General features: G+C 34.2%; 10 protein-coding genes across 11 annotated transcripts; 6 read left to right on the forward strand and 4 right to left on the reverse strand.

The window, feature by feature from the left end:
- Positions 1–6,098: 6,098 nt before the first annotated feature.
- On the forward strand, positions 6,099–14,252 carry LOC133315252 (O-fucosyltransferase 16). Its single transcript, XM_061516841.1, has 10 exons — positions 6,099–6,296; positions 6,425–6,475; positions 6,582–6,672; positions 6,798–6,874; positions 7,888–7,976; positions 8,121–8,304; positions 9,122–9,303; positions 12,458–12,560; positions 12,917–13,248; positions 13,335–14,252. Exons 1-10 carry the CDS (start codon positions 6,129–6,131, stop codon positions 13,759–13,761), a joined length of 1,704 nt encoding a protein of 567 aa, XP_061372825.1. The 5' UTR covers positions 6,099–6,128; the 3' UTR covers positions 13,762–14,252.
- Positions 14,253–14,870: 618 nt separating this feature from the next.
- Positions 14,871–27,055, reverse strand: LOC133315253 (protein EARLY STARVATION 1, chloroplastic). Its single transcript, XM_061516842.1, has 11 exons — positions 26,421–27,055; positions 21,227–21,312; positions 20,899–21,092; positions 19,057–19,096; positions 18,230–18,311; positions 18,069–18,146; positions 17,845–17,970; positions 16,685–16,806; positions 16,143–16,182; positions 15,882–15,956; positions 14,871–15,149 (listed from the first exon to the last, which is right to left on the reverse strand). Exons 1-11 carry the CDS (start codon positions 26,744–26,746, stop codon positions 14,984–14,986), a joined length of 1,335 nt encoding a protein of 444 aa, XP_061372826.1. The 5' UTR covers positions 26,747–27,055; the 3' UTR covers positions 14,871–14,983.
- A 4,051-nt stretch (positions 27,056–31,106) lies between these two features.
- Positions 31,107–36,054, reverse strand: LOC133315249 (WD repeat-containing protein DWA2). 2 transcript variants are annotated; one of them, XM_061516837.1, is made up of 13 exons: positions 35,844–36,054; positions 35,681–35,764; positions 35,478–35,610; positions 35,239–35,350; positions 34,822–34,921; positions 33,902–34,029; positions 33,457–33,526; positions 33,014–33,102; positions 32,673–32,718; positions 32,255–32,325; positions 32,100–32,173; positions 31,970–32,028; positions 31,107–31,482 (listed from the first exon to the last, which is right to left on the reverse strand). In XM_061516837.1, the coding sequence occupies exons 1-13, from the start codon at positions 35,886–35,888 to the stop codon at positions 31,441–31,443; spliced, it is 1,053 nt and encodes a 350-aa protein (XP_061372821.1). In that variant the 5' UTR covers positions 35,889–36,054; the 3' UTR covers positions 31,107–31,440. The 2 variants fall into 2 exon arrangements, with proteins under 2 accessions (XP_061372821.1, XP_061372820.1); XM_061516836.1 differs by having other exon boundaries at positions 32,100–32,176.
- A 15,954-nt stretch (positions 36,055–52,008) lies between these two features.
- LOC133315229 (uncharacterized) lies at positions 52,009–56,176 on the forward strand. Its single transcript, XM_061516810.1, has 2 exons — positions 52,009–52,859; positions 54,644–56,176. The coding sequence occupies exons 1-2, from the start codon at positions 52,347–52,349 to the stop codon at positions 55,412–55,414; spliced, it is 1,284 nt and encodes a 427-aa protein (XP_061372794.1). The 5' UTR covers positions 52,009–52,346; the 3' UTR covers positions 55,415–56,176.
- A 10,640-nt stretch (positions 56,177–66,816) lies between these two features.
- LOC133315235 (uncharacterized) lies at positions 66,817–67,077 on the reverse strand. The gene has a single exon (XM_061516815.1). The coding sequence runs from the start codon at positions 67,075–67,077 to the stop codon at positions 66,817–66,819; it is 261 nt and encodes an 86-aa protein (XP_061372799.1).
- Positions 67,078–72,789: 5,712 nt separating this feature from the next.
- On the forward strand, positions 72,790–73,731 carry LOC133315236 (uncharacterized). The gene has a single exon (XM_061516816.1). It carries the CDS (start codon positions 72,790–72,792, stop codon positions 73,729–73,731), a length of 942 nt encoding a protein of 313 aa, XP_061372800.1.
- A 14,928-nt stretch (positions 73,732–88,659) lies between these two features.
- On the forward strand, positions 88,660–90,956 carry LOC133315237 (uncharacterized). The gene is made up of 4 exons (XM_061516817.1): positions 88,660–89,447; positions 89,497–89,551; positions 89,606–90,285; positions 90,374–90,956. Exons 1-4 carry the CDS (start codon positions 88,660–88,662, stop codon positions 90,954–90,956), a joined length of 2,106 nt encoding a protein of 701 aa, XP_061372801.1.
- A 3,946-nt stretch (positions 90,957–94,902) lies between these two features.
- Positions 94,903–97,936, forward strand: LOC133315238 (protein ALTERED PHOSPHATE STARVATION RESPONSE 1-like). The gene is made up of 4 exons (XM_061516818.1): positions 94,903–95,815; positions 95,929–96,134; positions 96,387–96,610; positions 97,192–97,936. The coding sequence occupies exons 1-4, from the start codon at positions 94,903–94,905 to the stop codon at positions 97,934–97,936; spliced, it is 2,088 nt and encodes a 695-aa protein (XP_061372802.1).
- Positions 97,937–100,411: 2,475 nt separating this feature from the next.
- Positions 100,412–102,274, reverse strand: LOC133315239 (uncharacterized). The gene is made up of 2 exons (XM_061516819.1): positions 101,021–102,274; positions 100,412–100,939 (listed from the first exon to the last, which is right to left on the reverse strand). The coding sequence occupies exons 1-2, from the start codon at positions 102,272–102,274 to the stop codon at positions 100,412–100,414; spliced, it is 1,782 nt and encodes a 593-aa protein (XP_061372803.1).
- A 7,714-nt stretch (positions 102,275–109,988) lies between these two features.
- On the forward strand, positions 109,989–112,190 carry LOC133315241 (serine/threonine-protein kinase BSK1-like). Its single transcript, XM_061516820.1, has 6 exons — positions 109,989–110,418; positions 110,508–110,643; positions 111,368–111,501; positions 111,586–111,691; positions 111,975–112,060; positions 112,143–112,190. Exons 1-6 carry the CDS (start codon positions 110,104–110,106, stop codon positions 112,188–112,190), a joined length of 825 nt encoding a protein of 274 aa, XP_061372804.1. The 5' UTR covers positions 109,989–110,103.
- Positions 112,191–118,254: the final 6,064 nt, after the last annotated feature.

Consider the following 118,254-nt stretch of genomic DNA (forward strand, 5'->3'; position numbering starts at 1 on the left):
AAATTTATTTCGGCCCCTATTATAAAAATCTTGGTCCGTCGTTGATAGAGATTAGGGGTGAAAGTGGGCTGAGCTGGGCCAAGCTTTGCCTCGAAAAGTCCAAGCCTACGTCAAAAAATTTCAATTTGGCCTGGCCCAAACCTTATATGAGTCTAACTGTTAGCCTGACTTGGCCCGTTTATTAAAAAGTGAATGGCCTGGCCTAGCCCGTTAGCCTGTTAATTTTTAACTTCCAAGCAGAACCATGAATCAACTTTACAAAATACTCAAATTTCGCTGCTAAACCAGAAATCATAATTTCAACGTCCAAACAGAATCATAAATCACAACAAAACTCATACAATATGCATTTAAGTCACTTTCAAAAGCAAAATGCTCAAACTAAATAACATATATTTCAGATCCAACAAACAAATTCATGCTATGTAAATTAAAATAACTACATGAATCTAACAAACATATCATAATGCTTGTAGTAAGTATAACCTCTCTCAAATTTTTTTTAATATATTCATATACACAATCTAACATGTTGAGATGTTGATTCTTCCTACATAAGAAATAAAGTCAAATTTCTATTAAAATATAATTGAATATAATTAAGTTATAAATAATTACAATTGATTAAATTTATATCTTTTATTTCTTCTTATATTTATCATATTTTATTTTATTTGAAATAAATAGTACAATATAGGCCAGCTTGTAGGCTTATAGGCCAGGCCTTATGAAAGTGGGCCTACGACCTTTTTATTAAACAAGCTTTTTCAAAGCCCAAGTCCGGCCTGTTTTACGAAATATACTAAGTTAGGTCTGACCTGACGTAGGCCGAGCCGTAGGCCCCTGTAGGCTGGCCCGGCCCAGTTTCACCCCTAATAGAGATCATACCTCAAATTGTTTTTTAAAATTTAACTTATTTGAGCCGAATTCGGATATAATCTTTTTTTTTTTTGGTAAAAGAATTCTGATATAATCTATTTACTCCCAAACAATTTTCATTTTATTTAAAACACAATCAGCCATACCAAATTACGGTAGCTTAGTTGGTGCATAAGAGCTGAACAGGTGAGGTAAGAGCATATGTTCCATCATTTTCGGTACCATTTTTTGGAGGGGTTTAATGTTTTAATCATGAACCCACTCGAATAGGATTGCCTCCTACGAAGAATACATGTGATTTATTAAAAAAAAATACACAATCAGCCACATAGTTAATTCATCCCATCGAGTAACTTTCATAATTAAATAATTTTAATATCACTAATAATTTATGGGGAAATGTGTGTTCTTTTAAAGGATAAAATTTTGTATCATTTTAGATCCTAACCGCTGATTTTCGTCAATCAATGGTTAGGAGTTATTGAGTCAAACTTATTAATTAATTATTAATTCGCAATAAAACTCAATAAATCCTAACCGTTGATTGACAAAAATCAACGGTTAAGATCTAAAATGACACAAAGTTATATCCTTCAAAAGCACAAATATTTTTCCCTTTATATATTATTAGTGCACTAATCATAATTCTAAAATTCCATTTTTTTTAATTCACCACTATCAATTCCATTTTGATTTCGGAAGATAACACCACACGGATTAATATATGTAATTATGTATAAGGTTTTTGTCCAATGTTATTTATATCTAAGTAAAATTACTTTTATTTATCAAAAAAAGAAGAAGTAAAATTACTATTAAAAAAATATAAAATAACTAATTCTTAAAAAAATTATAACATTTAAGAATGTTTAAATTGAATTATATCGTGATGAAAAATGTTAAACATACAAATTGTTTTTCATTCTTAACTTTCTCTCACCCATATTAAACCTTTCATATTGGGAAGAGAAAGACAAGAGTTGGTGAATTATGAGCGCAGGAAAGGGATGAACGGTGAAATGTGGGACTCAATTTACATGATATGATATTATGTGATCATTTTAATACAAATTAATGATGATGTAATAATGTAATAAGATAAATGGAAAAGTTCAAAAACCCTTTTGGTTTGCTATATAATAAATTATCTTATATATTTTTCTATCACTTATCTCGATTTTTTTATCCAAGTCCACTTTTAACATTGTTAAATATTGGATTAATTTATTCATTTTGCCCTCATGAGCAATTAAAAAAAAACAATAGAGAGGTAAACAATTAAAAAAAGAAAATGTAATGGGGTAAGTGATAAAATATTAAACCATGCGAGAGATTTTGAACTTTTTCCTTATAACAATTAATTTTTTTAACTTGACGTGAGAAACAATTTCAAACTCAACGAGCTAATGAGAGTATATGACCATTGCAAATAACGGGTGTTATGTTCAACAATCACTAGAATTTGTTGCCCAAGAAAAAAAAATTAATGCCTCCTTATGAAAAAATTGAGAATTGAAATGAACATTGTTATATATTTTTTTGTGACACTTTTGTAATGTAATTAAATTAGGATTAGATAATGTAAAGTTCTTAATTTTTTAAAATGTTAATAGATTTATTAAAGGGTCCTCTATTTCTATTATTTAATTCTAATATATTTTTTAATTTTTTAAAAATAAATAGATAAAATAAAAAAATATTAAGACAATAATAGTTTTTCTGGAGTAACTATAAAAATATACAAAATTAATGTATTCAAATTCAATACCCAACAAATATAAAATACTCATGTAAATTTTTACCAAAAAAAAAAAAAAATCCACATGTAAATGAAACATAAAAGCGGATGTGAATGATGTTGAACACAACACGTCAACACCTTTCACTTGCAATGGTCTGCCCTAATAATTTGTTGAGTTCTATATTGTTCCTAATATCAAGTTTTTTTTAATTGTTATAAAGAAAAAGTTTAAAATATCCCTTATGTTTTTTTTAATCACTTATTTTCTCTGTGTTTTATTTATTTTTTATAAGGGCAAAATGGATAAATCAACACAATATTTAATGACATTAACAGTGGACTTGGATGAAAAAATTTATAAGGAAACTAAGTGATAAAAAAAATACATAAGTCTAAATGATTATAGAACAAGAAATATGTTATTCTAGTTATATTTTTTCTCTCTATTTTTGTCTCTTATTTTTTAATATTATTATATCAGAATTTTAACTACTATTGTTATTTTTCTTTTCTATTGTGATTCTCATCTAATGATATTAAAAATAAAAAATAATAGATAAAAAAAAATAGTTAGAATAACTTATCTCTTATTCTATCGAATAGGTTAACCTATCTATACAAGAGAGTTTTAAAACTTTTTCCTAAAATAAAGATGAGAAAAGAATAATTATTAATTTATACTTTCACAGCCAAAAATTCTTTCACAGAATTTAATGCGTCAAAAGTACAAGCAAAACGTCATTTCAACCTTAATGATTACCTGACTATGTTGTGAAATTAAAATAGAATTAACAGTGATGGATTCAGTGTTATTAAACTCGAACCGACCCGGCCGGGTCGATCTGTGAACCGGTAAATCGGTCATATAATCAGTCCGGTTCAAGTAACAGACTGGTCATGCATCAAAATCGGTGCGACTTGGTCCGACCCGGCCGATTTTCATGAAAACCGGTGACCCGGTCGGTGATCCGGCCCGATCCAAAAAAAAATTCCAAATTTTTTTTTCAAAAAAAAAAATCATAATGGACATAGTTAAATATATTTTTGGCTTATTGACTTACATAATTTATGTATCTACAACACTAATATTATCTCAATTATGCACTATGCAGAAAATTTTGATTTGATTTATAGTTAGAGATGTTATTTTCTGAACCTAAAGCCTCGTATCACGATCATTATATTTTTGTTTGATCTTTTATTGTATAATAATACGTGATTTATCATTTTTTATATTAAAATATTTGAATTTTTTTGTCATTTTTGCTTAGATATTTGAATATGTTTATAATTTTTTAATATGAATTATAAAATTGCATATAATTACAGGGTCATGCGGATGAACCAGTGACCCACTGGTTGAACCAGTGAACCAGTGACCCAGTACCTCGACCGGATCAATAACCGGGCCGATTTTAATAACATTGGATGGACTTACTTTAAAATGGATTTTTAAAATTTAAGTTTAATACAATAACAATAAATTAATAATGACATTGAAATTAATTACTAGTAAACATTGTAAAATAAAATAATGACAAAAATGAGATAATTATTTTTTGGTAAAAAAATTGAGATAATTAATCTTGTGACCATGGTTATCAAAATCGCGATTTAACTCGTAAAATCGTACGATTTTACGAGTTTACTTTGTTTGGCGAGTTAAATCGGTAGTAAAATCGAAATTCTGAGTAAACTCGTTAAAATCGCGATTTTACTGTGCAAAATCGCAAACTCGTACGATTTAGGACGAGTTGCGATTCATGAGCAGCGATGGCAAAAAAAAAAAAAAATTTGGAAAAAAAATCGATTTGGCCCAAGAGAAAAACAAGGATTTAGAAACTCAAATTGAAGAAAACATGGTGGGAATCCAAAGCGGAGAAAACATGGTTGTAAACTTGGAAGTAGAAGAAATGGTTGAAGAACAAGTACAAGTTGCCGTGGGAGATGACGACGACGCTAACTTTGAGAATTTGATGAACTTTGTACTCTAAGCACTTAGTCTCTAAATTTTTTGTTATGAGTTTGTTGTGTCTTTTTATTTATAATGTTAGTTGGATATTATTATATTTATTATATATTTTTAAAAGTAAAAACTTACGATTCGTGACGATTTTACAATTTACGATTTTACTATCCCCTCACGATTTTACGTAAAATCGCGAGTTTGACAACCTTGCTTGTGACTAATTGTTTTTAGTACAAGAGCAAATCGCTTTGATGTTTACACGTGACAGGCATCATCTTGAATTTTTTCTAATAAAAGGAAATTCGCAAACCCAAAATTTGAACCAAACACGATAAATTTGCTCTATATTAGTATTTTTTTTGTTTTTTTAAGTTTAAGCAAGGATGGTTCTCCTTGGTATCTCTGTTCATTTTTATTTTTAATTAAGCAACGATGCAAGATTAGGTTGCGTCTTATGTTTCACGTGATTTCATGTCTGTAAAAAGTAACCGCATATAAATGATGAAAAATCATTTTCTTATATTGTTAATGAAATAAAATTAAAAGAGGGATTCACAAATGATTGAAAAAAAAATAATAGAGGTAAAACCTACTTTTGTTACGTGTGTAGAAAAATGAATTATATCATGTTGAATGAAATAAATATAACCCATAAATTATTTTTTATATTAGGTAGATCAGAGAATAAATACACGATTTGGATTGCAATATTTAGATTGAATTTTTTCCCAATTTTTTTGCATAACCATCATGTAATTTTAATTGAATTAATTGATAAAGATCTAACTGTTTTGCTTGCAATATTTAGATTGGATTATTGCCTACAGCTTTGTTTTTTTTTAAAGCGAACTAGTTTCAGAGAAATTACATGATGGTTATGTAAGATTTTTGTGTACTATCTCTTTATTAATATTGATAGATAAATAATAATTGGACTCCAGTACTCCACGATACATATAAAATCGTACATAACTAATTTCATGTATATTTTGACTGGGAGATCAGCCCCATCTAGCACCACGAACAAATCTTCAGTACTACCTCCAATCAGGATGAACAGAGAGAGTGTTTGGGCGTTTCCCAAAGAAGATTAAAAAACAAAAACATAACAAGAGATTCGAATCCACGTGCAAGGGGAAAATTGAAATTCCAAGTAATAGTGGTGCTCTCTCTCTCTCTCTCTCTCTCTCAGGCAATAGGAAGGGCAAAGGAAAGGAAGCATAGTGTCAAACCCAAGAAAACCGTCTGCTAGCATAGCAAGGCAGTGAGTGAGAAAAGGCAGTGTTAAAACCAACTCTGCTTTTTATAATATTTTCTGTTGCAGCATCCAGCCAGGCGCTATCACATTCTTTTCTCTGCCTGAAAGAAACGGATCTATTATAAGCATAACGCATTCCTTACAGTTACACACAGCATAGCAATGCCATAGTCATGTCACGCCTAAGTCAAAAATAATTATATATAATGAAAATTAAATTATAATTTTCTCAATTTAGTGTGTCTCCTCCCATTTTGCTCTGCTTCTAAGCACAGCGACAGATGGCATCTCAGCGGCGGCGTCACCACTATTACCAACGCTTCAGCCCAATGATTCCGGTCATTTCCGCCGTCGCCGCCGCTCTACTCTTTCTCTTCGCTCTCCTTTCCTTTTTAGCTCCTTCTCCCATCGACACTGATCATACGCACCGGAGACGCCAACACACCTCGGTACTCTCTCTCTCTCTCTCTCTCTCTCTCTCACTATTTACTCACCGATCACTGTATCCGATAATCAAAATAATTGATCGTATATTCCTTCACATTTTTTTTTTCTCATGTCTGAAATTATTGTACAGTTTAACGCTGAAGGCGATGATACGATTGAAATTCCTGTGTTCCGCATTCCGGTTAGGGCTTTCTGTGGCTTCTACTTGTATTTCGTGTTGGTTCCACATTTCTCTTCTTGGATCTTAATTCCATATTTGTGTGCTTTTGTTTTAATTTAACAACCAGAACGGTGGAGGGAAATTGGATCGCGATATTTGGACCTCTAGAAATGCCGAGCACTTTCACGGCTGCAGCAATGCCAGCAACAAGTTTCCAAGTGCGTATATCGTTGGTTCAGTAATCAAGTGATGCGATGTAAAACTTTTCGTTTGAAACTTTGGATTCGGTTCTGTATATATAAATATATGATAGTGACAGATAGCTATGCTTTTTGTATGGCAGAAGCTCAAGTGATTACACAACCGAACCGATATTTGATGATTGCAACGAGTGGAGGCTTGAATCAACAAAGAACCGGGGTAGCTCTCTGAACTCTTGTCATTATTATAGTCAAGCATGGATTTGATGTCTGGCTTTTGTTTTTATTTAAAAAAAAATTATGGTTCTGATTTCTGACCTTTTTATTTTTATACTTAAAGTGAATAAAATGTGAAATGAACTCAAAACATGAAAAAAGAAAAAATTAAAATGCAGATTCTGCCATAGATTGAGTTTATCAAATAAAACCAACTTGCTCTTGCAGTAGTAAGGAATGTGGCATTTAATGAGAAAAGGGACTAAACTTGTTCAAGTTGGAGCCACATATTAACAAAGGGAAAAATGTCTGTCATTTTAAATGACATAACACTCTGTCCTTTTAAGAGAGAGACACAGAAAATAAAATAATCATGGAACATATAGTGCTTGGCACCTTTTTCTCCAGTCTGTTGCTCATGGATGCCTTAACGCTTATTTGAAACCTTCGTCTTCTTGAAGGCTAGTTTTCATGTAAGACTTGGAAAAATGACAAAGACTTTTGAGGCACATGTTCAGTATATGTTTCAAGATGACAGCTGCCGTGACTCCAAAACTATCTTTTTGTGATACTAAAATCTTCTTGAGAATGTTATTGCCTGCGTCTATGGAAGAAATATATGCCTTCTCTTTTTATATTGTACCTGCTTGGCTTTTGAAAAACAAGGTCTTAGTAAATTTTTTGTTGGAAAGCCTGGAGTACAGAAACTGTTGTAAATATAAGAATTATTTTATTTATTTTTTATTTGTATTGCTAGAATACTCTAGAAGTGTATTTGGGCTTAGCCCATTAGGTCTTTTAGTCTCTTTAAATATAGAACTCTTGTACAAATATTATTAAGTTTTATAATATACAAATATTTCCTTCAATTGAAACCAGTAAATCTTTTTGTTTAGTTACAATGCAAATCAGGATAGTCTACTGCAGAATATGATAACTGTTGTTGGTGCTTTTTGATGGCAAACTGTTTGCATAATCAGCTATCAATGCCAATCTTTCTGTTTCTGCAACTGGCAGATTACAGATGCTGTCGTTGCTGCGCGGATTTTGAATGCCACTCTTGTTGTTCCAAAATTGGATCAACGATCTTTCTGGAAAGATTCTAGGTCAGTTACAGAAAGGGCATATATTGTCTGGGCTGTGTATGCGGTTGTACTATTGTAATTTGACATGGCTTTTTAAGTATTGAAGTATACCATTTTAGTGATGTATCTTAGTTAGTCAATGATGTCATTCTTTGCCTTTTGCAGTAACTTCTCAGAGATCTTTGATGTTGATTGGTTTATATCATATCTGTCAAAAGATGTCAAAATTATCAAGCAACTCCCAAGTAAGGGAGGAAAAAAATTATCTTCATACTCCATGCGTGTTCCAAGGAAGTGTAATGAAAGATGTTATATAAATCGCATATTACCTGTACTCCTGAAAAAGCATGTAAGTTTTTTATTTCCTGAAAGTTCTACCGGTGCTAATTGTGTTGTCCAACTTATTAGATGCTCTCTGTTAAGTAGAAGGATGTACCTCTCTCTCATTTTGATTGTTATTTGTTGCTTGGAATATATCATAATAGTTTGAAGTTTTAAAATGCTTTAGACTGTTTATGTGCTTTAATTTTAGTATAATGAGCTTTTCAATTTTCTTCTTTGGCCACTATCTCTTGGTTGTCTGATGATTTTTAACTCCCAAGTGTGTGATGCCTTAAGTACTTAATGAGTCAAGCTAGGCTATCCCTCTTCCTTTACTTCAATTTAAAGCCTTATCTGTTCTATCAAGCCAAGCAATCTTATGATGGCATTATTTGCAAGATCCCAGATCCATTGTTTTCATCAAAATTTTATAACAATAAAGATACCGTTCACTGTACTTTACAGCTCTAGATTTGATCCATGTTAGCCATCCTATGGCTGAGATGGCCTACCTTAGATTCATTAAATCTTCAAATCCTGAAGCTCCCAAGTTTTAGCCTACTTAAAATTCTGGTTTCTATAATTTGCACTATTTTTATTTAATTTTGAGACATTATCTATAAACTGTCATGTGCCTGATTATAACCAAAATGGGACATTTTGTGTGGTTGAATCTGCAAGAGATTTTTAAGAAATCTAGGAAGACATGACAGCTCTAGCCAGCACCAAGTATTAATGCTTTAAATTCTGATAACCTTTTCTGATCACCATAATATATGGATAACTGTTTAAACATTTGATTATCTTGGAAAGATATTTAATTTATTTGCTTCATTTTCTGGCAGGCTGTTCAGCTCAACAAGTTTGATTACAGGCTTGCAAACAAGTTGGATACAGAGTATCAGAAGTTGAGATGTAGAGTTAATTACCATGGTTTAAGATTTACGAACCTTATACTTGCAATGGGTGAAAAATTGGTCCATCGGATGAGGATGAGAAGCAAGCATTATATTGCATTGCACCTGAGGTAGTCTGATTGATTTTTGGTCCTTTATTATCTGCTTATCTATCCCATTTAATTCACATGATCAGGTCATTTCATCAATTAGGTTCATCAATGTGATAACTGAGAACCACTAAAACTCTAGAATATGGTGTTATCCATATATGTGGACCCGTATTCTCAATAAACATTTACTCGTGTACAAATGCATGTCAAACTGGATCAATTCTTATGCTGCTGTAATACATGCATAAATACATATTTACATTGCTGCTGGTAATCCTATTAGTTGTGTTTGCTAAGCATAACTAAAATACCCAATTTAGCTGCACAAATATGAAACACAAGAATGATCATTTTCGTGGAGGATCACAGTTTCAATTAAAGCATTTGCAAGTAATATAATCCAAATTGGACCAGGGACTGGACATGACAGCTCTAATGCCCATATGTTTAAACTATCTGTCGGGCTATGGAACAATAAGCTGGCTAGATCAATCCCACTGGGTAATTCTGTGATTTTTTTCAAGAGCATATGGTTTGATGAATTTGGACCAATATTGTTAAATTATATTTTATTTATTTACTTTTATTTTTTTTGGTTCTTTCTTTTACTTAGCAAATTTTGGGAGGAAAAGATGATTGAGCTACCAGAAGCTTGGCATATATGTGGGGCATCTAGAAACTTTGGGAAATATACGCGGGGCTTATTCCTTTCTCTCAGTAGCATACACAAGCTACTAAAGTTAATATTTAAACCATGTTTGTTTCAAAACTTAGCTTGTCCTGGTTGACTGACCGAATATTCACATGTGGGGTAGAAGAGTTAGTCATAAATTTCAATGTTATGAAACGCGGTCCGGTCATTGACCTGGTCGAAGTAATTGGTCAACCAGTGGGTCACTGGTTCAACCGCATGACCTGGTAAGTATATGCAAATTTGTAATTTGTGTTATAAAAACTATAAACATACTCAGATACCTGTAAAAAAAATAATACCAATTCCAAATATTTTAATATGAAAAATAATAAATCACACATCATTATCCAATAAAGGACCAAACAAAAATATAATGCTTGTGATACTGATGCTTCAGGTTGCATAGTGCATAACCAAAGACGACATCATTATTCCAAATATTTCTATTATTCCAAATATTTCTAAATTCCTTGCATAGTGCATAACCAAAGATAATATTAGTGTTGTAGGTACATAACATATGTAAGTCAATAAGCAACAAAGCACTCAAATATTTCAAATGAAAACAAGCCATTCGTGAATTTAAAAAAATGATATCCTTTATGAATTTTTTTTTTGGAAACAATTTTTTTTTTATGAACCGAGTTGGGTCACTGGTTGAACCTACCTGGCCACCGATTTTCTCAAAAACCGGCTGGGTCGCACCGGTTATGTTACTTGGCCGATCCAACATGAAAACTGGTTCACCGCTTTATGGGCCGATCCGGTTTTTTCAACATTGATAAATTTCATATCACTTGTAAATTCTGTTCCCAAATTCAACATTCTATGGACGTGCATGGGATGGCTTATGACAGCATATATATCATGGAAGATGCCAACATGCTGGGCATTATTCCTATTACAGTATTACTAATAAGTTAAGCATTCTACAATATTGTAGCATTAAATATACAAATTGTTGTAACGATATAAACATGGAAAGAGGCTTCTTGGAAACGAGGCTAAATTAGAATTGCCCTAGTCAGTAGTCACTGTAAACTTGTGTTGTTTATGAAGCATGATTTTCTGCAACTAGCCTGTAACCTGTGCAATGCATTCGTTATTTCTAACAAATTTATTACAAATTAATTTTATTATTATATTATTTTATAACTACTTCAACTTTTTCCTATCCCCACCTTGTTGTTAATCCTCCTTGCATCACCATCCCATTAGTATTCTCTATTTTATCTAGGATTAATCTATTTCTTGGTTTTTTGTTTTTTGTTTTTTCATAAATTATCATGATAGAGAAGCTTTAGTACTGGAGTCTCTTCTTGGTCTGCATGACTCGATTTGCTCCTCTTCTTGTGTGGTTAGTAGAATTTGGACTTTAGACTCCTCTGGAGTGTTTTCCTGTAAATCCTAAAAAAATATAATATAGTATAATAAGGACAATTTTCTGCTTGTTAGTTCCTTTGTAAGTCCTATGTCCCCCTCTAAGATAAACGCTTTCATTTGAACTGCAGTACTTATAAAATCAATAATTATTTCTTGCAAGTTAAAAGACCACACAACCCACCAGTCTGATTTTATGTTATGTCTTTCTTTGATTCCAAGACTGGCAGCCAGTTTTTTACATTTGCTCAGCTGCCAGATACTTGTGGCATAGACTCTGGATTTATTTCTGTGAATGTTGGATTTGTCCTGAGAATCTGGAGCAATTTTTCTTAGGTCATTTGTGAGCTTCTGGGAGGATTAAAGAGAGAAAAGCGCTTTGGCAGTGTACAGTGTATACTGTATACTCTTATTTGGTGCTTATGGATATAGAGGAATGCCAGTATTTTTAAGGACAAGTTTTTTCTCCTGCCTTTCCCTTTGGATAAAGTGGCTTTCTTAGCCTCTTTATGGTGTTCACTGTTCAGCTAGTGGTTATTTCATTGGGTTTTATTTGTTGGATATGCTAAGAGATTGTGTAGCTTTGCTAACTTGATGTACTTTTTTATTCATTCTGGTTTTTTGTTTCTTTTAGGATATATTATCCTCTATTCTTGTACTTGGTTCTTTTGCTAATCTATTTTTGTTTCTTCTTTTAAATATATGTAAATAAATTGAATTAGCTTTTACTGAAATTATAAGCAAGATTTTAGTTTATATATATATATATATATATATATATATATATATATATATATATTAAGATTTAAACTTTACTTGGGAAACAACAGAACTCAAGGATAAAATTTAAATGAGATATAGCTCCATTTTGAGGAAAACAAATAAAACAATTTGTTTGAGAAATTCCTTAACACACCCACACACTCATATTTTAGACTAGATCCACATCACGAACTTCGTGAAGCTTCTGTTGATTCAATTTGGACAACAAGCAATTGCTTTTTCTCTTCAACATTTAAGATGCAGTTAGCTACGTAGAATAACTTATAACTAATGAATAGTTTTTAGATTTGACGTCTTTTTTTTTTCTTGCTACAGATTTGAACCTGATATGCTTGCATTTTCTGGATGTTATTATGGTGGAGGAGAGAAGGAGCAGAAGGAACTAGGCGCAATAAGGAGGAGGTGGAAGACACTACATGTAAGGCTCACATGTTACATTTTATTACCAATCATTATTTCAATTCATAAGATATATGGAAAATGTAATCACATCTTTATTTACCTTTAGGTAGTATTTTGTATGCTTGAGTGCACATATAAAACCATATAGCATTCATTTTGGTTATAACGACACAGGATATGTAAACCTAATAGGATGTTTACATAGAATGAATACCAGCGGCTTTTAACATCTAAACAGTCTTTCACCCTGTTAGTAGCAAGATGCTAAGGAAATACGCGTTATTTCATAGAGGATGTTTTGCCTAACTTTGTTTGCATATGAAAACTGATTTAAATGGATTACTGAATAGTGTGAGGAATATTAATATGCAGAGAAGCAATCCTGATAGGGCAAGGAGACAGGGAAGATGCCCGTTGACCCCAGAAGAAGTTGGTCTCATGCTAAGAGCCTTGGGGTATGATTCAGACGTTCATATTTATGTGGCATCAGGGGAAGTTTATGGAGGGGAAGAAACATTGGCACCTCTCAAGGCATTATTTCCTAACTTCCATTCAAAAGAGACCATTGCGACCAAGGAAGAATTAGAGGCATTTTCTTCATTTTCTTCTCGCATGGCTGCACTTGACTTCATTGTTTGTGATGAAAGTGACGTATTTGTAACCAATAACAACGGTAATATGGCTAAAATATTAGCTGGACGAAGGTATGGCTGCATTTTCTTCATTTTGTTTTTCTTTCTGTTGATCACTGATATCTATAGCTGCTAATTAGCTAAGCACTTTCTTATAGGAGATACATTGGGCATAAACCAACCATTCGTCCAAATGCTAAAAAACTCTATCGATTGTTCTTGAGCAGAAGTAATTTGACTTGGGAAGTTTTTGCTTCTAGTGTCCGTACTTTCCAGAAAGGCTTCATGGGGGAGCCAAAGGAGGTTAGACCAGGTAGAGGCGGGTTTCATGAGAATCCATCTACCTGCATATGTGAAGATTCTGAGGCCAAAGTTGAGAAAAAATCTGGACCTAGAAAATATGGGAAGGACAATGCAACCAAGAAAAATGTGACAAATGATGCCCTGGATGTTGATGACGAGTCTGGACGGCCAGACATGGAAGATGATGAAGATCAGGATGATCTAGCAGATAATGAAACAAATTCAGATTATGAAACTCTGAACTTTGAGGATCCTGAGTTGGAGGAAGTTATATCAGATTAGGGAAGCCAACGTATTCTGCGCTGATGTACCAGTTGACTCTTTTATTATGATTCTTTGCGCTCATCACATCCCCATGTGCAGCTGTTGTTCGACGATTTGAGAGTTGCTTATAAGCCCAAACAGAAGAAACATAAAAAAAAAGGTCTTTCTCAATACTGGCTGAACTTCAAGTTGCTGTAGTAAGAAGACATCTCAAATTTAATTATAAGAACATCTTGGGCATTTTTAAGGACATAATGGCCCCAGTTTGATGTTGAAATTTGGGGGTGTTTGGAGTTATAATTGAATCTCAATCTGTAAAATGGTGATCAGAAGTGAGCAATGGAAATGGAGTTGGAAGACAACCATTCGAGAATAGCTGCATACAAAATTGAGTTTGCTAGGAAGTAGAAAAATCTGTAAATCTTCGTTGAGGAAAATTGTTACAGTTGATGGACTGTACATCGTCGTTCCTGTCTTTCTTTGACATTGATGCAATGAACTTCACTTTCACAAGCAGCAGGATGCTGACTAAAGTTTTTTTACGCCTAAAGGGAACATAGCAATAGTGATGGCCTGATCGGTATAGGTAGCCGTTTTCAAAATGTTGATAAATTCTTCTATACAAGTAGTCACAAAGGAAATTAGATTTTCTGTACTAAAAAAAAAAAAAAAGGAAAATAGATTTTGTTATTTCACGGGTGAGAGAGAGAGTCTGTTGACCCTTCAAAATGGAGACTGGATTCGTCTGAAGCAATCGGAGACAGCAATTACAATTGAAGGAAGAGATTTACCAATATTCGACTCTCTATAACATGTCTGTGAATATGGAAAAAGGAACTCTAAAACTGAAAGGGCAAGCGGCCTGATAGTTTGATAGAAATTGTTATATCTTGTCCGTGCCGACAAATTTCCCTGTGATTAAAACTGGAAATTATAACGATCAAGCCATGTTTAGAATCTTTGGTTAAGTGGCATGATCTAATTAGGAGCACATAACTACCAATTATTTTTGTACCCTAAAAAAAAAAATTCAACATCACGAACAATAACACGAACATCATATCAATTTTCATGATATAATTAGAAGTGGAAAGCGGAAGAAAAAAAACTTAAAGATGGAAAGAATGAATAAAATGATTGATCCACAATGCACCTTTTACAAATGGAGTTTCGCTCGTTATGATGAGATCTCTCTAATAAAATTAAACAAAATAAACAATGGGGCTTGCAAATATGCTCTTCATTGTGATGGCGGCAAATCATCCGGGGAATCATCAGCTTCGGGTGACGGAGGTGAACCGAAGTCTAAATTGGGGAAGACACCGGGTGGCCTCTCCCGAGGCTCAATTGAAAGTAATTGGCTTGAATCACCCACGACATCAGCCCATCCATAATGAGGTTCAGCCCTTCATAAAAGAGACATATTGTCAAATTCAAATTGAACATATATTGCAATATGGCTATCAAGTGTATCCACCCTCAAATTTTTTTAGAAGCTAATATTAGGATACCCTTTAGTCTGTACTACAAGGATATGGGTAAAATTTCTAAAAACTAAACGGGAGGACATACATAGAATTATAAAAATCTAGACAATGAAGTAATTAAATCCTACGATAATAAATACATTATTTACAATGTTCTAACTCAGTTTTCAACAAGACACCATAAATTATACCAAGTAAATATGTATTAAAAAGGATAGAAGATTTGAAAGGAATCAAAGGATGAAGTAGCAGTTTGTTTCATTTAGTAGCAAACCAAACAGCTTAGCAACAAAACTTGTGTATTAAGGGACAGGCTTGTATTTAAGTGATATCAGTTTATTGGAATGCTTGACCAAGATGTATAAAAAAAAAAGTATTGGCTTCGTACCCAACAAGTACCAGTAAAAAACCAGTACGGGTACAGCACCCCCATGCATCATTGACTTTAGATTAAACTAAGGGTAGATATACTCTTTATATGCTCCCTTTAGAGGGTTTTTTCATATATATAACTAGAAGCACCTTGTGGTTAGGGGCTTAGGGCGAAGTTCACACCCGATTAGAGACTAGTCCCACACTCTACCTCACAGTGTGTGTGTGTATATATATATATATAATGGATTTGTTTGTCGTTGAAAAGAATGTTCTTACTCATAATAAGTTTCCTCATCTACAACTATGTCCCAGCTTTCACCGGTTGTGCTATTTCCGTACTTATGGACTTTCCTGTTACAGGCAAAAGTCGAATCAGTTAGCAATATGGTAGAGAAAGCAACATTTCAGAAAAGCATTTTGAGAATCGCATAAAAAATTGAGACATTCGATAGAGATCTATTCAATAATCCATTCTAAGCTATTATCATGAACAAATAATCCAACTAATTAGCTGTACAGTAGCTTTTGATTCCATACCCGTTTCCAAAGTGCTCTTCTCCCCAAGTTCTTGACCAACCTGGTATAAGGATGAAAATTGCATCGAATTTAAAAAATGTAGTAAACCAAATACAGTTATGTTAAAGAGCGAAAACCATGCAGCAAGCAAATAAAGAACAAGAGAAAGAAAGAAAGCTAGCAAGCAGCCCATCGCAGCTGCTTCCCCTTGGAACATGAACTTATACGAGAAAACTCAGAATGCTATAAAGCAGAATCAATAAGAGAAGGCCGATTTTATGGACCTTCGAAGAAAGAGCAATCCAACTCTTCAGAGTCATAAGATACATGATTAGTATCTCAAGACCAGTAACTCAGTCTATATTTCATTATTTCTATATGAAGACAAACACCCAAGGTTCAAATGGAATGCGACCTCTCCAAGACTACATCTATCACTCTGATAAACTTCAAGTGGAATAAAAAGACATGGCGTTTGGTTACTGAAAGGGAACAACCAAATCTGAAATGAATGTGAAAGTAGAATTTGTAATTAAACTAAATTTATAGTAAGTATAACATACGTTCACTGCTTGGAGATACATGCCATGTTTCCCCATGACGCGAACCTATGCCTTTAAAGAACCTCTCCTCCCACTTGTCTCCCCATTTTGTTCCAAGCTCAGTTTCAGCCCATTTATCTGTCCTGAGGAAGTGTAAGCAAGGAAGAGGAAGCATGAAGAAGATAAAATTCAGAACTTGTATAAAATGAACTCTTTCTGGCTAGAAATCTGATCAACTTGTATCCAAGAAAATCAACAGGAAAATTACATTTAAATAGGAGACAAGAAAAGAAAGAAGAACAAGTGTGAAAAACTAAAAAATATAAATGAAAACAATATTGAGGTCGCAGTTAAAATATCATAATTCAACACATGTAACCATAGTATCCATTGATATTAGCATAAATCAAAATCAATCTTACACCAATGAATAACCTTTTATAGGACAAAATTTCACAAAATCCACTGTTGGACTGAAAGTTTGAAAGTGCACCATGCATGTCATGCTCAAAAAATTTCATGTTAATCAACGTCCATCAATATTGTTAGAGATGTTGATATAAATTATTCAAGTGTATTCACCTAAGAACTTAAACTTTTGGTATAGTTGGTTCATGATATGGTACGAGAGCCTCTAAAACCAAGTGATCTAGAGTTTGATCACCCCCCCCCCCCCCCCCCCCCCGCGCAATTCTCCTAATAAAAAGTTGAATTTTATTACAAGGTATGTAGGCCCATGCATTGTCCATGTTTCAGACCCAAAGAACTCTTGCGTGAAGAGGCATGTTACAAATATAAAAAAAAAAAACTATTCACGCATCTTTATCTAATAACTTAAGCTTTTGAGATAGTTAGTTCATGACAAATATCTTAAAACTAATCTATAATATAATCACACAACAAATTAAGATATTTACCATTTGTTCACATACTTAATACTTGTAGTCATTTAATATTTCTAAAATTTGGTAAACATGATCAACATAATAGTTATATATAATTGATGGTTATATGCATACAAAATTCTATGATGAGTTTTTAGAACTAGATGATACAACTGTGCCTATTTAACATAATCCTCATTATTCACACACACACACACACATATATATATATAGCAACAAGAAGTTGCAGACAACATTTAAAGCAAATTCATTAGATAGGAAAATCAGAATACATACCATTTGAGAACAGATCCTCTTCCATCATAATGCTCTCCCCACTTTTCCCACCATGATTGTTCATTCAGTCTACCATACTTATGGGCCCCTTTCTCAGTCCAGCCTTTAGCATCGTATTTTTCCCACCTAACCAAATTGAACAGAGTCAAAAATTCTAAATGCATTTGATTCATTAATAATGCATACAGAGTACCAGTTTTTTTATGTAAAGTACATAAACTTACCATTTCTCATACCATCCAGCATTTTCAGTTCCTGATTTTGCTTGTTTTTGTGCACTCCTTTCTATTCTTGCTATGTTACTGCAAATTTAAACATGCAAGACATCATGTTAAGAATTCATAGGGTTTCTTATTCACAGCATACAGAGAAATGAACTAATGACCTCCATTCATCTTGATGAAGATTTTCCTGCCACGTTTCCCACCATGAATCCCCCTCAGAATTTCTACCAGATTTCTCCACACCTGCGAGAACTTATAAAATTGATTGCATGCACTCACAAGTCACAATATTTAGAATAAGAGTTTGACAAATAATGATGCAACAGCCCCGTTACTCAGTATTTCTTCAATCAATTACACCATTAGATAATAATGGTAGCTGATTCAGTCAAAAATTTAATGAAGCTCAGATGATATTGCCATTCCTTATAGCAGTATGAAATACGAGAAAAAAGAGAGCATCGAATGGCATGCTAACAGCACAATCTGCTTATCAACTGTGAGAAAGGGTAGGACAGTGTCTGGAAGGACAGTTAAGTTATCCTGTCATTTGGTAGGGAGATCTTTAATAACACTTTATTCATATATTTATTTATTCTATTTTGACTCCGTCTTTCTTACAAGCATGCAGTCATTGCATTTGACACGAACTTTAGAAGTTTGTATAGATGTTGAAAAAATTGCATATATTGGAGCAGGCAATATGAAAGAACGTATTTTTATATGTACACGTAATCATAGATCAACCAAATGTTATTAACAATTAGTATTGACATATAAATCTCTAGAACTATGCTAAATGATAGAACATCATGTTTGAGCAAGGGTCCAAAAGTAAGTTTGAACCCCTCAAACTAACTTTCGGACAGGACAATCATGTACTTCTGCCCAGAAGTAATTCTGGACTGACCCCAAACACACACTAAGAAATCCTAAAAGTATCTAGTAATTTCAGGCTGCTATATCAAACATAAAGGAAGTAACATACCTAGCTCCTTATATCCAGTCCAGTCACTCTTCTCCCACCACTGTCAATTAGATCAATAAAGCCAATTAAATGAATCCACCTGGGGTGTAATACTGATAAGGTTATGAATACTGTCAATCTAACATTAAAAATGAATCCACCTACGAAGACACTTGATGCGATTATAAAGAAAATACCAACCTACCATACTTCAAATAAATTGAGCTGAAAATCATATTTGATTCAGCTACAGAAAAATGTTAATGTAGAGTACTCAAAACATCTGAACAAATATCTGGTGACAATGAAATTATGCAGCTCCTGGGTTTACCCAAAAATAAGCTTTGAGGGACATGAGACTCATAATATATCAATAATTAACCAGAATGAATCATAAAAATTGAAAGAAACCCTTGAAGATTTCCCGAAAGTAATATTTCTTTATGATTAACCTCCAAATTATGTCAGGATTTACCACAAATAGTTCAAAAATAAGGGAAAATAATATTTTGAATTGAACGAAATAAATTACATGAAAAGCTGCAAAACTTAATCAAGAAAAAAAACAATTCCAGATTATAATTGTAGATAATCAGATTTTACAAACTTTGATGGTGTTGAGATATATAAAATCATTAAAAAGCCCTCACCCACCAGCTTAAGCTTTTGGGTTGAATTGGTTCTTTACATGGTATCAGAGCCTCGTGTCCCGGGTTCAATCCTCGCCGCCCCCCACTTTCTTTCAAGTGGAATTTCTTTGTTCGCACAGGTAGGTGGGCCTGTGCATTGTCCACCCTTCAAGCCCAGTGGGCTCTCGTGTGAGGGGGCGTGTTGAGATATATAAAATCATTAAAAAGCCCTCACCCACCAGCTTAAGCTTTTGGGTTGAATTGGTTCTTTACAGATGGTAAGAGAAGTGTAGGTGATAAAAGTACCGCAGATTAAAGAATTCTAAGATCTTTTCCAAATTAAGATTTCACTTGTAGTGGAAAAGATTGATTCATTGTTATGATAATTCAAGGATAAATAAAAAATTTCCTTGTCACGAAGACGAGCATTTCTATAAAGTTATTCAGCACTAAATACATAAATATGTTTCAAATTACAAGAGCTACTGTAAGAGTAAAAATTGAATTTCTAAAAATATTTGAATGAAGATTTCTGCTCAATATTTTCAAGGTATATGAAGAGGGCAAGCATTGGAGCAGCAGTAAGGTTACTCCTTTTTGACCAGAAGATCAAGGGTTCGAGCCCGGAAACAGCCTTTTTGTAAAAATGCGAGAATAAGGTTACATACAATCGACCCTCATCCCTACCTTAGCAAAGTTGGTGAGCCTTATGCACTGGGGTTTTCCCTTTGCCCTTATTTTCAAGGTATATGAAGTACTTACACACCAAGATCCTCTTTAAGATTACATGCAACCATACTTGGCATACTAAGACATTTATCTAAGCCATTGTAGTATTTAATCCAACAGGCGTTAAGTTACTCTAGTCCTCTGTCTTTAAAAGCCCAAACGTGAAGTATTCACTCATAAGTTTTTATCATTAATGTTTTTACCAATAAATCCTTTCTCAACAGAAAGTCAGCATGGAAATCTTTACGATCTACAGTTTGGAAATTAAGATCACTCCTTTATATTTGTTATAAAAGATCGCTCCTTTATTATAGTATAATGATCTCTTTAAGCAAACCAAGATAATTTTGAGGTGGGTATCAAACGAGATTATATTTGATGACTAAACATAGAAAAATACAAGAGATAAGATTGCTTTCATTCAAAAAGTTACTTTAACATAAACTGCTTCCATAAGAAAAAAAGAAAATATATATACACATTCAAATACTATAACTACAAATACCGTTTCTTTCCATTCTGAGGAACCATCATGGGATTGACCACCCATTCTTGTCCATCTACATCTATATCCATTTTCACCCAGTTCTTCCCCACTTTCTCTGTACCAGGTACTCCCATCTTCATTAGTGCCGGACTCATTAACATTTTCATTTAATAAGCTGATACCCCAGTCCTTCTCATTTGCTATGCCAGTGTCTGTGTAGGAACCGGTGAACACAAACAGACATAATATTTAACACTCCATGATTAACAAATATAAAACATCTAAAATGGCCTTCATTAATGTTTAGGGCAGATATAAAACGGTATGAATATAAATCATAAACTACCTCTTTTCGGTGGAGTATCACGTGACTGTGGACCAGAATTTCTTGGGGTGCAACGAGGAAAGAATTTGTCCTGCTTCCGAAAGGATCTGTGGCCATTATGGCATAAAGCAGCATAATCATTCAGTTACCGTAGGTATTGAAAAGAAGTTTTTGTATATTGATATTGAATAAATTACATGAGTGAGTATTTATACAAGAAAGAATCGCTAAGAATGACTAAGCGATGACTAATCAATCCTATCACAATCTTAATCACAATCAATTCTAATCAATCACAATTAATCCTAATCAATCATAATCAATCCTAATCAATCATAATCAATCCTAATTAATAGGAAATAAAAACGGAAACATGTTTGAATTCTAATTTTCTACACTCCCCCTCAAGTTGGGAGGTAAATATTGATCATTCCCAACTTGCCAATCAAGTCTTCGAATGCTGGACGGTGTAGGCCCTTGGTAAGGATATCTGCCGTTTGCTCTTTGGTTGGAACATATATCAAATGCACACTTCCATCATCTAATTTTTCTTTGATGAAGTGACGATCAACTTCCACGTGCTTTGTTCGATCATGATGCACAGGATTTTGAGCAATGCTAACAGCTGCCTTGTTGTCACAATATAGTTTTATTGGTAGGGAATATGAAATCTTCAACTCTTGAAGAAGTCTTCTCAACCAGATTCCTTCACAAACTCCATGAGCTAAAGCTCGAAATTCTGCTTCAGCACTACTTCTTGCAACCACTGTTTGCTTTTTGCTTCTCCAAGTAACAAGATTTCCCCACACATAGGTGCAATAGCCTGAGGTAGATCTTCTGTCTACTGATGAGCCTGCCCAATCTGCATCAGTGTAGATTTCAATTGTCCTTTTATACCCCTTTTTAAAGAATAATCCTCTTCCTGGAGTATTCTTGAGGTATCTAAGCACCCTATAGACTGCACTAAGATGCTTCTCCTTGGGTGAGTGCATGAATTGACTAATCATACTCACCGCAAAGGCAATGTCAGGACGCGTATGAGATAAGTAGATTAGTTTACCAACCAATCGCTGATATTGTTCTTTATCCACCTCATTTCCATCTTCAATACCTAACTTGGTATTAGGTTCCACAGGTGTCTCAGCAGGTTTACACCCTAACATTCCTGTTTCCAACAAAAGATCTAGAACATATTTCTTTTGTGTTAGAGTGATACCTGTTTTGCTCCTAGCAACTTCCATACCAAGGAAATATTTGAGAGTGCCAAGGTCTTTGAGTTCAAATTGAGCTGCTAGAAATTTCTTCAAGGTGTTCAATTCCTCAATATCATCACCTGTAAGAATTATATCATCTACATATACAATAAGAATAGCAATTTTACCATCCTTAGAGTGTTTGTGGAAGAGAGTATGATCAGTCTGTGCTTGAATGAAGCCTCTTCTTTTGACTGCTTGTGTGAATTTGTCGAACCATTCTCTGGGAGACTGTTTCAATCCATATAGAGACTTTTTTAGTTTACACACTGATCCATTTCCCTTTTCAAAACCAGGTGGAGGATCCATATAGACTTCTTCATGTAAGTCACCATTTAGGAATGCATTCTTCACATCTAACTGTTGCAGAGGCCAATCTAGATTGGCAGCAAGAGATAAGAGAACTCGGATGGTATTGACTTTAGCAACCGGAGCAAAAGTCTCATGATAATCTATCCCATGAGTCTGAGTGAAACCCTTTGCGACCAATCTTGCCTTGTATTTGTTGATGCTATTATCTGCATTGAATTTTATTGTAAACACCCATTTGCATCCTACCTTTTTTCCTTTGGGTAGGGTCACTATCTCCCAAGTTCCATTTCTTTCTAAAGCATTCATTTCTTCAAAGACAGCATCCCTCCATTTTTTATCATTGAGAGCCTCATGTATATTTCTCGGTATCTTTGTACTATCCAACATAGTATTGAAAGCACGAAACCCTGGGGACAACTTTCCATATGAAATATGATTAGAAATAGGATGAGTAGTACAAGATCGAGTACCTTTTCTGAGAGCAATGGGCAAATGTAGATCATTTTCACCATGACACTCAAGTATTGGGGTGCTGGAACTAGAACATGGTTCAGAATCCTGGCAGTGTAGAGGCTCTGGGTTATTCACACTTTGAGGAGGCTTTCGCCTGCTATAGACTTGTCCCCATTTTGAGGAGGCTCCTGATGGTGAGGATTCTGTAGCTCCCCCTGTTTCTAAAAGTAGAGGTAATACTGTGGCATTAATAGGTTCCCATGACTGATCTTCATCTACTCCTATAGACTCCCCCTGAAGAGAAGTCGAGGGGAAGAAAGGGTCATTCTCAGAAAAAGTGACATCCATAGAGACAAAGACCTTACGAAGAGAGGGTGAATAACACTTATAGCCACGTTGAGTAGGAGAATAACCAATAAAGACACACTGGAGAGACTTAGGATCAAGCTTAGACCGTTGATGGGAGGGAATATGGACAAATACAACACAACCAAATAACTTGAGAGGTAAGGAGGAGACACCTCGGAAGGAAGGGAAGATACGAACAAGACTAGAAAGAGGAGACTGAAATTTCAGAATGCGAGATGGCATTCGATTTATCAGATACGAGGCAGTGAGAACTGCCTCTCCCCAAAGATATTTAGGAACACTCGTGGTAAACATAAGAGCCCGAGCAACTTCAAGGAGATCTCGGTTTTTTCTTTCCGCAACTCCGTTTTGTTGGGGTGTGTCAGGACACGAGCTTTGGTGAAGGATGCCATGTTGGGAAAGATATTCTCCAAGAATAGAGTTAAAATACTCTTTGCCATTATCTGTACGAAGAATTTGTATAGCAACTTGGAATTGGGTTTGAACCATGGCATGAAATTTTTTAAACACGGATGCAGCATCGGACTTATCCTTTAGAAGATACACCCAACAAACTCGAGAATGGTCATCAATGAAGGTAATGAACCATCGAGTACCTGAAATATTTTTAACACGGGCTGGACCCCATATGTCGCTATGAATTAAGGAAAATGGGGAAGAGTCATGGTGAACTTTAGAAGGATAATGAGCACGAGTATGCTTGGCAAGTTGACAAATATCACAAGAAAACAAACTTGGACTTTTATTAATAAATAAGTTTGGCAACAACTTCTGAAGATAAATAAAATTTGGATGGCCTAGCCTACGATGCCACAGCATAACATCATTACATGAATCAAAAGGAAACATAGAGTTTTTTTCTACGAAAACAGCTTCATGAGTTACATCCTCCTCAAAGTAGTAAAGTCCACAATCCTCTCTAGCACTGCCAATCATCCTCTCCGAGTCCTGTTCCTGAAAAACACAACCATGTGGAAAGAATTTAGCAAAGCAATGCAACTCAGAGGTGAGCTTGCTAATGGAAATGAGATTACAAGTCAGAGAAGGAACATAAAGAACTGATGTCAAAGTAATCAGCTCAGAAAGTTTAATGGTGCCGTGTCCCGCAATCTGGGAAAAACTGCCATCGGCGATCTTGACCCGAGAAGGTTCAGAATATGGAGTGTATGAACAAAACAAGCCAAGATTACCTGTCATATGATCAGAGGCTCCAGAATCAAGGATCCAATGATTTTGACTATCAACATGGAAAGTTGTACCTTGCTGGACCACATGACTAGTGGCCTTAGGAGGTTGCTCGTGGTAATAAAAAGAGTGTTTTGAGGAAGCCATGAATAAAAAGAGAAGGGTTGACCGTTGATGAAAAATCAAGTTTTGTAAACTTTTGATCTGACCTCTGGAACAGGAAGGGGAGAAGCCGGCGAGAAGGTCTGTGCAAGTCGCGACGGAAAAAAAAAACGTCTGGAAGGCGGCGCGTGGTGGCGCGTGCAGCGGCTGACGGCGATGGGTCCAGCGGCGGTCGACTCGTCGGATCCTTCTGAGTCGAATGGTCACCTCACTTTTTTGATCGGAGGTCAGTAAACTAGGTTTCTGTGTTGGACAGATTCAAGGCAGTGTTTAGGAGGTGTTTGACGGTGATGGAAGTGTTTGGATGGTTATTTCAGATTTGAATTAGGGTAGGAACGAACCCGCTCTGATACCATATTGAAAAGAAGTTTTTGTATATTGATATTGAATAAATTACATGAGTGAGTATTTATACAAGAAAGAATCGCTAAGAATGACTAAGCGATGACTAATCAATCCTATCACAATCCTAATCACAATCAATTCTAATCAATCACAATTAATCCTAATCAATCATAATCAATCCTAATTAATAGGAAATAAAAACGGAAACATGTTTGAATTCTAATTTTCTACAGTAGGTTGTATAAAGTATAAACAAAATCCAACTAACATCCAATGAAATGATCTCTTCCACAAACAAAGCATCGTTTATTTTCTGAAAAATACAGTGGAGACTAGAAAGAATAAACACGGAGGAAAAATAAAAGTAAGCTTCATCCTTCCTTGCTCTTAAATGTAGGTCAGAGCATGTCAGCCTTATGACATTATCAACATCTAGATAATTTCCATTTTAAACAAGCATAATAATTCGAATATAATTAAGCTATTTAAGTGTACCACCGACATCAACATTCACAATTTGTATATACAACCCGATATTGTAAAAATTTATGTAGCCCCGTTGGTCATTTTGCCTAACCAAACTCATTGTTCAAGTCCCCGATAAGGTTGATGCATCTTAATTCTTACATACATAGCTAATGTATATAAAACCATTTTCATCTCTTACAAACCACAACACGGTCATCATTAGCACATCTCCCGTTGGTCCTAAAAAAGCTAGAAACCATAGAAGAGAATGCCAAGATAAAGCCAGGCTCCCTGATTAGTAAACTATCTTAATGATTTCACTAGCATTGATGTTATACTCTCCATTATAAGCAAAAAGCACAAGTTACTGATTGAACCAAAAGGAGAGAGTGAGTAGGTTATCATTATCACATGAACATTATAAATCGTGATCAGAAAATTCTCGGTACATTTGATTTGGGAATAAAAGTGAAGAAATTACCAAGTGCGTACAAGCGACAGATCCAGTTTCATATGAAAATTGCACATTCATCCTATCATTTCATTTCACCGTTAAGATCATCGTTTTCAATTTCCATCAATATAGAGATTATAGACAAAGATGCAAAGTTCGGAGACCTAATTACAGGAATGAATTTTCAGGCAAGGAACATAAGATATAGACATACGGTGGAGAAGCGAAAGGCATTGCAGCAGGGGAGGCTTGAACCCTGACTCTGTGAATGTGAGGGTTTTTCTTCGGATCGAACCACCATTCCTCGTTCTTATCACCACCGTTACCAGGCCCACTCGTTCTGCGAATCGGAGTTACTGAGTCGGAACAACAGCAACGCAGTTGACCGTTACCGAGTCGAGTATCGAAGCACAACTTTCTACGCTTTCTCCGGGAAAACTCGAGTACGTGATTGTTAGAAAGCAGAGCAACATTGAGTTTCCTTACTCTTAGCTCGAAATCAAACTGTGTTGTTGAGAAGCCTCTAGAACTCGCCGCCATTAATGCCAAATGACATTGACAAATTTAACTAACCAAAGAAGTTAAGTGCAGTGCGTAACTGTGTAACTGTTTTAGTTTTTTTTTGCCTTTTCACTTCTCTCACTAACTAGTTACAAAATAATAATGAGAACAAAATTAGAAGTAGAGGGATATTTGTTAAATAATAAAGCAAAAGAGCCTAAGCCTAAGGCTGAGTAATCTTTGTTTTGAAGCATTTGATCTAAAGAGTGAAGAGTGAGTTTGAATGTTGGAATTTTAGGAAAGAGAGAGAAGTGAAGAAGAGAAGAGCGATGAGATCAGATCCGGGTTGTGCTGTGCTTCGGCCATGGCTGCGTATCCCGAGATTTACTCATATATACGTATACACGTGAGCACGTGGGCCCCACCACCATCTGTGTCCCTTATTCCACTTTGGTGTCGCCAAGTGTCATTTCTTCGACCGCCACTGTGTCGTTTGTTGGATGAGGAGCACCAAATCACACTATTATTGTAATTTAATTTATTTAATGATCGTTACCAAAAAGTAAAAATTATTTATGATCACAAGTTTAGAATATGAAAGTGGTCATTTGTAGGCGAAAGTGAACAACTCCATTAACATGATAACTATAGAATAATTTGAAGAAGAAAAAAAAGGGTAGGCCCATCCTCAAACTTTTTTTTTTTACTGGAATATATATACACTTCAGGGAGCGTTTGGCAGTGGAGAAATTTTTTTTTATCCGGGAATCACAATTTCCAGGAATATGATGAGAAAATGAGTTTTATGGAATGTTATCAAAAAGTTGTTTGGTAGATTAACATATTCCCAGAAATATTGGGTTAATTTTCTTGATACTATGTTTAGTTGTATTAAATTTTTCCTTGCCATAGAAATCCTAGAATACCACCTTTTGAATGGTATTCCTGGATGATTTTTTCAAAAAAAATTACACACAAAATGAAATCTTGGAAAAATCAGATTCCCGAGAAAATTTTAAAAAGTCTGTACCTAACGATGCATTCTTATTTACCCAACCAAAGAATCTCGGGAAAACAAAAAAAAATCCTCCTACCAAACGGGCCCTACATTCTTTTTACTTGGGATTTAAATTAAGAGAAAAATTAATGTTGATATTTATTAGGGATTACTTCTTATTTATATTTGTTCTATGTTAACATAATCAACTATGTTCATAAAATATCTTACTTTTTGAGAGTGCTTTTGTTTTGGCCTTTTAAAAATATTTTTATGATACATTTTAAAAAAAAATAGAAGATATTATTTTTAGTTTCTGAAAAAGAAAAAGAAAATAATTTTTTAATTTTATCTAAATATTATTAAAAAAAATTAAACATGTTTTTTAATTAAACAAATATTTCTTTCTTTAAAGCAGCCCTTGGTGTTCTATTTTCTTTTAATTGATGTCATGCTTTTTTTCTTCTTCTTCTATTTTCTCATATTCTATCACTTTTCTTTTCGTACGTTTCGTCTTCTTTATTATATTTTTTAAAGAGTAGATATCCTTTTTGGGTTTCTAACAAAAAACACCTTTTACAATTTGAAATTATGAGGAGTCACGATTTCAACTAAATGGGTCCACTTTGAATTTGTTAGGGACCAACTGACTAATTTTTTTTTTGTAAGGGACTAAAGTGGGGACTACGTTTTTTGTGAGGGACCAAAAATGGTATTTACTCTTTTTTAAATCAAGTTTACATTTTGCGGTTAAAATTTTATGCTTTTGTATATCATTTCTCCTTGTTTTTAAATTTCCCCACGATATCTTGTTATTTTTTTACAGTATATATGTTTTAGAATTGTATTAGAGAAATTCGGTTGTTCTATTGTGCTTCAGACATTTTTCAACATTTTAGAAGAAACTGACGCATGATTAAATTATCAGTCACAATATAAAAAAAGAAAGATATAGTTAAAGGGGAAATTTAAAGGAAGCATGAGAATTTACACTAATATTTATATATTTATCATCCATAAATAATAATTGACAGTTAGAATCAGTCTTGTCTAACAAGTGAGATATCGATATCTAATCTCACTTAAATTTTTATGCATTAAAAAAATAATATATTTATATGAATCAACCCCATTAACTATGTATTTACAATTTATTTATTTTTTAGTACACCTATGTATTTACATTTTGATAATATTTGTCTTTGTACTTTTTTTTTGTAGGTTACAGGGAATAGAACACACAATCACACACTCACACACACCCACACCACTAGGCTAGCCCTAGTGGATTATTTGTCTTTGTACTTACCATTATGAAATTATTATTATCTAAAACTTTTAAATTAAATAAAAAAAATTATGTTGTGCGTATATTAAATTATTATATTATTTGTCAGTGGGAAGGTATGATATACTCACAACAATTGTATGACAAGTTCAAATTTAGACATCTCTAATCATTCTAGTTGAGATTACAGATTTACTTGACCCTAAAATAAAGTCTCCCCTTACCATAAATTTTTATATGTTAATAAATAAAAAAATTATTGAAATACATCAATAATGATGATTTAATAATAACTACTTACCAAAGAGTTGCAAAAAAATAATATTTGTATTTAAAAAAGAAATTAATAACTAAACACATTCGAATCAATTGTAAATACTTTTTATTAATTATTCAAATATTTAAATTAATTGTTTACAATTTTTGAATTATCCTCGAACTTGTTTTTTAACTGTTGATCAGTGTATTTTCATAAATATTATTATGAGACTAATCCATAAAAAATGATCACAAATAAGAAATCTGTGTAAAAATTATCACAAGTCAGCACCAAGTAAGTCATCAAGTTTGATAAGATACGTGGGATATGTATACCAAAAAAAAAAAAAGATATGTGTGATATAGACGTAGTGCAATAAATATAATAATTAAAGAGTGAAAGAAAAGAGAATCCAATTCAAGAATTTATACTAATTTAACCACCAACCACTTATAATTTATATCCAATCCATATATTAACGCTCGAGATTTTTTTCATTACATTGATTCTTCAATTAAGTGCTTAAGACAAATTAAAATAGTATTCGCACTCTTTAAGATACCCCACTTTTTTTTGTGTTTGAACCTCACATATAAAGAAATAGTTCTCCTCACAAATTCGGAGATACATAAACTAATCAACTAAATTTGTTTATACAAAATTAAGTAAACAATTTGTCATTTCTAGGACACATCCTCTCTCCAACGATTTCCCAAACACAAGAAGCAACAAATCAACTGACCATAGGGAGATACCGACATGACAGAAATGGAAAGTGGACTTGAATCCCCCGTTGGAAAACCAAAGTCTTCTCTCCTTATCCACAAGTACAACCAACCCCAAGTCTAGTCACCGAGAAATGCTAGCGTCTTTCCTTCCACACTTTTTTAAACGTTGCCTCGCCACGTGTCTTTCAAATTTGCCACGAGGACATATTAAATCACCTGTTGACCATGAGAATGAAAAATTGTGGATAAGAAGCTGACTCGAGAAGTGCGCGCTGACGTGGTACGAAAAAAGATGACAGAAAAATTCATGGTGATTAAGCTCTTCACGTCACGTAACAACGAAAAACAAGTCAGCTGGAAAGTGTAGGAACCCTCGGATCGATCTTCTACGAGGAAACCAAACGATGCCATGTGTTTATTATATCCAATTCAGAGCTGATACTCTTCCTCTTTCTTGAGGACCACATTTTAGCACAGTACACTGGCTTTGAGGTGATGGTCAGTTTGTGCAAATCCAATTTTATAGGATTTGGACGTCACTGAATGTACATCTATTAACGAAATTAATTGGATACTCTAAAAAAAGAGTAATATTCTCAACAATCACAAAATTTTGTGAAATTATTAAATTCTATTGTCAGAATTACTTTTGCTAATACAAGATTCATGTTGCTAGGACTTTGGAAAGTAAAATCCAAATTCTCAAGTCTTCGATTCACTACAGCCGCACGTCAATTGCATGGATGATAAATGATTTCCAATACGATCATTTCGATGTTGAGTTTCACACTCAGATAGGTCTTGATGACAAGTCATCGCGCATGGAATTATAGCAATCCACATAACGCTTGGATCAAAATAGTCATACCACAAATCTGGCCCACACAAAACAAGGTTTAGCGGCTCAGCTTCGCAGTTATTAGCCAACTAGCTATGAGTTCGCAAGGGCGGCACAATTAAGATTTCCCATTAGTCGCTATCACAGCACTCAGCCCCTTTCATCTAAGCACTTTACACCGCTTTTGCAATTACAACCGATTTATAAACTACAAAGGTTATTCCCTTTCCACGAAATTAAACATATTCGAAAACAAATTCAGGAGATACAGAAAGAACTTGTAGTTCATTAGATTATGTAATGACTCCATGAATTACATAAGATGGATGCCTGACCAAAGAATAGGCTAGAAACATAATCCAACCTAAAAACAATTCTAAGGTCGAAATACAAAAATTTAAACTAAAATTTGTTGATTTCAGAGCTATCAACGGTTGCTGGTCAAATATGTCATACACATTTAACATTAAACATGTTCAGCCACGTCAAACCGACCAAGGGTGACATGAAGCAATAAACATTTGGCTCTCCAGTCATCTGTTTATCTCAAGACCTGAGAGGCAGGAAATTACTGACATACACAAGAAGACCAATGGTAGCAACAAGGCAATTGGTGTCGAACTTCATTTTTTGGAGATGAAAGGCTTAACTGATTCTACAACAACCTGTTTTGAAAAAGAAATATCAAATCAATGAGATGAGATGATTTCTGATTGATGTAGGCTAGTAAATTGCACGAGAAAACCATCAAATTCTTTGAGAAAGCCACTGATTTAGATCGCTATACCCAAGTCCTAATCACTGGGCAAATAATAAAACAGGCAATAATACTTTTGTTTATAAATTCAAGTGTTCAACGAATTAGTCGGATCTTATGACCATATGCATGCTATTGACACTTCTGCTAAGAGGAAAATTCATGATGCTATTGACTCAGGTTGGACAAAACTAATTTATTTTGCGGTCATAGCATACTGGCCATTGGGCTAACCTGCTAAGATAATCCATATAAAGCATAATACAAAAAAAAAAAATATCAAGCTAGGTAATGCAGGCATTATGAATAATTTTATCTTTTATTTATATTTTTCCATGAAGAGAATTTATCACCTAAAATTGAGAATAAGCCTAAAGATTTGCTTGTGGTCTTACCCTGCCATCATAGGATAATGATGCAAAGATCCATGGTTCACGAGAACTCCACGTGAGCCCTGTAAAACGAATCAAAATTGGTATGCAAAAGTCTGTAAAGATAAAGTATTAAAAAAACTGAAGCTCTTACCATAAATGCTGTCTTCATAATCACTGTACGTATTAAGTAATGGATCAACCCATCGGGCAGGTGAATCTGCTTGGCTGCTAAAATGCAAGCATAGGTGAATAAAAAAAAATGCAGTTATAAAAGAAGAGTAACAATATCAAAGATAAGAAAATGACCTTTCAGTAGTTAACTCATCATGGCTTGTAGAGGCAAGCCACAGGTTGACAGTTGAATCCGTACCAGCACTCTGTAATATCCACATTCCATGACAAATAACTAAATATCCCCATAACATGATCATTTAGAATACAGACCACCTTTACCAAATGGACACTAGCAAGAGATTTACAAGTCATTAAGTATGGTTGTGTTTGTTTGTATATGTGTGCACGCGCGAGTGGAAAAAAGCTCCTCTAAGTAAGTTTATCTCTAAAGTGAGCAAGTCAAGATCTATCCACCATCAAGTCTAGTGGGTTAAGATCACAACGCACTTTAAAATAAATCAAGGATAGATACACCCTTACTTGCTCAATTTAGAGGAGCCATGTATGTGTGTGTGTGTGTGTGTGTGAGAGAGAGAGAGAGAGAGAGAACCAAAATCATTCCATCAAACTCTGGGTTACACTTGACAGTCCATGTCCTGGCAATACAAGCAATATAGATTACCAATCAGATGTCTGAAAAAATGATATCTAATAGTTTATTTTCGTTAAAGACAAAGTTTATAAGAAATTAAAAAAATACTAGTTATTTTTGCATTAAAAGCATGATTGTAACAATATATGGAAGCGCTGAATGTAGTGCAGTTGTTCCGCTTTACTTTTTGTTTTCTTTCCTTTTTCTACCAGGGGTTTGATAGGAAATTGGAACATAGGGTTCTTGAACTGGGGATATAGCTAAAAAAAATTAGTTTTGCAACTATACATGATAGGTACCAATGTGTATGTCCTGGAAGCTCTTGGATGGGAACTTTTGGTTTTCTTAGATCCCAAATGTGTATCCCAGACTCATGTTCAGCAGTAACCTGTACAAAACATAGCAATTCAATTTTGCCAACATGAACAAAAGACGGTAGAGTACTCCCATCTCAGAAGGCAGTAGCTGCTGTAAACTCAAGGAATAATCAAAGAAAGAAAAATCATGTAATGCAAATTAAATATTTTAATACTTGGAAAAGAAATCAAAGATAGTTATCTGTGATATGCATATTAGTATCTGTAATTGAATGTCAGCAACAAATGCTGACAATCCATATCAAATCATAGGTGAATTACAGGAAATATTAATAACACATTATCTTAGACAGAGATTATAAAACCATTTTAAAGGTATAAATACACTTATCACTATAAGGACTATCACAAAGTTCAACTCTTACAATTATGTGCTTCTTTTTAGGATGGTAATCAACACTGCGTACATGAGAACACTCAATTGAAGTAGTCTTCCTGTAATTCAAAGAATCCTATTAATAGACATGAAAATCCACGTGGTACCAATTCATACAAAAACTAGTTGGTTGCAGGGGAATATATATCCCTTTCCCAGCACCCTCAATCCCGGGCTTCAAATGAAGTAAGTAGTTTACTCAAACAGAAGGAAGAGCACAGTTGCAAATACATTGACTTTCGAAATTAGATAACACTAAATGATGTTTCAGGATGCCTAAAATCATATTACAGCATACTTGGAAAAAAAGAATCAAACATCATGCGTATTAAATGCCATTTGTGCTCAATGCTGACCCAGGGTCAAATATTATCATGTCACCAACTAAAATAAACCGGTAAAAGAATTAATGATGTTATATGAACATTACATACTCCATTGTTCTGACATCCCAAAATTGGAGATATGATTCACAAGTTGCAGCAACAGAATTCACATCATGCGGATCCCATGCCCCTCCAGATAACTTGTGCAGCATACCAGCTGAATCTTGCGATTGTACCTGTTCATATGTGTTGGGAAGGGCAGTGGAGGAACTAAATAAAATCACCTAAAATCCCACAGCATTTTACAAATAGTAGTGACTGTAATCACACAGTACTGTAATTATCAGAGTCCCAACCCAGATCTTAAATCCTCAATTTCTGAATTACATTTACATACATTATTATCTGACACCAATTTCCCATGAAACTTTGTAGTGTTTGACTTGCCCTCAGATAGGCAATTAATATTGATGTTGAATTTTCCAACCCAAATAATTAACCCTTATAAGGGAACAAAATTAGATCCATTATGGACAATCTGTAAGATCCACTTCTCAGTCGCTTTTATCATGGATTGAAGAAGCATCACAGAATCATAGCTGTTTGGGGAAATCCATCGACCTATATATTCATTCATCTTCAACCCTTCATTTTCTGTAATGCCTATCATTAATAAAACCTAATGAACTGATTAATTGTTCATGTATAATAATTAAAGGAATGCAAATATTTTTCCTTTCACTTTAGAATTTTAAATGCCCAAAGAGGCCAGAGAGAAACTATCTGCTTCTTTTTTGCACAAGAACAAATTATCTTTCATTGTTTACTCTCCCCAAATCACCATGTTTTCTTCCTCCTCCTTGTAAGGGTCCATTTATTAGTTTGCATCATGACAAATGCTTGTAACTTCAATACTGATAACATGTGATCTTGAACCAATATGTGTTTTGTATGCCTGTATATATAAGCATCTTTTTTGCTGTGTGCACATGTCACAAACTGCATATAATACGCCATGAACTTCGTACCTGTGCAGTTTTCTTGGAAACATCTAAACTCCACAAGTGCAGATTTTCCTCATTGATGCTTATTAATTTATCATGCCTTCCAGATGGCCACCAAAGGATACTGTTTGGTGGAGAATATTTAGTAAGGAAGACAAAATAAATCAATGTATCAAATTCAAAGTGTGAAATGAGCATACATAGTAAACAGGAAGATTATTAAATAATACAAGCAAATCTTCCAGGACATAGTCAAAAGAGTAGTCCAATAGTATAAACTGGAGAAATCACATCTTGTTTAAGAACAATATTTAACTATTCTCTCCCCATAAATTTCTTCAACACCTTCTGATAATTATATAAACCCCTGGCAATGACATAGCATATAATAAAAATTGAAGCGCAAAAGATAAAACTGACATAAGGGAATTGCAAACTCACCATTTAATCTTACCAGCATGAGTGTCAAGGGAGGTAATTCTCTCTAACTGAGGGGAATTTAACTCGCCATATAACTCGGGGATCTGCCATATTGCTGCTCCATACGATTCACCTTTATGAACATAAAGGTAATCAGAAGTTTTTCAAACTTGGAATGTTAAAATGATGCACGAGCTCAAGCTATCTCAATATATGGTAAAATGTTAATAAAAATAAAAATAAAAGAAGAGGTAGAGTACCGTTAGAGTATACGGTTGAGAAGATCCGTTGATCAAAGGGACAGGAGACAAGGTCCCAGATCTCGTTGGGGTGTGAAAACAATCCCTCACAGAACAGTTCAGTTCCACTCGACGAAAGCCGAATCAGATGAATCTGCGAAAGAACGATTCACTCTATTTTTCTATTTCGGCTCAAAAGAAACAAATAAAAACTGACTAATTACCTCATTTTCTTCTTTAAGGCTGAGAGTGCCAGCAAGGAAACTAGTGTGATCTGTGTCTGCCTTTACATCTGATATGCATCTAGCCTATCATATGAGAGAGGGAATAATTAGATCAATGGAAACTACTGGGAACGATAATTGGTTAGGATTTTGAGAATTTGACCTGATACTTAAGACCGTATCCGATGCCTGATGATGCAGCTTGCATTGCTCTTGCTTGCTGCTTAGCCGGAAGCTGATTCTACTACTATAATGTTCGTCACCTCAATGCAGAGTTGCAGACACACTGCCCAAAATTAAAAGCCAAATATGACACTACTTTGCTGCTTGCTCTCTTCTTCTTCTTCTTCTTCTTCTAATTTATTTATTACGAAGACATGTTTTTGCCTTGTACGAGGGATTAGCGGCAGATGCAGAGGGCTTTGAATGGAGCACTGCTTCAAATAAGCCCATTATCACTATTTTGGTTCATCCCTTCCTTATCAATTGGGCCTAGCCAGTCCATTCTGGCACTTGTTGTGGGCGGGTCAAACGTGAGCTGTGGGCCTATACAAATCGCAGGTTATTTGGATTTTCAGATATTACCTCCCCATTATTCTTTTAAAAGTTTACCTTTTTATTTCCATTACATTTTTATTTCTTTCAAGTTTTTGTAAACATGCATATAATTATATAAATATGATATAATTTTCACAATAAAATTCATCCGAATATTTACAATAAAAATAAGTAATAGATATCATGAGATAGTTATCACATGCAAATTTCATTACAATTACAATAATAACACATAACATGCACCATGTCAAAAACCTTTTAAATTTCACTTTGATATCCTTGAAATATGAGACTAAATGAATAAATTCAAGAAAATATGATTTTCATGAGGACAATGTCGTGTCTCAACTAGACATGGCCGCGTGCATACTAATACAGATTTAAGAATATGTAAAGGGTAAAAGAGAGAAACACAGATGAACTGTGAAATTCAATGAAAAGAACGTAATTGATATTACTCATCTGATGTCTTCTTTACATTGAATGACTTCTTTTATACATTCATCAACATACTTCTAACTATCACATTATGTTATTTATACTATCTTGCTCTTCGTATCAAATGCTAACTTCCTAACGTCCCAGCTACCTTCCCATATGACTTCTTAAGCTACTAGCAATTACAACATATTCCATACTACGATATATCTATCTAAACTACATGTACTACTGCACTTCACAGTCACTACATAACGTAACATTTCCACCCCTTGAAAATGACCTTGTCCTCAAGGTCCAAAACAAAGAAAAGTCTCTCAACCATACCCACATGGTGGAGATAGTAGGTCAAGCCCTGTTTTGAAGAACTTGCAACAAAACATAGCGAAATTGAAATTGCCATTGCCTTCTGGGTCCCAAGTAAAACTTAGAAGAACATAGCGAAGGACATTCCAATTGCTCTCAAATGCACATTGCAATGACCCTAAAAAGAAGTCTGCAAATGCACTATGTGACAAATGAAAAACAGATGTGCTAATAGCACCATAAACAGGTATGCCTCTTGGTTGAATTGATGCATAAAAAATAAAATTTACATCCACATTTCCCTTATCGTCAACACAATGAGGTACAAGCTTTGCTCATTAGCTTTGTGTGCTGCTGATACATTGTCGTACTTGAGAGGAGAAATCTACGTGGGAATGAACATGAATGAAAAATGCGGATATGCTAATTCAGTTCTTCTATGAATGGTTAGGCAAGAAATGCTCTCAGTGGATGTCAACAGCGAACGCAGACCAACTGAAGTTGTCAATAAAGCAAACTACAATTACATTAAAGAAACAGAAGCTCCTACAATGTTAGAGTTATGCTCTATTTTCTGGCAAAAGAAAAAAAACAAGAAGCTGAATCTTGATCGATGGAAATGGACTGCAACAGATGAGGATTATGAGACGATGCAACATCAGCATTTGATTGAAACACAGGTCCACGAAAATTAGGATTGCAATTACGAGCATCAATCGCAAGCACTGTGGTGTTGAGTTGCTGCAACTGATTCACTATCATAGTCATCTAATTCTAGTAATCATCCAACCTTATTTCCAACCTTAACAACTGCGCTTGATTGTCAGCGAGGCGAGAATCAACACCCTACTGAAAAGTTGAGAATTTTTCGACCAAATCTTGAACTCGCATCTTGAAGATGGCAGTATACAAGAATGAAAATATTTGGGTATCATTGAAATTCTTTGTCAAGCATTACAACAACAATCTCAAGACATTTTGAATGCTATACAATTAGTTTCAAGTACAAAGGAACTCATTCAAGAATGACAAGATGATGGTTGGAAAATAATACTTGAAGGTGTTGTTAATTTCTCCAAGCTTCATGAAATAGATGTTTCAGATTTTGATGCTCAAATATTAAAGGTCGTGACCGTCAACAACATAATCAAATAACTATTGAGCATCACCATCATTTTGATATCTTTAATTTAACCATTCACTTTCAATTACAAGAGTTAGATAGAAGGTTTACTGAGAAAACAATGGAACTCTTATCACTTAGCTCTTCATTAGATCTGAAGAATGGTTACAAAGCATTTAATATTGCTGACGTTTGTAGCCTTGCAGAAAAATACTATCCTCTTGATTTTTCTGAGCAAGAGAGAATTAATTTAAATTGTCAATTGAAGCATTTCCACAAGGACATCTCAAAACATCCAAAACTTCAAAATTTATCTTCAATTTATGAGCTGTGTCAAGGATTAGCTAAGACAGGAAAGTCAAATTCCTATCATTTGCTTATTCGTCTTATCTTAACATTACCAGTTTCAACAGCAAGTAGTGAACGTGCATTCTCAGCAATGAAAATCGTGAAAACGAGGCTTCGAAACAAAATGGAGGATGACTTTCTTGCAAATAATTTGGTTGTGTATGTTGAAAGAGAAATTGCTGAAACTTTTACTAAAGATTCTATCCTTGAAGATTTCGTCAATTAAAAGAGCGTCGTTTACAATTTTAGGTATGCAAATTTTTTTTATTATATTTTAAATTATTTATTAAATGTTATTGTACATATAATTATTACATTTGTGTGCATTCATATCCTCATGACAATACTTGGTTCATTACTTATTATTAGGGATGTGCATAGGTCGAACCGAACCGAATTTTTTGAATAACCGAACCAAATTGGTTTAAATGGTTCGGTTCGGTTCGAGTCGACCCTATTTTGAAAAGAAAAAAATTAAAAATTAAAAAAAAAGTTATACAAATCAATTTGGTTCGGTTTGAAAACAGTTCGGTTCGGTTCTTAAACTGGTTCTAAAAATCGGCTCGGTTCATGAACTAGTTCTTTAAAAATCGTTTCGGTTCATGAACTGGTTCTTTAAAAACCGGTTATTTTAAGGGCGGTTCGATTCGGTTAATGATTCGGTTCAACTTTTTGATTATTTTGCACACCCCTACTTATTATGTTGTTGGAGGAAAGTGAAATGATTGTGTTTGAAATGCTTACTGGAAAGGTTAGTTTATTTTTATGTTTGCTTTGATATATAATTAGGGGCAGATTATATTTACAAACTTTTTTGTTTACAAACTCTTACAAACTACACTATGTTCTCCGGGGAGAACACTCGTTACACTATGTTCTCCCGGGAGAACATTGTGTAATTTGTAAAAAATTTCAAAAAAAATTTATAAACGGATCATTTTCCATATAATTATTGACAATTGTTTATTTATATTTTTAATGTTATGTGACATTATTTAGTAAATAATTTAGATAAACATGTTAGTATTCATAGTAAATACTTTTTCTGATAAATTTAGATAATTATAATAAATATTTTAATATGTTAAAATTTTTGGTACTAGATAAAATTTATTCTTGAGTCTGCCACTGGTGTTTATGTTAACACAACTTGTTTAAGTATCGCGCTAAACCACAAAAATAAAGTTTTGTCAAAGTCATTATAATTACTTTGCCCAAATCATCACGTACTAAGATAGCTCTTTTAAATTCACAAATAATTTTGTTGTTGTACATAAACGCCTGATATGCGCTGTATGACCACGCTTTTGACTTTTCAAAGGAATAAGAAATTTCCAATATATCATATAGATTTGACTTTTCAAATGTTAGAAAAACATGCATGACATTTCTCATTTCTCATGCTTGCCATTTTTCATTCTAATTCCAATAAAGCATCACATTAACATAAACAATATATGATCAAGCTGAGTCTAGATAGGTCAAAAATATTAGTCATGTAAAAATATTAATATTTTTTGCTTAAGTTAAATATGTCCCAACTCGTATAATAAACATCTATACATACAATTTACCTATTCAAATTTAATTAATATACACTATCAAGAGTAAATTAATTATTAATGCATGACCCAATACTTAACTTTAAATAAAAATTAAATAAACCCCGATGCGTGAACTTCAAACATGGTTGGTACTTGCTAGAATGTTAGGTTGCAAAAATATACTGCTACCTGCGATTTGCTAATCTTCAGGTTCACGCTTCACGCTTTAACTTGTTTCTCCGAACTCTTTTTGTTTTTTTAAAGGGGATTTTTTTTTTTTTTTAAATGACGTAACTTATTTTCGTTTAACAATTTATGACTATATATTCTGAAGAGAACATAGTTAAATATTAAAGTTATATTTTTTTTTTATTTTTCATGTCAGTATATAATATTTAAAGAGATAGAAAAAAAATACAATTTTAATATTATAATTAAGTACTCTCTGAAATATATAATTATAAATTACTGAAAAAATCTAAGTTATATCGTTTAAAAGGACAAATGATTTCCTCTTTTTTAAAAGCAAAAATACCAAATACATGTTTCTGACTGGTGTTATGTAGGTTGTATTCCGTCTCTAGTTCCTAACATGGCTCGGTTGGCTGTGAGAAGAAGGGATGCAAATTCTCGAAGGGGAAATTTTATAATGGAAAAAATATCAAAACATCAAAATGAGGTTGTGGTCACATCAATTACCATGAGGGCATTTACATCACAATTTTGCTAAACTTTTAGGGGGTGTTTGGTTAAAAGTTTTTGTTTAAATTCTTAGAAAATTGAGGGTAATAATTTAATTTACGCACATTTGATAGAAGATTTCTTCATTAATATATATGCTCATAATTTTTCTATTTGGCTGTTGAAAAGTTTACATCAATCCTCATTTAATAAATAAAGCTTATTTCAAAGTCATGTAGATAGTTAAAGGGAGTTATTAATTTTATGTCACATAAGATAAGTATTTTATGTGGATAAAATAAAGTTGTGGGACCCATAATTTAAAAAAAAAAAAAAAAGATAGACACAAAATTTCATGAGCATGTAACATAAGACAACTATCTTATATGATATAACACATTTTCTATAGTTAAAAGTAAAACTTCAAAAATGTCAACCAAACCAAATATTAGGTTTAGTTTTTTTAGAAAAAAAAACACATAGTTCCAGCGTGAATGATATTTTAGTCAACATAAAGAAATTAATAAGCAAATACAACTGCAAGTTAACCAACTTAAAGAAAAAAAATCTTAATCACAAAATTTATAAGTCATGAATTGAAATGGTCATTTCTTTTTCTTAATCACAAAAATTATATATGTTATTCTTAGATTTAAATTATTTCAAATTAATTATATATATTCTCTTCTATAATTTTAATTATTTTTTCTTAAATATTTTATTTTTTATATTTTATTTCAATGTAAAATTAGACGTACAATACACATGATGCTTACTAGTTAAAATTATAAAATAAACATAAACATCTTCAAAATAGAGAATAAGTTAAAGAAGAAATGAGAATGGTAATTGTAGTTATCGGTTTAGTACCCAATGGGTGCAGCTCAGTTAGTAACTTGGCGCTGAGTTAGTGGGGTTGGATATGTGTTCGATTCCCGCTGAATGCATTCTTGGGAAGGGGGCTGAACCTTTAGCCATCAATGTTCCCCCGCACTCTGAATTAGTCCCATAGCCGGCTCAAAGAGTCGAAGCTCGTGGGGATACCGGAGGGAACCAACTCGTCTCAAAGAGATAATTAAGGTTGGGTAACTCCAAAAAAAATCATCGGTTTAGAATTTCCTGATTATAGTGTCACGTATAACTCATATGAGTGGCTGCCATTGGAAGCAAAATTAATTTGAATATGTTTTGTCGCTTTCTGCGAGAATGATATACTGTATTTAAGGAAAAGTCATACATATATATATTTGTGACATATAGTATTTATTGTATAGTAATACAATAAAATTTATATTTGGTATATAATAGATGAGATAACGTTTCTTATGTCATATGAGATAATTTTATCTCGTATATATGAGGTAGGATCCTTTGACACTGGTGTCAAATTTAAAGTTTGACACCTCATCTGAGAGCCGTCAGATCAAAAAAGATCAATAACTCTAATTTGTAAGCATGTGACACCGTTGATCTTTTTTGATCTAACAGCTCTTAGATGAGGTGTCAAACTTCAAATTTGACACCTTATTTGAGAGCCATTAGATCAAAAAAGATCAACGACTCTGATTTGTAAGCATGTGACTCCATTGATCTTTTTTGATCTAATTGCTTTCAGATGAGGTGTCAAACTTCAAATTTGACACCCCTCTCTCTCTCTCTCTCTCTCTCTCTCTATATATATATATATATATATATATATATATATATATATATATAAGTGTGTAGAGTCCATATTTTCTTTTTCCTTTTTTTCATATGGACTCCATACAATTTTATGTATGTTAGGAGATAAAATTATCTCCTTCAAAATAAAAAATATTAATTTCATAAAAAAATATAATAATAAAAATATTATAACTAATGAATTCGTGTGATTTAGTGATTGATATAAGTTTTCATGAGAACAAATCAAGGGTCTTCTTCTCCAAGAAACTTGCTTTGCGAGAGCCAAGGAGATTAGCGAGTGCCTCAATATTAACCTAACAGGCGACCTAGGTAAGTATCTAGGGATCTTCCTGCATCATAAAAGGGTGTCACGTACCTCCTTCTCCCATATCTTGGATCGCGTCCAAGGCAGATTGAACGTTTGGAGGCTTCGTACCCTAACGCTAGTTGTTCGCATTAGGCTAGCCAAGTCTGTAGTAGCAGCCATTCCCACTTACACCATGCAGTCGGTTTCCTTGCCTACACAGGTAACAGAGGAATTAGATAAATACACTAGGAACTTCATTTGGGACTCCACATAGCCCCTGAGGAAGACCCATCTGGTGAATTGGACAACTCTCTGCATGCCCAAGGAGAATGGCGGACTGGGCCTACGTCAATCTAGAGCCATGAACAATGCGCTCACAATGAAAATTGGCTTTGGGGTCCTGGCCAATCGTGATGCTCTCTGAGTGAAGGTCATCCGCAACAAATATGGACTTGGAGATGATCTGCTTCCTAACCCAGCCAGGACAGAGGCTAATTCGAATATGTGGAAAGGGGTGCTCAACCATTGGCCGAAAATCATGGAGGGGACTAGGATTTTAACAGGTGACGAAAGGAAAACTATGTTTTGGCTAGATAAACGGGTTCCTCAGGTGGAGAATTTACTGGCTGTAGTCACAGGAAACGTGCTGGAGAGTCAGCTACATTATGGTGTGGACTGATTTGTGGATCCCAAAGGTTGCTGGAAGTGGAACCTCTTCCAACATTTGCTCCCCAACCATGTTAACAACCTTATTGCAGGGATTATCCCTCCTCTTCATGGAGATGGGGAGGATAGAGTGATATGGAGAGATTAGAATGATGGCAGGTTTTCTGTCAAATATGCTTATCTCAAAATTTCCTTCTTCCGCCAACCGTTCCTTAAGTCTTGGAACCTTGCCTGGAAATGGCCTGGGCCCCAAAAGATACAAGCGTTCCTCTGGCTCCTCCTGCATGATAAACTTCTTACTAATGACCAGAGGGCTCGCAGGAGGATGTGCGAGTCGCCTTCCTGTTCGAGATGTGACCAGGCCTTGGAAGACAGAATCCACGTTCTTAGGGATTGTGTTTGGGCCAGGAAAATTTGGAAGAAGTTGGTTCCCATCAACCTTCAACCTGATTTTTTTAGCCTCCCCCTCGATGATTGGTTAGAGTTGCACCTGTTCAAGAATAGCAACTGGTTCACGATTGATGATAGCAAACTTTGGTTTGGAGTCACTTGCTGGAGTATCTGGAAAGACCGCAATAACTTCATCTTCAATGGGATAGCCCCTAACCCTCTCAATACTTTTTTCCTCACCAAAGCTTTAGTTGACATCATTCTCCTTGCAGATAGCTTGCTAACTAAAGCGCATATTTCTCCTTTAACCAGAACTGAAACTTTCATTACTTGGAAGTTTCCCTAGCCTGGTTGGATAAAAGTGAACACAGATGGCAGTTGCTCTTGTAGGGGTGACAGAACCTCTTGCGGAGGAGTCCTCCGAGACTCTGGAAGGAACTGGTTAGTGGGATTTAGGAATAACACAGGCCACGGGAACACCCTCCTTGCTGAGTTGAAGGGTATCATGTTAGGCCTTGAAGTTGTGTGGGACTATGGTTTCAGGAAGGTTTGCCTTGAGAGTGACTCTACGGTTGCAATAGAGCTCATCATAAACGGTTGCTCCAAGAACCAATCCTTTTCCCCCTTAGTTAATAGAATCCAAGACATGCTAACGAAGGATTGGATGACCCAGGTCTCTCACACCTTCCGAGAAGGCAATGCTCTAGCTGATTGGATGGCTTCTACAACTACAGAACATGCTTGGGACGTGGAAATTCTTGTTAGTCCTCCTATGGAGTGTTTGAATTTGTTGTTAAGAGAACAAAAGGGGTTGTCAACCCCCAGAATGGTTTCTACTTAGCGTTTTTGTGTTTCTTATCTTTCCTGTAACCCCAAACAAAAAAAGAAGTAATTGTGTAGCTTTTGAGTATGACTTTGACAGTTTGGAATTAATATATTGTTATTTAAATAAAAAATTATGAAAATATAGCAGTTTGATACTAATTTACGAATCTATAGCAATCAGTCGTGCTCCAAGTAGGCGCACTAATCCATCTCAAAAATAGCATATTTTAAGAGCTTTTGGAAGTTTAAAAAATGATTTTCAAGCCATGCGGTCATAATTTTTCTTGGCACAAAAAAATGTAATTTTTGTATTAAAAATAACATAAAACAGTGAAAAAACAACAAGAGAACAAAAATCCTCAAACCAATTTCGTTTTATTGATGTAAAATAAGATCAATTTAAAGAAAGATTGAAACTTTCATAATATGAATCCTATATTTTGTAACAATACATTCATGAACGAAATTCCTTCGCTATAGGAAACGATTTCAAACAATTTTTATGTCAATAGATCACTAAAAACTTATTTTTCAAAAACCCCAAAACAATTGAAGGTTTCAATGTATTGATTGAAAATAATTTGAGAAAGTTTCTAAACTTTTATGTAATAAAACCCAGAAATCCAGATTCAAAATTTTCTTAGAATACTCAATGAAAACATGCATATGATATATGGTTAGAAAACTTTTATCACGTAGAATAAAAACCTCAATGTTTCCAATATCAATAGCAAAATTTTTCAATCGAAATTCTATCATAAACTTTAAGTTCTATATGCAAATATCGAATTATTTTAATAAATAAAAAATTAGTGGGTCTTATAATCATATATTCATAGCTCTGATATCAAATCAAGAAGATAATTTTTTATTTGTTAATACGTAGAGGGTTAGTATAGATATGTGGAGAGCTGTTACTTAGTAGGACATCAAGTTACTGATTGAGAAAATTATATTAGATTTTACTTTTTTATTAATATCATTGCATTTCTTTGTTATTTTTTTATTGACTATTGTAATTTTGAATATTTGGTAAAAATTCATATGAATTTTTAAAATATTATAAATCCATATTGTCAATCTTATAAATTTAATTAAAATCCTTTAAAATACATTCTTATAAAATATTGATTGTAAAAAAAATATTTTAAAAAAGTCTTTAAAGTTACTACAATTCTAGATAGTCTTTTAAAATCTATAAGATTTTTTATCTCGAAATAATCTTTTAAATTCTTAATCCAATACACCCCCTTAAATCTAGGTTTTTTCATTGATATAATAGAGTAAATATCGATTTGTAATTGATTACAAAGAAGGAAAAAAAATTCACATTAACAACACACAATTCCCAAGCAAAGAAATAGAAAACTCATAAAAAAGCAAAGACACTAAAGTAGTAAACCTGAATGTTAGATGCAAGAAATCAAATGATTCTCACAGATTACTGCACCATTTCAAGTGAGCACATTGATCATACTTGTTGAATCACTTTCAATAATGATGTTACGATATCCAGCATTCCAAGCCATCTCCAACCCGCTAAGAACACCCCATAATTATATTTTGAATGAAGAACACCTCCCTAGTTTATACGCAAAGCCACTTAACGCACTCATCACGAACATCGGCGAACCCACACTATTGCAAGTTTGGGCACTTGCAGACACAAAACTTTGGGGAGGGGGATTTTTTTGCGAAGGATTAAGGGATAATTTGAATAGCTCGTAATGTAAAATATGCCAAGGTTAAAATTAGTGTCAAGGACACATGGAAAAGTAAGGAGTGCACATTTGGTTGTTGGCTAGTGTACTGTTGAAAATGTCTAGCCATGCACCTTTTAGGCATAAAGTTGACTTTACAATAAAAAAATATTGAAACTTATTGAAGTTTCTATGAAATGTTGTACAACTCATAACGTAAATTTTTTTACTCTAACTTGTGATATATAATTATATTTAATATTAAAATAATAATAAAAAATAGGGCAAGATTATTTTGCATCGCTATACAAATAAAAATCTTAACAAATAATCATTGCTTGAAATTATGATAGCTTAGTTGACTCTTGATTATTATTTTTTTATGTTAAGTTGAAGTTTTTTTTGTTCTTTTATTGTTTTTAATACATTTAAAAGAAAATTAAAAAAATTCAGCGCAACTAAATGTGCAGACATAAATAAAATTTTCTGGGTCCGCCATTGATCACGAATGACACCCCCACAAGCAGCTGGACCAGGGTTACCATGCCGACCCCATCCGTGTTAAGCTTGACAGCACTCGAATTGGAAAACTGCCAAGATATGTTCGCTACCATAATTCTTTTGTTAGAAGCCAGATTTGTACATTTGTTTGCAGCCTCTTCCACATCCTTTGCAAGATTTCAGATTAGTTTTTTCTTCACGAAAACAGGCATCAGCAAGGCACCATGCGTTCTTTCATTTCGCCAATGCCAAATCTTCCAGCATGTTAGAAAGAAGGTCGTTATCCAGGTTTTTTTGTGATTAGAATCCTAAAAATCTATTGATTTTGAGCTTTCACGAAGCTCACATAACGAAACCTGGTTTTGAGCGAGTCGACCCGCCAAAGGAAGAAGAAACACTATAATAGAGAAATTTCAAGAAATGCTAGTGGTTATGGTGAGATTATGAGAGAGGCATCCTATTTATACTTCTCACTAAAAAGTCTCACGAAATTCACACCAATAAAAAATCCACTAAAATTGTAAAATTTTTAAATACCACAAGATTTTTTTCCTTTGTTTAAAATCATGACTGAATGCCACCAGATTTGGACAGACTCTAAAATTTTCTTTTAAAATCCTAATCGAATACCACATGATTTTTTTTAATTTTTTAAAATCTTAATTGAATACCAATAGATTATTTTGTCCGAAAACAATTAATTAAAATTCTTTAAAATTTCAATCCAATATACCTCTTAATTTCTAGTCACGAAATAATTGATTACATAACGATATAATCGACTAAATCATCTGGTCAATGGTAAAACAGGAAGTAGATTAATGTGTAATTTTGGGACTGGGGCAAAATAATTATTTTTTAATTCATAAGAGACAAAAGGGTGAAAAAGCCGAATGGTTGTAGTTACATGTTTAGACTTATCTAATTAGTATCGCGTAGAACTCATGACTATGAGTGGCTGCCATTGGAAGCAAAATTCGATTATGTTTTGTCGCTTCTGGGAGAATGGCATATAGTATTTAAGAAAAAGTCATATATAGATGACGTACTATATTTATTATATAACAATACAATAAAATTTATCTCAGGTATATAATAAATATAATAATAAAAAGATTATAACTAGTTAATAAGTTATAGTGATTTAATTATTGATGTTATAAGTTTTCATGAGACGATTTGAAAAGTAGAAGCAATTGTGTAACACTTGAGTTTGACTTTGATAGTTTGGAATTATTGCTCAAGAGGATTTGGTATTATATAGGAACCGTGTGTAGACTAGATCATTATATTATTTATATTAATCTAAAACACCGACTATTAATCGTGGGACATAACTATTCTTACTCTATTTTATACGTTGTCTAACAGAACGTAACAAATTAATGACAATGTTGATGTTTAAATTTCCGTTAGTTTGAAAGGAAAGAGAAATATATATAAAACATATATAAGGATTGGATATTATACTTATTTTTTATTCTTTCTTATCTTACTTACCTATCTTTAATATTATTGAATTAGAATCTCATTTTTTTTGTCCTCTTGAGATTTTGATATAATAGAATTGAAGATGGGTAGGTAAAATACATATTATTTTAGAGATGCACAATTTTATTCAATCATGCTAAAATTTAATTAAAACAATCGTTATTATGCTACATAATTCCGCACTAGCTACTCCTATGGTTTGTCTTAATCCTCCAACCATATATATCAAAGTCAGTTACCACGAAAATAAAACATTATCACACACGTATCATTAGGTAAATTTCTGTCGTCATCTTTTGGTAAAGGAAGTTAGAAAAGGACGATAGAATCACCAAAAAAAAGAGAGGGAAAAAGAAAACAAAAGAAAGAAAGGTAGGTGACACTCTATGCTAAAGCATCAGGAAATAGTCCTTTTCATATTCACATCGTGTCTAACACCTTTCCCTCCTAACCAATCTCCTGCCGCAACAAACTTAAAGGAAACGAGAGAGCATTGATTCTCTGCATCAGATCATGTTCTTCATAATCCTGATTATTGCACATTCTTCAAATCGCTGCATCATGATAATTAACTCCAACAAGAAAATAAAACGACAATGTTGTAGTCTGGATAAATCTACATCAATTCTAACCGTAACCAATCGAGTTCTATTACCTTGCTCAACGTACAGCAAAGGGACCTAATTCGGCGTTCACTAATTGATTGAAGTTCATTTTTTATTGTTGAAATGGATACATCCTATGCCCTGGTACCCACATAACCAACCACTTTGTAGGTGCCATTTAAGGTCATTTGATAGTCTTTTCTTTTTCTTAAAAAAAAATAATCAAAAAATATATGTAAAAGCTGTTAAAATAATTAGATAAATTTATTGAAAAAAATATTAATCTTGTCATTTTTTTTATAAAGTTAAAAAAAAACTTATAAAAGAGTTATAAAATGCTATATATATATAAAAAAAAAAAATTATCCAGTGCACAGTACTCAATGACAAAATTTGCTTCTTTAACAAATTAAATTTATGTGCAGTATAATAATTTCGTTTTTAAATTTTTTTATCTTTGAAATTATTTAACTTTTTTTTTCATGCCATATCTCTTATTTTTCGTATGAGGATTGAGGGCCTCGCGTGACAAGATTCATATTATTTAAATAACATAAAAGGAGTTTTTACCAAAAAAATAAAAAAAATAAAAGAAAAGGAGTAACAAAAATGCTCCCTAGCTAACAATAGGATGCTCTTATTACTATTTTTTTTGGTAGATGTTATTTTTTTTTTAAAAAGGGAAAATTTGCTAAAAAGAAGCTATATTGTTCTTTCAGGCATTTAATTATGCATGTCTATCATCATTCTTATTTGTCAATTATCGTTATTCTTTAATATTTTTTCCTATAAGAATTTAAAATAGTATAAGAGTTGTATTCTTATACGGTTCTCGATTAATTTGATAAATCGAAATAGCGTAACATATTTTTACTGAATAAATAAAGAGTACTAAATCTTACGGAGTTTTTATAAATGAGAAAGTACGGTTTTTTGACCTTTTTACCTTTCATTAATTAATTAATAATTATTTTGTCCTTTATTCAAAACTATCTACCAATCTGTCCATCTTTAATCGATTAACTTAAAGATTTAATCGATTAAATGGTCAAAACTGATAAAAATGATTGACTTGAAGAATTAATCGATTAAATCTTCAAGTTAAACGATTAAATCTCCCAACAGGTTAATGGTTTGATAAGCAAATGCAAACATTGTTAATGATTTGATTTAGCAATAGCACGAAAAGAAAAATGATTCTTGAAAACTAGATTGATTTACATGAACAGACCTGGCTCCATTTCTACCTCTCACATGAAAACTTTGCTTATTACATGAAAAACGGCACGAAGTGATGTTATTGTCAACCTCAGAACGATGACAGCGATCAAGGCAAACAACGAACCCTTCTCATCTTGCATATTCATCATAAAATTAATACTTAGCAGAATCTTCAATCAGTTTTTCGTGTATTGGATTGGAGGTTATTTGAATTTTGAATTTAATGTAATAGGAGTTGATTGCGATTCGTATTTAATAGGAGCTGATAATAGGACGCAATCAGCTCCTATTAAATACAAATCGCAATCAACTCCTATTACATTAAATTCAAAATTCAAAATTTCAATAACCTCCAATACCGTGTTTGTCTCATTCAATCAATGCTTTCATGCTCATTTGAGATATTTAATCGATTAAATATAAGTTTTAATCTATTAAATCAATTAAGAGGGATATTTAATCAATTAAGTCTTCAAGTCAATCATTTTTGCCAGTTTTGACCGTTTAATTTATTAAATCTTCAAGTTGATCGGTTAAAGAATGACAGATTGATAGATAGTTTTGGATAAAGGAAAAAATAATTATTAATTAATTAATAAAGGACAAAAGGGTCAAATAGCCGAGAAAGTAACTACATTTTTAACCAAATACGATAAAATAATTTCATGTAAAAGATGTGTGTTCTAATTCGTAAAATGTGTCTATTATCTTATGAAATAATATTTATAAAACATGTTAGACATTGTTCTTATGTACATATCTTTCCTGATGAAAATATTCAATTTGTTTTATTAAATATACCATTTAATTTTCTTATTTAAAAAATTACGACTTTATTTTTGGAATTTATGGTTAGTTATATTAAAAAATATATATTATTATGTATTATTTTAAAATTTCCATGTTTTAGATGTGTGTTTTTTTGCATAAACTATTGAGTTGTTTTTATATTAAAAAGCATACTTTTCTCATATTATTTTATATATAAATGCATATTCATATAGAAAACATTATTTCTTGCATGACACTTGTCTGATGAAGTATTTACAAAAGTAAATAAATATATATTCATATGCTAATTGTTTTTTAATTTAAAGTATGAAGTCATTTTTTTCAACAAATAAATATTTGACTTAATTATTTTAAATTATTAACTTGTTATCAGTATTTTATTATACGCGATACGATACGATTCACAAGCCTAACAATACGTATTTTAGGGTGTATCAGAAAACGGGTTTGTATCGAATGATACGATACTATTACTTACGATATGATATGATACGTGCATCATAATATACAAAAATTAAATCAAAGTTTGTAATTTTTAATATAAAAAAAGAAATAAATATATCATTTTGCGATTTAAATTAAAAAAAAAAACTAGAAGGGCCCTTTTTAGAAGAGGGGGACTAATTAGTTATATCACTGATAGATCCCATCGTGATAGTAGTGATAATATTAGTCTTAATGATTGATAAGTGTGAAAATAATTGATTTGCACTTTAATTACTTATTGGATTCTTTTTGAAATTTGGATTTATATGATATTAATTATAGGGGCAGGTTATATTTATAAACTTTTTTGTTTACAAACTCTTACAAACTATAGTATCTTCTTTCAGGAGAACACTAGGTTTCACTGTTTCACTACGTTCTCTCAGGAGAAGATAGTGTAATTTGTAAAAATTTGTCAAAAAAATTTGTAAACGAATCATTCCCCTTAATTATATTAATTTTTAAATTTTTTATTATATTTCTGTATTTTACGATTCGATACGATTAACGATATATGATAAAAAAAATCAGTCAAACAATACACGATACTTATTGCGATTCAATAACATTGATGTCGACTGTTTTACAAAGAATATATTAATAAAATAAAATAAAAAGTTTATTAGATAAGGCGGATAAAAAATGAATGGAGAAGGAATGTACTAAAAAAAAGAAGAATTAAGGAAAGCTCTGCTGTGACTTATCAAAATTTCTCTTAGCTTCTCATCATGCCAAACAGCCGTGTGGTAGCAGCCATCTTCATATGAAGCCTAATACCCATTAATTCTCACCATAACATGCTCCTTCCATTTTATTCTCATAAGAATCATATTGCTTTCACTTGACTGTTAGTTCTATCACATATCACTTGATGAATTAATTACCCTTTGGGAGAAGGAGAAGTTACTCAATGCAGCAGGAACCTCAAGGTTTTGTGAAAGAGCAACAGTACCGGCTGGCGTAAATAAATAAATTATATTTAGAGAAATTGAGAAGAAGAAGAAAAAAAGTTATTAGAGATGCTAAAGAGTCCCAGAAAGTTTACGCTGCCCTTTACTAAATGGGTATCTGATCTTGATTGGCGTTTCCTTGTGTTGATAATCCCTGCCGTTTTTATCCTTATGTTCATCTCTCTCCATTCAACCACTTTAAACACCTTTTCTTCATTGTACCCTGTTCAGCAATTCCTTTTGAGCCTTCCTTTTCAAAAAGCCAAGGCTGTGGGTATCAACGAGAACAATAATCATGCTTCGAAAGATGAGTTGGTGCGGTCGAGAATGGCTGTGTGTTTGGTGGGTGGTGCTAGAAGGTTCGAACTCACTGGACCCTCCATATTGGAGATGATAATCAAGGAATACCCCAATTCGGATCTTTTTTTGCATAGCCCGATAGACAAAGATACATTCAAGTTCTCTCTCTTGAGGTTTGCGCCAAAGGTCGCTGCCGTTCGAATCTTCCACCCTCAACCGTTGCCGGAGAATGAGTCATATGTTCGAGTCCTCACGGCGCAGAACTCGCCCAACGGCATCCAGGTTTCATGCCTATTTTCTTTTTCTTTTTATTCCTTTCTTGATTTCTGAAAATATTACTTCAGATTGTTATACGTTTTGGATATTTTACCTCTCTTTCTTTATTCTTTATTATTTGTTTCTTTTAAACGATCAACACCTTTTCATCGTAGAATTTTAGTTGGTTCTGTTGCCTCCATCTGAAGATTTTCATATTAATTAGTGTCGGATTCTTTTCTTTTCCTTCTGCCTTTCCAAACGTCCCCAGGATGCTAAATTTTTTAATAATAATAAAAAAAAATCAATTCTTTTCTTCTGCGTCTCATCTTCCAAATCCATTTACGTTGGCTAGAGGAAAAACTGTTAAGGTACTTACTCTTAGTCGTTTATGACTGCGGTTAGCTAGGTTGTGTAAGATATATTAAATTCGTACTTAATTATCTCTAATGGCGCTTTAATGTAATTTACGTTGGCTGGTTTTACTTCTTTTTATTAGAGAGAATGTTATATTTACAAACATTTTATTTACAAACTCTTATAAATTACATCATGTCTGACCGGTCATGCATCAATTAAGAATGTATGACCAGTCATATTTAGTGTAATTTGTAAAAAAGTTTGTAAACATATCATTCTCTTCTATTAAATAAATTTATAGTTTAAAAGTTATCAATGAATCTCTATACTTTTAAAAACTTTAGGGGGCGTTTGATTGAAGATAAATTTTAAGAATACTAGAGAACTGTAATTACTAGACTGTAATTACTAGGTATTATAGGGAAAGTTGAATAGATGGAGAAGTTAAAAAAAAGTAGTTTGATTTGACAAATCGGGTTTCTAAACAGTACAAATTATTATCTTTCTCAAAAAGTCATGCATTTCACATAAATGGATTTTGGTCAAAAACTGTTGAACTACACATTGATTTTTTAAAAACCAAACTTGATTTACCTGAGAAAATATCAAAAAGCATCAAACCAAACATTGGGTTTTATAGCTTCTAGATTATTCAGGAGTTGAATTGAAATTTGACACTTGGGACTTGGGAGCCGGTTAGGTAGGGTTGGCGGGTGTAACCACAACTTCCCTCTTAATTGGCCCATCCTTCCTTTTCCTATTCCACAATAGGTACTTTTAAGCTAAACCAAACCACCTCTCTTCCTTAGAACAAAAGTTTGACGCTAACTAACGTATACTATACTTGAATATGTATTGTTTTCTTTTAAGTGACAGAAATGTCTAAGTCAAAAATTAATGAATTGCTTTTGGATTTGGTGTTCTCTTTAATATATTTATAAAAGAGATATCTTTGAGGTTGTGAATTACTGTGCACTAATATGAACGACAACATTTGCTAATGAGATAATATGTGTATACAGTAACAACATAATACTAAGAGAAATTAGATACATAAATTTGGAGGTTCCGTATCTCTAGTGGCTTATTTGAAGGCCTAAGTCCAATTTTACAGCTATAAAAATATGATCATCATTAACAAAGGATTTTTTTTCTTGATTTGCATAACTTTCCTTTCATATTGTCCCGGGCCTTATAAAATACGGACCTTTCAAAGATTCATCACATGTATATATAAGGCATTTTAAAAGAAAATAAAAAATGCTAATTATGATTAAATTTAGGTTTTAATATTTCTGTAAATAAGTTATTTATTTATATTTACTCTCAAAACGATGTCATTTTGAGTTAAAAATTAAAAAAATTATAATAAAAAAATTATTATAATTACAAAAATACTTTAAACAAATCCTTAAATTTAATTTGCGTTTTTTTTTTTTTTTTTTTTGCAGGGGCTTCTTCAATATTTTAACCTCGTGGAAGGATGCTTAACGATGATAAAATCATATCAGCAGAAGAACCATTTCACGTACGACTGGATAGTCCGAACACGAGTAGACGGGTACTGGAACGCTCCACTCGGGTCAGAAAACTTTGTTCCGGGTAAGTATCTGGTCCCTCCCGGATCCTCGTACGGTGGACTCAACGACCGTTTAGGCATCGGCGACCTCAAAACCTCAACAGTGGCTATGTCTCGGCTTTCCCTCATTCCCCAATTAGATTCCGCTGGATTCACCAACCTCAACTCAGAATCAGCCTTCAAAGCTCAGCTCACAACACAACATGTGAGTTACCTCACGAATCGACTTCCTTTCTGCATCGTTTCGGACCGCAAGTACGATTTTCCGCCAGGCCAGTTCGGCGTGCCGGTCGGGGCGTTGTCGAGTCCCGGTCCACTGAGCGGAGCAAAATGCAGACCGTGCGTGCCGGTTTGCCAAGGCACGTGCGTGGAGAACGTGATGGTGTCCGTTGAAAAGGAGTGGAGTTGGACCGATTGGGAGAACGGGTCACTTGAACTTTGCGATGCTCACGAAAGCTGGGAAAATGGTTGGGAGAAGACTTTTGATCGAGTTGCTGGAAAGAAACTTGCTGAGGCTAGGAAGAGAATTCACTCTATGAAATTGATGAACTGCATTAACGATTTCATCAAGTTGAAAAATCAGACTGCACATTGGAATGCCCCTCCAGTGGAAGATATTTGTACATTGGGTTTGGCTTATTAGTCTTGATCTTCGGTTTTTTTTTTTTTTTTCTATACTCTGCAGTTAGTCGTAAACACAATTTACTACAGTAAACACGATTTGGGGAAAATATCATTTTTTTGGCTAATTGGAATACTTGTTTTGGAAATTTAAATATGAAAAATATAAGTATTATGTTCGTCGAGAAAAAGGATGCTTCGTGCGGACCCTTCAAACAATGAGACCCACATGGTACTGTGTCGGCCGGAAAAAGTTTTAACTTTTTTTGTAACACAGAAAGTTTTGAGTTTTGACCCTTTAAATATACTAGTGGTAGTGGGCATGTTGCAGAGGGGGAAATTTATATGGTACCCGACTCTGGTGGTCCCTCTAAAAATATGATATTTGTATTAAACTTTTATTTTTTTTCTTCTTTCTTCTCAATTTTTTTTTTTCTCTACTCTGTCTCACCAAATTAAAAGTGCTCCGAAAGCACTAAATTTCTACACGTAGCAGAGGGTGTGATATCAATTAATGTTGATATTAGGATTTTTTGGGTTAATCTTTCAATATGTTACATAACAGAAAAATTTTCTCATGTAAAAAAATCACATGATAGTGTTGGAATAGAAGATTCTATATGTTGTTATGATTTGCTGTGATATGTTGTAACCTGTAGTTTGTTAGGATATGTATAACTGAGTCCTATTGTAATTAGGTGTAGTTACTTATCTTTAGGAAGTTGTTTTACTATTTGGTAACAGACTGTTTGGTAACAGCCGTAACAGCCTATTCTATTTAAGATACATTGATGTACAGTTTTAAATCAATGAAAATATTATCAATTGATACCATTTATCAGATAGAATCCACTAAATTAAAAAAAAAAGTGAGAACTTCAGTGTATGTGTAAGATAAAAAAAATTTCTCATATAATATCAGAAAAGAGTGCTGTTTTTTATAAGATTTTAATGTTTTTATAGTGAATGTAGATAAAATATCAATATTCACTCTCAAAATAATGTCATTTTAAATTGACAAATTAAAAAAAGACTATTATAATCTTGAAATAAATTATAATTACAAAAATATTATAATTTTCATCCCAAAACAACGTTAATTTGAACTTAATTAACTAACTTATTTACATTGAATACAGAAAAAAAACTAACCATATTTATAATCTTGTACTTGTTCTATAAGTACATTTTGTATTTGTTCTAACAATATGATGCATTACACAAAAGACAATTGCTCACATCTTTAATTTTTAAGTAAATATTCAAAAACAAAATCTCTGTATCTATATTATTCAATTGTATTAGTTGCGCTAACGTCTTTGAACATAATTCGTGAAATAAATAATTTTTTTATAGGTTCTAGAATGAACTTCAGCAGAAAATAATGAAACAATCATGCAGTATTTTTATTGACCACGTTATTATGATGTGATTTTATTGTTTACATTATTTCATTTATGGGTTTTATAAGAGTTATGTTGTAGGAAAAGTGATTGTGTAATGCTATAGAGATTCGTTTTGTATGCCTTAATTTTTTATTTATTTTTTTGTTTTAAAAAATGTAGACCCCACAAAATATTGTGAGTATAGAAAAATTTGTTATGTTATGTTAAAGGATAAAACGAAAACCTTCATTTATAACAGGAGATTGCTAAGCCGTTGACACGAGAAATCTCCTTGGGAATCGAATAACCTTTTCTTCACACATCTCCTTTATAACAGAAGAATTTTATTCGATTCTGTTGTCTAATGCAGGAGACAAAGATATTCCATTAAAAAATTCTCAAGTAGATATTTTTTCAGATTCTCACACCATTTCTAAGAGGATTTATTTTTTCTTACGGTTGAAAAAAAAAATTATTTTTTACATATACATATTTTTATGTTGGTTCATATTTTTTCTTTCTATATATTATCCTTTTTTCCTTTGTTTCATTTTTTTCAATCTTTTTTCTATTACCTATTTACTTATGTCTTCTTATTTTTTTATTCCTTTTTATGTTAATTTTTTTTTATTTCTTAACTTCTTATTATTTTCTGTCCCTCTATAAATTCTTATTTGTTTTTTATTTTTATTTATATCTCCTTACGATTATGTACTATTTTTGTATGGATAATATTATGTATGTAGATATAATTAAATTTTATTTTTCCGTATCTTTTTTGGATTATTTATCACGGGATCTCAATTAATTTAAGATAAAAATATTATTAATGTTGATATTGATGAAAAATATTAAACCCTTATTCAAATATGTGATTGAAATGTTATCATCAATTACTTTATTCACACTATAGTTTTTCTATTCAATCATTCATATATATAAATTTGCACCTCATGTAACAAATTTATTCCGGAACGTTGGGTCACATCTGTTGAGCATGGCTCATAAGTTACATGTTCACGAGGTTTTTATTGTCGAGGTCAGCATAAAAGGTAACTAGAATCCCACTCCCAATGAGCGGATAGGGATTCGGGGGCACCGCCCATAGCCCAATAGAGACTAGATACTATTGTGAGCTCTGATTTTTTGTAATTTTGTAATTTTCTTAGTAGTTTAGATTTGGGTCCATAAATAGTTGTTGTTAAATTTTTTTAATACTATTTATATTTATATTTTTCTTGTAAAGCGAGTGACTTGTAACTAGGGGTGGTAAACGAGCCAGGGGCCTTTCAGGGGTCTTTAGCTCGGCTCGTAAAAGCCCGAGCTCGTTTAATAAAAGCTCGTGTTGGAACCAGGCTTGAATTTGTATAAAAGCTCGTTTAATAAAAAGGCCTCAGGCTCTAATTCAGAAGCTCGGCCTTAGAGCCTCCCAGGCTAGCCTAGTATATAATTATTTATTTATACTTTTTATACTACTTGTAATAACTCTCTCATCAATTTATTTCACCCCATTTTATTGGTTTAACAGACTTTTTGAATGATTTTGTTCTATATTATGCTATTTGGATATATATTGAATTTATGTATATTTATGGAATTACTAGTGTTGTTCTATATTATCCTTCATCCTCCTTCACACAAACAAACCCACAAAAACTCATTCGTTCCACTGTGCACTGCTCGTTTGTGTCAATTTATTTTTTATTTTATTTATTTTATTTTTATTTTTGTTGGCACTTTTTTTATAATGGGCTAAGATAATAAGACTTGTTATCTACCTTCTCTCACTTTAATTTTTTTTATTTATTGTAGACTTTGTAAATTATTAATTGGAAGCTAAGGTTTCTATCTGGAAATTGATTTTTTGTGGAATTCTGTTCTCTTATTTTTATTCTTTAACATGCTAACAGGCTTCACACAGGCTTTTATTTTTTGTAAATAAATCAGGTCACATGTCAATATTATATTCGTAACAGTAATAGACTAAGGCCAATCGGACACGTTTAAATACAGATTTGACCCGTTAAGATCAAAGCTCGGCTCGGCTCGGCCCGTTAACACCCCTACTTGTAACGAGTGGCGATGAGGTGAATATAGTATAAACAAATTGGACTTAGCCTAAATTGAGTGAACCATCATGTCAATTTCTCTTTTCTTTTTTTTATTTTGTCGATTTTGTGTGATTGTCGATTTCCAAGAATATCTCATGTCAATATTTACCGTTCACAATGGAATAAAAGGATATTATTACATGACATCTTCACAATTTTGTCATATTATTACCACGACCTGCAACACCACACCATGTGCGATGTGGGAGGCTCAGCATATTCTTTACTTTGCCAAACTGCTTTAATGGAGACCCTCTTCACTCTCTACCTACTCTGTGCAAGTCACACATCACCCCTCACCATATAGATGACCGAAACCACTACAAAACACCCAACTCGCATAGAGGACAAGTCAATCTCATACCAGCACCTCAAAGGCTCAAAGTCAGTTCACACATCAAAAGGTAATCGTACACCTACACGTCTCAATCTTATCTTGCCTTTTTTTTTTTAATTTTTTTTACATATTCCAGTACAAATTGTGAATTTCAATTTCATTATTTTTTTAATGGAATTAGCAAAGCAATTTTTTATAATTAATAAAAAATAATAATTAAATTAATCTGTATAATTTGATATTTTTAATTAAACGATGATTTAGATTAATAGTTATTGTATATATTTGAATTAATTGTTGTCATATACATTTTTATATTTCATGTGATTTTAATATTATCGATATACGGTTACGATTTTATGATTTATGATTTTTTTTTATTTCCTTCCGATCTTTAAGTAAGATGTCATTCTTAACAGCATTCAGTAATCCAATCCTTTCACAGGATTGCATGTCTCTGGTCTAACACCTAATATATCCCAATATTGGAAGTTCGAAGGATTGATAAAAAAAATAAAAAAGTTAATATATATATAGGGATAAATATTTCTACAGCCACTTTAGATAAGGTTATCTAAAACTATCCAAAAACTATGTCATTTTGATTAATGAAGGGTGTTTCTGTAATTTTAAGTGAGATAATGAAGGATATTTCAGTAAAATGTATATGATAAAAAAAAATTACAAAAACACCCTTCATTAATTCACCTAAAATTACATAAACACCTTTCATTAATCAAAACGACATAGTTTTTATAGTAGTTGTAGATAATCTTATTTAAAGTGGCCGTAAAAATATATTTTTTCATATATTTATATATATATGGGGTAGGATCTTTTGACACCGGTGTCAAATTTCAAGTTTGACACCTCGTCTGAGAGCCATTAGATCAAAAAAGATCAATGGTTTCACATGCTTACAAATCAGAGTCATTGATCTTTTTTTATCTAATGATTCTCGGATGAGGTGTCAAAGTTGAAATTTATTTGACACTAATGTCAAAAGATCCTACCTCTCTCTCTATATATATATAACATAATCAACTTGCATCAGTATAAGAATAATAAATCTAGTACCAAATCTTAATCGTTATTTTGCCTGCATCTAATATGACCACATAAATCTTAATCGTTAGATACTCAAAAATCAACAATTAAAATTTAATGTAAGACTAAGAAATAACCTGCATATATATATATATATATATATATATATATATATATTTATATTTATATTTATTGAAATTGTACAATCTTAATTACCTCTTTTTTCAACTCTCTTCTTGAGACCCGAATCAAGATTCAATTACATTAAAGCTCTTCCCCCTCTCCAAAAAAAAAAGATTTATTTGATAACAATCGAATACAGATTTTCTTCCAACCTACTCAGTTGCCAATCTGAGCTATACTCATTGATAGGGGTGCTAAACGAGTCAGGTGCCTTATAGGGGCCTTTGGTTCGGCTCGTGAAGGCCTTAGCTTCCATGTCTACAATTGATTGTTGGAACCAGACTTGGACTTATATAAAAGCTCGTTTAATAAAAAGGCCTCAGGCTCTAATTCAAAAGCTCGGCCTTAGAGCCTCCAAGGCTGGCCTAATATACTAATTTTTTTTTTATTTTATATTTTTTATACTACTTGTGATAGCTCTCTCTCTTCTCAATCCATTTCATCTCATTTTATTAATTAAACATACTTTTTGAATGATTTTGTTTTATATTATGCTGTTTGGATATACATTAAATTTATGAATATTTATGAAATTACTAGTGTTGTTGATTGTATATTTTGTTTGGATAAATTTTTGTTGTCTTACTTTTTTTTTAACAGGCTAATAGGCTAAACTAGACTTTTATTTTTTGTAAATAAGGCAGACCACAGGCTGAAATTATATTCATAACAGGTAACAGGCTTGGACAGACTGTTACATTTAAACACAGGTTTAGCCTTTTAATACCAAAGTTCGGCTCGACCCATTAACTCTCCTACTCATTGAGTTATATATATATATATATATATATATATATATATATATATATATATATATTATTTTTATTATTATTTTATTTTGGATAAAATAAAAAATTTAAAATATAGAATGGCTGGTTTATCTGAAAGTTGAGACAAATCTTTAAACTTCACGAATACTTATAAGAGATTTATAAGTAACTCGCTAACAATAAATTCTTAAAAAATTAACTCCGGACCAATTCAATTATCATAATTTATCCTGGAAATGGATCATCTCATGTGTAATTTAATATGATCATGTCATGTGGGAGGATCTTAACCATTAATAATTAAATCAACGGTAATAAATGTGTAACTTCTTATCCTTATATTTTTTCTCTCTCCTCCCTTATCACCATTAACTCTCCCATGTATAGTTATGATTACCCCACATGACATGATCATGTTAATTAGCACATGAAAGGATCCACTCCCATTTATCCTTATCAGTTTATGTTAACCGTTATTGGTGACAATTACTTTTCGAAATGACTGAATATGTTATGAACATATGGGAAAATTTTAATATACACCTGACCCATCAAAAGATTTGTGCTCCTTTTCCTTTTTTGGTAAAAAAAAGTTTATTAAACCCCTCTCTTTTTTTATATTTCCCTCTTAATTCTTTTTATTTTTCATTTTTGGCCAGCCCAGTATCCACCCGGCCCATCAAATAATCGCTCGAACATATGGTCAGATAATTTACATTAATTTTTAGTTATAACAGTTCATAGATTTAATTTTTTTAACCAATTAACGATGAGGCCCCGCATGGTCAAACAAAATCATCATAAGCCCTGGTGTAGAATGCTAGAATGCTCCAGAATGCATGGGTGGTCAGAGGAAGATGCGCCGGAACGGTGACCAAAATATCACTTTTCACTAAGTTTTTTATCTAAATGTCACGCGAACAGTGTTATTTTTTAATATGTCACGTGGGCAAGTTTGCTAAGAGCACATCTTTGATGCTACTGTAGTATGTACTCTTTTACTAAAAGTAGAAAATGGTGATGGTTTTAAAAAAAATAACCATACAAGGAAGGGTAAAATGGTAAAAAAATATATTATATTTTCTAAATTGAGTAAATGATGCACCGAGTCTTCAGTACTACAGTAGTACTGAAGATATTTCTGTTTGCTGGACACTGTAGTGAACTTAGTTTGCTGATATGTCACGTTTTTAATGGACACTACAACTATGTTTGCCACCCAATGTAGCGAACTTGGTACTTTTTTTTTTTTAACTTGGTACTTGTTATTCACTAGAAATATGACACGTTAGCAAACTGAGTTCTCTACAATGTCCAGCGAACTTGCCCACGTGACATATTGAGAAATAACACTGTTCGCATGACATTTAGGTAAAAAACTTGATTAACAGTGACATTTTGATCGGTGTTCCAAGATGCGCCCACCCGGATTCCCTTCATGAAAAATAGTATTATTAAATAAATTTTAAGTTATTGAATAAATTAAGAGTTTTGTTTTTATCATGTTACCTAACAATAAATCATTTTCCTATACACTCATGATATATGTGGGATCTATTAAATAGTGGAGTGAGAAAAAAAATCAAAGGTGGAACTCAACTTAAATTATGTGTGTAGAAAAATTGGTTTGTTGTCATATAACATGATAGACCATTTCCCCATAAATTAAGTTCATTTGTTATTTAATAAAACTCGTACGAAATTTATTTAGTAGTAAATATATTTTAAAAAATATATAAATAAGTTGATTACTAACAATAATTTTTAATATTCACATTCGCCGCAACAAAGTCGGTTTCCACCTATACCTGAAGCCTGAAGGAAACCACTTGTTCAGATAAGATTTTAAATTTGACAAATGATACCGATTGTTTCCACGGAATTTATCAATAACTAAAATTAAAAAATATTCAATAAAATATAATTTTTAAATAGTTAATTATTGTACTTTAATAAATAAATAATAAAATAGTATAAAATGCATGTGTTAGCTGGTCGCATTTCAAAATTTCAAAGGCGTCTAGAATGTGTAGAATGCGACCATGATCTTGCATTTAATATAAATTTTGCTTGTAGAATAGCTATTGTTGACTCGAATGTTTTGACCAACTAAACTAACCTTCTAACAGACATGTGAAAATTTAAAACTTGGATATTTGGTAAAAGGATAAATTTTAGATTCACATAAATTTATATTTGAAATCCTAGATATGTTTGGTACAAGGATTCTTAAATTTTTTTTGGAAAAATAAGAATTCTACAAATTAAAATTGTGAATAAGAATACCAAAAAAGTGGCATTCTTAAATTCTCACATAATGAAAAAAATTAACATAACTTATAAGACATAAATAATCTTGTTTTAATATTTTTATAATTAAAATACCCTCTATTGTTAAAGTCTAATAATTAAAGGGTTCGTTTTTTCGGCAGTTACTGCAGATAAATTATCTGCAGTAAGCCAATACGACGTCGTTTTGGGGCGGAAATCATGGTGTTTTTGTAATTTTAATTTATTTCAGGGTTATAATAGTCTTTCTATTTATAATTTTTTAAGATTTCAATACCAAAACGACGTCGTTTTGGGAATAAATGCAGATAACTTATCTGCACTAACTGCAGAAACATTTTTCCCATAATTAAATGTGTAAATAGGTTGTTCTTATATTTAGCAAAATAATACAGATTTATATTTTAAGAAAATACTCTTAGACCAACTTATTGTATTAATTATTTTAAATAAAACAAATTAATATTATTATTTAATTATTTTCAAATAATAAAATAATATTAGTATAATTATTTCTTTTCCTAATTCTTGATATGCTCGAAAGTTTAATAGTTTTAATTAAGGGTTTTATAGTTTTCCTGTCATTGTAAAAAAAAAAAAAAATTCTGCAACAACACGAGGATACAGTTCGGTATCCTGATATGTTTTTTTTTTCAAAAAGAAAAATGCAAATGACCCAATTGCTTGTGTCTGCTGCACACAATAAAGGTTTGTAGCGACATCAGACATGCAAAGCCCTTTAATTAAATAGCTAATATGCTTGGCCAGATTTTTTTATAAAAAACAGTTGTTTAACATATGATTTCGCATCTCAAGAAATTACCGCCACTAATATAATAACTCGCAAAGTTTAGAAGACTATATGATTTGATATATAAAAAAATTAAAGAAGAAGACTACATGACTTGATTTCCAACCCCGTATACAAATAAAAGAGGATAACTCATATCTTAATCTTCCACATAATATTCTTACAAATCGTTCTTCTTTTTAACCCTAATTTTATTGATTATGTTGGTGTTAGAAAGAATATCTTTATTATTTGTAAAGATTTATTTTCTTATTTCATTAGGATTTAGGTTAGGTCTCAGCTAAGCACATTAGTATTTCTTTATATATTGTACTCTCCTGAATCAATTCAATATACAGATTTATTCGATGTTCCTCTCGTCTCTTGTTATTCTACATTGGTTTTATGGTAGATTGTTTGTTTCCACTGTTATAAAGCCTTGATCTTTTCCTTTTTCACCATTATGCATTTTCCACAGTGTCCTCACTGATACCCCTGAAACATAAGCATAAATGAGAAAGAAATATAAAAAATACCCCTGAAATCCTTTTTCCACATTTTGAGGAGATTGATTATTTGCTAAGAAAGTTTGTACTTGATCTACATATCACTCACAAATTACACTCAGACTTGTGACTCATAGATTCTAACTTTTGCATGCAAGGTTAAACTTTTAGACAGTTTCTTATAAATTGTTCCAAGATGCTAGTCACTAGCCACCTACAATTAATCTATTACTTGAACCATTAAAGGTAGCTCTTTTAGGACTAAGATAACAAAGGGTCAATGAAAGTGGATGAAAAAAGAAGCAAGGAAAGCAAGCCATGTAGAGGGAAATTAAAAATGAGATAGATGCTTTGATAAATGAAGAAGAGGGATCTTGGTTCTCAAAGGGTGTTGCTAGAGTTGTTTCAAGTAATTTTTCATTTATATCCTTTCTTTGCTAAAGATCTCATCTTGCTTCCTCTTTGACTTGAAAGAGGTAATCGAGTTTGATGACTAATGTTCAAGAAAATGAAAAATCGAATGAGAATGAATGAAGGGAAAGAAAAGGATGAGATTTGGGGGAAAAATTGGAGCTAAAAAAGACGCTGAGAGGAAAAATAAAAATATCATTTCGAAATTTGATATTTATAAAAGTAATTGAGAGAGGGAAGAAACTGAAAAGTATAATTTTTAGGAAGTATAATTCCAATATCATTAATAGACTTTCTATTTTCCATTAATCTCCAATTAAAAACTTTACAATTTCAATGTAGAAATGATATTGGGACATAACTTAATATCTACCGCCAACAATTTAATTTTGAATTTATATTTATTTAAAACTATTATTTATTTATTTTTAAATTTGACATGCAAGTGAACACACAATATAAACACAAAATTGAAACTGAAAGAGAATAATAAATTTATTGACCCGCGAGTTCGCTAGTAGCTAGAACGAAATTTACAGACACACGAGTTCGTTGATTGAAATCCTCGTTCCCCTCTTAAGTCAGTTTAGGTGATAAAAGAGTATGAGACGATGTGTAAATTCGTAATATACTTAGTTAATTTTCTCCCTCCCGGATTTATGACTTTTTCTATAATACTTCAGTAGTAAGTTTTCTCGAATGAAAAAAATAAATAAATATTCATTCGTTTATAATAATCAAAAGAAAAAAAAATCATTTTGGTACATTTCGGGTATAACGAATGATCGGCAATCAATGAATTGATTTAACATCAATAGAAGGAACTTCGCGGTGCTCAAATTTAATTTCGCATTCTATCCTAGCCATATACACCCAGAAGTAGCATGAGTAAATACTTATGTAAATAAAGTGTCACGTGAAATTGTCCAAATAAAAGAAAAGGTAAGTTCTTACCTATATCATATAATACATTTGCTATAACATTAAAATTATTATTGAAGAATAGTAATGGTTAATGTAATTAAAAAGATATATATTCCATAAAAAATTTTACTCAAGAACATGTAGGAATTTCTTCATTTAAAGTTACCGTGATGTAACGTCTTTTTTTTCTTCTTTTTTTATCTTGTAAATGGTATAACCTAATGTGTTCCCGCGTGTTCATTAGATCGGGGTCCCATCAGGTGCAAACGAACTTGCTTCTATTTTTGTTATTTGAAAAATATAAGCTACCAAATGGGTTAATAAAAATATTCAGGAAAAGAAAAGAAAAATCTAAAAAAGGAAAGGTTTAATTTATAACCAGAAAGTTGAGAGGCAATTACCTTTTTTAACCCTCATCTTTCACATCATGCACCAACATTATGGGAGATATGGATGAGGATCCACTACTAAGGGGAGGGGACAGAAGAAAACCATCATAAACAAAACCATGTATTAACCTCAACAACATCAACAAGATCTTTACCCAAACTAAACTAATTGGATAGGTGAAATCATGCATTAGCAATAGAAAAAAAAAAAAAGAACAAAAAAACATAAAAGATGAAGTAACGCCCTGAACATTATACTAGTTGGTATTCACATATATTTTGTTACTGGATATAAGACATGCCAGTGATGTCTATATCTCGGTCCCCAGATGAAGGAGGAGGATTGTGCTTGAGCTTGATAGTGTCCTTATCAACTGGGCCATCAGCACTCTGGCTCTCACTTGCTGGTGGCTTTGTTTGTTTTTCAGGTTGCCCTATCTCGGTTCCGTACATTCCACCACCATAGGCACCATGTGTGACTGGCTCCATCCTTGAGATTTCGGGTCCTTCCCCTAGTCTTTGCTTTTCACCCTCTTTTTCCATTGAGGATAGTTTCACCACATCACTATGCACTTGCTTCTCACAGTTATGCCACCACAAGCTGGCCACCCCCTCACTCCTCTTGCTTTATATATATCTTCGTTTCACTTTGTAAGTTCGACAAGTGTTTTTTCCAATTTACGTGGCGACATATACCCATGCCACGCAACCGATTTTCTCTTTCAATCACTTCAATTCAATAAATCAATATTAATTCTTCTATTTTTTATCCTAATGTAACTATTCTTATTTTATTTTATTTTAATTTCAGACGTTTTGTTATTGCCTTATCCCTTTGAGGTTTGAGCCATATCCCTATGCCTTATCCGTAGGGGGAGCACGGTTTACTTAGACGAAAAGAGAGGCCCTAGAGGAAATGGGCCGAAAAATCTGATCCATCAGGACATCTGTCTGTTCTTAAATTCGGCCCATAACAAAAGGTCCATATGGCAGTTCGTGAAAGAAAGCTACATGGCTTTTGCTGCGGTGCGGATTTTTTCTTTTCGGCATTGCTTTGAGTGCTACTATATTAATTTTTAAATAGCAAAAGTATTTCTCCGATTATCGAAGATAAAGTTATATTCAGTGAGCTCAAAACAACGTCGTTGTGGGTCATAAGATTAAAAAATTATAACGATAAAAACTAATATAATCCTGCAGTATATTATAATTACAAAAATACCTTAATTTCTGCCTCATAATCAAAATAACATTGTTTTGGGCTCACCGTAATTTATTTTCATCAACAAGAGAAATCCTTTCCCCTTTTTAAATATAAGTATATTAAGTTAATTCCTTAAAAATATAAACTGTCACCATATTGTTTCTTTCAAAAAATTATCTGCAAATTAATTCCTTGAAGAACAAATTTAATGCCGAATTATATTTTTAAGAAACTTATTTGATAACAATTTTTTTGGAATATTAGTGTGATGTTTTAAATTTTTTATGGACTAATTTAATGATATAAATTTTAAAATATTAACGTAATGACAACTCAATCTTTAATAGAGTAAGTTACGAATTTAATAATAATAACAATGATAATGAAGTAATTTACTTACTCAGATATTACCATATAAGTCCAGTTCCCTAGTATTGTTTTTTTAAATTAATATTTTTATTTAAAGTTGAAGAGTTGCACCTTAAAATATATATATATATATATATATATATATATATATATATATATATATATATATATATATACTTAATTTTGAGTTTAAATTTCCTATGTAATTAATATAAAAATATTTTTTAAAGAATAAAATGTTTTTTATTTTTAAAAAAATCTTAAGTCAAATGATTAATAAAATTCAACATTACACCTTTCCTTTTACAAGAGAATTGTTTAGATATATATCATTATTTTTATGGGTTATATTTATCTTTTCTCTACTCTTACATGTGAGTCTCACTTATAATTTTATTTCTATAACATGAGATAATTATTTTCGTACAATATAAGATAAAAATATAATCCTATTTTAATATGGGGTGAGTGACATGACTTTATGTCCCCACGTTTTTTGTTTTTTTAAGTGGATATGCCCTACTTGAACGCCTGTATTTGTGGTCCACAACGGAATGCAAAATGACTTAGAAATCAATTTCTGTTTTCTACTTGCCAGTTGCTTCTGCCTACCCCCATTTGCTATTATAACAGAATCCATCTCTCTAAGACTAATATAATCTGATTAATAGCTAAGTCTTGAAGAGTGAAGGCAACTTGTTAAACATGCCTAACTGTCATATCTAGTTGCTAATCATGCAATATTAAATGCCATCTTTCCTACACCGGGGGAGTTCTTTTTATTGTTAATTATTCTTCACGAGTTATAATCGAAGGTCAGCAATGGCTCATAAGTTATGTATAAATAAGAATGACAATAATATTAAATTAAAAATATTATTATTTTATTATCAAATAGACGCGGGGTGATATATAACGTAATTTAATTGGATAGAATTCTGTTTTAGGTCAGAGTCTTCCGTGGCCAGTTTCGGGCGTATTGTTAATGGATTTAATGTTTTTAATATTATAGAAAATAAATTTAGTTTTTATACATATATAAAAGTGTATGGAGCTTATTTGAAGAGAAAGAAAAAAAATATGAAGTCTACACACTTTATGTCTGTATAGAGATAAATTCATCTTTTACAAGATAAGAAACATTAAACTCATTGTTAATTTATATCCATTTGTAGATTAGTTTATACAAATTGATCATCCCAGTAGTTCATTATTGGTCTGTATGGGCATAATTCTTAGTTTGGTACAATACGACACGCAAACCAACAGTTAGATGCGGGCCTAGTGCTAAATTAAAGGATAATAAAAGGCATTGCCTGGATCCTTGTTATTCCCCAAAACCTCTGAACAGTCTGTATTTCCAATCAACGGTCAGGACTAGCTTGTTAACACAGCTGCTTTTGAATTATAGTTTTCATAAACGGGTAAGAACTAAGAAGCATTCAATAAAATGGTATAAAAATTACGATAGGGGATGAAAATAAAAAATATTATATTATAAATAAAAATATTTACAATACAATTTAAACCGAATATGATTTCTAATTATATTTTGAATGAAGTTAGCTTAAATGTACTATAAAATCTAACATGATTTTTTTGCCTTAATATGTATTATATTTTTGTCAATCCATATTCGACTTCATATCACATGAATTTAAATGGTTTTATTTTTTAATAATACAAAATGGTTTTAATTTTAATTTTTTGTCTTATTTTACACAGTTAAATTTTTTAATTGAATTGTTAAACCAGTTTCTGTCGAAGTGTTTTTGATTTTATATCTTATTTAATTATTGTTTTATTTGTTTGGTTTATGTTTCCAAAGTCTTTTTAATTCATATGGCTTCTCATATGCCTTGCAGCGAAGCACCATGGACTTCTCTAATTGTTATTTTCTACAAACTCGTTAACAATTTATACAGTCTAATTTTTTTTTCTTTTATAAACATATAGTTCACCTTGTGCTTATTCACCAAAGCATCCACATATAAATTTTTTCCCCAAGTTCTAAGGGAGGCGGGGAGCCAACCCTAGCCTCCCATGTAGGTCCGCCACTGAATTTCAACATCAAACCGAGTCCAGCGATCAAAGCATATGAACATGATTATTTGGCATTTTGATTGCTGGTCCAGTCGTCCTCCTACGACTTGGAAAAGGTTTAATTTTTTTTTTTCTACAACTCCTAACGATATGATAAATGATCGTTTCAATTTTAATTAAGGAAAACCAAGGTCTAATTACGTTTCAAAGTAACCTCCAATTTCGAGCTCAACATCTGAGTGGAACGCAAAATAGTTTTATTTTAACAAATAACTTTTAGCACCAATTGGCACAAGAGATCCTTCTCCGCCGCACAAAAGAAAACTCACTGACTGTGTTTATTCAAACCTAATTAACTGTTTGACTTTAAGCAGATTTTGACAATATTTTGGGGGATTCTCGATTTGCACAAAATCTTGTTAGAAATTATAAACCCCGCGTATAACCAATAAATCCCTGAATAATCTTCTTGAAGCACCCATCATCAAATTAAGTTTCGAGTTCCAAGGGATGCAATATCCGCGTAATTAGAAGCGGGAACTGGATCTTCTCATCTAAAAATTAAAAAAGTGGTCATATTATTTGATCACAATCACTTATTGATGATGAGATAAGAGAGAGAAAAATATATAATTTTTAAATAAATGGTTTTGATCAAATAAAATGATCACATGACCACTTTTCCACGTAAGAAGATCCACTCACCCACACGCGTTGATTATTAGAAAATTATAGAAACACTGGAAAGCCATGAATAATTTAAGATTTAATTTCAGACATTACAGCAGAGATCACGCCGATGGATAACATTACTCAACACTTAAACTGCGCTACAAGCAGAAGCAGTCGCCAGTCCAGCAGAAGATTGCAATTCAAGTCCGCGTGGTCCACCAGTTCCACGCTGTAATTTTTGTCACTTTGTGAAGAACTAGTCAATGAGTGAGGTAATTTCGCAGATAAATAGACAGAAATAATTCGAACTACTCGAAATATAAGTTACAGTATGGTATAATATTTAGAGATAAATATTATATATACTTTTTTACATAGCTATTCTATATATTCCACTCTAATATTGATATATCAAAATTTCAACTGATAGATAGAATAAGTATAATTTTCTATCCCTAATAATTATATTGTATTTAAATTTTAAAATATAATATGTATTGAACAAAAATAATTTAAGAGGTATCAATTTTTAATTTTTATTATTTAAAATCATTATTTTTTATTTTTTATTTCTTCTTCAAATATATATTAGGGTGTAAAACTTTTCCTGCAACAAGAGAGTTAAATCTCTTGCTACAGACCCATTGAAATTCAAGTTGCTTTTATTTTATTTTATTTTTTAATGATAGGTTTATTGAATTTATGTCTACGCGAGAAAGACTTTACTTCTCCTCTCCTGTTACAATAGAAGCTTTAAATCCTATATAGAGTAAACATTTTTTTTTGTCTCTGAGAATATCTACGAAATCTTTTTTAGTCTCTGACAATAAAAAGGGACCAAATTGGTCCCTAACGGTATGCAAAAAGGGCCACGTTAGTACGGAGGAGTTGACATAAGTACTAATGTGGTCCTTTTTTCATAATTTTAGGAACTAATTTGGTCCTTTTTTATTGTCAGAGACTAAAAAAGATTTCGTAGATATTGCCAGGGATCAAAAAGGATGTTTACTCTACTATATATTATACATCAAATAATAAACAATACGTATACCAAAAAAAAAAAAAACAATACAACATAATATAATATAATGTTATATTTTATGGTATAATGAATTAAAAAATATTTTTAATGAAAAATAAGATTTTCATTTATATTGTTAGTGGGGTAATGAAACCAGCGGATCACACCACGTGGTATCCCCGTTTCGACGGGACAGAACAGGAACTAGGAGCGCCTCCGTTATTCACAGGATCGATCAACAGCTAGATTCATGGGTGGATCAGATTATTCAGATCCAGTTCCTTTCCATCTTGACCTTTTACTCTCACTGTCCCCAACCCCGTTCTTGCGCCTTCTCTCCTTAGTCCTTCCCATCTCTTTATATTTAATATTGTAGCTCTTTATATTTTATATCCGAGTTTATACTTTTCCTTACAAAATAATAATATTTATATTTTATGTATTATTTTTAGTTTTTAAAATGAAAAACTATAATTTATTAAATTTCGTTAATTTTTTAACCAAAGAATACAATATAAAAAATGTGAAAATTTCAATATATAAGTATCATTACTAAAATTAGAAGGGAAAAAAATTTAAAAGAAATGTATAAAATAAAAGTATAAAAAAAAGTGAGGTGTAAGAAGTTGTTTTGTATTATTATCTTATTTTTTTAAATATGAATTTCAATTTATTTAAAATTTATATGACACATGATTTCAGACAAGAATTTTGTAATATAATTTTTTAGACAAATAATACATTTTTTTTCTTAATTAATTAGTATATATTAAGAGAGCATAAAGCTAGAGTGGCGTCTACGTTCTCCTCGATCAATTCGCGTGCATGTGTAGTGTAAGTATATAAATAACTCAAAACCAAATCCCTTCATGCTCGCCAAAGCATGAGAAAGCTCTCTCTAGATATTCATAGTTTCTCACCGCTACTTTTAAAAAAACAAAACGACATGGTAGGCGTTTTCCGGCGTTCCCTTTCTTTTCCAAACAAAAATCCTAACCGTCCATCGCAGAAACCACCCATATCCCATCACATCAGGTCCATCAGTCTTCCATGCAGATCTCACCCTTTGATTTCGCAGATCAAGGATGAGATCAACGACCTTACCATATGGGCTTCCATTTCGAAGTCCCATCTACAAACATCCACAAACCTTTCTCATGGGTTGACCCTTCTTAAAGACACACATGAAACCCTTAGAGACATCCTCCAGCTCCCTCAGACACGAGAATCCTTCCGCTCCAATCCTACCTGGGTCGAGAAGCTTCTAGAAGATTTCCTCCGCTTCGTTGAAGCTTATGGAATGTTCCAAACATCCATCTTGGCTCTCAAGGAAGAGCATTCTTCAGCTCAGATGGCAACAAGGAAGCGAGACGAATCCAAGGTGGTTGTGTACTTGAAGGCAAAGAAGAAAATGGCCAAAGAAATGGAGAAGCTCGTGTCTGGTGTTCGATGTGTCACCCAACAACATCAACAATATGGCATGTTGCAGCAGGTTCCCGTGTCCTTGGCGTCCAATATTGAAGATAATGAACTGGGTCGTGTTATTGCAGATGTTATGAGTGTAACGGTGTCCGTTTCAGTTGCTCTGTTCAATGGGATCGCGATGTCGTTCTCGTCAAGAAGGTTGTCGACGTGGACGCAAATGATCAAGTTGTGTAGAAAAGGTAGGAGAGTGAACAAGGAACATGAAGGCATCGAAGAATTTCAGGAGCAGGAAAGCCTGGGGAATCTGAAAAAGAAGGGTGATGAAGAGGTGAGGTCACTTTTGAAGAGAATGCGGGATTTGGAGGGATGTATTTGTGGCATCGAAACTGTTAGCGATAAAGTCTTCAGGGCTTTGATCAATTCCCGTGTTGCACTGCTCAACACTCTTACTCTTACGCAGTAGATAATTGTTTTTTTATTTTTTTCAAGAAAGAAAAAAAAAAAAAAAAAAAAAGATAACGAGCTCTATGTAAGGTATCAGAAGCTGAGTAATGAGAGAAAGAGGAAGAAAGAGATCTAGTATTGAATGAGAATTATGAATCTTGAATACACTGCTATCTGTTACATTGGTTTATATATACAAAAGGCTGAACTGAATCTTAACTAATTAAGCTACTTTTACGGATACTGTTACTAACAGTTAACCGTTAGTACAGTTACACTTTCATCCCCCCCACAAACTCATGCTTGAAGGAACGAAGAGTGAGTTTGTAACTGAAGTCAGCAAACTTAGAACTGGATATAGCCTTTGTTAAACCATCTGCAATCTGCTCAACAGAGGGAATATGGTAAACCGCAACAGAGCCATTAACTATCTTTTCTCGAACAAAATACAAGTCAAGCTCAAAATGCTTTGTTCTAGAATGAAACAATGGATTCGCAGTGAGGAGTACTGCACTGAGATTATCACAGAGGATTTGAGGAGTTTTGATAGTATCAATCTTTAACTCAGCAAGCAAAGATCGAATCCAAGTCAATTCAGCTACTGTGGCTGCTAAGCACCTGTACTCTGCCTCTGTGCTAGATCGGCTGACAACTGCTTGTTTCTTGGATGACCAGGATACTATATTCCCCCCTAGAAAGACGCAAAAACCAGAAGTTGAGCGTCTGTCATCAACGTCTGAACCCCAATCCGAATCACAATAAGCAACTAGTTGTGGCTGAGGAGAAGGTTTGATGGTCAAACCAGTATCAGACGTGCCTTGAAGATACCGTAGGATGCGTTTCACAGCTCTCCAATGAGAGTCCAAGGGAGAATGCATGAATTGACACACTTTATTGACCGAAAAGGTGATATCAGGCCTTGTGATTGTAACATATTGCAGAGCTCCTACAATGGATCGATATAGAGAAGGGTTATCGAATGGAAGGCCATCATGCGCAGAGAGTCTTGTGCTGGAAACCATTGGAGTTGGTAAGGACTTGCAGTCAGTAAGTCCTGCTTTGGAGAGCAAATCAACTATGTATTTGGACTGAGACAGATGAAGTGATCCATCAGATGATGATTTTGCTTCAATACCCAGAAAGTAATGAAGAGTTCCGAGGTCCTTAAGTGAGAAAGCAGCATTGAGAGATTGAATTAGAGAAGAAATAATAAGAGGAGAAGATCCAGTAATCAGTATATCATCAACATAGATAAGCACATAAGTTGTGGCAGAATTTTTGAAGGAAACAAATAGCGAGGAGTCACATTTGGTAGCCTGAAATCCAAGATGATGGAGTGTGGTGCTGAGCTTTTCAAACCAAGCTCTTGGAGCTTGTTTTAAGCCATAGAGAGCTTTGTCTAATCGACAAACAAGACTTGAGTTGCTAGAGACGAAACCTGGTGGCTGGTCCATGAACACTTCCTCATGCAATGCACCATTGAGAAATGCATTATTAACATCAATTTGCCTAATTGGCCAGCCATGAGAAACAGCAAGGGTGAGAATGATGCGAATTGTTACTGGCTTTACCACTGGACTGAAGGTCTCAGCATAATCAAAACCTTCACGTTGGTGAAATCCCTTTGCAACTAATCGTGCTTTGTACTTGAGGATTGAACCATCAGGATTATACTTGACACGAAAAACCCATTTGCAACCAATGGATTTTCTGCCAGTAGGGAGATTCACAAGTGTCCAGGTTCTGTTTTTCATGAGGGCTGCATATTCTTCCTTCATGGCATGAAACCAGTGAGGCTGTGTGAGAGCTTGAGCCACACTGCTTGGTTCGGCACAAGCTGTAAATACACGAGGTTTAAAAATTCCAGCCTTTGCTCTAGTAACCATAGAGTGATGATTTGGTTGAGGAGCTGCTGTAGGAGGAGCTGGTGCTAAAAGTACTGCAGCATAAGTGGGAGAAGCAGCATGTGCTGCATCATTAGTGGACCTGCAAGGAGAGCTCGAGGTAGACTGTATAGCAGGTAAGTCATGATTAGTAGGATCAGAAACAGTATTAATTGAAGCATGAGAGTCACTTAATGGAGAGACTATGGGAATTATAGGGACACTGTTTGTAGAAGAAATAGAAGAGGGACTGGTAGGGAGTATAGAATCAGATAATTGTTTAAAAGGAAACTTGTTTTCATCAAAAAGGACATGAGGAGTAATGACAATTTTTCCATTTGCTGTGAGGCATTTGTAGCCTTTGTGACAAGGACTATAACCAAGGAAGGTACACAAATCAGACCTGTAATCAAGTTTATGAGCATTATATGGTCTTAGATAAGGATAACATGCACACCCAAATATCTTTAAAGGGCTGTAATTCGGTTCTTTGCCAAACAGTAATTGGTATGGAGACACATTTCCAAGACTTTGGGAAGGAAGAATGTTAATGATGAATGAGGCTGTAACAAATGCATCTTCCCAAAATTTTTGGGGTAGAGAGGAATTGGCTAGCATAGTTAGACCTGTCTCTACAATATGTCTATGCTTGCGTTCAGGAGTTCCATTTTGCTGATGGACATAAGGACATGAAAGCCTATGAAGGATTCCATGAGTTTGAAGAAAAGGCTTGAGGGCTAGGTATTCTTTGGCATTGTCTGTTTGTAAAGTTTTGAGTTTGGTGTTTAGTTGGAGTTCAACCATATTTTTAAATTGAGCAAACACAGTTGCTGTTTGTGACCTGACACGAAGTGGATACAACCAAGTGAACTTGCTAAAAGCATCAACAAAGCAGATGTAATACCTTGAGCCATGAATGCTATCTATTGGAGCTGGTCCCCAAATATCAGAAAATACAAGTTCTAAAGGACTATGATATTCTGTATTGGAAGAAGAAAAGGGCAATTGATGCATTTTGCCCATACAGCAAGAGCTACATACAGCTTTTGGTACATTTTGAAACAGTATTTTACATTGACTAAGGACAGACTTTACAGTAGAAATAGAAGTGTGTCCTAATCTACTGTGCCATAGATCAATTGAATGGCATTTATTTATGTCTTTATTTGCTTCTGTATGAACTTGGAATGCAGAATGCATTGGAGCTTGAGAGGTGCTAACTCCCTCAAAGGCATACAAGCCATCTTTAAGTTGTCCTTGGAGAAGTATCTCCTTGGTGGCCTGTGATTTGACAAAACAAGTTTTAGCATGAAATTCAAAGAAGACATCATGATCTTGAGCAAACTGTGAGACACTGAGCAGATTCTTGGACAAGTTAGGAACATGAAGTAAATTGTTTAAAGGAAAGGACAATGAGTTAGATGAGGAATGTAGAATAGAGTGACCAACATGTTCAATTTTTATACCTGCTCCATTACCTACACGAACAGTGTCATGACCTCTATAAACAGCCTTTGATATGAGATTGGATGCATCTGGAGTGAAGTGATTTGTTGCACCCGAATCAGGATACCAGGTAGGGTCAAAAACAGTACAGTACTCAGATGCATCATCTTGAATAGATTGATTTGTTTCAGCAACATTTGCTTGAAATCTGGATCCAGATAACTCTCCATGATCATACCTGTTTTGCTGCTGAAAAGGACTTGGATAGGTTTGATTAAACCTGTTATAACACTCAAAAGCTATGTGACCGAATTTTCCACACACTTGGCATTGTGGTTTGCCAAATTGTGTTGTTGATCTTGCTCCATTTCTGCCAAAACGACCTCTGGAGTTTGTGGTTCTTCCTCTGTTGAAGTTGAATCCTCGACCATGACTGTAACTTGGAGATGGAGCTCTTCTGAAATTCATTTGAGCCATATTGGCTTGTAAACCTCCAAGATCTGTTTTCTTGTGCTTCTCTATCCTTTCTTCTTGAGCCATTAGCAAGGCTTCAATCTCACCAACAGTATATGGATCTGTTCTTGAAGTAACAGATGTAATGAAAGGATCATAATCTTCACCAAGTCCATCAAGAATCGCATCAATGTGCTCTTCTGATGAGATTGGAGATCCTATTGCTGCCAAAGAATCGACAGTTTTCTTGATTTTCAATAGATAGCTTGAGATTGAGGAATCTTTCTTTGTATTCCTAAGCTGAATTTTCAGTTGCTTCACTTTTGCACGTGTCTGTGAAGTGAAGAATTCTTCGAGTTTGTTCCATATTTGAAAAGAAGATACACATCCTACCATTCTTGTATGAAAAGACTCTGACATTGAAGCCAGGAGCCAGGACATGAGTAACTGATCTTGTTGTTCATCAGTTTGATTAACTTCTCCATTAATGAACCTTTGCAGGCTGAAGCCTTTGATCGTTGCAGTGGCTTGTTGTTTCCATGGAAGAAAATTTCCATCATCCAGTTTGAAAGATACTGGATTGGAGAACGTATGAAGAGTAGGTATTGTTGTTCTTGTTGCTGATGCAGAGTGCGCAGAATTTGTGGTTTCGGTCTCCATGGATCAGATGAGCTCTGATACCATGTAAGGTATCAGAAGCTGAGTAATGAGAGAAAGAGGAAGAAAGAGATCTAGTATTGAATGAGAATTATGAATCTTGAATACACTGCTATCTGTTACATTGGTTTATATATACAAAAGGCTGAACTGAATCTTAACTAATTAAGCTACTTTTACGGATACTGTTACTAACAGTTAACCGTTAGTACAGTTACACTTTCACTCTAATGTGCCTTTTTATAATGGTTATTCTTTAACAGCATACAAGCATACGAAAATGAGAAATTTTCGGTTATACATAGCGTTATACAAATTCCGTTGAAGAAAAATAAATTATATTTTACATCTTGGTTACATGTTAAATATGTTATAACGTAACACAAATTAATTAGTTTTTTTTTCCGCCCTGTCTAAAGTTTTCGTAATTACCCCAATAAAAAAGTATTTGTATTTGTAATGTCTCAATCTTTGCTCTTTAGCGATCCCCGCAACATTATTATTTTATTATGGGAATTTTTTTTTTTTAAAAATTCTACTAGTTCATCGATTTGAATCACTTGAGATAATAGTTATCGGTAAATGTACAATATCTTGATGATAAGAATATATCCATTGTTACATACTAAAGTACTAATTGTCTATTGGATTAAATTAAAGAATGCGCTCATGCAGCATCTATGGGCAAGATTTATTTCATTGTGAACCTTTCCCGCTTTACAAGGGTTATGCATAAAATGACCATCAATTCCCGAACATTTATTCAGATTCAATCCTCACAAATTCGGGCAAAATAGCGTCAAAAGTAAATAAATGAGAAAAAAAATCGGAGAATTAATTTGAACATAAGAGACTATTAGTAGCTATACTTTTTTATGTGAATTGTGAAAGCTAATCTCATCCCAAAAAATAACACCATATTCAAATGCCAGGTTCCCTTTTTATAAAACAATATAAATTATTTATTGTTCGACTTTACTATGTAATGACATTAGCTTTCCACTCATTATTTAGAAAAAGAAAAGAATCGCTTCATTCCCAAAAAAATAAAAATAAAAATAGGATTCTCCCAAAAAAAACAGGTGGAAAAGGAGAGAGGAAAGTTTGAGGCTACGGGGTTGGGAGAGGAGCAATTAACTACTGACGCACATGCATGTTGACGGTTCTTAAATGGGAAAAGGAACATGAACCACGATGACAACTAAACAATATCACTAGCCAAATGCCAGAATCTGTAAAGGATAAAAGGATAGCACGTTAGGCCTAACATTACCAACTGAAAATAATTAGCGCACATGATTTGTTAAGCATAACTGAACGTTTGGAGGCTAATCGTTTTATTGTTCTTATTATGATTTTTTTATTTTTATTTTTTGGTACAATTGTCACGTTAAGATTTAATTTTATTATGATTTCGCACAGATTAATAATTTTTTTATCATCGATTTATTCATAGTAATTTATTATTATGATTATTTTGAGAAACTTGCTTAAAGAAATAAAAGCAAAAAATTAAATGAAAAGTATAATATTTAATATATTAAAAAATACAAAAAATATTTAAAAATATAATATTAAAAAACTAAAGTGTATAGTATAATTTAAAATATTAAGCCCTCCTCAACTTTGTATACTCTTAACAAATAGCTCATTTAAAGAAATCAGAGTTCCATATACTTTTTAAAAAAAAAAATTAAAGAGAATTTCTAATGTAATTTTTTTTTTTATAGAATATTTAATAAAATATAGGTTAATGTTAAATTCATTCCGTAATCATTTTAAAGAGAGGTTCTTTGGAGCGTTCTTAATCATCCCTTCATTATTAGGACTGTTGCTCAAGAAAATCAACCTTTCTAATTGCCTCTCTGGCAAAAAATAAATAAATAGCTAAAAGCTATTTTAAAGATAAAACAAAAAAAAAAGTTTTAAAAATAAAGTTACAAGCTGTTAATTTGATGATTATATAAAAAATTTAACTTAAAAATTGTTCATTTTAAAAAAAAAATATTTAAAAAAAAACTGAAACAACTTAAAAAAAGATCCTAAGAGGAGATTTTGCCTTTTTTTTTCATTGCAAAAAAAAATTATTATAAGAACTTTTGTAAAAAATTATTTCACCTAGCTTCTACTTATAATAAAAAGAGAAATTAAAAAAAAAAAAAACCTCCCAGAACGCACCAAATTGAAGGAATGACGTGAGCCACAAAATATTTCCAATTAATTTTTTTTTTTGAACAACAATGCTTCCAATCATTGGTTTTGGTCCTGCTTGTTATTGCTCCTCAACTTGTGTAATGAAAAAAGGAATTCTCCACCGGCACTGACAGCCTATCTTCGCTCGTGTATGTCGAATGGGCTCCTTTTGCCAGGCCCAATTCCTCCAAACATAAGGTGGTGTGGTCCCTGTATGTTAGTTGCATTGCAACTGTACTATAATTGTGGCTGTTTTTTAATTATATTTTAGTGCCTCTTCGGATTTATTTTTATTTTTATTTTTTAAAGTTAGAAAGTTAGAAATTATTTATAAACAGAAGTTAACGAAAACAAAGTTAAAAGGTAAAAGTTCTTATAAAGAGTTTTTTTTTTTTAATATCTTATTAGCTTTTCTTGAATTGTGTATTTTTTTTTAAATAAAAAATTATATAGAGAGAGATTTTTCTTTAAATATGTACTTTTAAGTAATTTTTAAGCTAAAATTTTTATATAATCATCAAATAATTTTAATTTTTTTAAGCTCATTTTTTTAACTTTAACTTATAAATAAATTTTAGTTAAAAATATAAGAGGATGTTTTTCTTTAAGTAAAAGCGGCGCAAAATAATTGTATTGATTGACTATCTTCCTCTCCAAAATCGTCGGTATAATTTTTTCAACATAATTTTAATCCCTATACATGCCTGTTTTTTATTTTGGCAAAGGCTCACTTGTCTGTGGTTCTTTCACGAGACCCAAACTTTGTTCAATAAAGTAATACTTAAAGATAATATAATGTGATATTCAAATAATATTATCACCATGTGACCATATACATAATTATCTAAAGAAATAATTCAATTCACAAGTTTAAAATAAGAAAAAACAAGTATTATTTTGTAGGAAAATTCTTAGGTCATGTCATAGAAACAATCAATTTTGGAGGCCACTATTTTTAAAATATAAGAAAAGTAAAAGAATTGATGAGCCCACTTTTATGTGTTTGTAGAAAAATTGGTTGTGTCATGTGAAAGGAAAAAATATTATCCTTTAAAATATGTTAGGTAAAATTATATTAATAATTTTATATAATTATAATACGCTCATTTACACGAGAGTCCATTGAAATTAAAAGGTAGACAATACACAAGTCTACTTATATGTGCTAAGGAACTCTTTGATATTGAATTAATTATTAATTAAATAATGATGGTGATGATCGAATTCGTAATATGACACTCTAATATCATGTAAAAATTTAATTCAATCCAAAAATTTCAAATGTCAAAGACTACATTAATAATTTCATATAAGTATGTTGTAAATCACCCCACCGGAACAATTAAAAAATAACTTAGCTCAATAAAAACGGTTGATGACATAAGTGGGTTTCAAGAACCACACACATCCAACAGCAGTCGCTGCAGTTTCGATTTCCTGGGCGCTGTGCTACATATGGCCGAATAGCACTTCGTTATTTTCGCTTTTGCAAAATGCTTAACATTACAAAAGCCAATTCATGCAATCCAAAAATATAAAAGAAGCTAATCCGTGAATTTTTCACGAAGGCTTTTGTCTGAAGTACCTACCTACCTTGCATCATCTCGTGTTTCCTTTTTCTTTTCCGATTATTCCTTTTTTGTTTCTTACCCATTTTCTTTCTCTAGTAATTCGTAATGAGTTTGGTAGGATTTATTTGACAGTAAACACTGTTGTTGATTTGTTCATCTATTGACTCTTGTGACATGGATTCTCTTGTATGTTAATTAATACGATTATATTATATGAATATTTTTTAATCATTCATAAATAAATTAAATATGGTGATTCTGCCACTTCCTATTTTAACTTTTTTCTCTCTCATTTCTTTTTATCATTGATTTGTCTATAAATAATTAGGATATTTCCATATGATATGATTATATTAAATAATAAATGAAAAAAATCTATTTCCAATTGTAGTAGCTAAAATTTTGAAATGAGTATGAGAGTTAACGTGTAAGATCTTTAGGTCATGGTTCGATTCATTTAATTGATTGAATATGAGATTAAACCGAATAATACTCAAACTGACATAATTATTTTAAAACTCATTCAATTTAGTTAACTGTTCTTGTCAATTTTTAAAACAATGGTTCAATGATATTTTTTAAATAAATCAAATGACATTTTTTTTCCCCAAAACGAAAGAGAGCGACTTTCTCGTCTTAGGTTGTTCATTGGAAGCCAGCCGGCCTTGTGAATCTTCTTATTTGGGTCCGTAGTTTAAAGATTTTAGTCAATCTGTTACCAATTAATTGATTACAGCCCACTGCCCACAGGGTACACAACAGGAGGATTTCAGTTACTCACAGGCTCACCGTTATCTGAACGCACAATTTTCATGAAAATTTTGACGTCTTTGGGGTTCATATTAGGCACGGTTAGTACTGGGGGAGTTACTTGGACACTGGGAATTTTGATCACGGATGGAGATTGAACTCCATACTTCCACTTTTAGCAGGGCTGGGAATATCAAGGGATGTTTGATAAGAGGATTAATTTTAGATATATGGAAAAATGAGGATAAGTTTCCTAGAATCTCATGTTTGATAAAATTGAAGAAATTTTTTTGGGGATTTCTTTTTGTGTATATTTTCTAAACCAAAATACCACTAAAAAATAAAGAGTGGTATTTCAGAAATACCAGACGATGGAAAAATTTAGATTAATTTTTCAGACGAAAATAACCAAATATAGTATAAGAAGAAAAATTCACCTAATATTTTCTGGAATATTTTAGCCTTCCAAATACTTTTTAGTAATATTTCTGAAAAATTTATTTTCCCATCATATCCTTGTGAACCGTACTTTCCGGATAAAAAAAATTATCCTCTACCGAGCACCCCATAAAGTTACAATTCCAAGTTTGAAAAATGATCTTTTGAGTTTTAGGATTTCGATAGCTATTATTTTAAAGGATACACATATGTAACATTTTAAGTGAAACTACTGTATTTTAACACATATTTTATGATTTTTTTTATATTTTTCTCTTCTACAGAATTAGGAGGAGAGAGAAATTGAGAGTATTTTGGAGGAGAGATAAGTTAAAAAACTAACGAAATACAATAATTTTATTTAAAAAGGCATAAATTTGTGTTCTTTAAAAACAAATATATATTTTTTTCAAATTTTAAATCATAAAAAAAAGACAACATAAATGATTTTATTATTACTAGGATATCTAATATCATGATATCACAATATTTATTATCAAATGATGGTAACTCAGTTGGTACATGGAAGCTAGGCAAATAGGGATAAAAGCATGTGTTCGATCCTCCCTAATATCATCTATAGAAGTGATTTAAAGTCTTTATCCTGAACCCGTCTCAAACAGGATTAACTCTCGTAAAGGATACCTGCAATTTATCCAAAAATAAAATAAAATAATTACTATATTTAATTTGCTTGGTTAGGCTGTCCTTCATATTTGCTTGTTTTCAGGTTTGTTTTCCTGTATCCTTTATATAATTATATGTTCGGCACTACATCTAAAAGAAAGGGCACTATATTTTTACAAGAAGTATTATACCAAATATTGGTGTAATAAGCAGAAGGGAGTAGTAATATTCTACGCAAATATTTAATTAACAAAAAAGTTAATACGAAATTTGCCAATACAGATTAACTTAATTGGAAGAATTAAACAATCATGATAATGATGCAGCATTTTTTTCCCTTAATTTTTTTATGCCAAAAAAAGGTTGAAAGAGATTTTTTATAGCGTGTTTTGATTTTTTCTTAAAATTAGATTTATGTATTTTTTTGGGTTAAATTTCACATTCAAAATTTTGTAAGTTTCCAATTGGTCGAGTAAAAAAAATTGATTAGTTTTATATAATATAAATAAACACTAAATTATAACAGACCTAGTTTAATTTACAGATGTCTGGGATTCTTTTTTTCTATTTTTGTTACACTTCTAAAATTTGTTTGGGAGCGCAAGGACAGTTGCTTAATGAAAGAATATAACCATAATTTGACACCGCTCTGCGTCACAGCAATCAATTAATATGACCAAAATGAGCGTATTGTTTAAGATTACTTAATTTTGGACAGAAGAAACAAGCATAAAAAAGAGAAAGAAAGAAAGAATATAGGTGAGCCCGCTTCCCGTAACAGTCTTTTTATGTATGAACATATTTGATTTACTAAAAAATAAGTACAACAGCCATTAAAATTGATTTAATAGCGAGGGATTTAAGTAATTTGTATTAAATTATGTGTTTAATTTACAGCATTGTATCAAAAAGAAAAATTATGGACAAATTTAGAGGTAAATTTTATATGAAAGTAAAATTTGACAATATGGGTTAAAGTTATGATTGTCTGTAAAAACGCCTCATTCCCCACCATGATTACAGAATGAAAAATAGGACCTCAACGACTTTATCTACTAACAACGACAAATAAAAAAAGCGACAGGCCTCTAAAGCAAATTACAATTTCCGAATTTTCTGCCTTTTATCATCATGGGTATGTTATGTATCTATGAATGCTATTTATTCGGAGACTTTGGCCATGTTTTTTGTGGGGCAGGAGTGTTTGGTACACGAGGTTCTCTAAATCGATGTCATAGCTCATCGTCTCTGTGTGTATTTTATAGTTCTTGATTCAAAGAGGGACGAAGATTTTTTTGTACAATTAGGATATGGCGCAAGTCGCAACAGCAAGAGCATTACTGTTCCACATTTGGTACCGATTACGTCTAGCTCCCCCCCACCTCACAAAAGAACTAGGCCACTAGAAAAGATGAAACTAGATGCTAGATAAAGAGAAGGCATTCATATGATCATATCCATACAACACACAATTCAGTGAGTTGGAATTCCACCTAAGACCTTCTTTTGATGTAAAGACAAATTTAATTTCCCCATCAGGCATAGGACGTGCATTTTAAACTTTTTCAAAATATAATAGCTTTGTTCCCATTCCCATCATTCCATCTTAATCATCTTCGTCATATTGCCTCGATACCAACCTTTAAAAATTCCCTATCGTCATTATAAATCACTTTGAACTTGATGAACCGAAATGATAACATTTGGATTCTTTCATTCATCTTCCTTATGATCGATCAAAAAAGCTACTATATTACTTTTCTTCACCATTGGCGAACAATCATTAGTATTAATGGTCTAGTTGAAAATTGCACTAAATTAACGCACTGCTACTACATCAATAATAGATGGTTACCACTGTTTCCCTAATGTCAATGATTGTGTTGAACTACGAAAGTAATTGAGTTTTGATAAGTGTTATTAAATTTGATTCGGGCATCGATTCAGTTGGGATATTGGGTCATTGGTTGCACCAGTGGATCATTGGTCGGACTGGTTGACCTGAATATATAAAAATATGAACATATAAATTTAATTATATTCTCCATATATAAAATGAGTTAAACAAGGTTCACTAAATAAGCTAAAAAATTACCCAATCACATTTTTACAAGTTCATAAAGCACAAATAAATAAAAATGCATGCTATTACTATGTCAATTTAAATTGCAACTTAGAATCTCCATAAACATACCTCTCAATGACATTCAAAAGGCCAGATGTTGTGAACTCATATTTTTCAAATTCATCTACATTGAAATGACATATGTCATATTTCTTAACTTATTGTTCCAATAATTGCTTCAGTATTGGAAGCTGAAATTTGAGGTTATTGTAGAAGAGTATACTATTAACAAATAAAATTACAAAAAAAATTAAAATGAGTTCTACATTTTTTTTTTCTGACAAGTTGAAACAATTTTGATTTTTGATTTTTATTTATTTATAAAAATGCATAACCCAACCAGGTCACCGGTTTTGGTCGGGTTTCACTAGATTTTGACCGGGTCCGATGTATGGCCGGTCCGATGCTTGACTCGAATCGGTCCGATAATTGGTTCGTCGGATTCTAGGTCAACTCGGCTGGGTCGAGCCGGGTTTCACAACACTGGTTTTGATGTTAACAAAGCACATACAAGCTCAACATCTAAGCACAACTTGAAAGACAGTGTAACAAGTCCCAAATGATGATAGAAGATCAAAACAGCATGTAAAAAGTAAGGGATAACTCAAAGTGCAAAAGTCAACCCTTAAGTCAAAGTTTTCAAGTGAAACAAGACTATAAAAGGCTCTAAACTTAAAGACCATTGAATTCAAGTCAAGACAAAGGTTCACACAGGTTTACATAGTTTGAAATATAGTTTTAAGTATAGAAACTTAAAGAATGAAGAATATTGAGTTCTATCTTCAAGAAGTGCACACTCATAATTCATAAAATACATTATAGGAACCTACATGCTTCAATTATGCATACAAGATCAAACACATATAGAAAGTTGTTAAAAAGTTATTAGAAACATTCATACATGCGTTAGAAGTCATTAGAAATCATTTGAAGTTGATTTGGATCGAAAACAATAAAAATAGGGATGTTGTAATGATATATCCAGACATATGAACTCATATATCAGGATACGCATATCAGGATATGCATCTCCGGATATGCATCTCCGGATAGGAACTCGACGTATGTCCGAATATGAGTTTACCAGAAAAGCTAAAACTCAATTTTAATGACCCAAATTGATGTCCAACAGACACAAATGACTATAATCTTCGTTGGACTCGTATATAAACATTAAATTATGGTTTCTAAACAAGTTTAGAGAGAGGAAAACACGTATTCATATAGAATTCAAGAATAACACCATTTTAGGCTTATTTTGCACATCTTGAGAGAAAGCTCAATAATCTTTTATTCTTCTTTGTTTCTTTCTATTTCTTTTGTAATTTGGATTGTAGAAAGATTGTTCTACATCTGTTTCAAGTTGATCTGTGGAATGGAGTGATCCTATAGGTGTATAAGTTGAGAAAGTGATCAAGGTTAATCAAGAGTTTAGTAAAATTCCATTGTACATCAGTAACTCAGGCATCAATTAGAAGCTCTAAAGCACGGACACGTTTTTTTTGTGAAAAAATGCGTGTCCGACACGTGTCGGACACGGACACAGACACGTTCGGACACGCGTCCGACACGTGGTCAACTTTTTGGGACACGTTGACTTGAGGGACACGCGTGTTTGACCGAATCCGACACGTAGTCAACGAATTTGGACACGTTTTGCATTTTTTTTAACAATTAAAAAAAATAAAAAACATTTAATAAAATTAAAAAAAGAACCCTATCCTCTGAATCTCTTATCCTCTCTCGCGCTGGAGAGTTGAGGCTGCAAATCGCCGCTTGGTCCTTCTCGTCGGTCGTCGTCGGTCATCGGTTGTCTTCTCCGGTCGTCGGTCGTCGGTTGTCTTCTACATCTCCGATAAGTCTTCTGCAATCCAAACACAAGATTTATCCGAAGTAGTTCAAGCTTTGTCAGAACTAGAATCGACATTAAAATTCTAAAACTTCGATTGTGAATTTGTTGTCCATGTAGAGCCTAATGTTTTCTAATAAGCATAGGATTGAATTCACCAGTTATATACACTGTCCCTTCAGAACATATTCTCGAATGTGAAACAGAATTTATACTTGTTCTATTAGGGAGGGTTGAAGTTGCTGAAGTGATGCCTTATTCTGAAATTTGAATTCAGTTGTCTTACTCAAACTTTGTATGATAAATATTATTTATGGCTTGTCCCTTTTAACATAAGAAATAGCATGGAAAAGGAAGGTTGCTTTATAATTTCTGACATGGTTCTTACTGCACTAATAGTCGAAACCTAGCCAACAGATTTAATTTTACTGGTTTACTACTAAATTTATGTTCAGGCAGAGCTAAGTTTCTTGATATCAGGATAGATATATTCTCCTTGTTCCTCTTAGATCATTATTTGGGCTATGAATTTTTATTTTGTCATGCTATATATATAACCGGGTCTTAAATTTTCTGATATGTGTTCATGTTGTTGAATCATATCGAATACATCTCACAACTGGTCAACATTTTAAGTTATTTAGAATTGGGTTCTTTCATGTATTTCCTTTTTTTGTGTTTCTTTAGTTTAACTTTGTTTCAGCAGTTATTGAGTCAGAGAGGAGCAAAACAAGTGCAGGCATATTAATAGCTTATATTCTAGCAGCTGTTGATCCTTTTTATTTCATTCTTTTTTCTTTCAACCATGTTAATCCAACTCCCTCAGACCTACGAACTACTTTAGTTTTACTCAATCTATTATAGCAGCTTGCATCAAGTAATTTAGTTCTCTGTTTTATATACTAAATCAATCTCACTAATTTCATTTTTTTTAACACATTTATAGAATTACAAGATGGATCATTCGAGTTCTGCCTCTGCCAGTGCAAGTAATAGTGCCACTGCTGCTACCAATGCTTCTGATGTTAATGAATTACTAGATAAACCCTTATGGAAATATGTTACCAAAATAGATGCTATAGTGGGAGGAGGAGGAAATTTATCTTGGATGTGCAACTTTTGTAAAAAAGATTTTAAAAGTTCATATACTAGAGTGAGGGCTCATTTGTTGAAACTATCAGGCAAAGGAATTGGGAAATGCTTAATGGTGCAAAATAGAGATGTGATAGAGATGGAGAAATTAGAAAAAGAAGCTGACCAGAGAAAGCAATCCAATGCACCCAGAAATGTACCTTTACCTCCTAGCTCTTCCACGTGCCCAAAAAAAAGAAAAATTGCAGGTTCTCTTGAGATGGCATTTAATGTTGGGGAGCGAGAAGAATTAAATTACCTGATTGCTAGAATGTTTTATTCAGCAGGATTGCCATTCAATTTGGCAAAGAACCCTTACTTCCAAGCTTCGTATACTTATGCAGCAAATCATAATATTGGAGGTTATTTGCCACCGGGATATAACTCACTGCGAACCACTCTGTTGCAAAAGGAGAAAGAAAATATTGATAAGTTGTGTGAACCTATTCGAGAGGCTTGGACTCATAAAGGGGTGAGTATTGTAAGTGATGGGTGGAGTGATTCACAAAGGAGGCCACTCATTAATTTCATGGCAGTATCTGATGGTAAAGCAATGTTTTTAAAATCAGTTGATTGCTCGGGGGAGATTAAGGATAAGAATTTCATTTTCAGGTTGTTTGTTTGAACTTTTGTATTCTATTTAAGTGTTTATTTGCTCAAGGGAGACTAATGATAAAAATTGCATTTTCAGGTTGCTAAAAGAAGTTATTCAAGAAGTATGAGAGGCGAATGTGGTTCAAGTAATCACAGATAATGCTGCAAATTGTAAGGGAGCAGGGCAATTGATTGAGCAGGAATTCCCATCTATTACCTGGACACCGTGTGTCGTTCACACATTGAATTTGGCTGTGAAAAATATTTGTGCTGCAAAGAATGTTGAGAGCAATCAAATAACGTATGAGGAATGCAGCTGGATTTCTGATATTGTAGGTGATGTTGCTGCAATAAAGCATTTCATTATGAATCATTCTATGAGATTGGCCATCTTTAATGAGTTTGTGAGTTTGAAGTTGCTTTCTATTGCTGATACTCGTTTTGCTTCAATGATTGTGATGCTGAAGAGGTTCAAATTAATAAAGAGTGGTCTCCAAAATATGGCGATAAGTGAAAAATGGAATATTTATAGAGATGATAATCTTGGGAGAGCCAGACATGTGAAGGAAAAATTATTGGATGATTGTTTTTGGGATTCAGTTGATTACATACTTGCCTTCACTGCTCCTATTTATGATATGATCAGAGCTTGTGACACTGATAGAGCTTGTCTTCACTTGATATATGATATGTGGGATGCAATGATTGTGAAAGTGAAGAAAGCTATATACCATAAAGAGGGGAGGAGGATGGAAGATAGCTCCTCTTTTTATGATGTGGTGCATCGCATTCTTATGGATCGTTGGACAAAAAACTCAACTCCACTACACTGTTTGGCACATGCTTTGAATCCCAAGTAAGTTTTTAAATATGATTTAGTTTAAAATTAATACTCCTCTTGATATAATTTGACAACTTGTTGATTTTTTTTGCTTCTCTTTTAGATACTATAGTCAACAATGGCTTCAGGAAGATTCTAGTCGAGTTCCTCCACACATGGATTTAGAGCTTACTCAAGAGCGACAAAAATGTTTAAGGAGATTCTTTCCTAGCATGGAGGACCGAAGCCGGATTAGTTTGGAGTATGCAGATTTTATTAGCAATAGTGGAACCTTTGGCGATTTTGATGCCATCAATACTCAATACACTATGGATCCGAAATCTTGGTGGCTACTTTATGGTACCTTTACACCGATGCTTCAAAAAATAGCATTGAGACTTGTGCAACAACCCTCCTCTTCATCATGTGCTGAACGCAATTGGAGTACTTATTCTTTTGTGCATTCCATCAAGAGGAATAAAATCACTCCAAAACGTGCTGAAGACTTGGTTTATGTGCATAGCAATCTTCGACTCTTATCAAGAAAGACTCCTAATTATGCACAAGGAGCAAATCAAATGTGGGATATTGCTGGAGATACATTTGATTCACTTGATGATATTGGAGATATTCAATTTGCTAGCCTTTCACTTGATGAGCCAGAGATAGAGGCCATGATTATTCAAGATGGAGATGAAAATAATTGAACTGTGTGTAATCATAAGTAAAATAATTTTTCTATTTTCTACACTCTACACTCTTGGGATGTTCTATTTTTTTTTTAATATTTATGTTATGAAATTTAAATATTTGATTGGTTATATGACTTATTATGGACTCTTATATGTATTAAATATAAATTATATTATATATATTAAATATTTTATTTAATATTAAAACGTGTCCCAACGTGTCGGAATTTAACATTTTTTAGAATTAACGTATCGGCGTGTCGTGTCGTATCTCGTGTCCCGTGTCCATGTCCGTGCATCGTTGATTAGAAGTTCTAAGCATAGTGGACAATCTACATCAGTCTAGACATAACTCTCTAGTGATTTGAGAGTAAACCAGGATAAATGTTTGTGTTTAATCTTCTAAACCCTTATCTCTTTTAATTTCTGCTTTTGATTCACTGTTTGCTGCGTTTGTAACTTTGATCTGAATATGATTTTGGGTTAGAAATGGTTTAGTCTCTATTCTTGATTATTTTCTTGTTAAAGGGGCTTGAGAAATTAAGTTTGTTGCAAAAGAAGTAATCGCAATTCAACCCCATCTTGTGGTGTAAAACCATTCTTATTTTACATATTGGACATCAAATGCCATTATAATGATACGAGCATACATTCTGGATATTTTTCACTTAATTAACAAAGGCTAATAATGGAAATAATTTAAAAATCTCACGTGGTTAACTATTTGATAACTTACCTCCTGAGTATAGGTAACAAAATTATTGGGTTAACCCATTTAACCCGTCATATATAACAGATTGGATTCGATTGTCAACTCATTGCCCTGTTTAAGTCCATCTTGCATAAATGCAAGTTAAAATGGGTGGGTTGACCGGCTGTTTTTTCGTTTTTTAAGAAGGGTTTTATAATTTTCATTCAACATGAGAATTAAAATCTTCCTACACACTCTTTGATTTTCATGTTGACATGGATCCTACACATAATTTTTTTCTAACATATGGATCTCATATGCTTTTTATCTCTACAACATAAAATTTCAATTCTGATGTAACTTCAGAATTATAAAACCTTTTTTTTTTTTTGATAACATTATAAAACCCTTTTAATAAACATTAGTCATTGACCCCGTTACAACTCTCAATCTTCATTTGATACCGTTTACTTCTCCATTCAGCACAAGCTTTTAGGCTGGTTGATAGGGAGGAAATGAATTGCCCGTTTTGCCACCTTTGTGTTAATGGTGTTAATTTTACTCACGGCAGAATTGATTTTTAGAGCCTAAAAGGTTTACCGAACACACAGGGTTACTGTATAAAATTATTTTGCATGCAGCAATCGTAATTTTTGGTTGAAATAAACAGGCACTGGAAATACTTTTGTAGTAAATGTTAAGCCACACCACTGACTTTTTGACTACGGGAGCCTTAATTTAATAATTAATTACTAATTCATCCTTCAACCAAAATATATCACCATCTGCCTCTGTTTACGTAAAATATCCGGGTATGCAGGGGATACCCGGGTATAATTTGAAAATTTTACCCTACCCGGGTAGTCAAGGGGATACCCAGGTATTGTTCGTAATCTGAAAAAATGCTTGAATTATTTACCCGGGTAGGGAGGGGGATACCCCAGTATTGTTCGTAATCTGAAAAAATGCTTGAATTATTTACCCGGGTAGGGAGGGGATACCCGGGTAATCTGGAAAACACTAAAACAAAAAAAGGCTGCTAAGTCTACTCCAAAAAAAAAAAAAAAAATCCTAAAAACTTTGTTCCCTGATCGTTTTTATTAATTTTCTTTTCTTTACATTTTATTGTTTTTCATTTTTTATTTCAACATCAAGTACGTAGTCTTCTCTAGGACAGAGAAAGTCGCTAGTATTTTCTGGACTGGATATAAAGTATAAAGAAAATTAATTCTTACTTGCAATTAGTGGCAATTGCAGCCAACCCATCAATGCTGAATCCATCACAACTCAAAAGGGAAAGAGCTTTGAAATTGGAAAAAGAAAGCATTGTACCACTCTTTGCAAACCAATGAAACCGAGCTTCTATCCTTTCGTGATTTCAACATGCCAAGAACTCGTTCTAACACCTCATCTCGAAAAGCCGAAGCTCGGTTCAAGTTGTTTGATTCTATAGATTCATTCTTTCTCTTACACTACATTTCCAATCCATAAGCTCCCAAAAAAAGGAAATTATAAAAAAAAAACTTTAAACAGTGACTTTCTCTTTTTTAATTATTTCTGTCAACATAAAGTCTGTACCCAAGTATCCCCTTCCCTACCTGGGTATCCCCTTTACTTACTCGGATAAATATTCAACATATATAAGAAACAGATTTATTTCGCGAACTATACCCGAGTAGGGAGGGGAATACCCGGGTATCTTAATGGTCAACGGTCAAACAGGAGCATATTGGTGTTATGTTTGTTAAAAATGTTAAATTTTTGAAATAATTTATAAACGTGGACAAAATGATAATTTTTTACTAATGAAATATTACAATGGTCAAAAAGCCCCACACCACTAGATAAGGAAAGTGTGGGGATGATAAAAATATTTAGAATTTTTTTTAAAGCATCACCTTCACTTTTGATTACTTAAATTAATCCATTTTATATTATAAATAATTTATGATTAGTACCGTATTAAGAAAATTTTAAAAAAATTATAATTTTTTGGTAGATTAAAAAAAATATAATTAATATCTTATTAAGAAAAATCAAAAAAATATTTTTTGTGTAAAAAATAAGTAAAACCAAGCATGCGATGACTTGTATATTTAGTGGTGGAATTTTTTTTTTTAACCTTTTATGATAAAGTAATTTCTTTTTAAATTTTATATGAAAACCATTTCTTCATAAACAAAATTTCTAAACTTAAATTAAACTTATTTAAGAATTTTGTTAACTTTTTACAATAACATAAAAGTGATTTCAATTTTAATCATTAAAAGGTTTAATATTTTTTTTTATAAAGTAGGAGATAAACACCCATGTAAGTGGATGAACCTCAATTTTTCTCTTGTTCTTTTATAGCTCCACCTGATTCTTCACTAGCATGTGTGTGTAGGAGTTATCTCTTGGTCGTAAGAGAAACATTAATCCTTTAATTATCTAATATTGTAAGAGAGAATTTTATTTTCTAAACACGTATAAAAATATATGAGCCCATCTGGAACCATGTGAGAAAAAAATAAAGAAAAAAAAATTAGACCCTACATATATATATATATATATATATATATATATATATATATATAGGGAAAAGTTATACTTACAACTTATTTTTCTTTACAACCTCTTACAATTAATATCTTAACCGTTGATTTCTGTCAATCAACGAAAAATAGGTTATAAATATAATCTCTCCCATATATATATAAATAATTTTATCTCCGCAACGTAAAAATTTCAAACCCTAATTAAAATGAGTAACATGGTGAATTATGAAAAAAAAAAAACAAAAAGCAGTGTGCGCGACAAAGTGGCACCTTACAATGATTTTTTTTTTTTTTTGTTAGCACCTTACAGTGATTTACTTAAAAGATTTTGTGTCTTTTTCTCTTTTTGGGGGCAAATTTTCCAGTACATTGAGGACCGTACGTGCCAAAAAATCAAAAAAATGTAACAAAGAGACGTTATATGGTACTACACTACTACCAGCCTCTGTATCGTCGTCACAGTTGCACCTAGCGGTCCACTCCTAGCAAAATAATTCTCCTTGAATTAGCATAATCAAATCGACCAATAAACACTCGTATTTCAAGCTTCCCCAATCATATTCACCACATAACCAAATCGTCGTTCAATTGTTTCGAAACGTCACAAATCATAAAAGCTATAAATCATTCTCGCGGTTCCATCCCATCCCAACACATCAAATATTTGCATAAAAAAAGAGAGAGTTTTATTGTAGCCTAGGGGTTAGGATAGCCCCGGTGACTCATTGGAATCATGGGTTGCAACACCTCAAGACTTGATCGGCTTCCAGCGGTGGCTTTATGCCGTGACCGTTGCAAATTCCTCGACGAAGCACTCCGCCAAAGCTACGCCCTCGCTGATGCTCACGTGACACACATGGAATCCCTCAAAACACTTGGCCCCGCTCTCCTCTGTTTCTTCGATCAATTTGAAGATTCCGGCGAAACCAACGAAATCAAACCCCACCTCTCGAAATCACCACCCCTTCACTCTCCCTCCTCTTCTTCCTCAAGTTCCAACTCAGATGTACATGTCCTTTTGCATTCTGAATCAGAAGTCGAGGACACAGATAAAGAATTCCAATTGCTCACTCAAAGTCGTTATGATTATCTCAACTACGACACTGCATTACCAGCTACTGATAATGTGGCTTTCATGAATTACGTGGAGCCTCTTTACACTCCCTTTTCTCCGCCGAAGCCGCCGCCGTTACCGCCTCCTCATAACAGCTCAGCCTGGGATTTCTTTAACTTCTTTGAGCCGTACGAGAGATACCAAGTGCCGTACAATCCGAGTGGTAAGACTGACGCAACGGAGGAGAAGGAAAAGGGAAAGGCCATCATCACTCAGAAAAATGATGGTGTTGGTGTACATGGGTCTAAATCTACTGTAGGAGAAAGTAAGGTGAATGAGGAAGAAAATGGAGAAGCCAAGAATAAAAAGGCTGATTCGAAGGAAAAGAATTCAGTTTCAGAGAAAGAGCCACCGAAGTCAGAGGAATGCAGCAATAGCAACTCTGAGAAAGTGAAATCAGCGAAAGGTTTGTCTGACGCAGTGAAAGAGATTCAGACTCTATTTGAGAGGGCATCAAATTCGGGAAACCCAATTTTGGAAATGCTGGACGTTGGGAAACTCCGTTACCATCGAAAAATTGACTTCAATCAAGGTAAGCACAGCACGGGTGTGTTGGCCACTGTTCACCAATCAACAGTGTTGTCTTTTCATATTTTAATTTTAGAAAAAATTTATTCCATTAACGATTGAAATTTTTTGGATCAGTTTCATGCAAGATGATGCATGTGTTCACTCCGTCAATTCCCTCAAATCTTCTGTCAATTAAATGCATGGAATCCTCATTGCTTGGACGGAGAATGCGATCTGGGTATCAAGGAGTTTATAAAGACAAGGGCCTCAGCTACTCGAATCTCAGCTCTACTCTGAAGAAGCTGTGTATGTGGGAGAAGAAGCTGTATAACGAAGTGAAGGTATAATATACAAATTGTTAGTTAGTTTGTCTTTTTAAAATTTGGTAAAATAAAAAAGATAAAAATTATATTTACAAACTTTATGTTTATAAACTAAATTATCTATTTCCGGGATTAGACTTTGTTAGAAATGTATTTCCGTAAATATATTAATTGAGTTTATAAACGAAAAATTTGTAAGTATAATCTATCCCAATAAAAAATATATATCTTTTACAGTTGAAGATTCCTAATGTGTGTTTTTTTTGTCAGGCTGAGGAGAAATTGCGCATACTTCATCAAAAGAAGTGTAGGCAGTTGAGACGTATGAATAAAAGTGGTGCCGATGCAGACAAAGTTGACTCTGTTCAAACTTTCATTGGGATTTTAGTTACAAAAATGAAAATTTCTATCCAAGTAGTTCACAAGATATCTAATATGATAAGCAAGTTGAGGGAAGAGGAGTTATGGCCGCAGATCAACAGGTTTATTCTCATGTAAGTCATAATTAAAGTTTCTTTAACTAAATCCATTCCAAATTGTTTGAACCTCTGTAGTTGACAGGTGCAGCCATGACCTTAAATCTTAATTTGCTATAGTTGACCTTTTTATAAAAAGGTTGAAAAAGGACAGCTATGATTTAGTATTTTTACATTTGATGCTGTGATCTTGTCTTTTAGTCTACTGCATAGAGTGCTTATACTATGCCAACAACCATGGACAGTGAGCAAGAGGAAGTGATTATCATATCCGTAGGAATGATCATTAAGCAAGAGCAAGAAATTCAATGACACCCTGATGATTATTGCATTAGAAGCATATCAAACTACTGTATCAAACTACTTGAACCAGTTAATTAGATAATAATAACGAATATTCCAATTTCCAAGTGATTGAACCTCCTCTGTGCTTCTTAATATTCAAGTTTAATTAATCATATAATTTCTTTTGAAGGTTCTAATGAACATTAATACATCTATTTTTTCTTCCTTAAAGGCATCTAACCTATTGTTATTTTCTTTTTCTTTTTCTCCCTTTTCCCCCTCCACTTGCTAATGACTATCCATTTGTGGAAAAGGTTTTTTGGAATGTGGAAAGATATGCAAGAATGTTACAGACGCCAGTATCAAGAAATTGCTGAAGCCAGAACTTTAGATGCCTCTTCGTTAAACAAAAAGCTTGGCAATTCTCATCTTGATGCAGCAATAAAACTCAAATCTGAGGTGCAAAACTGGAATTTAAGCTTCTCAGATTGGATTCACGCTCAGAAGTCACATGTGAAAGCCTTGAATGGTTGGCTAGTAAGATGTCTATTGTATGAACCTGAAGAAATACCAGATGATTCAACCCCCTTCTCTCCTGGCAAGATTGGTGCACCACCTGTGTTCGTAATCTGTAACAAATGGTCACGGGCAGTGGATAATCTCTCAGAGAAGAATGTAATTGAAGCCGTAAATGGATTTATGGTCAGAGTGAATGAGCTCTTGGAAAGGCATATTTTAGACCATCAGCAAAAAATAACATTGGACAAGGAATTAGAGAGAAAAGTGAAAATCTTGGAGAAGCAAGAGCAAAAGATGCACAAAGTGGTGCAGGCTAGGGAGAGAAAGATGGTTCCAGATGCCAGAGAAGAGAAGGAAGCCCTGTTACGAGGGGATGCTGTGCATCATGGTGATATTGTTGATACTATTAGCCTACAATCAGGTCTGCAACAGATCTTTGTTGCCATGGAAAGGTTCACTGCCACCACTGCTTACTTATATGAAGAACTTAGCCAACAAATTAAGCAAGAGGATCATGTTTTGGGTGAGTACAAAAATTAAAACTTTTTAAATTCGATGATTCTCGTAGGATTGAAGTTATCTCTTAAAATTTTCCGAATCTAAATTAGTGTACAGAATCTCATAAATTTTCTCCAAAGAAAATACATGTTTACTTAATTTACTAATAAAGCATTTGAAACCATAATTATATTTTGATTATGTTAAATTATGTATTATTGTTTCTGGATGAGTAGCCAGACACCAGACTAACTATTCCGCATGACAGCCGAAAATGAAATGCTGTCTTAACTACCATCACAATGTAATTAGAGGTGTGAAATGTAAGGAAATTAAAAGAAGAGAAAAAATTTACTAAAAAAGAAAAAGAAAAGGGGAAAGAAAAGGATTGAGCGACGATGCTTCCTTTCCATTCATTCATAAAAGATCATTTCACTCTCACAAAAAGGTGGAACTCACTTTAAAATTTTTTCCATCCATTCTCTCTCCAATGATTTATTTTTTTCTCTCACTTAAAATGACACAACTTTGTGTCCTTCAAAATGATACACACTTTTTCCTTCGTAAAAATTTAAAATGTACTATATTTTATTAGGGAAATATAGCTATGTTGTTGCTGGAAAAAAAAACTTATGTAGTAACACATAGAAAAGATAGGATATGCGGGTGGATTTTGATTTTGATTTTTTTTAAAAATGAGTTAGTCCCATTTTTTGTGTGTCTGTTACAAAAAAAAATATATATATATATATATGCAATGACTATAGAAAAAAATGCAGCCATTCCATTTCTTTAGAGGAGGATATTTTGGGTTAATTTTATGTTAATTGGGATTGGATCTTAAAAAGTAGAGTAAACATCCTTTTTAGTCCCTGGCAATTTCCACGAAGGTCTTTTCAGTCCCTGGCAATAAAAAAAGGACAAATTGGTCCCTGAAATAACAAAAAAAAGGGTCACGTTCGTCCTTCTGTCAACTCCACTGTGATGGCCCAACTAACGGTGCCCATGTGGCACGTTAGTGTGATGACGCGACTTGGACGCCTGCCACCGTGGAAGAGCAAACGACGACGTTTTCTTCCAAATAGGTACATAGCTTTCCAAAGTACCACACGACGTCGTTTCTTGGTTGAGAAAACTCAGCACCAACACTGGAAGTTACCGTAGTGAGTCGTTTTTATTGCACTTAAGTTTTTGCATATTATTGGAACCCCATTGTTGACCTCCGAAGCTTCATTGAACGGTGAGGTTTGTCAAAGACCGTGGTTTCTGGTAAGACAATCGAGTGTGGACAGTGAAGGTTGTCGAAAGGTTAGTTCTCTGGTGGTTAAGGGAAGTTCGAGTGTGGGTGTTGTCTTACATGCACTAAGGTACGTGTTGTCAGAAATTCTTCCATATTTGTGGTCCCCCCTCACTACATGTTGTGTATTCTTTGTTGGATATGGTCCCCCATGTGCGGTCCATTGTCTGTTTATATGGTTAGGGTTTACAAACAATATACCATTTTATGTCTGTGGTCCCGGTTTGTATAGTTTATTGGCATTTTTTAGTGCTTTGTGGACCCTGATGTTAGTCCCTGTAGTGCATGCATATTTTGTAAAGGTGAATTTTTTTTGCAATTTACTGACTTGTATGGTTACACGGTAGTGTTGAGTCTGTGGTCCCAGTTTGTATAGGATTATTGGCATAGAGAAATTGCTTTGCGAACCCTGATGTTAGTACCTGTACTGCATGAATTTTTTGTAAATGTAATTTTTTTTTTTTGCAATTTACTGCCCTGTGTGCACCTGCATCTGTGGAAGGCAATGATGGGCAGTGGCGGACCCATGAATTTTATTGAGAGGGGGCGAAAAATAAAAATACTTCTTCATAAATAAAAGTACTTCAAATACAATTCAGACCTAATATGCAAAAAATTGAAAGAAATCTATTACAGAAATTAAGATCACTTCACTTAACTCTTACTCTACGTGTTTTCATATTGTTAAACTCATCTATAATTGAATCCGTGCTAAAACTCAAAACAATTTCTTTTTCAATGTATGTAATTAAAGAATCATCAAGAAATTGGTCTTCCATTCTATTTCGAAGCCTGGTCTTGATTATCTTCATAGCTGAGAAAGATCTTTCAGTAGTTGCTGTAGAAACTGGAAGAGTGAGTACAAGTCTAATCACTCTATCAATAAGAGGGTAAATAATAGACTTTCCAGTTCTTTCTTTCCCTTGACATAATTCTGATGTAGTTGATAAATTAATCAAATCTGGATGTTTAGGAATGTCAAGCTCAAAATGTTGTCACTCCATCTTCAAATGCAATTTTTCCTGTTCTGTGAAATCTCTAGAATAAAATTTATCAACAAGTTTGCAAATATCATCACTATTAAATAACTTGTACCTGTTTCTTGGATCTAAAGCCATGCTCAAAGCAAGTAATTCTATAGTCATTGAACCTGCTATTTAATTCTTTCAATTGATAATCAATTGTAGCACAAAAGACATTTACCCTATAAATTTTTTCTACTAATCACCTTGTTCATTTCGAGCACGACCTCGCCTTCCAATATATTTTGCACTCATATCTGGAATGTCAATGTCATGTTTTATGCAAAATTCTTGAACATGAACCAAGAAAGCTTCCCAACCTGTCTCTCTTAATTTCTGAAGTAACTCTTTTGTAGTTGAAACCAGATGTAAAGCATTTGAAATATCTTGAGACATTCGTTGCAAAGCTTGACAAAGGACATCAGTAATACCCATAATTTCTTTCATAAGGTGCAATATGATGATAAAATCAAAAGATGTCAATGATGAGTATGCATTATCTGCATCTCCACGATGTGATGTTGTCTTTCCTTCATTAGAAATATTATCAAGAACTTCACATGTGGCTTTAAACATTTTAAACAAACTGCATATTGAATTGTAATGAGAACTCCAACGAGTAGCTCCAGCTCGATGTAAAGTACCAATCTGATTAAGACCAACTTTTGATTCGAGTTCATCAATAGCAATCATTCTTGCAATTTCACTTGCTTGGGCAGCCCTTAACTCATCATTACGTTTACAAGAAGAAGTAACAATATTAATTATGAAGTTTAATTTTTCAAAAAATTGATGAACATGTTTTACCTCATGAGAAGCAGCAACCAAGGCAAGTTGAAGGCGATGAGCGAAACAATGGACATAATAAGCAGTTGGACACTCAGCGCAAATTAAAGCCTGCAATCCATTACATTCACCTCGCATATTGCTAGCTCCATCATAGCCTTGTCCTCGAATATTTTGAACGTCAAGATTATGGTGACAAAGAGTGTTGAATATTCCTTGTTTCAAAGTCTTAGCACTTGTATCTTCCACATGTACAAGACCAAAAAACCTTTCCCGTATAAAACCATCTTTATCTATGAATCGCAAAACAATAGCCATATACTCTTTTCTAGATACATCACTAGCTTCATCAACAATAAGACAAAACTTGGCATTGGAAATTTCTTCTCGTATTGTGTCCTTTATCTTTTGAGAGAAAACATGAAGAATTTCCTTTTGAATTTTTGGAGAACTATATGATGCATTTTGAGGAGCTTTTTCTAAAACAACTGCTGCAACTCCTTGATTATAAGAAGCTAAAAACTTTATCATCTCAAGAAAATTACCCTGATTAAGTGAGTTTTCATTTTCAGCATGACCTCTAAAAGCACATCCTTGAAGAGCAAGCCATCTTGTCACGTCCATAGAAACTTGTAGTCTCAAACGATTAGTTGCAATCTCCTGAGTAGTAAGTTTTTCAACCAATATCTCAATATGTTGAGATTGGTTCATAAGATCACAACTTGAACTCACAACATTTTTATGCATTGAGATAGCATTTTTCCCAACATGGCGTAGAAAAGCACAATTTTCTCCTTCATTAACCTTTTTCCAATTTCTAAATCCCTCAACAACAAATGTATTAAGTCCAACACGACCACTACCACCTGGTTTACTAAATAAATAACAAGGCAAACAAAATGCAGCATCTTTACTTGGAGAATACTCTAACCAAGATGGAAACAAATCAAACCAAGAAGAGCAAAAATGACGTCGATTCCTCTCTGGCCCAGAAAAAGGATAATTTTGAAGATTGCATTGAAATGGACCAAGTTTAAGATAAGCACGTCGAATTTCATCTTGTTGATTTATAGGATATTTCCATATTGGAGGGCGTAGTGCAGGATCTCTTTCCAGTGAAGCAAAATCAACTTTAACTACCTCTTTATTTTCAATTCTAGGAAGCTTTGAAGAAGGAGTTTCAATATTTGACAATGCAACATTAGGAGTAGAAGAGGGCAAAGACTCACTATTCTTTCTCTTAAAATAAACATCAATAGTAGCACTCTTTCCCATAATAAATACCTACAATCTTTCATGTATTAAATATAAAATAAAATCATAGTCAGCAAATTTCAAACTATAAAAAATAAAATAAAATAGAACAATTGTTTGATAGTAAGGAAACGTGCAATAAAATAAAATAGACTCACCAATACCCACCCAAAAAAATAAAATAAACAATAAAAAGAACAACAAGTGCTTGAACTCACCAGTACCCAATAAAAAAAACGCAGCTCAGCCATTAACTAATTATAAAAAAATGCAGATTTCAAATAAAAACACTCACTCATACGTTTAACTTTCAGCATAGCCATTAACTAATTATAAAAAAAAACGTTCAGCATAGCCACCCTCACTTTCAGCATCTTAAGTTCTTAACTTAAGCATAGCCATTAACTAATTATAAAAAAACGCAAATTTCAAATTAAATGGGTTTCGACTTTCGAGACAATCAGACAATACAATCAAATAGAAATAGAGATACAGATAGAGAACTTCATAAAAAAAAAAAAAAATAGAGATAGAAAAAGACCTCTGAGGAGATTTAATGGCTTTGGCCTTTGGGGTCGATGGGTTGCAGATGGGAAATAGGGTTTGTTAAAGTTAAGAGAGAGAAAAGTGGGTTGGGAAATAAAAATAAGAATAAAAAAAGATTGAGTGTAATATGATATTGATGGTGTTATGAAGAGTAATTTTATATTATAAAATTTTTAAAACAAATAATTTAATAATATTATTTAAATTTTATTTTTTATATATATATAATTTTTTTTTGAAATTTGGGGGGGCGGTGGCCCACCCTAGCCCCCTGATTCCGCCTCTGGTGATGGGGATGAGGATAATCTGCGTGAGTCATTTGGAAGTGGATCTGATCACATTTCCTCAGGTGATGAAGGTGATAGTGGAAACGGTGATGGGTTTTCTACTGACTCAGATGATAGTGTGGAGGATGAGCCATATAAGCCTTCTCCAGCAGGGTATGAAGAAGAAACCGAGAGTGAAGAGGAGTTAGAGTGTATAGGTAAGGGTACTGGAAAAAAAAGCAAAACAAGAAGAAAAAAAAGGTTGTTGAGGATGTGGCAGGGGAAGATGGAAGATACAATGATAGAGGAGGAGAAGCAAATGTCTTTTGAGGAGGGTGGGTATGGGTATAACTCTGAAGAGTTGAACACGCCTCCTTCAAGTGGTGCTGAGGAGGATGAAAAGGATGTTAATCCAAAGTTTAATGTGGATGAGGTGTTTGGTCATGTACACCTAGAGCTGGGGATGAAGTTTGTGAGTTTGCAAGACTTTAAAAATGTTGTCAAAGACTACAGTATTAGTCTAGGAAGACAATTCAAGTGGGTGAAGAATGACAAAGTCAGGGCCCGAGCGAAGTGTAGTAATGAAGAATGTGATTAGATGATTTATCTTGCTTGGAAAACCAAAATGGCAGCTTTCCAAGTCAAAACTTTTGATGACATCCACACTTGCTGCAGACTTTTCAGAAACAAGAGAGCAAGTAGGGAGTAGGTTGCAAATAAATTAGAAAAAAGGCTAATGACACAGCCGAACATGACAAGGGCTGAAGCATATGAACACATGAAAGAGGAGTACAAAGTTCATGTCCATTTGAAGAAAGTGACCAAGGCACTTCATATAGCCAAGGCCAAAATAGAAGGGTGTGAAAAAGAATAATATGCAAAATTGAGAGACTACTTAGGAGAGCTATTGAGAAGCAATCCAGGGTCTACATGTCAAATGCAAGTAATTCCACAACCTGATCCACAAGCCTCACCCATATTTTCTAAGTTGTACATTTGTTTTGATGCATGCAAGAGAGGGTTCAAAGCTGGCTGCAGGCCCCTAATTGGTCTGGATGGATGTTTCTTGAAAGGATATTATGGAGGTCAATTGTTAAGTGCAGTTGGGGAGGATGCCAACAAAAGCTTCTATGTCATAGGATATGCAGTTGTTGATAGTGAAACGAAAGAGAACTGGAAGTGATTTTTAACACTGTTACAGGAAGACATTGGCCCTCATTCAGTGTTTGGGTGGAATTTTATTTTTGACCAACAGAAGGTTTGTTTTGCCTATTTCAATTGAACTTGCTTCATTAGCCATGGTTTTATTTGTTTACTCTGTTTTTCCTTCACTGAATGTGATCCATTAGCCTTGGTTTTTTTGTTCTTTTGGTGTCTGTGTGTAGGGGTTGATTCCAGCACTTCAAGAGGTGATGCCTGGTGCACATCATCGTTTTTGTGTGTAACATGTCTGGAAGAACTTCATAAAGCAGTGGAAAGACAAGGCAATAAGAGGCATTGTCTGGGAGTGTTCAAGATGCACCACTGTCTCACAGTTCCAGAAGTCAATGGCACGGTTGAAAGGGATGAATGAGGTTGCATGGAAGTACTTGGATAACATTGATCCCTCAAGTTGGGTAAAAGCTTATTTCAGCCACTGGCCCAAATGTGATAATATCACAAACAACATGGCAAAGGTATAGAATGCCAAGATTGTTGGGTATAGGTCAAAACCAATAATCACTCTATTGGAGGAATTGAGGTGTTACATTATGAGGAGGATGGCTGCACATTAGAGGATTTCAGGAACTGTTCGGGGTAAAATTGCTCCTGCTCAACAAAAGAAACTTGATCAAATAAAGGTACTTAACAATTCATAGACACTAACTTGGACTGGAAATCTGCAGCAAGATATGTATGAAATCAGTAGGAGAGGTGATAGAGTTGGAGTGAATTTAACAACACATACATGTGCATGCAATGCATGGCAGTTGACTGGACTGCCATGTGAGCATGCTATAGCAGCCATTTGTCACAAAAATGAACCAGCTAAGAACTATGTCCATCAATGGCTTACAGTGGATGCATTGCATGCCACTTATGTACACACTTTAAACCCAGTGAATTCGGACAAGTATTGGCCTTCATCTGATGAACCCAAACCTCTTCCTCCAAAACTGAAAAGGCCAATTGGGCGTCCCAAGAAACATAGGAAGAAGGACCCAACTGAAGACCAAGGGAGCAGTACAAAGAAAGTCAAAAGGACATATGCAGCCAAGTGTCCTAAATGTGGTCAGACTGGACACTATGCAAAGAGTTGTAAGGGACCACCAACTTCCAAAAAAGGTAACAGTCAAGCAAGACCACAATCTTTGAGGTTTGGCTCGAACTCAGTAGATGAAATCTCATTAAGTCAAGGAGGCCCTTCAACAGTTGGTAGTTCTCAGCCACATGAAGGCAACCTGAGAGGATACATCCCACCTCCTTCAAATCCAGAACAAGCAAATGCAGTGTTGACTGAAGAGACAATGAATGCAGCAACCAATGGCACACGAAGAAGATTTTTGCACTTCATGACAACACCTGGTTTCAGGCCACCAAGGCCTTCCTCAAGAAAATGATCTGCTGTTGTAGAAGAGCATGGGAGTAGTGCATCAGCCAACTGACAAGGAGTGCATATAATGTGATTTTTTGTGTAAATTGTGGCCATTATGTTTTTGGAGGCCTTATATAGTCAATGTAATTTTTTGTGAATTCTGGCCATGTTGTATTTATATGGCCTTACTTTTGATTCCTGTCAGTTGACTTTCATTTGTAATGCACTACTGATCATGTGATCACTGAAGTATGTGTTTGGAAAAAAATATTTATGAAGTATGTGTTTGTTAACTGATCATGTGATCAGCCAAGTTTCCTATATGATGTAATGCACAGGTTGATGAATGTTGCAGCTGTTATGTGGCAGGGTTGATGAATGTCCTATTTGATGTCCATTTTAAGTTTTTTAACTGAGTTAGCTTGTTGTTGTTCGTAGACATGTATGATTTATCTGTTCTGTACCTTTCTTTCTCTACAATGTTGGACTGCACTTGTATTCTTCAATGATGTAGGTGCTATTTTGCTCTGGTCAGAGACTAATAAGGGCCCCGTGCATTTTGTAAGGGACCAATATGGTCCTCGAGTGTTGACTGTAATGACTTGTTTTTGCTACAAAATGTCTGTGTATACATTTGTGGATAAAATGTGTGCTTAGGTACTATGTCATGCCAAAATAGAAATGTGCATTCCATTGGTTGGTGGTCATTTAGCATTGCAGGTTTGTGCTGTGTTACTGGCAAAACCTTTTTCCATTACGCAGATCATGCCCAATTTTCTGGTTGCAGGGACCAATTAGGACCCCGACACTCATTGTCAGGAACCAAAACGGCCCTCGAATACTTTTTCCAGGGACCTAAATGGCCCTCATGTTTTGGCATGAGTACCAAATGTGCATAACAGTATGCAACTTCTGTATCAGCAATTTCATGATTTATGCATCTATATCTGTACATGGATGGTTTGTGATACAATGTAACAAATTTTTGGCCTTCAATCCATGCCTAACTATGCAATATACCATACTAACACAAACTTAGCATCCAGTACTGCAGTTGTTGATACATAAATATATGATGCCGTAATATATGGAGGAATACATTCAAGGCTTTTTTATAATAGGCCATATGATACTACACACAAACAGATTCGAACCAACACAGAATTTGTATAACAACAGGAAGGAATACTCATTACACATCGTTGAAGGAAAAATACATTGGGGTAACTTCTTTTGACTATTACCACACTAACAAAAAACATACACATGATGAACACACCTACACAAATAGCACCTAACACCCTAGTTCTCCTACCAACATTTCTAATTTGTTTGTCCATCCTATCTAACTCCTCCACCATCTTCAGGTATAGATCATTCAGTTTTCTTTCCTGCTCATTAAGCTTCATTCCTTGCTCAGTAATCTTCACATTTTGCTCTCTCATCATCATGTCCACATACCTCAACTTGAAATTAATTTCTGCAACATCCAACTCCACATTGTGAATTCTTGCTTCTTCCAGCTCCATGGTTTCATTACAGACGTCATCTACCCATCTAAAAAAATCACAAAAGGGCTTCTTCTCCTGCAAAAAAAAAAACCCACGGTTAGCAACTGTTCCAACTCAACAAAGGGGCAAATTACACATTGATACCTTGAAATTAGGACACCCAAGGAAAGTCATGTTTGGGTTCCTCTCAGTTTTGGAGGTATAGACAATACTTTGTCTCCCACGTTTGCACCTACGACCGGCGGTCCTTGTCATTGTTCTTCCCCCCATTGAAGTACTCCCACTAAATCCCCACATGCCAGAAGAAACACTCATCTTCTCCCACTCCCAGCAAATACGGTTGATGTCCTCTACTGTCGTCGAGTTTCAATCATCAACGTCCAAAGATTTTGGTGGCGTATTGCAGTTTAAGGTTTTGCTCTTCGATTTGGGCAATTTTTGTCTATTTAGGGTTCGATTGAAGGAATTTTGGGTATTTTCATATTTAGGGTTCATGACCAGAACAAGAAACAACGTCGTCCTCTCAATTTCACAAGTTGCAACCCATTTGCAATAAAACGTCGTCGTTTGCTCATCCACGCTGTCCAACGTCCCAACCGCGTCATCACACTAACGTGCCACATGGGCACCGTTAGTTGGGCCGTCTCGGTGGAGTTGACAGAAGGACGAACGTGGCCCCTTTTTTGTTATTTCAGGAACCAATTTGTCCATTTTTTATTGCTAGGGACTGAACAGGCTTTCGTGGAAATTGTGAGGGACTAAAAATGGTGTTTACTCTAAAAAGTATTAACTAATGTTTTGACGATCTTAACTTTATTTTTTTTTATTAAATTTTGGTGCTACCCAGTTCAAAGTAAATTAGGACTCGTTGACTAAACAATTATGGATTTGTGTTGGGTTGTACCCTTGATTTTTTGTTAATCTTGAACTAACCTTTTTTTTTTATAAACAATCATGAACTAACTTTATATAGATTGGTTTAGTATCGTATTTTTTTTAATTTAGATTAAATTTGAATAAACTCAATTATTATAAATATTTTCTTTTTAAAATACAAAATAATATTATTTTAATAAAATTATCTAATACAATATCAACCGGTCATATTGTCCAAATCTAATTTTAATATGAACTCAATTAAATTAAATTAATTTAGTTTTTATCTATATCCAAAATTAATCTAATTGTTGTATCATCATCATCCATATAATTAGGAGTATAAACGAGTCAGAAAAATTCTCATGGGCTAATTTATCTTCGGTCTAATCTTTTTCTAAAGCAATACATATTTAGACTCATTAAAAGACTTCTTTAAAAATTAGACCAATGAGTCAGTGACATATTTCAAAAGACATGATCTCTGAGCCTACGAGGTAATTGATATTTTTTAGTAAAATAATATCTTTTTATCTTTTCTAATTTTTCCTTTATCTTTTTTCTCTCTCTATTTTTCTTTCTAAATCAAAAGCTGACAAAGTTGGCAACTCCCCCGCCCTTCCTGTCAAAAAATGAACCAATTTGTCCTATCCCGTTTTTGAAATGTGCAAAGTAAAATTAAAAAAGAAAAAGGAAAAAATGAATGAGGAAGGATATTATAACAATCAAGTTGTGTTACTACCAATCGATCTCACCGTTAGATCGATTATGTTGATCCAACGGTTATATTTATTTCCATATTTGTATGGTTATGATTCCCCATATTTAAAGTGAAAGCATTAAATATGCGAAATCGTAACCATACAAAGGTGAAAATAAATATAAAATATTAAATTTGGGAAATCATGACCATACAAATATGGAAATAAATATAACCGTTGAATCAACATAATCGATCTAACGGTGAAATTGATTGGTAGTAACATTGGTAGTAACACAACTTGGTTGTTACAATATCCTTTCCCAAAATGAATTAGGCGATGCGAGTTAGGTGAATTGTAAAACATAACCCACCATGTCCCTTTGACCGGCAAGGCGAGACGAATCCACCTGTCGGCCGAACCCGTTTTACATATGGCTAAGGAATTATATGGCTCTAATATTTTTCATTTTGTTGAGTTAAATTATGTTTAAACTTTTTGCATCTTTGTCAATATTTTATTTTTTATTTCTATCTACTCAATTAAGTTGTCAATTTTAGATTTTGGCTAAATCAACTTCAACCTATAAAAAAAATAAAGTAACCATAAATTATAATTTATATAATCTTATATATAAGTTTTTTTTTGACCCTTTTGCTCTTCATTAATTAATTAATCACCATTTTGCTCCTTATTCAAAATTATCTATCAATCTGCCCCTCTTTAATCAATTAAATATTCAAGTTAATCGATTAAAGAGGAGCAGATATAATTTTGATAAGGGGTAAAATAGTTATTAATTAATAAATGAAGAGTAAAAAAATCAAAAAGCCTGATATATATTTAAAATTCCATAAATTTAATAGGTCAAACAAGAACTTACATTTTTTTAAAAATTTATAATTTAACTTAAATAATTCAAGTTAAATTTAAAATATTTTATATACGGGTAACGCACAGTCTTAACGCATCAGAGGAAAAATCAAGAGATGCACTTTGCCATTTTAGAGAGACAAAAATACCCCTTGGCGTTTGTAACGGACAAATCGCGTAAGAGAGAAGAGAGAGAGAGAGAGCAACAGGGAGGTTTTGTCAGTGCAGACAGAGAGAGAACGAGCGAGCGAGCCAGTGAGAGATAGAGAGAGAGAGTGAAGAATTCAATGAAGTAGAAAAGAAAGCTGCGCCACTTTTCATAAAAAAACCTCTCTCTCTCTCTCTCTCTCCAGCATTCACAAACACACGAGTGTGTTGTGTTTGAGGCCCATTTGCCTATTCCTGTTGTTTTTTTCTTCGTCACTCTTCTCTTCTATCTCTATGGTGTATGCTTCTGCTTCACACTAAGAGTTAGCGGGGTTGGCCTCACACTCACACAGTAATGGGCTGTTGCCAATCTCATTTTCCCAAACATTCCAATCCTCAACACAACGACTCTCATTATCACCACAACTTTGCCTCTTCCTCCAACGGCGCTGATAATAATGCCGGTGGCGACGTCCCGGCGTTCTCCGAGTTCTCATTGGCAGACCTCAAAGCCGCCACCAACGGTTTCGCTTCCGACCTCATCATCTCGGAGAGCGGTGAGAAAGCCCCCAATATAGTCTTCAAAGGTCGCCTCCAGAACCATAACCGTCGCTGGATTGCCGTTAAGAGCTTTTCTAAATTGGCATGGCCTGATCCCAAGCAATTCGCTGTACGGGTTCTTGCAGTTCTATCTGATTCCTTTGGCTTCAATGGTTTTGTTTTGTTTGGATTTACCTTTTTTGCTTTGCTTTTTCACAGGATGAAGCTTGGGGTGTTGGGCAATTAAGACACCAGAGGCTTGTCAATTTGATTGGTTATTGCTGTGATGGGGATGAGAGGCTCCTTGTTGCAGATTACATGCCCAATGACACTCTCGCCAAACATCTTTTCCACTGTATGTCTTTCTTCTTTGTCTTCTAATTACTAGTACTTTCTGTTTGCTGCTGCATTTTCTATCTTCTTTGCTACTTTCAGTGTTTGAACTAATACGTAGTCTTCTCTTTGACTTAAACATGTTGTTCCTTATATGTTCGTGGTGAAGGGTATTCGGAACCAGATTTTAGTTGGAACAATAATTGTGGCATGAAGAACATGCCTATTTCTGGAATTTATCTTTTTGGTTCTGATACATAAAGTATTTGACTAAAACTAGTTGATATTACTTGTGCGGGTACTTTTTACCCATATAGATGTAGATGTATGACCAAGGATGCATTTTTCGTTAACCATTTAGATGTTCTATTTAACCGTTTTATTCCTCTTTAATTGAGTTGCTCACACTAGTGCACAAAGCATCTGTTTCTTTACAATTTAGATTTTAGATGTCGAAACCATAGTCCACAGATTTCTATGTTGAAGCTGCTTTATTTATGAGCAAATATCTTTGCTTATCATTTTGAGTTCATTTGCATATGATAAAATTATCTTGCTCTGTAGCTTTGGCTTAGGAAATGTTATTTGTCGAACTGAAACATAATCTTCTTCTGTTTTTGTTTATTTATTTATTTATTTTGCTGTTTTTTTTTTTTTTTGCATTAATCCATTGAAACAGCAACTGTGTATCACTTGGGTCAACCCTGCATTATGTATAATATAGCTTTTTGCCTCACCTGTGACAGGGGAAAATCAGACAATTGAGTGGAACATGCGGTTAAGAGTTGCCCTATCCATCACCGAAGCATTAGATTATTGTAGCAACAAAGGTTATCCGTTGTACCATGACTTGAATGCTTACAGAGTTCTATTTGATGAGGTATTTAAGACAACCCTTTTTGTCCTACTTTTTTACATGTATATTTGTGAAACAAAAATCGATTGGTTCTTGATGTTTTTGCAGAATGGTGATCCGCGGCTTTCATGTTTTGGTTTGATCAAGAACAGCAGGGACGGGAAAAGTTATAGCACAAATCTTGCTTATACGCCTCCTGAGTATCTGAGAAATGGTTTCGTATTTTGTTCTTTCCTCATTATTCCCCCCTAAATTATTTAGTCATTTTCTGTGTCAGAATTTAATTAGAAATCTCATTTATTTACTTGAACTGAAAGTCTATAAAGTTGAGTTACCAAGGTAGAGTTCTTGTTGTCTGAAGCTGTAAGTCTCCAACAAATCACTGTGATGCTGGATACGATAAAGATATTTGAAAAGGGAATCCCTAGTGCGCTTCCTTGTATATGATGGTTGTTTTACAACTTCTGGTTACAGCTACTATATTTGTATTTTTGTAGGGAGGGTGACTCCAGAAAGTGTTATCTTCAGCTTTGGGACTGTGTTATTGGATCTTCTAAGTGGCAAGCACATCCCTCCAGGCCATGTAAGTATTCTCTAAAGCATTAATTAATTGTACAATATCTATTTTGGAATGATATGGTAATTTAACCAATTGTGACTGGCAGAATTATGGTAAGCAAAATGTATATCGTATCCTGTTCAGTCCTGGATAGACCGTATTGCTATACCGTAAGGTATGCGCTCAGAGATAGTGTATATCAAGTGTATACTAGGCTTACAGCCGAGGTCCCAATCACTGCGCACAAGCAATAGGCTTATAGCCAAGGGGTGGGTGTGTGCACAGTGTGGGCAGAAGTAATAAATGAGTTCTGAAATGTTACCTGGGGTTCTTAGGCTCTTATTTATAGGATTACCTTCCCAGGATTGTGCCTCTGAAATCCCCCCATTGTAGCTGGATTCCCTCTTTCTGTTGGGGTGTGATCCTTATCTCATATCCTTTTAATTGTTTGAGGTTGTTGAGATGTAACTGATTCAATATCCCTCTGGATATTTTACTAGGTAGTTGGGATATGATATTCATATCCATAACAGTTGCCCCCCCAGCTCGGCATTCCGGGATCCGTGATGCCGAGATTACAGGTTGTCGTCTTAGGCTCGGTCGATCGGAGTTTACTCTTCAAATTTGAATCTCTGAGACTTTGGAGTCGACACTTGTAGTTTGTTCAAGTCGTCAAGATCTCGCTCACTATACTTCCCTGACGTTTGCACTTGAAGTCGAAGTTGACTATGTCGGATATTGCCCGAATTCTTTGCGGCTGTCTTTCGTCACGCTGGTCGAGTCGTCGTATCGGAAGGTGATACCCGGGCGATACCTGACCCCGGAACTTGGGTCTGGACCTTATCCTGACCCTTCGCATTTGACCCTTCGCATCGTGTCTGCTGTGACGGTTATGGCAGTCCACGTGTTTCGCGCCCATTGGTAGTTCGTGCTTCGTGCAGTGCGTACTGCTTCAATTTTGCTCAGGTTATGATGAGGTGCTTTTAATGCTCCCAGGGTGAATTCCCAATTTTGCCCCCTTCCTCACTTAACCGTTTGAAGAGAAAACCCTTCGCCTTCGCGCCCAAGTCACTCGTCGCCCCTTTAAATACCATTTTCTCAACGGGTTCCAGACTTTACAGTTATTCATGTGGCAAATTCTCGTGGAGCTCCCCTTGCATCCAGTGAAGGTTTCTGTTCATTGAGTCTAGTTCTCACCATCTTTGCTCCCAAGTTCAGGTACCTTTCTGTTTATTTCGCTTTTCCCCGTTGCTCTTTTTTTGGATTGGGTTTGTACTTTCCTCTTTAAAGTGTTGAGGGTTCATAATGAGTGCCCCTAGTTCTTCCTCTGGTCCAGCATCCCAGCCAGGTGGCGTGGGGGAGGAGGAGGCGGTGAGCCATTTGCCTCGCTCTGTCCAGTACTGGTTCTTCGGTAGAGAATACACCGAGGAGGAAAAGCTTCAACAGCTTCTCCGTGGTCCTCGTAGGGGCCTTCGTGGTTCTCGCGGAGGCCGAGGTAGGAGGGGAACAAGCCGAACTAGAGGGGGTCGTCAGTCACGGCTTGACTTTGGCATGAGCAATCCTTCCCCAATGAATCCCTCAGCTCCTAGACTGAGCTCCCTTCCTGAACCAGTTCCGCTGTCCATTATTCTGCCATCTTCTGGGATGGCTTCTGGTACGAGGTCCGTTCTGGATCGGATTCCTCCTCTTGACTTGAGCGCTAGCTCATCCAGCCTCTCTTCGTCTGAGATTGGAATTCCTAAGTCAGTCACCCCTTCCTCCTTAAAGGACTCTGCAACAAGTCGGGTTTCATTTATCGACCTTGTCAGTAGTTCGGGTAGCTCTGTTCCTCCCTCTTGGAGTTCGTCTTCGCCTTGTTCCGAGGCTGGTAGTCCCAGGTCGAAATCGGTTGGCATGTGTACTGATCTTTGTCCTTCATATTCCAGGAATATCGTCATGGACGGTTCGGACGCTCAAGATTGGGTCCTTCTTGAAGTTCTCCAAAGACGGTCCACAATGTCTCCTTCGGAGGTGGCCCAACTCCCTGTGGGAAATCCCAACGGGGTTGATCTTCTTCCGCCTGGCGACTTTCCTGTATTTTCAGGTCCTATACTAGATGAGCCTCATTTCTTCTACTTTTACCGAGATCTTGTTACCAAACTAGGTATCCGGCTTCCTTTTACCGACTTTCAAATGTCAGTTCTTCGGCGTCTTAGGGTTGCACCCTCACAACTCCATCCAAATTCATGGGCTTTCGTACGGGGTTTTGAGCAAGTGTGTGCATACTTGTGCCTCCCCTGCACCGTTGCTCTTTTCCTCTTCTTCTTTGATGTATATACCTTCCGTACTGGCGCCGAGTCCAAGGCCAAGAAGGGATGGGTTACCCTACGAGGTAGCCCTGGCAGAGGGATTTTTATTCCTTACTCCCAATCTTTTAAGGGTTTCAAGGACGCCTATTTTAAGGTGGTATCCCGTTCTGAGTCTCTTCCCTTGTTTGCCGAGGAGTGGCTCGACGATGGCGGCATTTTATCTCGGTTTGAACTATACTGGACGCCGAGACATTATCAAAGGCGTCCAAAGGACTACGACACTCCCTTAACTGCCCTTTCCAGCTCGGAACGTCTAGCGGTCCGAGTTCTTATTGAATATACCGACGAGTTCGGAGTTTTTGACTTAAGTCGGGTTGTAGATAAGTTTGGGGAGGATGCCATTTTGAGCTCGGTATGTAGCTCATTTTATTTTTTATCTTTTGTTGTAGTTCATCTTGCCTTTCAAATTGATAATCTGCATTTTGACTTTTCTTCTTTCCTTTGCAGTCAGCATGACCTCTGCCGAATACAAAAAGTTTTTGCCTAAGAAAATTGGAAAGGGAAAGTCAAAAGAGTCGGCCGCTCTTGAGTCTGGAGTTCCGAAGAAGAGGCGGATAGATTCCATACTCGGCGGCAGCTCGGTCGACGCCGGGGTGACCATGGTTGATGCTTCGACTCCTGTTTCGTCGCCGCTCTCAGTTCCCCCCTCTGCTCTCCCAGGGAATTTGGTCAGCCTCGAGCCTGGGGAATTATGGAGAACGGGGGTTTCGGACCGCCTTAGGGCCGTACTCAAGCCTCCTTCCGGGCTCATTGGGAGTTCGGGCTTGACCACCACTGTGAGGGCCATGTTAGCGCGAATGGAAGAAGATTCTTTGAAAACGATCTCACTGCTCCAGACCTTTCAGGATCTTAATCAGAGCCTCGATTTGTCTAATGCTTCTAACTCATCTCTTTCCGTCAAGGTAGAGGAGTTGAGCAAATCTAAGTCGACCTTGGAGGGCAGAATTCAAGAGCTGTCCTTGGCCCTGGATAAGACTTCGAAGGACTTGGAGGTGGTTACCGCCGAGGCCAATGACTTGCGTGCCGAGAAAGAGTCCTTCTCGAGGTCTATGGCGGAGAAGGATGCTCGCCTTGCTGACTTGCAGGCCGATTTTGAAGAGGCAAAAGCTGTGGTTGCAAGAGCCGCTATTCAAGCCTTCGACAACGCTATTGCTCAGGCTCAAATTCTGAACCCTGGCATGGTGGTGGATGGCATGGACGTATCCTACGAGGTGAAGGACGGCATTATAGTCCCTGGAACCCCAGATGCCGAGTCCGCTGATGAAGGAGAGGTCGGAACCGAATTTCGCGCCACTTCACCTCCTGCAGAAGAATGAAGGGGTTGGAATGCCGACCTTATTGTGTTGTTTTGATTACGGAGCCTTTGAGCTCCTTTTTTATTTTGTCAGAACATGATTGCCGCTTTAGTCCGGCTTTTTAAATTGTATGTCGCTAATTTCATTTTGCCGAGATCGTTGCTTCTTTTTTATTCACGCTTGAAGTGCTTATTTCGATCTCGTCACAATCGACTTATATTTTGTCGAGGTTTTTCATTAGCCGATTATAGGTTACTTTTTGTTCGTCAACAAAACTTTATTCCCTTTCGGTCAGGAAGCTCCTGAGGCTTCAATTTCCTAATCAGAAGTCAATATGCATATACGACAGAAATTAATTAACTGCTTTACTTGCATTTCAATGAAATCTTTTGTACAAGGGCTGAGCTTAAGAGCTCATTTTATTTGCCTGAAAATAAATCTATCTACCGACTGAGCTTAATAACTCGTCTTATTGGTGTAGAAATAACTTTAACTGTCAATCGAGCCTGACAGCTCGTTTTCTACTTCGAGCGTCGGGCCTAGAACCTAGCTGTAGTAGATCTTCAACTTATCCGCGTTCCAAGTCCTTTTTACTGGTTTTTTGGAGATAGTTTCCAAGGTGTAGGCTCCCTTTCCTAGATCATTCTTGATCCTATAGGGGCCTTCCCAGTTTGCGGCAAGCTTTCCATCTTTCGCATTCTTGTTGCCTATGTCGGCTCTACGCAGTACCAAGTCGCCACCCTGAAACGACCGAGGTCTGACCTTTTTGTTGAACCTGGCCGTTATCAAACGCTTGGCCATCATGTTTTTGTATCTGGCGTTCTCCCTGCACTCGTCCAGCAGGTCGAGTTCTACAAGGAGTGCTTCCTTGTTTTGGCTTTCGGTTCCTTGCAGCCTCTGGTTCGTCCTCCAGGATGGCTCGCCGATTTCCACCGGGATCATAGCCTCGCACCCATATGTTAGCTTGAAGGGGGTTTCTTCCGTAGCAGACTGGACACTCGTCCTGTAACCCCATAGGACGAGGTGTAGCTGCTGAACCCAATTGCCTTTGGCCTGAAAAAGCCTCTTCTTCAGCCCATTGATGATCACCTTGTTGGTAGACTCGGCCTGTCCATTAGTTTGAGGGTGTTCGACTGATGCAAACCGGTGTGTGATTTTGAGGTCGGTCATCAACTCTTGGAACTTTTTGTCAGCAAACTGCGTTCCGTTGTCTGTTATTATCTCGGCAGGAAGCCCAAATCGGCTTATTAGGTTTCTCTGAAAGAATCTCCGTATCCTTGCCGAGGTAATGGTGGTGAGGGGTTCGGCCTCGATCCACTTGGTGAAGTAGTCGACAGCTACTATCAGCCACTTGAGTTGACCCTCCGCTGCAGTGAAGGGTCCTAGTAAATCCATCCCCCATTTGAAGAACGGCCACGGAGCCGTGATACTTTGCAGCTCTTCTGGGGGAGCACGGAGGATCAGCGCGTGCTTCTGACATTGTTCGCACTTTTTGACGTGCTCCTTCGCGTCTGCCTCCATAGTTGGCCAATAGTATCCTGCCCTCAGTGCCTTTCTGGCCAGGGCTTTTCCTCCCATGTGATGCCCGTTTATGCCCTCGTGAATCTCGGCCAGCACGTATTCGACCTCGCTCCTGCCTAGGCACTTCAGCATGGGCGTGTAAAAACCCTTCTTGTAGAGTTGCCCTTCTATTATGGTGAAGCAGGCCGCATTCCTCACGAGTTTTCTGGCCTCTTGCGTTTCGTCTGGCTGGATTCCTTTTTCCAGGTAGGCCACTATGGGTCCTCTCCAATCCTCAGTCTCGGTAATCACTATCACACACGTCGGCTCCAAAATGCTCTGCTGTATCACGGTGCGATGATTTCCTGGGCCCTTTGAGCTGGCAAGTTTGGATAAGATGTCGGCCCGATTGTTTTCGTTCCGAGGTATGTATTGAATTATCACCTCGTCAAAATCGGCTAGCAGTTCCCTGACCTGGTGGAGATACTTCATCATGAGAGGACCCTTGGCTTGATATTTTCCCTCAACTTGTGAGGTAATCAGCTGCGAATCACTCATTATTTTGATTTTTCTGGCTCCATGCTCTCTTGCTTGTATGATTCCGGCAATAAATGCCTCGTATTCAGCCTGGTTATTAGAAGTCGGGAAGGCCAGGTGAAGTGAATGCTCGATGGACACTCCTTCCGGGGTCTCAATGATTACCCCGACTCCGCTTCCTTTGGAGTTGGACGTGCCTGGGCTCATGATATGTCGAACTCAGAGAGCTCGACGGCCCAATTGATCATTCTTCCCGCTAGGTCCGGCTTGTGAAGTACTTGCCTGATGGGCTGATTTGTTCGTACAATGACTCGGTGACTCTGAAAGTAAGGTCGGAGCCTCCTTGCTGTGGTAAGTAAGGCGAATGCGACTTTTTCGAGCTTCTGGTAACGAAGCTCGGGTCCTTGCAAGGTTCGACGTACAAAGTAGATCGGCTGTTATGATTTGTCTGTCTCCCGTACCAAGGCGGCACTGATGGCCTCTTCCCCCACTGATAAGTACAAGATCAGCGTTTCTCCGGGCTCTGGTTTGGTCAGTA

This window comes from Gastrolobium bilobum, unplaced genomic scaffold (genome assembly GCF_033153095.1).
Source record: "Gastrolobium bilobum isolate Gb01-03AN ecotype WA unplaced genomic scaffold, APGP_CSIRO_Gbil_v1 utg5152, whole genome shotgun sequence".
Taxonomy (NCBI): domain Eukaryota; kingdom Viridiplantae; phylum Streptophyta; class Magnoliopsida; order Fabales; family Fabaceae; genus Gastrolobium; species Gastrolobium bilobum.

Coding starts and splice junctions, on each gene's coding strand:
- LOC133315252 (XM_061516841.1), top strand. CDS start 6,129: ATGGCATCTCAGCGGCGGCGTCACCACTATTACCAACGCTTCAGCCCA. Junction 7,977..8,120: donor TCTTTCTGGAAAGATTCTAG/GTCAGTTACAGA, acceptor TGCCTTTTGCAG/TAACTTCTCAGAGATCTTTG. Junction 12,561..12,916: donor GGAGGTGGAAGACACTACAT/GTAAGGCTCACA, acceptor ATTAATATGCAG/AGAAGCAATCCTGATAGGGC.
- LOC133315253 (XM_061516842.1), bottom strand. CDS start 26,746: ATGGCGGCGAGTTCTAGAGGCTTCTCAACAACACAGTTTGATTTCGAG. Junction 17,971..18,068: donor GCTGGATGGTATGAGAAATG/GTAAGTTTATGT, acceptor CAATTTGGTTAG/GTGGGAAAAATACGATGCTA. Junction 15,150..15,881: donor GATGAGGAAACTTATTATGA/GTAAGAACATTC, acceptor TCTTTTATGAAG/GGCTGAACCTCATTATGGAT.
- LOC133315249 (XM_061516836.1), bottom strand. CDS start 35,888: ATGCAAGCTGCATCATCAGGCATCGGATACGGTCTTAAGTATCAG. Junction 32,719..33,013: donor CTTCCAGGACATACACATTG/GTACCTATCATG, acceptor TTGTATTGCCAG/GACATGGACTGTCAAGTGTA. Junction 32,177..32,254: donor GATGAGTTAACTACTGAAAG/GTCATTTTCTTA, acceptor CTTGCATTTTAG/CAGCCAAGCAGATTCACCTG.
- LOC133315229 (XM_061516810.1), top strand. CDS start 52,347: ATGCTAAAGAGTCCCAGAAAGTTTACGCTGCCCTTTACTAAATGGGTA. Junction 52,860..54,643: donor ACTCGCCCAACGGCATCCAG/GTTTCATGCCTA, acceptor TTTTTTTTGCAG/GGGCTTCTTCAATATTTTAA.
- LOC133315235 (XM_061516815.1), bottom strand. CDS start 67,077: ATGGAAAAAGAGGGTGAAAAGCAAAGACTAGGGGAAGGACCCGAAATC.
- LOC133315236 (XM_061516816.1), top strand. CDS start 72,790: ATGGTAGGCGTTTTCCGGCGTTCCCTTTCTTTTCCAAACAAAAATCCT.
- LOC133315237 (XM_061516817.1), top strand. CDS start 88,660: ATGGATCATTCGAGTTCTGCCTCTGCCAGTGCAAGTAATAGTGCCACT. Junction 89,448..89,496: donor GATAAGAATTTCATTTTCAG/GTTGTTTGTTTG, acceptor TATTTGCTCAAG/GGAGACTAATGATAAAAATT. Junction 89,552..89,605: donor TAAAAGAAGTTATTCAAGAA/GTATGAGAGGCG, acceptor GCAAATTGTAAG/GGAGCAGGGCAATTGATTGA.
- LOC133315238 (XM_061516818.1), top strand. CDS start 94,903: ATGGGTTGCAACACCTCAAGACTTGATCGGCTTCCAGCGGTGGCTTTA. Junction 95,816..95,928: donor AAAAATTGACTTCAATCAAG/GTAAGCACAGCA, acceptor TTTTTGGATCAG/TTTCATGCAAGATGATGCAT. Junction 96,611..97,191: donor ATCAACAGGTTTATTCTCAT/GTAAGTCATAAT, acceptor TTTGTGGAAAAG/GTTTTTTGGAATGTGGAAAG.
- LOC133315239 (XM_061516819.1), bottom strand. CDS start 102,274: ATGGGAAAGAGTGCTACTATTGATGTTTATTTTAAGAGAAAGAATAGT. Junction 100,940..101,020: donor TGGTTGCTGCTTCTCATGAG/GTAAAACATGTT, acceptor CGTAATGATGAG/TTAAGGGCTGCCCAAGCAAG.
- LOC133315241 (XM_061516820.1), top strand. CDS start 110,104: ATGGGCTGTTGCCAATCTCATTTTCCCAAACATTCCAATCCTCAACAC. Junction 110,419..110,507: donor CTGATCCCAAGCAATTCGCT/GTACGGGTTCTT, acceptor GCTTTTTCACAG/GATGAAGCTTGGGGTGTTGG. Junction 110,644..111,367: donor CGCCAAACATCTTTTCCACT/GTATGTCTTTCT, acceptor CACCTGTGACAG/GGGAAAATCAGACAATTGAG.